Below are 136,541 nucleotides of genomic sequence, written 5' to 3'. Positions count from 1 at the left end.
ATAAGCAAAAAAATTTAGGCAGGGGCTGGGATGGGGAGAGGTACACAGAGGGGCTTCAGTGGTGTGGGCTACAACTTACATCTTAAACTGAGTTGTAGGTGGTTAGTTGGGTGATCACGTTTTATATTTTCTCATATGACCTATTCTTTTGTATGCATTTAATATTTAATTAGGTTTTGAAAAACAAGATAGGGGCGGAAGTCGCCTGCAAAAGACGTAATTACAAAGCCTTATCTGATAATTCCGGAACTCAAAACTCATCAGCTCTCTCTTTGTTTAAAAGTCAGACAAACAAAATGAAAAGGCCAAGTACATATACGGAGCAAATGGAGACGGAGAAAAATGACCCCAGAGCTCCAAATTTCTCCGTCTGCTGGATCACATTTGCCTTTTAGCTGTTCCTCTTTTTTATTTTTCATTTATTATTGTGGTCAAAAACATGTCTTGAAGCGGAGAGAGTGTAGCTCAGTGGTAGAGCGCATGCTTAGTGTGCATGAGGTCCTGTGTTCAATCCCCAGTACCTACCTCCATCAAAAAAAAAATTTTTTTTAATTTCTTGAGTCTCATAAGCTAGACACAGTGTAGGCTGTGAGGACTGGACAGTGGAGAGACATGGTTCCTGCCCTTGTGGAGAAGACAGGTAATTAAGCAATAACCGTAAATGAGGACAAGTGCTTCCTGGAAGTACAGGAGGCTGGGGAAGCACAGGGCAGCTGCAGGCAACTGAGCCCAGCCCGGGAGATGTGCTTTAGAGGGTAATGAGGACTGACGCTACTGCGTGCTCGGCCATGTTCTAGGCACTTGACACATTGTATACATCATACGTGAACTCACAGAGTTCTGACAGCAAAGCTAGGAAGGTAGGTGCTATCATTATCCCCATCTGTAAGATGGGGAAACTGAGGCACAGAGATGTTAAGTGACCAGCCCGAGGTCACACAGCCACGATGTGTGCAGAGCCAGGATTTAAGCCCCGGCACCCTGGCATGCTTAAGCACCGGGCTCTGCTGCCCCTCATGTTTCCCTGAGAAGGTGACATTCTGCCTGAGACCCGAGTGAGGAAGAGCAGTTGGGCAGGAACAGAGGCGGGGGATGAGACTCCCGGGCAGGGCCTGGGTGTGTATTGCTTGATGGTGATACAAGGAGCTAAAATAAGTAGTTAGCCACAAAAAAGTGTGAAAGACCCTTCCAGCTGAGAACAGTCCTCTTTCATCTTTTTTTCAGATCTTGGCCTAGCGGAAGCCGTGCAGGGATGAGGTGAGGTCTGAGGGAGGCGGTTTGTGCTCCATCAGTTTCTCTGGGCGAGACATAGATCTTGGTGCCAGGGCTCCCAGGGTTTCCAAAGGCCCATGGCAACAACCGCCAGGGCTCCTGGGAACGTCCCCAAGCATCCAGGATCCTGCTGCCTTGGCAGCCTCTCTGTCCCCCTCTTGGCCTCATTTCCCAAATGGACCCAACATCAATCCAGGACGGGACCTAAGGCACGACCTAGCAAACAGCTGGCAAACTATTTTTAAAACCCAATTTAAAATTGTATATGTGTAAGCCGCAGTGTATTTCTCTGGGGGATTCTATCCTTCAAGTGGAAACTTTTTTTAAGTCAAATAAGGTAATCTCTATTTTGATTCCCATCAAGCTCAAGTGTGGGGCCCTGCAGCCTCTGGTTAAGTGCTAATCCACTTTAAGCACAAGCAAGTCGGGGCCTGGGAGTCAGGGTGACTCCAGGACCCGGAGAGAAAGGTCAGGACTGCTGATATTTATCGTGTTAACACTGTTAGTGTGTGTTTGGCTTTGTCTGGCAGAAGAGAAGAAATACAAGACATGAATTATGGTTGTGGGCCTGGGGGAGAGTGAGGCTTCTGGGATCTGCCTGTATGTTGTCCAGCTTCCTAAATCTTCACCTCCTGCTAGTCCCCTTCCGGAAAAAAGATAAAATCGCTCAGAAGAAACAGGAGTGAGGAGAGAGTAGAGTGCTGGGGCAGGGAATGGAGCAGAGAAAGCAAGAGGGAGGGCAGAGACAGGTGGGGACGTCACACATCACAACGCCTGCTTGTCTAACTCAGGCACTGTCTTTCTGGTGATTCTGTAACTGCCAGGCCTTGACCTCAGGCGCCAACAGTGAGATAAAGCACCTTGTCCCCGGGCCAGCCGCACAGCTTATGCTGCAGGACGACAGCATTTCACTGCTCCTGACAAACACCTTTTGCATTCGGCCACCCTGATTTATTCGTCTGGGCTTTTCTTCTTTGAGGCCTAAATTGGGTGAATGCATCTAGAAAAAGGGTTTCTGCAGCTTTTTTGGTTTGGTTTTGGTTTTTTCGGGTACTTTCTAAATCTCATTGCGCCTACCTCTTTTTGTCTCAAACAAACTTCAGGATAACTCAGAATGACCCTTGGCTGCCAGAAGGATCAGGCCTGCTGGGGCCTCAGCTCTAGCCAGAGTTAGCAGCCATGCGGGTGAAAGGTTTGAGTCACTGGAAGGAGAGACATCCTGGGGTGGAGAGGAGAGGGTCCTGGCCAGGACAGGTGGGCCTGGCGTGGCAGGAAGCTCCTGACAGAAACACTGAGTGATTTGCTTGCCTTGATGGGCCCCAGGGAGGTGCTGCAGGAGGCTACTCTCCAGGAAGGAGGCCATTCTAGAAAGAAGGAGGGGAGCAAGGCGGGGAGCCAAGTCAGAGGAGGGCTTTTCAAACAAACCATGAGCCTATAAATATAACTGCCCAGGGCTCACGATCACAAGTGTCTGCAGTCACGAAGTGACCATGGTCCCACCAGGCAGCTGATGCTCCTCTCATTATTTAAAAAGCCATTCTTGGGGGGAGGGTATAGCTCAAGTGGTAGAGCGCATGCTCAACATGCACGAGGTCCTGGGTTCAATCCCCAGTACCTCTAGTAAATAAATAAATAAATAAATAAATAAATAAATAAATAAATAAATAAACCTAATTACCCCCCTAAAAAACCTGAAATAATAATAATAACAATAATAATAAAAAGTCATTTTTGTACTGAACTAATGGATGCCAAGCCCGTAGCACATCCCCCACAGGGCCTGGGGGATGGTAAGTACTCTCTGAACATGAGCCAGTATCATGGCTATTACTGAGCAGAAAGCTCCCTTCTGCCCCAAATATTTAGCCACTGGCCCAGTGCTGTCTTAGAAAGCATCCTGGTCCATGTCTGATCCTCTTCGTTTGCTTTTCCGTGATGAACATCTTCATTGCCTTCCAGCAGACCTAATACTACATGGCTTCTAGACATACCACTATGGTTGCCCTCAATAGACAACTCAGCTTATCAAAGGCCCTTTAGAACATTTTAAACATGGCACCCAGGCTTGAATCGAATAGCTCAGGTATTGTCTGACCACCCAAGAATACAGTGGAAACGTACTTCTTGAATTGTCTTACCTGATCATACACAAACCATTATGCTAAGCGTGCGTGAAATGCTGGAGATTTGAAGATTAATGAAACACAGTGCCTGCTATTTGCAGTTGCCCCAAATGGGGCTACTTATCAACATACTTGAATGGATCAATAAATTGTGGTCTATTCACACAATAGAATATCATATGGCAATGGAAATGAACTATCTGTGACCATAGGCAACAATGTGCATGACTCTCACAGATACGATGATTAAAAAAAAACCAGCCATGAAAGAGTATATAAGTACATACTACTTTTTGGTCTTTTACAAAAATTTACAAAAACAGCCAAAGCAAATCCATGCTGTTGAAAGACTGGATAGTGGTTCCCCTGGGGAGGGAGATGGGGAGGGTAACAGAGCACAAGGAGTGTTCTGGGTGTTCTAATGCTTGGCTTCCTCATCTGGGTGCTGACTGCATGACTTATGTTCAGTTGTGTGAAAATTCTGTGAGCTATATACATTTAGAATATGTGCACTTTTTAAATGAAGTATAGTTGATTTACATGTTGTGTTAGTTCTGATGTACAGCACAGTGATTCACTCATATATATATACACACACACACACAACTTCTTTTTCATATTCTCTTTCATTATAGGTTATTATAAGATACTGGATATAGTTCCCTGTGCTATACCATAGGACCTTGTTGTTTATCTATTTTATATATAATAGTTTGCATTGTGCATTTTTTTTCTTGGATGTTATATATTTATAAGATGTTCAGGGGGGAAATATCATGCATTGGATCAAGTTAATTGGAGGAGACAGACAGTGAGATAACAAGTGCAGCAAAGTAAATGTCATGATAGAGAAATGTACAAAGTGTGTTACAGCCACACAGACGGAAGGAGCAAGTAGCCACGGCTCAGGGATGGAACAGGGTCAGGGAGGCCTCAGGAAGGATCCTGCAACTCAACAGGGGCTGAATTGAATACTAGGGAAAGAAGGTAAATCTTGTTTTAGATACACTTATAAAGAGACAGCTGAGATGTTAGAGGTACTCACCCCTGAGGGCCTCATTTGTTTCCTGAAGGAGGAAGGCAAGATAGGTCACCAAGATGAAACTGGAAATGAGATGTGAGAAGCGAACACGGTCATAATTTAGAATAACTGGAGAACGAGAGCCAGATCCAACCAAAGATAAGTAAAACTAAATCAATGGGGGCCCCTGGGAAAGCCCAGCAGAGCTACACACCGTGAACTTGCAATGAGGCCATTCTCATTGGTGGGTGGCCTTTTCAGGAACATAAACAGGAAAATGCAGGGTTGGGATTTTTCTGGGCAGATGTGGCAGAAGCAAGGCAATTGACACTGGAGAAGGAGTAGCTTAAGAAATCAGCAACACTGTCCAGCCAGGAGCAGAGAACAGTCAGTTGTCCGTGACCCCCTCCCTCCTGTTTTCCTCACACAGCTCTGATCACTCCTCAGCCTCACTTGGGTACCTCTTTCTCTGCCCGACACTTAAGGAGACCTGGTCTCTAGAGTTCCACCTTGAACCTGGCCTTTATTTCAGTCTACACAATGTCCTTATACTTAGTTTCAACTACCCATCCCCGAGCTGATGTTCCATCTCCAGCTTGAATTATCTGAGCTCCAAACCCACGTGTCTACTCAATGAGATCAAGTTCAACACGTTCCTCAAATTAACATGTCCAAAATTAAACTCACTCCTTTGTTCCCCACCCTCTTCCCAGTCTCTAACTCTCTCCTTTCTTCTGAGTGTCTCCTTGGGCAGCAGCATAATCCATTCAGCTGTCCAAGACGGATGCCTGGGCCCCCTCATCCTCCTCGTCCAATCAGGCTTCAAGGCTGTCAGTTTCCCTTTTTAATAGCTCTTCTCTGTGGGGCAGTCTCTCCACCCCCACCATCACCTCCTCAATTTAAGCCCCACTCTGTTGCAAAAACCTTCTGACCCTAGTCTCACATCTCTCCTCCATCTTCCAGCCTGCTGCCCTGGTGGTCTTCCTAAAACCCAAATGATCAGTCACAATGCTTTTATTAACGTAGCTAAAACAAGACTGCCCTGTGTCAGGACAAACAATAAACTCCTGTCTAAGAGATCGCTCTTCTATTTCTTTATCCTTTCACATTCCTTGCCTGCTTTTAAAATACTTATTTTTTAAAAAGTCTTACATTCACATGGTATTAAAAAAATCAAAAGTATAGAAAAGCATCAAACAAATGGCAAAAGTTATCTTTTCCTTCCTCCAACTCCCAGTGCCACTCTCCAAAAGTTACCACCACTTCTTATTACCCTTCCTGGAAAAAAAGTCTGCTTATACCTGTATATCTATTTTTTTAATTTAACACAAATGAGATCATAGTGCTGTGCACACTGGTTTTTTTGTTTTTGTTTTTGTTTTTAACAAGATAAATTTAGAAGAGCTTTCCATGTCAGTACATATAGTTCTGCTTCATGTTTTAATGATTGGAAACTTTTCCATTATGTGGATGTATTTAACTGGTTGCCTGCTGATGGATGTTTGGTGCTTTCCAGTTTTCTGTTATTACCAACAATGTTGCAGTAAACATCCTTTACATGATTTTGGCATAATGTTGCCAGTATATCCCTAGGGAAAATTTCTAGCAGTAGAATTGCTAAGTCACTGAGAACAGGCATTCAGAATGTTGACAGACATTGCTAAATTGCCCTCCAGAAGAGACAAATTTGTTTACACTCCCAGGAACAGTGCATGAGAGTGCCTATTTCCCCATAATCTTGTGAACACTGGACATTTCCAAACTTTTTTTGCCAACCTGACGGATGACAAATGGAATCTCATTGTTTTGCAATGCATTTCTGTAACTACTAATGAGGTTGAATACATGTCTATTACATGTCTATTAGCTATTTGTGTTTCTTATAGATGGTTCATATCCTCTGCCTGTTTGGTGGTTAGTTTATGAGTCTGGGTGTGTGAACCACTATCTAGGCTCCCAGGGAAGTTAATAGATTGATAGAACTTAATGAATTTCACCTTTGCCCAAGTAGGAGCCTCAACCAATCAAAGAAGATTGAGTGGTCCCTGAAAGTTTAAGTAAGGGTCTACTCCTGGAGCTTTCTGTCCACTAATGCTTGGCCCAAACAGCTGATGACTTACTATGTCTTGTGCAACCATCACCCCAAAAAGAAACTCTGTATCTATTAGCAATCACCCTCTATTTTTTTTTCTTCTCAGCCCCTGGCCACCATTAATCTACTTTCTGACTCTCAAATAGATTTGCCTATTCTAAACATTTCATACAAATAGAATCATAATATGTGGTCCTTTGTGACTGGCTTCTTTCACTTAATATAATATTTTCAATATTTGTCCATGTTGTAGCATGTATCAGTATTTCACTCCTTCTTATGGCCAAATAATATTTCATTGTATGGATATACCACATTTTGTTTATTACGGATAGACATTTGGTTTGTTTCTACCTTTTGGCTGCTATGAACATTTATGTACATGTTTTTGTGTGAACATATGTTTCAACTTTCTTGGGTATATACCTAGGAGTGGAGTTGCTGGGTCACATAGTCACTGTATGTTTAACTTTTTGTGAAACTACCAAACTGTTTTCCATAGCAGCTGCATCATTTTACATTTTCAGCAGCAATATGTGAGTGTTCCAATTTCTCCACATCCTTGTCAACACTTGTTATTATCCGTCTCTTTTATTATGGCCAAGCTAGTGGGCATAAAGTGGTATCTCACTGTTTTGATCTGCATTTCTCTAATGACTAATGAAGTTGACCAGCTTTTCATATGCTTATTGGATATTTATGATCTTCTTTGGAGAAATGTCTGTTCAAATCCTTCACTCACTTAAAAATTAGATTTCTTGTCTTTTTATTGTTGAGTTGTAAGAGTTCTTTACATATCCTGGATACAAGACCCTTGTCAGATACTTGGTTTGTAATTATTTTCTCCCACTCTGTGGACTGTCTTTTCACTTTGTTGATAGCCTCCTTTAATGCAGAACAGTTTTTAATTTTGATGAAGTCCGATTTATCTATTTTTACTTTGGTTGCTTGTGTTTTTGGTGCCATAGCTAAGAAACCATTGTCTAGCCCAAGACCACAAAGATTGACTCCTATGTTTTCTTTGAGGAGTTGTGTAGTTTTAGCTCTTACATATAGACCTTTGATGTATTTTGAGTTAATTTTTGTACATGGTGTCAGGTAGGAGCCCATTTTCATTCTTTTGCATGTAGCTGTCCAATTGTCCAGCACCATTTGTTGAAAGGACTGTTCTTTCTCCCATTGAATAGTCTCAGCACCTTTGTTAAAAATCGGTTGACCATAGGTGTTTAGGTTTATTTCTGGCCTTTCAATCCTATTCCTCCAAAATTTCTTTAATGTGCTTTATTTCATATCTATATATACATATCTATTTTAAATAAGCTTAAAAAGAACTGTAAAGAGGAAGGAATATCTGTATTCACTGTTTGGTTCCCAACAGGAAAACCTACATGGGGTCCACTTACCATTGGAAATTGTCTCTGGTGATTTGGTTGCTTAGGACAATAGCAAAAGCTGAGTGTTACACAAGAGTCTTCAACACCCATCCCCCCACTTTATGTGCTCCCAAGTGTGTCTGAAGAACTTCAGGATGGAAGCATGGCAGGAGGCCAAGGGGAGAGGGTCAGAGCCTGGCAGCGTCATTGGTGGCAGCGGTGGGCCTGGCGTGGGCAAGAGTCCAAGGAGAGGGCACAGTCTGGATGCACCAGGCCACGCCTGGAAGGCTATCCATGGGGAAGTTCTGCAAGATGGTTCTCAAAGGTCCAGCCAGACTCCAGACACCATGAAGGTAGTCCAATCTCCATGTAAAAATCTCAATTCTCAATCCAAAGGAATGCCTAGGGCAGTATCACTGAAATAGAGGATCTCAGAATACTGTAACTTAGGCAGGGACTGTGGGAAGTACCCAGGATGGGGAGGGCTGTGTGTGAGTGTGTGAGAGAAAGAAGGAGGAGGGGAGAGAGAGAGAATAAGAGAGAGTCTACTTTGTAAAGTTTACATATTTAGAAATTTAAAAATTCAGTGGTCTCCCTGGGGACAAATGACTTCAAAGAATCAATTAAGGAGCAAGGGGGTGGCTGCCGTTTTCACAGAGGGCTCTGCAGTGGTGCTGGCACCACAAGCAGGTCATCTGGTTATCTGGGAGCTTCCCATGGGAGCTGTGCCACCAAAAATGCTTACTCTACCTCGGGGGGCCCACGAGCCTGAAGCCCGGTTACCTGCCACACTCCACACTCTAGCAATAACTCACTTTTTTTGTGGCTATTAATCTTTCTTTTTTAACTTACAGAAATAATTCTTGCAAATTTTTACACTTTCAAATAACACAAGAGTAAATACAGAAAGAGCATAAGTCTCATCCCACAGAAGTAGCTGCTGTAAAGTTTGGTGCTTAGACTCCCAGAATTTATTCTATGAATCCAAAAATATTATATATAAATCTAATATGCATATATTTGTACTTACACATACAGGATCATTTTTACAGAAAGAAGATGGTACCCCATATTGTTTCAAAAATTTTTTTATACCAAAGGATATCACGGACCTACTTTCAATCTGTCCATATAATTCTACCTCATTCTTTTTAATAGCTACATAGTATTCCACTGTGAATTAATCAAGTAATTAATCAATGATTTTTTTTCAATTTCCCTGCTAGTATTCCTTTAAGCTCTTTCCATATTTTTGCTATTACAAACAATGCTGATATAAACACATGCAACATATTTACATATCAAATGCTAATATTTCTTTAGAATAGATTGCTAGAGGTAGGACTGCAGGGTACTAGGGAATGTGAATTTAAATTTATGAGAAATACTAGAAAGCATTCTTAACTTGTCGTATATGGTTGAGCTTCAGACATTATATATAGAATTACGTGTGTGAGTGTATATGGTCCATATTTTTTGAGAGAGACCACCAGTCTTCTTCAGACCAAAAAAAAAAAAAGGTTATAAACCATCGAGCCACAGGGAGCTGGCATTTCCCTGCGACTCTGGACCATAGGTAGGGAATTTGCAGGTTTTGAGCAATTTTATTGATCAGGTACTTGTCCTACCACTTCCCATCCAAGTCCAGGGCCACCTGCCAGGAGAGCAGGTCGTGGCATTCACCTGAATGTCTTACCCCTAGAGTAAAGGTGAGGCGCCGCACAGACAGATACAGTCACGGCCATACGCGGGGAGCACATTTTCAGTTGTTACAACTTGGCGGAGGGGATGCTACTGCACCCAGTGCGTGGAGGCCAGGGATGCTGCTCCAGGTCCTACAGTGCGCACACTAGCTCCCTCCAACAAAGAATTGCCCAGCACAAAATGTCAGTGCTGCCAAGGTTGGAGAAATCCTGTAAAATATCTGATTAGTAGCACCGACACACTATTTTGGACAGAAGAGCAATCACATTTTTGATATTTCACATGCCACTTGGACCCAGCTCACATGAAGTTTCTGCTTTTACAATTACTTTTGCATAACTCAGAGGAATCTATTTCTAACCATTTGAGGTTGAATTCTTAGAGTATCTTTTCCTTTCAAGTGGGTCTAGGTAGGTGTTCGTCACATTTTTTAACTCCAAAAATAACTTTTAAAAATTATATGCTACGAGCGCATTTTAAAGTAGATATCTAAATTTTTTCATCATTAAGTATGGTTGAAAGGTTGTAACTTTCATTGTATTGTAAATATTGGCATTTAAATTATAATAACCATCACTCTTAAATACATCCAATGGAATCTAAACACCGTAGAGAGTTAAGACCCACAATTATTCATCCTAAAAATACATGAACAAAAAATAGTAATAAATAAAAATCTTAAATACATGAACAAATTCTTCTTTAATAGTGCAAAAATTTGCATTATTCCTTTTCTCTGTGAATGTCAATCTATTTCCCCAATAGACTTTTATACTAATGTAATATATTTGATCTTGAAAGTCTTTTATTGATCACCCTATCCCCTACTCTGTACCAAGATATGCATATAAATTCAAATATAAATTTGAAAGTGTTTATTATAACCACAAGTCTCTAAAAGCTAGCAAAATTTCCTTTGGCTTGACTTATTAATATAATAATCAGTACACAAGTGATCAAAATAACAACTATTTATAGTTTTTTATAATTATCAATTAAAAAAGGAAAAATATACAAATACACATGTGTGTATACATATTCGTTTAAAATCCATTGCTAGAAAGAGACAGGGTTCATTACTGATCTCATTCTATTTTTCATTTTTATAGGTATAAGCACTCTGAGTAAACTTATTTATATAAATTAGTAAATAATTAGGAGAGGAATTTTATTAGAGTAATTGGTCAGGGAGTAATTAGGTTTGTTTATTTATTTATTTTTAGAGGAGGTGCTGGGGATTGAACCCAGGACCTTGTGTATGTTGAGCATGTGCTCTACCATTTGAGCTATACCCTCCCTTCTTTTTATTTTAAGAGCAACTTTTTGTTGTGTTTTAATTCCTTCTGAGTTAAATACCCCCCCAAAACAGCAAACAAAAACCACATAATGATCTATCATAGGAATCAAGAAAGCTCCAATAGAGGCCAAACTAACGGGATGGAGGGGTGGGGGGGCTAGAGACGGAGCAACCTGTTACTTAGCTATTTCCTTCTACCCTCCCCTCCTCCACGTGTCCGGTTTTCCCCAAAACTCATTACACAAATGAATTAATTCATTTCCCTATTAATCAGGTTGAGCAGCTTTTCATACGTTTCCATCTCCTCTTTGATGAGTTACTCACTTACACTCTTTTTCCTAGTTTTCATGGGCTCTTGGTCATTTTCCTGTCAATTGGTACTAACCCTTTGTCCATCATATGTGTTGTAAACGTTTTCTTCTATTGTTTGTCTGAGGTTTTTACGTGTACGGTAACTTTTCATTTCTCTGTAGTTAAGCCTATCGATCTTTTCCTTTGTGGCTTCTAGATATTCTCAGACCCCACTGGTATGCATGTGAGTTTTGACAGCCATTTGGAAAGTAATCTGGCTGTTACTACTAACATAAAATATGTACATATCCTTTGTCTCAGCAAGCCCACTTTGAGACATCTTTTCCACAAAAATCAAAACATCACTTCATGGGGGGAGGGTAGAACTCAAGTGGTAGAGCGCATGCTTAGCATGCACAAGGTCCTGGGTTCCATTCCCAGTACCTCCTCTAAAAATAAATCAATAAACCTAACTACCTCCTCCCCCCTACACACACACACACATACAAAAAGCAAAAAAAAACAAAACAAAACCATCACTTCACAACAGTGTGTGCACAAAGATGTTCATCAGAGTCCCGTAGAAGGCAAAAATGAGAAACAACTTGAATGTCAACCAGCGAGGCAACAGCTGAATAAATTGCATGGTGGAGCCACACTATAGTATACTTTAACTGTTATGAAAAAGAATGATTTTGCATAACAATGTGAAAATTCTTAATGCCACTGACCTGTATACTTTAAAATGGTTAACATCGTAAATATTATGGGTTTTTTTTTTTACTACAATCTTTCAAAAAGAGAAAAAAAATAGAATGATTTCTATCTCTACATAGTGTTCTGGAGAAACAGCTGTGAAAATTGTTAAGAGGAAAATCCACGTTTCAGGTAACGTGTGGGTCTGTGTGTGTCTGTGTGTGCATGTGTTCCTAGAAAAAGGTATGGAAAGATACAAAACAAATTTTATTGTTAATTACCTTGGGGAGGGTGAGGCATCTATCCTTTGACTTGTAACGAGAATCATGATTTTAGAACCCAGAGCCAGGCTCAAGTCCCGGTTCCACTCCTGATTTGATGTGTGACTTGGACGCGTTACACGTTAGTTCCTTCATGTGCAGAACAGGAAGAGAAACAGTATCCGCCTTACGAGAACCGTTGTGAGGCACGGACATTAGAACAGTGCCCGTCACAGTAAATTACAGACGTTGTCATCGTTACATTACTATCTCCTTCAGCGTCATCTTCATTGTACCCCATGCACTCTTCCAGCCCTCCCTACCTACTGGGATCATTGAAAGATTTGATTATCTGGAGAGAAAAACAGACAAACAAAAATTACAAGAAGCCAAAAACTGAGAGGATTCACACGGTACTTGTTTCAGATCCCACCAGAGCTAGCTTGTTTCTGAGGCCCTGTCTGAGCTTTGGCCCCATAGAACTGGCACAATTTTGGAAACACTTGACCTAGACTTCTTTCTTCTTGGCCCGTCATCACATAGAAGGTAGTCTCGAAAGCCTAGGGGCTCTCGTCTCAGCATCTCCACGCCTTCCCTATTGCTTTTCCAAGTGTCATCTCCCTCTGCTCTCCTGCCAAATCAACAGCTTCTTGTACTGCAAATGCCTTCTCTCACTAGAACTCTCTCTTGACTGGCAGACTGGTAAGACCTGGAGTTGTCACACTCGCTGTCTGAGTCGCAAACACCTGTTTATCGAATCCTAACCTTGCCTCTTTCGTGGAACTACGGCCACATTCTTTGGGTTGAGATGTGGAGCCTTTAGGCAGCAATTAGATTTTTTTCTATGTGCTATACAGCGTTTCACATTCCACACATCTCATTCATGTTATATATGAAATAAATCAAAAACTCCTCCTAGTTTATTTTAACCTTAGGGCACTAATGTGTGGAATCAGAAATCTCATTCCTTTCAGAACAGGATGGCAATGAACTTCCTTGCGAGTGAAGAGCTCTCTATGTTATTAATTATAATGCTTGAGACTAAAACAAGGCAGTAGCTCTTTTCATTGATTTTACATGGTCCCCAGGGGTCCCTCATTTCCCCACTTCTTTGTGCCATCCGTTGTATTTATCTCCTCTTTCCTTTTTTCTCCTTCCCTTTCTCCCACTCTTCTCTCTCCCTCTCCTCAATCTTAAGTAACTTCTATGTGTCAAGCTCTCAGCAACAAAGCTTGAGCAAAAAAGATCACCATCTTATTGTCATGGAGCTTACAAATCTCACTGGGAGTTGAGACATGCATCATATAATCACCAAATCTGTATGTAATTTCAAACAGCACTGAGTGCCATGTAGGAAAACACAGGACCCTGTGAGAAATCTGTGTAGGTGAAGATTTCATCCGGAAGGAGGCAGCTGAAGGCTTCATCCAGGAAGTGACAGCTGAGCTGGGGCAGGAAGGATGAGGAGGAATTAGCCAGGCATCTCCCCTCATTTAGAGCTCCCGGTGGGCAGAGACCAGGACTGTCACAGCACCAATCCTGGGTCTGCTTGACAGAAATGGGAGGAAGGGACAATGTGAAAAATGTAAGTCAATGAAAATGAGCTCTGCTTTGTTTTGAGAGTAATCAATCAATCAGTTTAACTGTTAAAAGGAAACCAAAGTAGAATACAGAAACAAGAAAGTGGCACAAGATGAGGCTGAAGAAGTAGCAGCCAAATCACACTGAGGCCTTTAAGGGTTCCTAGGGATTTGGGTCTTGATCCTTACAGAATTGGCCGCCACTGAAGGGTTATTAATTTTTTTTTACAGCTAACTATTATGTGCTAAAGACTTTACTTGCATCATTTTGTTGCATCCTTGATGCAATTCTGTAATCGTACCATTTTTATCCCAATTTTACAGCCTGAGAATCCTGAGGTGTAGAGGGTAAGCTGTTTGCGCAACACGATTCATGGCAGAGGCTTGACTCCAAAACCCCTACTCTTAACCATTAAATTACACGCTAAGAACAAAAACGAGTAGGTGAGCAAGCCGGAACAGCTGATTCTAACCTCCTTGGCAGGAACAGCCCCTCTGTGGAGCTGGTAGCATAGGGGTACAGGGTTTAATGACCTAATCACTGAATTTAATCCCCTTGTTCTGACTCCATATTAATCAAATAACTTTCTAATTATAGTCTGGCTTCCTGTATAGATTTTTCTGCTGGAAGATAAAGCACTGACCAGCCTACACATGCAATTTGTTCCAGTTGGGAATTTTATTACTCATTGTAAGTTAACAAATTGGCATTCTGCTTTTTTTTTTTTTAAAAAAGGTGAAATACTCTGAAACAGACAAACGAGGAATTATGAAAGTCTTACAGTTATTTTTTTCCATGAAGTTAGTTTGAAAAATAGAAACAAATAAAAATAACATATATACTGTCTCTTTTGTAATTTAGCCTTTTCTTGCTCCCTGCTTTGAGGGACTATGGATGTGGCCATGAAGTCCAGAGATAAGCCCTTTCTTTACGTTCTTTGTTTAAACCCCCTAGAACAGCCCAAATGCTTCTATTGTTTCCCCATCGGAAGCCCACCTCGCCTCCCGCCTGCCGCGGAGAGGACGGTTCTTCTGAATTTACCTAATTCTCTGAGCAGTTAGCAGCTGGAAGCGGCTGCAAGGGGGTCTCATTCATTATCCCGGGATAATGAGCATCCTATCCTAGGAGCAGGCCGTTTCCTAATAACATCATTAAACCCGGTTTTCCTGAGCTTGGGGCCACCGCGGGTGTAACCCCCCCTCCCTCTCCGCGCCCTCCAACCAGCCCTGCACCAAGCTCGCTGCCCCAGTGCGGGAGGAAGGGTCACCCGCCCACCTGCCACTTGTGGGCTCCTTCCAAACCCGGACTCCATGAAATCGGTCCCCGACTCACTAAATCCTCGTTGGCCCAAGTTTGGTTTTGTTCTTTTCCCTTCTTTCCCTATAATTCCTTTAATGGGCAAAACTGGCACAAACGCAGGTGGACATTTTAAACTGAAAGCTGCAGGAAACGGACCATTGCACCTTGTCAAGAGATCTGCTGAATCACATGGGCGACACAGGCACCCCCCCCTCCAAAATATTCAACAGTCTTTTGAACGGAAGATTGAAATGACACTCTAAACATCGACTTTTTTTCCCCCTCTAAGATAGGAAAGTCAGCAAATGCAAAGTCAGCCTTGTGAGCAGCCTCCTTTTTCGGGCAGAGAAAAGGCTGGAGTTGGAGGGGCCGAGTGCGGCCTCCACCGTAGGGTCAGCAAAGGGTAAGGGCCTCTCTCGGAAACTTTAGCGCTGGGGGAGAGAAGGGGACGGCAATCGTTGATATCGATGACAGAACGCTCTTTATTCTGCTTCTCGGCCATTTTCCCCACAGAACCATTAACCAAGAAATTGCTAGGAACTAGACGGCCCCCGCAGGGTCGCCCGCCGCCAGCAGCGCGCAGGGCGGGGATGCACAAGGCCGTGCGAAGGAACGTCCGCTGACCAGCCAAGATGGCCACTTTCACGTGGCTATGGGCCACTGGCTCCCTGTCACTCGGGCACCCAAAGGCGGGGCGGCAGGAAAGACCCTCGGGCTGAGCCGGAGGACAAAACCCATGCCGATTCCCGCCGCCGCCGCTGGGGGACGCGACCTCGCGGCCAGAGAACCCGGCCAACGGTCGGAAGGGAGGTACCATGTCACAGCACAGGGGAGCAGTCCCACCAAGTCCTTGTCGCTTTTCCTCCCTCATCGAACATGGAAGCGTAGAACGACTCTATATATTCGCATTTACCCTTACGCCTTGTTAGAAGTGCTTAATATGGCGAAATATTCGCAGAAGGGGCGCGTTACCTCCGCTCCCCACCTGCCTGGCAGAGTGGTTCGGCCCGAGCTCCCCTCGGCGCACCGCCCCTTCCCCACCCCCCCGCCCCCGCGCGAGTGGCGCATTGGCGCGCGGCGCCGAGGGGCGGGGCCCGGGCCGGGCGCGCGCGGGCGCCGTATATAAATACTGGGCCGCGCCACCCGCCGCCTCGTTCGCTGCGCGCCGCCCGCCCGAGCTGAGTAGAACGTTGCGTTCTGCTCGCGCACTTCGCAGTCGTCTTCTTGCCGCTCCCTTTTCTCCTCGCCGCTACTCTCACTCACCGCCACCGCCATGAACGGGCAGCTCAACGGCTTCCACGACGCGTTCATTGAGGAGGGCACGTTCCTCTTCACCTCCGAGTCTGTGGGGGAAGGCCACCCAGGTGAGGTGACGGGGCCTGGAGCGAAGCGAGGGGCGGGGCGCCGGGCCTGGCCAGCCAGCCGGAGCCGCCGGCCGCGGTGCGCACGCCGGTGACCCTCCCCCGGCGGGCGGTGCGGAGAGCGCGGCCGCGCGCCCTCCTCGTGGCGCCGCCGGTGCCGAGCGCGTGGCCGCCGCTCCCCTCACTCCTCCCCTCCCATCCGGCCGCGCGCCCCGGCATGCGGAAGATTCCAGAAAACGAGAAGGGCGGGGGCCGCGGCCGCTCGTGCTCTACCCGGGGAGGGCACGGTTTCCGCCTCCCCGCCCTGCGGGCCGAGCCGCCTCGAGTGGGCGGCCGGCCCCGCGTGCTCGCGGCCGGCCCGCGGGAGCGCGCGCCCCGCATTGCAGCCGCAACCACGTGTTTGCCGCATGTGGCCTCGGCGAGGGAGCCGGCGGGTGACCCGGGTTTGCGGAGCGGGGCCCGGGCCTCAGAGGGGGTCCCCTCTTCCCGTTAATTCCCTCCCTCTGGTCCACGCTCCACTGAAGACTGTGACGTGCCCTTAGGCGGTTATGGCCTTGCGTCAAGGTGACAGCCTCCAACTAAATATAGCGCGTGTCGGAGGAGGCCTGCCTTATTTGGACCGCGCGTGAGGAGGACAGGAAGCGTGAATTAAGTGTAAGCTGCCATTGCGTTGGGTCTCCTTTTAAAGTCTGCGGGGCTGACCCTCAGGCAAGGTTTTACTTCATTTGTCCTCCGGGCTTTGTCCACTCGTCCGCCATTATGGAGATCAGTTTACACGCGCACGAGTGAAGCTGTTGGAAGGAGCTTTCGATCTCAGCCTGGAAAACTCACCTAGTAAAAGATCGTTATTTTACTGGAGTGTTCCAGCCCTTTCTTAGGATGACCACGATGACAGATACCTAGTCTGATGGGTTAAGGATCCATTTCTCTAGTAAGTCTTCTGTGCCTATGATGAAATCCCACGAGCAACCTCGTGGTATAGGAGAGGACAAACCCCAAGATCTGCTGAGTGAAGGTCAAGTGTGGTGTGGTGACCTTACCCCTCAGTACTGAGAGCTTATCATATGTATTAGACCCGCCTTCTGTTAATTTCATTTAAGTCCCAGCGTTTGCGTTAGATTAAGTCTTTGGCCTCTGACTTGACTGTAGCACACATTTCGCTTTAATTTTTTTGGATGGTTATAGAAAATTTAGGAAAGTGATGTTTGGGAGTTTATTACTGTTCCCGCTCCTAATTTTTAATAGAAGGCAATGCAGTGGGGGGAAGATCATCAAGGATTCAGCCTGCGTTTGGGGATTTCCCATACTGTTCAGTTCTTGTTCCTTGTCTCCTCTTAAGATCAAATGATTTATTCACAAAGTGTCCTTGCTTTCATCTAACTCTTTAGGAGGCACTTCTGTAAATGACAGTATTTCTCATTGCCCTAATTGGTGCTTCTTAGGGTCAGAGAGAAATTGATAAGATAAACAGTTCACCTCTCTGGCTGGTTAGATTTATAATACAAACTTTAAACTTTGGGGATAAAATGTAATTACAGTTGTTCTTGAAAAATAATACTCCTTGCTTTGCTTTTGGATGGAAGATAAACCTACCTTAAAGGTGGAACTGAAGTCCTTGTAAGATTCAAAGTGCATTATATTGCAAAGAGTTTAAATGTATTAAACATGCTGAGTGTTTTGCTGGCTTTTCTGGATTGGTGATCTTGTGCAGCTATACTAAGACTCAGGTGTAGGTAACATGTAGCACTGTGTCCAGCATTTGTTCTTCAGGCAAATAGTTTCTGTAAAAGCAGTGCTTTCCGCAGACAGCAGGTAGAAGAATGCCACTGAAAATGAACACTTGAACGGGTTAAATTGGTAAACTTTACGTTCTGTAAGTTCTGCCGCAGTTTTTAAAAGAAAGCTCTCACAAAGATCTTTACAGCTGTAGTTAAAAGGAAGGAGCATGACACGCTAACAGCAAGTTAAAGAAATTGAGTAAGGAATTTTTTTTCCAGATAAGATTTGTGACCAGATCAGTGATGCTGTCCTTGATGCCCACCTTCAGCAGGACCCTGATGCCAAAGTGGCTTGTGGTAGGTTCAGAACACTGCTTTCTCAGCTGATGAAAAAGTAACGTGAAAATGACTTTGTAAAAGTGATGTTGGAGTGTGAACTTCTCTTTTATAGAAACTGTTGCTAAAACTGGAATGATCCTTCTTGCTGGAGAAATCACATCCAGAGCTGCTGTTGACTACCAGAAAGTGGTTCGTGAAACCATTAAACACATTGGCTATGATGATTCTTCCAAAGGTGTGTTTTAATGAGTTGGCTTTTCTAATCTAATTTTTTCAGACCTTTTCTTCAGTCTTCTCTAGCTCTATTTTCTAGAATGTTCCCAGGAATCTTTAATGCCACTTGTATACTTACTGTCTTTTTGTTCCAGTGCTGTTCTGGTGTCCAAAAGTACTAAGTTTTAGGTATATGATTTCTTCAGCAGTATTTACAATTGTAGATAATTGTTGTAAATACTAAGTATTGCTATAGCCTCCTTCCTTTTCTTTTTTTTCTTTTTAAACAAGACATTGCTTTGTTTATAGGGTTTGACTACAAGACTTGTAATGTGCTAGTAGCTTTGGAGCAGCAGTCACCAGATATTGCTCAAGGTGTTCATCTTGACCGGAATGAGGAAGACATTGGTGCAGGAGACCAGGTATCTTGGTAGACATTTCTTTGCATTACTTCTAACATTAAATTCTGAAGCATGGATTTATCACATTGGTGACTTTTCTTTTTCTAGGGTTTGATGTTTGGGTATGCCACTGATGAAACTGAGGAATGTATGCCTTTAACCATTGTCTTAGCACACAAGCTCAATGCCAAATTGGCTGAGCTGCGCCGAAATGGCACTTTGCCTTGGTTACGCCCGGATTCTAAAACTCAAGTGAGTGGAAATCATCATAAAATTAGATGACACACGTTGAGTTGGCATAGAACATCAGTAAAGTTGTTTGATTAAAGTTAAAGAATAGCATTTGTTTTGTTTGGTAGACTGATGGTCTTGATGGTCTGATCTGTTTTGCTTTCAAGGTGACTGTGCAGTATATGCAGGATCGAGGTGCTGTGCTTCCCATCAGAGTCCACACAATTGTTATATCTGTTCAGCATGATGAAGAAGTTTGTCTTGATGAGATGAGGGATGCCCTAAAGGAGAAAGTCATCAAAGCTGTGGTACCTGCAAAATACCTTGATGAGGATACAATCTATCATCTACAGCCAAGTGGCAGATTTGTTATTGGTGGGCCTCAGGTAAGGCCTTACAGTGTCAATTCAGCTTGCTTTTTTTGATCTTCTGTCATGGTTACTTGCAAAAAGTTTGGCTACTTTCACCTTTTTTCTAGGTTGTTTTTGAAGTCTACATGTGAATCTTCTGAGGAAATTTCCTGAGTGATACTGAATAAGCATTTAACAAGCCTGATCTAGAACCACTGGAAAGGGTTAGGCGTAAAGTGACTTAAATCCTGTAATTTCAGGGTGATGCTGGTTTGACTGGCCGGAAAATCATTGTGGACACTTACGGCGGTTGGGGAGCTCATGGAGGAGGTGCCTTTTCAGGAAAGGATTATACCAAGGTGGACCGATCAGCTGCTTATGCTGCTCGTTGGGTGGCAAAATCCCTTGTTAAAGGAGGTCTGTGCAGAAGGGTTCTTGTTCAGGTATATACTCTTTTATACAACTGGGATGATTAAAAAGCATATAAGGGGGGCATTTGGTAAATTATCTATGGTCTTTTTTTATACCAGTGTATTACACTTGTACGTGGGTTTTTTGATCACTGACTTTTATGACATTTAAATTCTTTTAGGTCTCTTATGCTATTGGAGTATCTCATCCATTGTCTATCTCCATTTTCCATTATGGCACCTCTCAGAAGAGTGAGAGAGAGCTATTAGAGATTGTGAAGAAGAACTTTGACCTCCGCCCTGGGGTCATTGTCAGGTAAAGATGGTAAAGCCTATTGCTAGTGAAAAAATACTGAGGGTGTGGGTGTGTATGTCTGTGTATTTCGATGTGTCCAAATCTGAGGGTCAAGGTGTGAAAGACGACTCAAGTGGGGAAATACTTTAATTCCTAGGACGTGTTGATGTCATCTTTTCAATTGCCTTCATTAAAGGCTTAAATTACTAGGAAAAATCTAAAATTACAGTGCTCCACAACTTAGACTGACTACCCTAGAAAGTCCTCCACATTTGATACGAGGCTTTGTTCGTGTTACCTAAGGAATGTTTACTTAACAGAAATTAGTACAAATAAATGGAATGTTCATGGCTGTTATAAAGAAAATAACCATAGTAGGGTGTGGGCATGGGACCTCGGTAAGTATTCCATGATGTTAGATGAGCTTTTGACACTTGGAATTTCTCAGAATAATGACAAGTTTTCATATTTGTTGAGCCAGGGACGGAAAAACAAGAACTATAGTTACTAATAAGGACTGTGCAAGGAGTTTGGACACCAGGGAAGTAACAAACACTTTTGCCACAAACTTCTTTCCTAGCACACCCCAGAGAACTGAACTCATTTGCCAGGAGTCTTGAAAATGAGTCTTGCTGATTGTTTTGCTTTATTTTAATTGAATGCTACATATTAAGTTACGGACTTGTATATTCCAGGGATCTGGATCTGAAGAAGCCAATTTATCAGAGGACTGCAGCCTATGGCCACTTTGGTAGGGACAGCTTCCCATGGGAAGTGCCCAAAAAGCTTAAATATTGAAAGTGTTAGCCTTTTTTCCCCAGACTTGTTGGCGTAGGCTACAGAGAAGCCTTCAAGCTCTGAGGGAAAGGGCCCTTCTTCCTAAATTTTCCTGTCCTCTTTCAGCTCCTGATCAGTTGCAGTCACTCTAGTCAATGACATGAATTTTAGCTTGTGTGGGGGACTGTAAGTTGGGCTTGCTATTCTGTCCCTAGGTGTTTTGTTCACCATTATAATGAATTTAGTGAGCATAGGTGATCCATGTAACTGCCTAGAAACAAACCAACAACACTGTAGTAAATAATGCTTTGAAATTGAACCTTTGTGCCCTATCAACCCAACCTTCTAAAATCCTAATTGCATTGAGTTTCCCACCAAATGCTGAAAATGTCCTTGTAATGTGCACGTAAAGTACTTGTAGTTCCATTATAGCCTCTTGTCTGGCAATGCCACAGCCCTGTCAGCATGAATTTGTAATGTCTTGAGCTCTATTATGAATGTGAAGCCTTCCCTTATCCTCCCTATAACTTGATCCATTTCTAATTATGTAGCTCTTTGTCAGGGAGCGTTCCCTATCCAATCACTCTTGCATGTAACGCAAGTTCCAATTGGAGCTCTAGCCTGACATAAGAAAAAAAAAAGGCAGTTACCATTAAACCATCTCCCTGGTGCTTATGCTCTTAATTGCCATCTTTAAACAGCACCAAATCAAAATCTCTCCACTTTTCAGCTGTCTTTTGGAGGACGTACGTAATAAGGTTTTTATTTAGTAAACCAATCCTATGCATGGTTTCAGCACTAGCCAAACCACCAACTCCTAGCTCTAGAAAAACAGGCACTTGGCACCCTTGTGATGTGATACAGAGAAGTCACAGGGCAGTACCTGAGGGTCTGTAGGTTGCACACTTTGGTACCAGATAACTTTTTTTTTTCTTTATAAGAAAGACTGAGTACTCCACACTGCACAATAACTCCTCCCAAGGTTTTAACTTTGTTTTGTTTTCAAAACCAGGTCCAATGAGCTTTCTGAACAGCTGGTGTAGCTACAGAGAAACCAGCTTCCTTCAGAGAGCAGTGCTTTTGGCGGGGAGGAGGAAATCCCTTCATACTTGAACATTTTCTAATCGCTTATTTATTGTATTCTGGGGTATGGCGTAAGTACAGAGAAGCCATCACCTCAGATGGCAGCTTTTAAAAGATTTTTTTTTTTTTTCCTCAACACCATGATTCCTTTAACATGTTTCCAGCATTCCCAGGTAGGCCAAGGTGTCCTACAGAAAAACCTTGGGTTAGACCTACAGGGGGTCTGGCTGGTGTTAACAGAAGGGAGGGCAGAGCTGGTGCGGCTGGCCATGGAGAAAGCTGACTTGGCTGGTGTGGTACAGAGAAGCCAGCTTGTTTACATGCTTATTCCATGACTGCTTGCCCTAAGCAGAAAGTGCCTTTCAGGATCTATTTTTGGAGGTTTATTACGTATGTCTGGTTCTCAATTCCAACAGTTTAATGAAGATCTAAATAAAATGCTAGGTTCTACCTTAACCTGTGTCCATTATTATTTTCAAATGTTTTGGTTTGAATGAATCAAACACACTTTTTAACCCTGAGTAACTGTAATCCCATCTGTGGTTCAAAGAAATGGCTTCAACCCCTGACTGCCCGCATTCAGAAGGTTTGTAAATCACATCCCTAACACTGGGAAGAAAGTTCAAGACTGGATCTCAGCCTTTTTTGGCCAATGCAGTGGACAAAATTCATGTCTCATTGCAGTAGCCACTTCTATGCTGTCAGCAATGTCTTAAATTATCTAAAATTAAGGGCATAAAAACCACTAATGTGAGTTGTGTGATAATGTTCATTCTTGAAAGTTTACATTTTCAAAAAGATGAAAATTGGTGTAAACAGTTTAATACCTAGTTCCAATTCCTTTATATAAACAGGTGTTAAAGACTGCAAGTTGTATTATGTTCAGGACACGTTTTGACAGTTCAGCAGTGGTGAGGGACCAGTTTCCAATATATCTTTATAAAATCTAAAATAAATGAACTAAAGTGAAATTTAAACATAAAGCCACAGTTAAGAGGCTGTAAGTTCTTAAAGGGCTTATTCTAAATCTGTGGCAGTTTATGTAGAAAGTTCATCAGCTATAAAGCTTGGACCACCCTTGAGCCTAGGAGCCTCTTGGCACATGTTCATATCAGCATGTATGATGAAGTCAAGTGGATAAACTTCAAATGTGAGGAACAAAGAATGCTTGATTACACCTGTCTGCCTGGAGGCTCAAAAGTTTAGAAACGTTGGAAGGGAAGGCAAAACTAAATCAGGAATATCAATGATTAACTTCTGACTTGCTCTGAAATGAGGACTTGAATTCTGCATGACATTGAAAAGCTCCAGCTTAAGTTTCAAAAAGCTTTTAAATGCCAGTGCACTTGTGGCGTGAAGGTAAGTGACCATGTTGGCTAAATGAGGGAGATGAGAATGAGCAAGTGCCTGTGGGCTGGAGTAGCACCAGAGCAGTTCTCAGTTCAGTGTTTGCTAGGTTGATCCAGCCCTCAGTGACGGGTGCCTTGGCTTGTGCCCTAGCCTCTCCTGAGTGGCAGGGGCAGTACGGGGGTGGGAAACGACACTGGATTAACCACCCCAAGAACAGCAGAAGCAAAGGCATGAGGCGGCAGGGGTTGGAGGTGATCACAGCAGAAAATCAAAAAGCATGAAGTGTGTTAAGGGAGCATAATTATGTTTAGGTTGAAAGATAACATTTGTCCTTGCTTTTCTATAAAGCTCCAAGATGACGAAAGATCCGAATGCTGGGGGCAGGATGCAAAAGCCGCCTGGCTAAAAGGGCACTGATACCAGGGCCTGAATACTGAAATCGGAATAACCCAGGTTTACTCCACTGAACAGCTTTTCTTAGCACTGAGATGAGCATCCGACCCCAACTCCTTCACTGACCGAGTGTCAGGCGGCGCACTAACAGGGAAGCAGCATCTTGGCCTATAGTAAACGGAAACCAGGAGTCCCCTCTCAAAGAGAAAAGTTACCTTTATTACCAAGTGAAAAAAAGGGCGGGAGGGTGTAAGGGGAACAAGGTAACTGACCCTAGTGGCAAAGGACATAGTGCTAAGGCTCACTGTGTGTCACTGAGATCTGCAAAGGGACTGAGAAGCAGTTCCCACACACGGTTAGCAAGATGCCTCCTGGAGCACAGCAGCCGCTGACCCACAAGAGGCCTTGTATGAATCAGAGGGACTTACTGCCAGGCCCCACCTGGCCTCAGGGAGGTGTCCTCATTCAGTCCCAAGCTACACAACTGCACAGCAGCCCCGCTCTGCTCTGTCTACCCCTAATGGCTCCAGTATAAAGACTGGAAGAACACAGAGGCAGTAGAGATTAAATCAATAGATCCAAGAAGTAAGAGGTAGAACTGATGGGCCTTGAAATTCTAAGAAATGTGAGAAAAAGGGAAGAAAGAAGGCTGATGGATGAGTCAGCTGGCTTAGTGGGGGGAAAAAAAAAAAGTTGCCATCCGGCTAATACAGGAGAAGCAGGTCTGAGTTAGGAATGAATGCCAGTTCTGTTTAGGACAGTGAAAGCCCCGAGGGACATCCAGGTGGAGCTAGATAGATGCACAGGCCCAGGGCACAGGAAGGGAGCCTGGGCAGGAGCATCACTGGAAACCATGGAGTGGACATAACCATCCCAAGTGTGTACAGGGAACAGGCAGCAGCCTAGGAGAGAACTCAGATGGGGGGAGAGGGGGCATGGGAAGAGAAGCCTGAAAACAGTCCTTTATCAAAAGTATAGGGACTGCCAGTCTCTGCCTCAGGGCCGTGAGGTCACAGAGCAGGAGCCTCGGGGGTTTTTTTGTTTTTTTTTTTTAATTATTCTATGTATTCTTACTTCCTAGCTCCAGTGCCAGGCCTTTGAATTTTCGCAGAATTGAGGATCTTCCTGAATCATATCCAAACCTTGTACATCCAAACCTAGAAAGTGGCTGTAAACATTCCCTAATCTCTCACAAAAAGTTTGGTTACATCTTTACACCACCTGCTGACTAAAGGCTAGACTAATACTAAACACTAAGCTTATTTTTAGAGCAATACTACTACCAACCATCTACATTTCCGTTTACTTTAACTCTGTGCTAAATACTCTCATAACTGCTAATGAAAACTTAGTGGCTGCATAGATAGCAGGAACAGAGAAGGAACCAGAATTGCAGTGAAGAGAAAATTACTGCACACACACTTAAAGCCTGCTTACCACCCTAATACTTACAATTAAGTAGACAAGCTTTAAGCTACATCATTTCAGAATTATCGTCAGTGATTCTAAAAATTACAGGAGGCAGTGTGCAGGACCTTAAGTCAAACAGACTTGAGATTCAAACCATCAGTCCATCCCTTATGAGGTATATGTCTTTGAGCAAATTATGTTACATCTCAGCCTCAGTTTCCCCAACTGTAAAACAGGGCTAATGGCCATCAAGGACCAAATGTAATGACACAAGCACAGTGCTTCACACAGGGCCTACCTAGCAAACGGCAAGCACTCGAGAACAGCCAGCTATTATTTTCATCACATACATTAAATCTGTTTCCCCACGGAGCCAGTCATGTTACCTGATTCTTATCCCCTTTAGCCTAGAAAGATATTCTCACATTGTTTCTTAACCCCCTTCCCAAGCCCCTCAATCTTGGATTCATAAATCTTATCTTTGCTTTACTTCCTTGGTTCCTCTAATCTATCATCTCTGAATTTAACAGAGCTATGGATAGGAGAAAAATGTTTTAAAAAAGTCTTAAGTGATTTTTTTTAAAATGTCCACTGCATAGATAATGGTCCTGTGACTGGCTGCTCCCATGTCTGTTCCCAGTGTCCGGCCTCCCTCAGAACTCTGAGTGGATGGGGTCAGAATGTGGCTCAGGAGGATCAGGACTTGCAGAATCCGTGTTTGAAGGACTTGACTCTCCAACGGGCTCAAAGGGTCGCAAGTTTGCGTAAGTCACCTCCTGGGCCAGCTGCTCCAGGGAAGGGCGGCCCAGTGCCAGATTTCGAAGTGAAATACAAGTCATCAGGAAGCTGGAAAAGAAGGAAAAGCCTCCCAGTCCAAATGCCTGCTTCAACACACGGGAATCCCTGCCAAAGCCAGCGGGGCACCTGGCCCTACCCCTCACCCAGGCACAACTGAGAGCCTCCCCCCGCTGGCCCCTCCCTCCATCCCAGCTGGAGAAGCATCTCGCTCCTTCCACAGTCTGGCAGAGGACTCCAGGGCTGGGTAGGAATAACCCACGGGAGGCTGGAGATGAGCTGAGGCGGAACAAGGCAGCCAGCCACCAGACATGACATTTACTCTTCCATTCGGTCCCGGAGAGGAGAATGGGGAGGGGGAAAGAGACTTAGCACTGGACGGTCCTTTCCGGGGAAAGAGTCCCCACCGTTACCCTCACCAGAGGAAAGTTACCCAGCTTGCAGACGTCTGATGGCAACAAGTACGGCTGTGGGTAAAACTGACCTGCGGCGAAACACATAGAGCTTTCGCAGCCAGAAGCGCACGAGTCGCTCGTGGAAAGGGGCATTTCGCCGGCGTTCAATCTCCTGGAGCTTTTGCTGGCGTCTAAGAAAGGTCTGAACCAGAGGTGTTGGCTCGGGGCCCCCTTTTACTTCCCCTTCCAGCAGAGGCTGCAGCTCTGGAGGTAGAGGCCCTGTTTCTACCCGAAAGAAGACAAAAAGAGGAATCATCGAGAGAGAGTGTTCTCTCTCCTGCAGCTCCCTTTTCATCAGTTAGACACTTCAAGTTCCTTCTTGAATCCTTATTCACAACCCTGACTGCTTGTCAAGGGGGCTACCGCAGCCCAAATCTTCATAAACTCACCACTTCCATTCTCCACTTTCTCCTTTAATTCTTGCAGATACGCCAAGTCTTGCTCCAGCGCAAGCTCCGTGGTGTTGACATACATGTACATGTAGCAGGAGGGGCGGGACGATGTCGTGTGCACCTTATGGTACTCGCCCGCAGGCAACTGCCAAGGGGAAAGGCAGGTACACTGCATCCTCGGCCTTCCCTGCAGCCGTGAGCTCCCCGCGCTACCTCACCCGCCCTGCCCCCTGCAGCACACACGCCCAGACATCTTTGTTCCTGTGGTTGTGAGTCCAAAGGAACTGAGCTCTAGGATCCTGAATGAGGCTATCTGCAGCCACGAGGCCCTTGCTTTTTAAGCCCCCACTGCAGCTGCATTAATGTAACGTTACAGCATTTTGAGTCTATGATAAATCAACTCCACTCATCTCAGCTTTCATACCATTATGAATTCAGGCAGAATACCTGCATCTTCTCTCCCTCCTGAAGAGTCTGGTTCCTCTGTTCCGACACCAGCTCCACGGTCACCTCCCCCTGCAGCAGCTGGATGCTTGTGTTGCCCAGGTCTTCGCTCACGAAGTTCTCCAGGTGCAGCCCTGCCAGGGGCAACAGCTTCTCATCCCACCCCGTGGGAGAGTGGCTCACTCCCACACCCTCACCGCCACCACCCCGTCAGGTTTCACAGACATTCCTCCCCGCAGGAGCGCCCCCCCCTCCATCACAGGTCCCTGGCCAAGGAAGCCAGGAGGAGCGACAGCAAAGCCTCCTTGCTCTCCTTCCTACCAGGGAAATCTGCGATGAAGACCACTTCTGTGTGGTTGTCCAGGCTGCTCTTGATTTCCTGTAACTTGGTCCTCCAGGGAGACAAGTCCATCAACAGTGGCTGCAGCCAAGGTGTGCGCCGGAAGGGGGACCAGGCAGCCTGCACGATGTCCACGCGAGGGTCAAAAATCCTTAGGAAAGAAAACTATGTTCTAAGGAGGCCACAACCACCTTCACACCAGAATTTCTGGTTCTGTTCATCACAGGGCTTTCCAGAAAGAAGAAATGGCCTGTGCCAGCATGTCATTGCCAGTTTGGGACAGAGAGAGAAGGGGAAAGAGATTCTGGAGCACTGGGAAGAAGTGGGGTTAGTGGCAACCTGAGGAGAGTTGTGTTAACAGCTTCTGAGATAAGTGAGTTACCTTTTCTTCGGGATCATGGTGCCCCCTGCTGGAAGCAATCAGCTATGCCCACAACCAGGTCAACAAGGACATGCACCAGAGGACAGCCTTTCAAGCAAGACAACACTGGGGAGCATGGGCTATTCATCTTGGCAAAAAGAGCTGGACTTCATTCCCTTCTCCGCTCCCCTTGCCCACCTCTGCTGGAAGCGGTCATTGATGGAGACCCAAATATCAAAGTAGATCTGGGGCTCAGTGACATTGTACTTGGGAAGCAGGCGGCTCAGGCAAGTGGCATATTGCTTCAGCATGTCGGCATGATCCTTCCATCGCCGGCTCTGTGTGAATACCTGCCCCAAACCCCCACGTCAGTCCCACCTCGTTGTCATCAAGCTCCCGGGCAGGTCATGCACTGCCAACGGCACAGAGAGATCCCTGCCTGCGGCCAGTTTTGACCAGAAAAGGCAAAAAGAAAAAAAAAAGACAACAAGACAACTTTGTCTTTCTGGAAGAATTTTTCATCTCTGGGCTAGTGGTACTTACCTTTCCCAAATCTAATCTCAGTTCAGGAAAGTGACTGACATCGCCCCATTTCACCCCCCAACAAAAGATGTGTCCTTTGGCTGGAGCCGTGTGGAACAAGTGGACCCAAATTTGTTATTTTATGACTGTGTTTAGGACCAAACCCAAAGCTCAACGGAGGCTCTGAAGACCAGCAGGTTGTCAGCACCAGACATCTCACCCCAGGGTTAAGGTAGCCCAGCTCGCCGGTGCGGCCATCGCGGTAGGTGACCTTCACGTGCTGGTGGGAGCGCGAGTGCACCATCATGTCCCAGGAGTAGCCGTACAGCCCGTTGGTCCAATTGTTATAGCCCTGAGGGGGCAGCGCCGCGGGAATCAGCTCGGCGGTCCACACGCCCATCCTTTACCAAGACAAGCTCTACAAGACCAGCCCATTCTCTCCCCAGCGCTGTCACCTCCGTCCCCAGCCCACACACACACCTGGGTGAGGAAGTGGGAATAAGGCAGGAAGAGCTGCTCCAGGAGGTAGAGCAGGGTGAAGGCCGCGCCCAGCCGGTGGCGCCGCCCCGGCTTCTGGCCGCCCTTGGCGCGGCCCCTCTTGTACACGCAGGAGGCACTGGGCTGAGGGGCAGCCCTGAGGGGCAGCAGTCCTTGCAGCCTTTTCGGGCAGTGAGCGACCAGCTTCCGGGGCCACTCGGGAGAGCAGAAGAGAGGGCTGCTGGCCAGCATGACGTAGGGGAACATACCTAGGAAGGCAAGGAGAAAATCGGCACTTTGGGAGTCTGGCTGGGGAAACGTGTTAATCCCCTCAACCCCCTTCCCCTGGGGCGCCCCCACCCCCAGGCACTCCGCTGGCGGTGAAAGCAGTCCTCACCTAGAGAGGAGCTACACAGCGTGCCAGCTGAACCTGGAAGCCCCCACCCTCTCCTCCCCGCTTGTCTCTGTCTCCCAGAGACCGCGCCCCGCGTGGTTCAGCTCGGGCGCCCGCCACCACCTCCCATGCCCACATGTGCCTCTGCAACCCGGGGTTTCCCACTTCCTGCCAGACCACAGGACTGACCGATGCTGAAGAGCTGGGAATTCATGCAGTGGAAGTAGGACACGAAGAGCAGGCCGACGGACCTCGAGGCGTCAAAGAAGAGCAGGAAACCAGCCGAGAGGTCGAGCAGCAGCCCGCACCAGTGCACCACCAGCAGGCTGGTCATCTCCTCGGACAGCACGAGCCTGCGGACGCCGGCGACAGAGGTCAGGCGCCAGCACTGGAGAACCCAGCACTCCTGGGGACCTCTCTACCCGGGCCCTGCCGGAGGGTCCACCCCAGCAGGTGGACAGAAGGACTCTGCACAAAGACATCCTTGGGCAGAGTTTTCCAACCCCTTTTCGTTTCCGTACACTCTGGGTGTCTAATTTTTTTCAACAGACCCTACGTAATAAGTAAGAGTGGATCTCCAAGGCAAAACTGGGTTGAGAAGAGTGTGGGTCGTGGAGGGCAGGTTCTTTGTGGAGGTCATACGGGACGTGAAACTTCAAAAGGGGAACGTTTGACTAACACAACAATGATGTCAAACTTCAGGACCTGGGAAATAACAGGGAAGAGGAAAAAGAACAAGGTAAAACCAGAGGCAGGAAGAAATGGGAAGAAGAGAGAAGTCAGGGAGGAGAAGCTCCAGTCTGTTTTGTAAAGAGCTGGTAACCATGGCTTTGTCAGGGCTGACTGTCCACCTCCTCGTCACGCCGGCGGTGGGGGATCCTGACCCAGAGGCCGGGGAGGCAACCCAAGGACAGAGACACCAGAGACACGGCAACTGCTGGGGGCACTGACTCACTCACCAAACCACCTCGTTCTGGCGCTTTCCTTTCCTTTATTTCTTTTCCCTTGGTTTCTGCCCACGCTGAGTCTCCTGGGCGGGGGGCACCTAGGCCTAGATCTTTTGATATCACTGACCCTGCCTTCTGCTGAACAGGAAGATGAGCGGGCAGAGGGAAGCACGTGGAAAGTTCAGGCCAAGTGGAAACAGCCGCCATTACCGTAGGCCTGAGGGGGGCGCCACCCGCTCTGCACCCCGGCTGCAGAGGCCTCTGCCCTGCTGCTCACTTGAAGGGACTGAAGAGCCAGTGCCGGGACAGGGACTCCATGGAGTAGCCTTCAACCCAGTCTGCGTCCAGCTTCTTCACACCCGCAATGAAGTACACAATGAAGATCTGCAAACACAAAATGCAAAACGAATGCTCAGGCAGAGTCAGAACCTTGTTCTCTACAGACACGAGTAAGTTCTGAGCTCCATTCAAGGCCCAAAGAAGATCAGATCCACTCCTCTATTCGCTCATCTCAGATATCACTCACCCGACAAGTATTTTCTGACTTCCTACCAATGCCAGGCACAGTATTAGGCACCAAGGAAAACCACGAAGCATAGATGTTACTCTTTCTCTCATGAGGATTCTAATCTAGCAGGAACAAAGCTCTATTCTTGCTCTGACAAGGTGAAAGAACCCAGAAGTGAGGGGACTGGAAACAAGGGAAGAGCCAGCCTCGCTGGAAAGAGAAGATCCGAGGGGCAGAGCAGAGTGCAGTCCGGCTGTGGGACGGCCGTGCTGACCGTGGCTGGCGAGAACACCTCCCTCTTCCCGAAAACCCTGTACCTGGCCCCGCAGCACAGCATAGTTCCAAAGGGGCACGTGGGCATTCCGCTTCCGCGCACTCAGCAGGCCGTCCACAGACCTGCAGCAAGGGAGAGGAGGACTGAGGAGAGCTGCTGAGTCCAGGCCCATTTCCACCTTGCTGATGGAATGTAACAATCTCTCAGGCGGAGGGTATAGCTCAAGTGGTTTAGCTTGGGTGGGGCTCTGGGTTCAATCCCCAGTACCTCCCCTAAGAAAAAATAAATAATTAAACCTAATTACCTCCCCCTAACAAAAATGAATGAATAAATGAGTGAATGAACGAATGAATGAATGAAAGAATCTCTTCCCCAGGACATCTCCCATCTCCTCTCTGGTCCTCTGGACTACTCTGAGGCCCTTTAGGAGTATATGAGCATGCTGCGACAATGATTATTTTAAGTCATAACAGAAATATTACTAGTGAGTTCTAACAACAAAAAATTCAGTGTTTACCGTGTGCTGGTAAGCAAATTAGTTTGCCCTAATGAAACAACTCAGGAAAAAGACTACAATGCTAGAATATGACTGAATGTGAAAAAGAATGAATCTGAGGGAACATCTGAAAAGCTAAAGGTGTATGAAAATATGGAGAGAGAATTTTTTTAAAAATTTCAACATCCCAGAGAAGCTGGCATTTCGTAGACCTGGACACTAGGGTCTAGTGCCAGAGGGTGCCTGCTAACAGCTTATCCAGGGTGAGGACCCGTAAAACCAGGCCACTGAGATCAGATGTATTCTGGGGAGGCAGAAGCAAAGCAAGTTTTCAAGAAGACAAAGAGCAGAGAAGCTGAAAGGGGCAGCTTACGCTCGTGGCCAAGAGCGCTGGGGTCTGCAGTCTTGGAGATCTGCATTCTCGCTTGTGCCTCTTACCTGCTACACGACCTGAGGCAAAGCCTTTACTTCTCTAAGCCTTAGTTTCTTCATCTATAAAATGGGAACAGCACTATGGACCCCACAGAGTTATAATGTGGAAAAAATCAAAACTGTTTAGTATAGTGTCTGGTATGTAGAAAGCCTTCAGTAAGTGATGGGTCTTTTTTCAAACTGTGAAAAAGTCATAAAAATGAAACTTTTCAGGAGTACTCTGTCAAAACGGCCTCTTGATTCTTTATGATCAGAGCTGGCCACTCTGAATGAATGTAAAGGTTTACAAAAGGGGAATCTGCATGTGTGTACTGATGAATGAAATTTAATTAATGACTGATAAATCACTAACAAATCCGATGTTTGACGTATTTCCCCCCATGCCCACCTTACTAACAGCTCATACTTGCTTTTCACTTAAGAATGAGAAGACTCCTTAAAGGTCATCTGTCCTACCACCCTGTCTCCAAATCCCTTCTCCACCTGCCCTGAGAGATGGTCTCCTAAGCCAGAGGCGGGGGAGGGTTCCCTCCTCCCAGGACCGCACAGCTGAGCAGCCCTGGCAGGCCCTCTCCTTCTGACATGACTCCCTCACAGTAACTTCTACTCTTGGCTCTAACTCTGCCCCTCTGGGCTCACACAGAGAAAGTCTGCTCCCTCTTGCACATGACCACCCTTGAAGTATCTGAAAACAGCTATGTCTGGCTTTAGTCTTCTCTTCTTCTCTCTAAGAGGATTACAGGAAGTGGACAGATCAAGGCACCTGGGGAGATAGGGAAAGAGTGAAGGGGTGGGAATGGAGCCATTTTGCTTTCTGTCATCCGAAGTGCCCCAACCTCACTGACCCTTCTCCCTCCCAAATCCACCCAAATCAAAATGCTACCTGTAACCACACTTTGCAAAGCATGGTTGAAAATACACTTGCTAGGACAAATCCTAGGACCTCACTGGGCCCCCATCTCTGGTAACCATCCTGATGCAGCCAACCCCTCCCTCTTTTCCCCTAGACTCATACCAGTAGTGGTTTGCATCCAAGAACGTCAGCTGGAAGGCCAACAAACCATACAAATAGGAGTGGTTGTTCCATGACGTCTTGTCCAGGAGAAACACATACCAGTATGGCAGTAGGAATAACACACAGCTTATCCGGTAGCACAGGCCCAGCATCACGCCCAGTGCCCCTGGGATTCGTGGGGAGAGGATTAAGAGGTCAAAGAGTCACCACAGGCCCATCTCCCCTGGGACAGGCTGCGAGGGGGATTAAGAAAAGTCATCAAGACATTTTATAACCAGGTAAAAATAAATTAAGTGTTATTTTAATATTTTTAAAGAGAGTTATGGGGTCACAGCTCAGATGACACACAGGCCAGCAGGATGAAATTATGTCCCGGAAGAAGTGAAATAAGAAACCCATGACCTTGGGCATTATACCAGCATGCTCTGTATTTCTGGGTTTTAGGTAGCCCAGTCAATACTCCCACCTCTGCTATAGATTCCCTCACCCAGAAACATGATGGTGTAGACAAGATACATCCAGTCAAGAGGCAGTGGCTGCAGGGCATCCAGCAAGGGGAAGCGGCACACGTCCAGCCCGTCCAGGTATCTTCGGTCCAGGGAGCTGAGCCCCCGCTCCTGGGGAATGTCCAGAACCATCAGCAGCCCTGAGAAGGCAGAGGGGGAGGGGGCCGATGGGCCTCAGCAAAGGGAGCCATGGAACACTCTGGAATACAGTCGAGCCCACCCAGCTCCAGGGTCAGACTTCTTTCCTAACCCTGGAAAGAATTCATTCAACAATAATTACTGAGCGCCAGCTCTGTGCTTAAGCATCATGCTGGCTGTTGTGATCTGACAGTTCTCCATTTGTGAAAGGGGCTCATACTGTTTTACAGGGTTTCAGAGAAGATTAAATGAGAGAAGTATACAAAGTGTTATAAAAGCTGTTCAGATTTTCATAGTTGTATTTATAAAGGTCTGTCCTACTGGGTGATGCTTCTCAAAATTTTTCATTTCCCAGCACAGCAGTATTTGGCCAACGCTCTGGGGTAAACAGAAGGGGCTACTCAGGTCAAGAAGACAGCTCCGGTTAAGGCAGGATTTCTCAACCCCAGGACTATTCAGAGTTTGCACTGGTTAATTATTTGCTGTGAGGGCTATCCTGTGGTTCATAGATCATTCAGCAGCGTCCTTGGCTTTTGTGTAGATGCCAGTAGCCACCTATTCCCTCTCCCCCTCAAGCTGTGACCAATAAAAATGTCTACAGAAGTTGCCAAATGTCCCCCAGAGAGCAAAACTGCCCCTATTTGAGAACCACTGGGTTAAGGGGAGTAATATCTCAGCATATCCGTAACCCATTCCAAACATAAAAGCAGTGCCCTAAGAGTTAGGAAGCCCTGGATGAGGGTGTCCCAGACAAAATGTCTGCCCTGTCACCCCTGCCGTTTCTCTGAAATCTAGTCCTTAGCATAGTTACTGAGCAACTTCATGCCACCAGTGAAATAGGTTCCTGTCCCTCTGCCTCTGTATTTCTTATAGCCTCAAATCAAAGCACTTCTGGCCTTCAAACCCTAATCAGAGGAGACAAAACTGGGTTTGATCCTAAACTTCACAAAGACCTCTTTCAGGATATCAGTAACTTCAGCTCTTAGGAGAAGGAAGGTAAGTCCACTAAGCAAGCAAGCAACCAAGAAATGGACAAGAGACAATTGTATTCTCCCACCCCAACCACGCTGGCCCCTCCCAGAAACTGGACTTACCAAAGAGAAAACGGAAGACTGCGAGGCTTGCGGGATCCGTTGGTCTGTTCAGCAGGGTCACCAGCCTCCCCCAGCTGGACACATCTGTCCACTCAAAACCCAAGAGTTTCCCCATTCGGCTGCCCTGACGGGACCCTGAGGTCTGTCCAGCCTTGTCTTTCTGTACTTTATCTGCAACCAATCAATGGAGAAAGTTGTGTGTACGCGTATGGGAGTGGGGATGCTTTAAAACAGGCTCCTCCTCAAATCACAGAAATCAGTCCCAGGGCTTCTGTCTACCTGGGTTCTCCCACCTAACTCTGACTACCCGAAACATCCCTGCAGTGCAGCCCCTCCTCCGGGACCCCCCGCAATGTCCCCAACACCTGTCTCAGACTACAGTCCTCCCACCGCAAAGCGCCCTCAAATGTCATCATCACCCCGAAGCCAAAAACGAAAATCTCTTTCCACAAGCCCCTTTCCAACAGAGCCCCCTTCTCCAAGTCCCACCCGGCAGTCCTCCCGCCCTCACCCCTCTGAAACCCGCGCCCCTCTCTATTCGCCACAAGGCGGGGCTCTGAGCCTACCTGAGACAGGCGGGACCCGCGCGGACCGAGCAGACGCCGCCATGGCCCCGGGGAGGTAGGTCGGCCAAAGCAGCAGCGTCGGAGCCGGGGGCGTCGCGAGGGCAGCCTCGCTGAGCCCCTCCTCCCCGACACATCAGCACCCGCGCGGCCGGCCGGAAAGCGCCGGGATTGTCGTGAAGGGCCCTAGTTGGCCGCCAAAGACTCCCTGCTTGGCGGCAGAGGGCGGAGCAAGGGGCCTTGGGGCGGGGCGGGGCGGGGCGGGGCGGGGCGGTTGCGAAGGGGCGTGGCCGAGCCCCGCCTAACCGGGTGACACGGGAGGAATGAAGATTCCACCGGACCTGCAGGTCTTCTGTGGAAAGACCTGTTTCTCCGCTGGGCCGTCCCGAGGCCTCTCCGCGCTTTCAACCTAAGAAGACTTGGAGTGCCTGCGACTTCCCTGCGTCCCTCCTCGCCCCCATTAGGCCTCTCCAGGTTGTTGTGTCCCTGCGGTGCTCCTTGCAGTGAGCAGTGCGGGCGCAGATGTCAGACTTCCCAGAAAGGTTGAGCGCCGAGTTGAGGACGCACCTGGAAGGGTTGCACTGGCCCAGAGAGAGTGTGCGAGTTCCTTTATTCATTCTTCCAGTACCTGCCAAGAACCAGAGGTTTGACAGCTGCAGGGGAAACCGGAACAACGTAACTGCAGAGGGGATGCAGAACAGGGGCAGTGAGTAGAGTAGTCCATCGGGGAAATTCTTTGAGAGATGAAGTCTTTTTTTATAAAAAAAAACCCAACAAAACATTTTTTATTGAGTTATAGTCATTTTACAATGTTGTGTCAAATTCCAGTGTAGAGCAATTTTTCAGTTACACGTGAACATATGTATATTCATTGTCACTTTTTTTCACTATGAGCCACCACAAGATCTTGTATACATTTCCCTGTGCTGTACTGCATAATTTTGTTTATCTATTCTACATATGCCAGTCAGTATCTACAAATTTTGAACTCCCAGTCTATCCCTTCCCACCCCCCTCCCCCTTGTCAATCACAAGTTTGTATTCTATGTCTATGAGTTTGTTTCTGTTTTGTATTTATGGTTTTTTTTAGATTCCACATATGAGCGATCTCATATGGTATTTTTCTTTCTCTTTCTGGCTTACTTCATTTAGAATGACATTCTCCAGGGACATCCATGTTGCTGCAAATGGCGTTATTGTTGTCGGGTTTTATGGCTGAATAGTATTCCATTGTATAAATATACCACATCTTCTTTATCCAGTCATCTGTTGATGGACATTTAGGCTGTTTCCATGTCTTGGCTATTGTAAACAGTGCTGCTATGAACACTGGGGTGCAGGTGTCATTTTGAAGTAGGGTTCCTTCTGGATATATGCCCAGGAGTGGGATTCCTGGGTCATATGGTAAGTCTATTCCTAGTCTTTTGAGGAATCTCCATAGTGTTTTCCACAGTGGCTGCACCAAACTGTATTCCCACCATCAGTGGAGGAGGGTTCCCTTTTCTCCACAGCCAGAAAGGTGAAATCTGGAACAGCGTTGTAACATCTAATTCTCTGCAGTGGGATTGGCCAGCAGGATCAGAGGAAGGCATCTTAGAGCAGCAGTTCTCATATTTTTCAGTCTCATAACTGCTACACACTTTATTGAGAACCCAAAGAGTTTTTATTTATATGGGTTATATTTTTCCATATTTACTGTATTGGAAATGTACAGAAATGTTTAAAATACGTGTTGACGCAAAAGAAAAAAAAGTAATAAACGCATTACACGTTTACATAACATTTTTATGAAAAAAGTATATTTTGCATGCAGAAAATTAAATGAGGAGTATTGTTTCACATGCAGATCTTTCTAATGTCTGGCTTACTTGAAGAAAGCTAGATTCTCATCCCTGCTTCTGCATTCTCTCTGTTGTGAGGTGGTACTGATTGAAGTATATGAAGGAAATCCGGCCTCTCAGATACTTAGTTGGAATAAGCACTTTTATGATCTATTTAGATAACTATGGATATTCTTTGGTATAACACCTAAATTTACAAGTGGTCATTTTTTTAAAGGTTAGTCAGATGTGGAATCAGAAATCATATCAATGAACTTTATGCTCTATTACATTAAAATCATTGGTATATCTTGCGCTTTGAATGACCCATTTACTCACACACGATTTTGTAAAATCATACATATGGTTATTTGGAAAACACTGGTTCACTGAGTTATACAGCTCTTCTAAATGCAGAGTCTCTTAAATGTCGGGAAGCTGCCAGTGGCAGATAGAAGTTTTCTAAAATTCTAATTTTCACTTGAAAGCTCAAATTTTATCATTGGCAACAAATACTGTCTATTGTTTTCCTTGAATGAACCAGCAACTTTTATTTTTGAGAAAATACCTGCCAAATGCACCAGTTTGAATAACCACAGTTTGTCCAATGTCCTTTCAGGTAAAATAGTACTTCTTTTAGAAAAAAAAAACTAAACTAAGATGCTTGACATCTTATTTGTGTTGGGGGGGGTGCAAATTAAAACAATGAGATACCTATTAGAATGGTTGAAATCCATGGCACTGACAACATGCTGGCAAGGATGTGGAGCAACAGAAACTCTGCTTTGTTGCTGGTGGGAATGCAAAATGGTACAGCCATTTTGGAAGACAGCTTGACAGTTTCTTACAAAGCTAAATGTACACTAATTGTATGATCCAGCTATAGTGCTCCATAGTATTTACCCAAATGAATTGAAAACTTCTGTCCACACAAAACCTGCACGTGAATATACAGCAGTAGTATTCATAATTGCCCATACTTGGAAGCAATCAAGATGCCCTTCAGTAGGTGAATGGATAAAGCAAACTGGCACATCCATACGATGGAATATTCAGTGATCAAATGAAATGTGCTATCAAGCTGCAAAAAGACATGGAGGAAACTTAAGTGCATATTGCTAAGTTGAAGAAAGCAATCTGAAATGGCTGTGTGATCCAAACTGCGTGATATCCTGGAAAAGGCAAAACTATGGAGATAGCAACAAGATTGGTAGTCGCCAGGGACTGGGGGAAGGAAGGGAAGGATGAATAGGAGGAGCACTGGAATTTTTTTAGAGAAGTGAAATTGTTCTGTACGATACTGTAGTAATGTCATGGTGAATTCATGTCATATATTTGTCAAAACCCATAGAATCTATAATATAAAGAGTGAACCCTAAAATAAACTATGAACTTTGTTAATAATATTAGCCCATCAATTGTAACAAATGTGCCACACTAACGTAAGATGTTAGTGAGATTTGGGGTGGGTGATGGGAAAATTCTGTATCCTTAATGTGATGGTTGTTACACAAATCTATACATGTGATGACATTTTATAGAATTATATACAAAAATGCATACATATTAAATTGGTTGAAATCCAAAAAAAAAAAAAAGCAAGATGTTAGTAATAGGAGAACTGGGAGAGCATGAAGTGGTGTATGGGAACTGACTGTATTACTAAAAATAAATAAATAAAGTCTATTGATTGAAAAAACAAAGGTTGGTTGAGCTTACAGTTTAATTGCACAAGTGGTTTTTCTTAAAACAACTGTGATCAGCCATCGCACGTGGGTATGCAGAAGGGCTGTGTGCATATATCCCATTTCTTCACACGAAGCAGTAAAAACATCTGTACCGTAGTGTCAAGAGTTCAATTATTGGGCACAGATATGTTTGGCAAGTGGAACCACTGGGCTAACAGAGTTCCTGAGGGTGAGGGTCTGGCTCACTTCTAGGTCAAGTTGGGCCGAGTCACTTTGGAAGCCATAAACCTGTTTAGGGTGTAGACCTCTTAATCCACTGTCAAATCCCAGTCCAAGTGAATTCAGGGTGGGTTGGGAATTCTGGGCTACTCTTCCAGGAGCACTTAAAATTACTCGATTCTATTAAGTTCAGCGTTTATGGTCTATTATGTGCCAAGAATTGAACAAGTTACAGAGGAGGAAACAAATGAGTAAGTCATGGCCTCTGTCCTGTAGAAGTATAATAATAAAAAGAATATAGAAATAATAGAATAATAATAGAATATAGGAAGTTAAAAGGATTAAGTAAGGTTCAAAGTGCTATGAGGAAGAAATGAATTACACTGGAGAAATCAGGAAATTTTTTGAAAACATGGGCTTTAAAGAACGAGTACAACTTTTACAGGAGAGAGAGAAATCAAAAGTTCTTAATAGTCGTGGGTGAACTGAGAACATTCCGAGTAAGAAATCAGCTAATGAAAGAGCTATGCTAGCTTCACACCTTTTCATCCCATGCTTTTAACTTATTTTTGTTCAAGGGGTTAATTTCCAGTTTATCCTTTTTGGACCAATATAAAGAGACTCATAGCATTTAGCATTCATTTCTACATAAAATAGTCCAAAATTTACAAAAGGTATTTCTTCATGGGTCTTTTTTAATACAATTTTCTTTCTGTCTGCACTATAGAGAAAGAAGCCCTCTTTCAGATCTCTCAGTCCAATACCCCAAACATTTAGTGAGTACCTACTGTGTGCAGGATATATATTCTTTTCTATGAGGGGTACCAAAGTAAAGACACAGCCCCTGCCTTTACAGAACTTAGAGTCTCAGGGGAGTCAAGTGTGTATGCAGTTAGTGACAAAGCATATTATAGGTTCTATAAAAGACACAGTGTGATGGTGATCAGATGAGGAAGAAGTTAACTTCAGTGGGGAAATCTGGAAGGCTTCATGGAAGCAATGTCTTAAAAACAAATAGACTTTCCACAGGCAGTGATGAATGAAGCAGGATATTCACTCATCGTGAGACAAGTCCACTTAAGCAAAGATATAAAAGGGGATGGTGTGTTTGCAGAAGGGCGTGTAATTTAGTATAACTGAAGGGCTAGGGGGTGAGTCTCATGAAAGGCAGGCTTCAAAATGCAGGTTGAGAAGAATCTTGGAATGTCAAGCTAAGGAGTTTGGACTTTACCCTGAGGGCAGTGTGGAACATACTCGATGTTTGGGGAAGATAACAAGCAGCCTCACAAGAAATGGATGGGAAAAGAAAGGTTAGTTTGGAGGTGGATGGAAATGTCCAGAGAAGGGATCGTGCTGGCATTACCTAGGAAGCAGGAGCTGGTGTGGAAAGGAGGGAGGTGGATTTGAAAGACACCACCAAGACTTAGTGATGCTCCGTCGTCTGTTTAGGATCGCTTTGGGGTTCCTAGCTTGGGAAACTGGCAGGATGGAAGTGCTATCCAGGAGGAGGAACATAGGAAAACGATAAAGGGTTTGGTTTGGCTGTGGGATGTATCTATGGACTGTCCAGGGCACTGGAGAGGCAGCAATGGCAATGGAGAGAGAGGTACAGATTGGCGGATTGTCCATAAATGGCTGTTGAAACTGTAAAGGCATTGATTGCACTTCCCTAGGGAGACCAGGGTTTCTCAACCTTGGCACTATTGACATTTGGATCTGTGTATTCTTTGTCATTGGCAGGTAGGGGAGGGCGGAGGCTGTCCTTTGCATTGTGGGAAGTTTAGCATCCCTGGCCTCTACCTACTAGATTCCAGTAGCACACCCTTCCCCTCGAGTTGTGTCAATCAAAAATATTTCCAGACATTGTCAAATGTCCCCTGGAGGACAAAACCAACCCCATAGAGAACTACTGCTCTAGGAGAGAGATGGGAATCAGAAGATGGCTAAGGGCAGAACATGCAAGTTCCAAGGGCACAGTCAGAAAGGAAGGATGCACACTGAGAGAGATGGGGGTGACGGTGTCACAGATGGGGTGGCCAGTGGCGTGACAGTCTATCAAGGGGGGTTTGGAGACAAAAGAGATCTTGGCAGTGGTCAGAGCTTTACGATCCTTCAGGGAGCAATTCCACTTGAGTCTCCTGAATCTGCTTCTTCCTTGTTCTCTAGCCTTTTCCCTGAGAGGTACAAGGAGCCTTTTTGCACTTAGATTATAAATAAGACTGGGATACATGCCGATGTGCCCTAAAGTTTGCCTGGTGGCTTTGCAGGCTGATCATATTCCTTTTCTCCTATTTCCTCATTCGATTTGTTCTATTAGTCTCCTTTTTCATTTGTAAAGTGCTTTAGCAGAAATGTAGAAATGTACACCCGTACCATTTAATCCTACTAATAACCCCTCAAAACAGCTTTCATTCTTATTCCCATTTTGCAGATGAGGAAACTGAGGCTCCCCAAGGGAAGTGGCTTGCCTGAGACTCCACAGCCAGGGAGCAGTAGATCTGATGCCCAGATCTTCTGATCATGCAGGGATGGAGAACACACTTCATCACAAAGCGGTTGCTTCTTTGGCTGCAGCTCCCACCACCTAGCAGCTTTTCCTTACGAAGTGATTGGCATCCCACTTCTGGGATAGAGCTTTCCTTGACTGTAAATAAATCAGGGACTTTTGTTCCTTTCTTGTTCCCTGCCCACAGCACTATTTCTGCTCACAGCACATCATTCGGTGCCTTACCGAATCTCTCACCTTGCGAGGCTGTTAGCAAGGTGGTTTTCTACAAACGCGAACATTGTAATGTTCGTACAGGTGAGGCCAAGCCTGCAGCCATTCTATATGGTGAAGATGAGATTATCCGGTTGCAGGCCCAAGTGTACGCACTTTGGAATCTCCCTGATGGTTGCTGGGTCTAGGCCAAGGGTCCGCTCCCTCAGGGACACCAATGTATGTCAAAGCCTTGCAGTGGCGTAGCAGACCCCAGTGACTCCTCAAGTGTCATAACTCTCCTCCCCACCCTGGGAATCCTCTGCCACTTCTTCCTGCTCTCCTCAAACATCCTACTCTGGCCTTTTGTTTCTTGGTACCTCTCATGTTTCCCTACCCACCAATTCACTCAGTATCTGGAATTCTTTATAATAGTGATCACAAAAGCCACCATTTCCTGAGGGTTTTTTAAGTGCCAAGGACAGACAATGAGATGACTGAGGCTTAGGGATGTTACATAAATCTGTCCAAGGTCACATAAATATTAAGGTATAGATCTGCGTGTCTACTAGAAATACAATTTGAATCACATTGGTAATTCAAATTTTTCTTTTTTTTATTTATTGAGTTATAGTCAATTTACAATGTTGTGTCAAGATAATTGAAAATTTTCTAAACGTTGTCAATCAACTACACGTCAATAAAACATAAAATTAAAAAAATTTTCCTGTTAGACAAATTAAAAGAGAAAAACAGGCGAAATTGATTTTATCAGTTTTAAAAATTTAACTCAGTATATCCCAAACATTATTTCAACATGTCATCAGTATATAAAATTACTAAGGAAATGTCTACATTCTTTCTTTCACAATAAGTCTTTGAAATCCGGCGAGTTTTTTTACTTTTATATCACATCTCAGTTCAGACCAGCCACATCTCAGGTGTTCAAGAACCACCTGTGGTCAGTGGCTACTCTACTGGACGGCTCAAGGATAGATCACAAATTCCGACCTACCTCCGCTTGGCTACATGGTAGCTTTTCTAAGGATGGTAAGGAGTGGGCAGCCACATTCTCCGGGAAAGCAGGCTGCTGCTGTCCACCAAAATTCAGGTCTGCAGAAGATAGTAATAATCTCATCTTATTGGGAATCAGATTTCATAATAAATGACACTAGAGTGTCTCACAACGCTGTAGAGGTCGCAAATTTACTAGAACCTTTAAAAAAGCATTTGTCAGAGAAGCTGACATTTCCCCCTTGGAACTGTTACTTCCTCTGGGATGTTTGTTCCTTTTTGCACGCCCCTGTTATTGTTCTTCTGTCTTGATAAACACCATCTGGGAAGAGTGGATTTTCTCTGGCCTGGAGCCAGATTGGTGGAAAAATCCTTTGCCCTGGGCCCCTTCTCCGGTCCATAGGGCAATCACCTGACACTTTCTGTGGGGTCACCAGCCCGTGGGGTGGCCCCTGAAGGGATGTGCAGGGTTGTTGAACTCTGGAAGCAAAGGAGAGTAGATGAGCCATTACTTCCTGACCTGAGCAGGGGGCAGCCCTCCATCCCAGGCACTGGGCTAGGTGTATGACATGCGCTGCCCTTTTAGTCCTCATCACGACCCCCGGAGGTCAGCATTGGCACCTGCAAAACCCAGACAGGTGAAGAGGTTCACTCAGGGTCCTCAGCTTTCTGACACCAAGAGCCCAGGGTCGCAGCAATCCAGACTTCGGGGTTTTAGTGATTTCTTCTCTCCGCCCTAAAACAGACATGGCAACAAGCGTTGTCCAGCAAGAAATGTGCATACATCTGCCTTCTGCTTCTCTGTGAACAAGGTCTGGCAGGGTGCTTCTGGGTGACTTCGGTCTCTAAGAACTGGGGGTCAGACATTCAGGACGGAAAAACAGGAGACAAATGCCCTTTCTAACTCAGGAAGCCTAGGAGGGCTGCTGGATCTTTCTCTTCTTGTTCCTGAGAGGAGGAAGAAATTGGGCGCCGGGTGGCCCTGTCGCTTTAAGCCTCAGCCCGGGTGCGGAGGAGACGGGGAGGGCAGCGGCGGGCGCCCGCCTACCTGGGGAACCTGCGCGAGGTGTGGCCGGAGCGGCCCGGGCCGCGCGGCGGGCGGGGGGCGGGCGGGAGGCTGGAGCAGGAAGTGAGCCGACGGCCGCCCGGGAGGAAGCCGACCAGGCGAGTTCTGCTGCCGACGGGCCCGCGCCGCTCGGAGACATGGTGAGAGAGCTGGGAGCTCGGGAGGGGCTGACTTCAAGACCAGCCAGACGGGGCTGGGGGTGCTGGGCGTCAGGAAACGAAAGCTGGCGGTGAAGTCCGAGGGCTGGGCCGGCGCTGACCGTGGCCCCTCTTCTTTGACAGCTTGGCTGCAAATAGCCCTGAGCTGCCCCGGGCGGGTGTTCCTGCGCCCCTGCTCCCTCCCTCCCCGGACCCCGGTGCTGGCCTGGAGCGGGGCTTCGGTTGGGGTCGGGGCTCCTGAATCATCTCCTCCTCCCGCCGGCCGGCCTGCGGGTGTTGTGACATTCCTGGGCAGCGCCTCTGCTGTTCCCAACGCAGATTCCAGCCCGCGGCAGAAATCCCCCTCTGCCTTTCACTTTATCCCGGTACAGAAACCCAAAGAATTTGTCTCTCCACCGAGTCCAAGGAATTCACCCCTCTCCATGAGCAAGAGGAAGAGAGCCGGGGCTATGTAAAAGAGCCAGAAGTTGGTTCTCTGTGATAATTGAGTTCGGACCCACACCCCTGGCCTGTATCTGGTAGTCTAGTGGGTCAGGGAGGGAGGAGCTTAATAGTTTTTTTCCTTCCTTGTTCAAAAACCTTATCATGAAGCCTGGGGATGAGGCATCAGCCAGGGGGGACTTGCACTCCATTTCCTGCAAAGTCCAGTCTGCTTTCTGTATTTTATACTTGCTTATGCAGGCAATGGCGTGGTGCTTGCTCGTGGCGCTAAATGGTGAGGAAAGCAGAAGTTTGTGGCCCAATGGCTTGGTCTCATGGGGCCTCGTGAGGGACCTGGAGCCTGTCTGGCTGCCGTCCTTCTGGGTCTCAGCAGTCAGGTTGCCCAGGAGGCCCGCGGAATAGCTCTCCAGCTGCTGTCCTGGAGAGAGGGAGGATCCCGCTAGGTGAGGGTGGTCAGTGGCTGGCATGGGCATTTTTAATGAGGACCCTTTGGAGTCTGAGAATTGGTAAATAGTGGTGGGTCTGGGCATCAGGAGAGATCCAGCTCAGATGTCTCCTCCAACCCCTCTGAGGAGTGAGGAAGCAGTGGAGTGGGATTTGGTGGCGTGCTTCTTGTCCTTGTCAGGCTCCCTGAAAACCTACAAAGTTCTATCTGGTCTGTCCCCTGGCATCGGGCTCTCACCATCTGGGTCTTAAAAATACATTCGTTTTTTGATTACATGAGAACTACATGAAAACCCTCTCTTTGTAAACAGTTCAAGCATAACAAAAAGCTAAAGTCCACCTTAGGCCTCCCCCTCCTCTGGCCTCAGGAGGCTGGGCCAAGTCTCAGTTCCTCCATCACTTGGCCTGATTAACCCCTGTGTGCCCGCTCAGGAGGAGGCCAGTGGCGGTGGAGGAGATGACCGTGTGCGGAACCTGCGGAGCGAAGTGGAAGGAGTCAAGAATATTATGACCCAGAACGTGGAGAGGATCCTGGCCCGGGGAGAAAACTTGGACCATCTCCGCAACAAGACAGAGGATCTGGAAGCCACAGTGAGATGATGGGGAGCCCCCTGGGGGCCAGAGGAAGACGGTGGGGGGGGGATTACTAGGGGCTTGGGGCTTGGCGACAAAAAGAACCTGAGGGAAATCTGCCTTTTCACTTGTGTTGGGAATTGATGTGAGATGAACCCCTACTTCTTTTCTTTTTTAATTTAATTTAATTTAATTTAATTTTTTGGTGGGGGCAGTTAGTTAGTTAGTTAGTTAGTTAGTTAGTTTATTTATTTTAATGGAGGTACTGGGAATCGAACCCAGAACCTTGTGCATGTTAAGCACATGCTCTACCACCGAGCTATATCCTACCCCCTGCTCTACTCCACTGACTGGTACTGGGGTCCAGGGAATGGGTTCGAGGGCTGGGGCTGGGGGTGCCGGGTGGACCCTGGAGGCATTTTCGGAGGTTGATGTCAGCCTGTGCCTTCTGTAGGCTTCTCTCCTATGAAATTGACTTTCCCTTTGAAACTGACTGCCTTTGACAATCATTTGGCCTCCCCAGAGCAAGCATATTGTCTCCAGAAAAATCCTCTTAGGGCCTTTGGCCTTCCCTAGGATATATTAGGCAGGAGATGGAAAGAGTCCTGCTGAGTCAGCTTTCAAAAGAAGCTGGGAAGAGCAGTAAAAGTCTTTGATCGCAGGGTCCTCTGCTAGCTGAAGGCTAGAATAATATCTCCCACACATCTTGCTAGGTCTCATTCTCTCTCTCCAGCCAGAGGCCAAAGCCAGCTGCTCTGGGAGGAAGTAACTCTGAAGTTCAGCAAAGGCTGGAGCCTAACGTTCCATGTCCATAGGAAGCGACTGGCCTGTATCTTTTCAGAGTCCTGGGTATAATCTTGAGTACAACTCCTTTGACTCCCTGGGACTTCATGTTTCTTTCCACAGTCTAGTCTGGGGAGCATGGCCCAGGGAAACTTAATTTCTGCAACTCAAGTTGGGAAAGGAAGAGCAGTTGCCCTCAATTCCAACCCCTGTACTGCCCTGGCCCTTCCTCCAGCTTCAGCTGTCCTCAAGAGCCAGAAGTCATGGAACCAGGGAGATGTGTCCACCTGAAGTCTGCACCCCTCAGCCTCGGTGTCTGCGCTCCCTAGGGCAGGTTGTGCTGCCAGTGTCATGACACTGGGAGTGAGCATGTGTAAAAGGGCCCTCAGTTTGCATGACAGACCAGGGGTAAGAAGAGAACAGGCAGGGGGTGGGAATAGCTCAGTGGTAGAGCGCATACTTAGCATCCATGAGGTCCCAAGTTCAATCCCCAGTGCCTCCATTAAAAGAAAGAGAGAAAGAGTGAGAGAGAGGGGGGGGGGGGAGAAAGAGAGAGAGAGAAGGGGGCAGGCAGGGGGCCAAGGAGATCTCAAGAATTCTAACTTTGAACTTGGCCACCAGATTGTTTTATTTAGCAGTCTGTGACCTCAACTCAGCCCTTAACCATTTAGATGGATGGCAGGTGGTGGGTCTCTCTGTTTGTACTCTTGGTCCAGTGGGAGGAGGCACTGGGTCACTCTTCCTTATCCCCAACAGTCCGAGCACTTCAAGACCACATCGCAGAAAGTGGCTCGGAAGTTCTGGTGGAAGAACGTGAAGATGATCGTCCTCATCTGCGTGATCGTTTTTATCATCGTCCTCTTCATCGTGCTCTTTGCCACGGGTGCCATCCCTTAAGTAACTTAGGAGACCCCTCCCACCCTGTCCTCCTCTTCGGGGCAACTTCTCATAGTGGGTGCCAAAAGGGGACCCTCTCTCCTGTCTTTCTCCGCAGGAAATGTTGTTTGGTCTTCCTGTCCCTCACTCTCCGGTCCTTCCTCCACACTGTCTACCCCAGGGAGCACCTCGATCCCCGGAAGGAGAGAGCTGGACTGTGGCTGTGTTTTGGGGGTCCTCAGAGTGGTTGGAGAGACCCAGAGGGCCCAGCATGTGGCTGGGAAACTGATGGAACTGATGGTGGCTGGTGGGCAATAAAGACCTCTTAGTGTTCCTATGAGTGTGAGATGCTGTGTCCCCTTCCATTTGGCCTTTGACCCTTCTATTTCTTTTATCCCAGAGGATACCCTCTGGCCAGGATTCTCCCATTGGAGGCCCAAGAGCATTGGAGAGGTGGAGAGCATATGTTTGGAGAAGAAAGATGGACACTCCCTGTCTTTCTTTATCTCCCCTTGTTGCATCATTGTCCTGGTCTAAAAAACAGAAATTTTCTGGAGGTCTTGGCGTATGGAAAATTCAAAACCTTCCCAGAATTTTCATGAGGGTGACGTGGAAAACTCCGAAGTGTCCTCTCTGGATCTTGCCATTTTCTTTATTACTTTTCCGCTGGAGGTGTGACCCGAGACATGAAGCATTTAGGAATCTGGTTCAGGGCCTCCTGCTTCTCGCATCATTGCTCTCTCTTTTCTGTGGCCCTGTTGTAGCCTAGAGCCAGAAAGAGGGCAGTGGGGTGGTAGAGAAACTGAACTGCTTTTCCTTCTCTTGTGGTTGTGCAAGTTCTGTTTGTCTTTTGTCTGCCCCGTCCATCCGGAACTCAGCAGGGCCTCTGGGTCTCAGCTGTCCAAAGGGGGCTAGCATCTCCCACCCATGTCCCGTGGCTGGGCACAGTCAGTGTCACAGGACAGGGCCTATGGCCTTCCTTCCCCTCCATGGACAATGGACCTCTCTGTCTTTGGGCCTCCCTCCTCCCTACCAGGTTCCACCATCATTGTCACTCTTTCCAGTGCCCAGGATGCCTTGGTTGGGGGGAAGGGTTCTTGTCATCTCTGTCCGTATTTCCCCCATAGGCTTTCCAGAACTGAAAACAACCTGTTTGGGGGAGGGAAGAGGAAGGGACAGGGCTGGGAGACAGGATTTGGGACTAGTACTGATAAGTCAGTTTCTAGAATCATGCTCAGAAAACTGGGAACGGAGGAAAGCACAGAAGAGACCCTCGGAGCAGTCTTCGTCACAACCGTGTCCATCTGCTCTCTCCTCAGCCCACTCCTGGACTTGAGGTCCGAGCAACTGGGGTAACTGCGACCTAGACCATCGGGGCGTGGGGGTGGGGTGGGGTCTGTGCTCACAGAAGATCAATCCTGGAGACAGATGCCTTCAACCCCCTTCCTCAAGAGGTAGGTCGCATTTGAGATGTTGGGGGTGGCATGGGGTGAGCTGGTGAACAGGTGGCTGGTGGCTTCTCTCCAGCAGTGAAAGGGGAGGCTGAGGATGGATAAATTCAGCTCATAAAGGCTCTGGTCAGAGGGTAGACACACCAGCCTCCCTCATCCCCTCACTGAGGAACAGGGTCATATCAGGGCAGGGCTGCAGTTGCCCGCAAAGTGAAAGAAAAAGCTAGAACTAGCACCTTCTCCATGAGGGTCTGTTTTCTCTCTTAACTGAGGTGAAAGTCACAAAACATACAATTGACCATTTTTAAAATGTACAGTCCAGGGGAAGTTAGTGCATTCATAATATTTATTGTGAATAAGCTTTATTTAGTTTCAAAACTTTGGGGGAATTGGTTTCTGGTTGTGGGTGAGATGCACTCACCAAGTTAGCAAAGACCCTGCCTCGCTGTTCACTGCATCTCCAGCGTCTAACAAAGGCGGGGCAATCGTGCTCCTACAGGTGTTTGTTGAATGAATAAATGACGCCTCCCCAGGTAAACCCGATCTACCTGATGTTGGAGGCAGCTCCAGAGAGGACCTAAGCCCGGCTTCAGAGCCCGCTCCACTACGCCCATTTCATAGACTGGGGTCCTGAGACGCAGACCTGGGCCTATGCTGCTGGAGCGGAGCCCCCACTTCACGAGGCTGGGGAGTCGGCCGGAGACCTGCGCGGCGGCCCGCGGAGAGGCACCCAAGCCGGATCCGTCACGGTCGCCGTCGCCGGCCGCTTTCGATTTGCCTGAGTCTTGGTCGCCGCTCAGGGGAGCGCGCCCCCCGCCCCCGCCGGGCCGGCCCCGCCCCGCCCTCCGCTTCCTCCCGGGCCCCTGGCACTGCAGCCGCTGGCGGGCAGAGGAGCCGGAGCGGGCGAGGCGGCGGCAGCGGCGATGGTGAGGGCCCGGGGTGGGGCGGGGGGCAGAGGGCAGAGGACGGCCGTGGGGGTGCGAGGCGGGAGTCCGAAGTCCAAGGGCGGGGGCGTCCTCCGGAGGGGACGGCGGCGGGGAGCGGGACCGCGCGGGACCCTCCACTCCCCACGCACCCCGGCAGGGAAAGTGCGGCGTGCGCCGGTCCCGGCGGCCCCGCGCCGAGTGAGCGGGACTCCGGCTTCGCACTTGCGGGAGTCCGGTGATTACCAGCACTGGCTTTGGAGTTAGACTCCCGGCCGAGATCCTGGTGGTGGCCACTTACCCGCTCTGTGACCCCGGGCAAGTCACTTAGCCTCCCTGAGCCTCCTTTTCCGCATCGTGAAGTGGGGTCAGCAATACCGGCCTTGCTGAGTCCTTGGGAGGTTAAAGGAGACACAATGGCAGAGACCCGCCTGGAGCTCAGAAAGCCTGCTCCTGAGAAGTGGTGGGTAAAACGATGACCTTTCCAGCCCTTCTTGGAGCCGCGAGGAGCCAAGTCTGGCCCAGGAGTTGGAAACCTGAGCAGAGGGCGCGGTAGAGGATATACCAGCCTGGTGGCAGGGTGGTGAGGGGCAGACTCCTCTAGAGAGAGAGAAAGGAAGATGTTTACTTAGGAAGTTCCACTGAAGTTATCAGACAGGGGCATGGCCTGACTCCCTTCTAACCCCTACCTAGGGACAGATTCTTGAGTGAGTCATTCGTCCACTCCTGTTGTAGACTCTGGCCTCTGTCTCCACTTGCCATCTCCAAGGCAAAGGTGTCAGGAACAGGTGGTGCCCCTCCCCTGGAACTCGTGGGAAGTTGGGCCCAGCAGAAGCAGGCTTGGTGCTTTAAGATTCTGCCACGGAAAAGCCAGTAGAGAGGTGTGATGGATGTGTCCTGGCTGAGGGTCGAGATGCCTGGATGGCTTCATCTCCAGGGAACTGGAGGCAGGAAGAGGAAGCGGGGCAGGAAGGTAGCACTGAGCTCTAAGGCCATGCCAGGAAACTGAGGGAGGCCCAGAGAATGGGACTGAGCCCAGAGCCCACTTCCCAGTGTGCAGAGCAAGGGATCAGGCAGGGGTAGGGTGGACAGCCAGCTGGACCTTAGCACTTGGCCAGAAGTGGAAACTCTTGAAATGAAGGCAGAGGTCAGGGTAATTTGGGGGCGAGTGGTACTGGAAAACTCTGGGACTCTCACAGGTTCATCTGAGACAAATAGTGGATCAGAGCCTGGGAAGCGTACATTGACTTCTCTCTTCTACCCATCTCCTAGCCCCCTCCCTTTGTTCTTTCTCTCACTCCTGCCCCTTTGTCCACCCCCAGCACTGCCCCTTCCTTCTTTCCATCCACCTTCCCTACCTGGTCCATCTTTTTTATTATTATTATTATTATTACATTTATTTATTTAATTGAAGTGTAGTTGATTTACAATGTTTCAGGTGTACCTGGTCCTTATTCCTTTTCTTTCCTTTCTCCTTTTCTCTGATTCATTCAATTAACAAGTATTTCTTGGGCATTTCCTTTGTGTTAGACCTGGTGACTAATATGAGGGGTAGAGTAGGAATAAACTAGTGATGGGAAAGATAGAAATTGAATGGGTAATGACTTGAATTCATTCATCTTGTAGATGGTCCTCTCTCATGCACTGTCCAAAGAATTTGGGTTTTGAGCCAGGGGCCTCCCTTGTATGCGCACAAGTTGAGTTGGCAACATCAACAGGTCTGGTGAGTCTTCAGCCAGCCAGCCAAAGCATTTGATCTCCTTTACTTACATCTAGTTTAGCACCGGGGTTGAGAATGTGATCCTTGAAGTCTAAGTTGGTTCAGTTTCCAGATCTACTCACAGGCTCTGTGACCTTGGGTGGGTGATTTAACCCCTCTGGGCTTCAATTTCTTATAGGACTGGAATACCAGCACTTTCCTCAATGGATTGTTGTGAGGCTTAAATGAGATAAAGTGAACAAACAGCTAGCCGCAGAGTGCTTAGCTCAAGAGTACGTGCCCATTGAACGGCAGCTGTCATCACGGTCAAGATGTGAAACCTTCTCAACAGCCTGCAGCGCCTGATGGAAATAAACTGGACATGAGTTATCAAAGGCCCATGTCAAGTTCTATATTTAGGTTAGAAACAATTAAGTGCACGAACTTGCAGTAAGGAAGAGCTTGCTTGGCTATGTATTTTGTAAAAATATCTAAGCAGTTTTATTGACCACAAGTATTGTGTAGTTCCTGAGATCTGATAGCTACAAAGAATGCTAGGGTAACTTGGGCTACAGCAATAATAATAATGGCTATTATTTACTGAGCATTTAGTATGTGTCAGGAATTGTGCTAAGCCTTAATTTATAATAGATCACACGCCTTAGCTAATGTTATGGGAGATATCATTGTCCCCACTTTATAGATGAGGAAGTGGAGGGTCAGGAAGTTCACATCCCGGTCTTCAGTCACTGCAGGATTTGAAGGATGCTGGAGCTGCAGCGCAGAGCCTTGCTTTTAGGCTCTGAGGTCAGGCAAGTGCTGACCCAGGAAGAAGCTGACATACCAGGTCGCTGCCCAGGTCCAAATGAAGACATAACAGTGACAGCTGGATAAGAGTTTTGTAGGCACTAAACAAGAAAGAGGGGAGACAGGAGAGTTTGGAAAGGGAGGTTTTTTGAGAGCTTTGTTTTCAGAGAAAGAAACTTACTTGGCTTGGAAAACCCTAAGGGGGGATTTGAGAATCAAAGGAGGGGTATTCTGCATACAGGGTAACGGTCTGTCCGTTTCCTGTAACTAATACCCTTTGCCAGCAGTGCCGCCTGCACACCCCTCCACACCCCTCCAAACCCCGGAAGCGCCTCTTTCACTCTCCCTTCCTCTTGCCCTCGCTCCCGCTCCCCGCTAGCCTGCGGGACACCTCAGACTCTTGCTGATGGCACTTTTCTGTGCCTCTGGTGGCCTCTCATCTTGAGTTTTCTAACCTCCATGCCTTCTGGTGGCCTGTCGTCTTGAGTTTTCTCACCTCCATTCTCTTTTACTACCAGCAGAGAAATTCTCCTGAAGCCCCTCCAGGCTCAGAAACCTACTCTAGCTCTGGGTCCATCCTTCCCTCCACATAAGCTTCCTCTTCTTGGTTTTTACTGCTTTCTCAATCCCCGTCCTGCCCCTTCCATCCTTACCCTCTGCCAGGCTGTCACTGTCCCGAGTATGTCTCTGTCTCTCTGTGGCACGAGTGTCCGAGCTCCCCCCTCATCCCCCATCTCAGGAATCCCCTCTCTGTGGGCAGCTCCGACACTCACTGTTTGTATCTCACGCTGTAAACTCTTTTCTCTGACTGTATCACGTATGTCTTTCCCCAGGCCTATAGTGATCCTTTTAAGAACAGGCACAGTTCATTCAGAAAATATTTTCCGCACGTCCACTGTGTGCCAGGCACTCTGCTGAGTTCTGTGTGGCAGGAGGCGGCGTGGTCTTGCCCTCTGGCCACTTACCTCCTTCCCCACCACGCAGTTCTCTATTTCAATCACTGTGCCAGCAGTGACCAGTGCATACGGTGTCCTTTTTCCTCTGGTTGAGTGGTGCCAAGGAGGGCCAGAGACTTGAACCTGGAGGCCTCCGTGTTCTTTTAGGCCTGGGCCCATCTTGGCTCTGGACAGGCCTGGCTTCGCAGTGAGGGAAGGAGGCTGCAGCTTGCAGCAGGAGGCACAGCCAGGTCTCTTGAAGAATGTGACCCAGCATCACCCCGTGTTGGAGAATAAGATAACAACAGCTGTAGGGTTCAGAGAAGAAAAAATAATGTCCAGCATCCCACCGGCCTCTAGCAGTGATTCTCATTTTTGACTCTTGGTCCATTCCCAGGTTTTTGTGTTGGACTATTTGAATGTGAGGAGGGCTTGGACTGTTTGAATGTGAGAGACTCCAAACAGTGAAGACTTGTTGAGTAATATAGCAGCGATAATAGTAGTGATGGTGGTTGACTCAGGAAAAGGTAGAGATGAGTATACGGCTTCCCTGCTTTCTTCCTCCTTCCTCCTTGTTCCCCTGGTACTGCTTGCCCCAGCCTGTGAGTGCGCCCCTCTGTCGTCGTTTGCTACCCCCCTTCTCAAAGCAGGTTTCTTTTCTAGTTCATGGGTAAATATTGGCCTACTTGGGTTTCAGATGCCTGCCCCTCCAGATTCTTGCTGGGCTAGATAAACACCCTGGGATAACAAACTTGAGAGTAACAGTTGCATTTGGATATGCTATAATGCAGCTGGCCCACTCACTGAGTTCCTGCAGTGGTCAGCATGATGCTGGGCCCCCAGGCACTGGCCCCTGCCCTCCTGCTGGGAGCTTGTGGTCCAGTGGGGGAGGTCAGACTCATACACTGAGAATGCTTGAAGGTTGTGTGCAAGGCAGCTGCACAAATCCTCAATGAGGATTCTTGCCTGAGTAGGAGGTGGCGCTCTGTGACCACCAGATCCCTTCCCTTTCTCTGGTTTTAAGTGGAATTCAGTCAAGTGCCAAAATGTCTACTGTAGACAATGGGCAATATAGTCTGGCAGGAAAAGGAGCTTGGCCCGTGTTCTGTGGGGAGGAGATGAGAGCAGGGCTGGGCTGTGGGGGACTAGGCTGGGCGGAGAGAGTAGCTGTGGTTTGTTAATCCGCTGGCGTTCATCTCTCTGACATGTCCCTGGACTTCTAGCTCTTACTAGGGCCCCCTGCCCTGAGTCTCCTGGTTGCCTGCCTCCAAAGTCCAGTTCCTTTCTTGCTTGGGACCCCTGCTTTCTTCTTCCTCCTGTCCCGTCAGTCTCCCTGCTTGGATCCTGCATCTCCCATCCCCGTCCTCTGAAATGAGCTGGGTTCTTTTGTCAGATGAGGCTGGGAAATCAGAGTAGGTCTCCTCTGTGTGAGGTGGAACCCAGAGAAGATCTTGGCCAGCTGGAAAGCTGGAGGCCAGGGACCAGGAAGGCTGAGGTTCTCAGGCAGATGGAGAATCAGCTTTGAGCACTGATGTGGGAGCAGGGTCAGGCCAGGAGGCAGAACTGGCCTGACCAGTCAGAAGCCTGGGGAGGGCGGGGAGGGAGATCTGATCTCAGTTTGTGTCTGTGGGGTGAGGCAGAGGCTGTAACGTGTGGTGGTCCAAAATTACCTCTCTAGCTCTGTGGGGAGGATCTCCTCCCTGTCTGCCTCTGGCCAAGTAGCTTGGCTCTCTGTTCTTTGCTGCCTCCTTAGGCCAGTGGGAAGCCACAGGGCAGGTGCGCCTTGAGTCAAGGCCAACCTAGAGCAGGTGAGCAAAGTGTCTGCTTTGGAAGGTCCCATCCGGGGCCACCTTAGAGGAAGCTGAAATGCTGGAGGTCAAGGCTGATCTAGGACCTGCCGTGATAGGTAAGGGGAGGAGCCCAAGGTGAGCCACACACCCCCGGGAGGCTGGCCCTTCACTCTGCACATATTAGACCCTTCCATGAAAGATGCTGTTCCCCTTACTCAGATACTACACGTGTGTACACACACACACACATACACACGCTGTGGGGGCAAGGGGGTCTCTAGGTCTCAGGACCAGATGAGGGCCAAGTGGGGGCCTTGTGTAACCCTGACCTTGGGCTTGGTGCACAGGCAGGGAAAGAGTTGGAGCAGTGCCAGCGGCAGGCAGATGAGGTGACAGAAATCATGCTCAACAACTTCGGCAAGGTCCTGGAGCGTGACGGGAAGCTGGCGGAGCTGGAGCAACGTTCAGACCAACTCCTAGATATGGTATGAGGCCTGGGGAAGCAGGGTTGGGGGGGAGACTAGGAGGGGCCCTCAGAGGGAGCTCTCAGGCTGTGCTTAGGGTCTCCAGGCCACTCGGGGGCCTGAGGCTCACCCGAGGGCCAGTGTGGGGTTTCTTGAGGCACCCCCCAACCTAGCTGTGCAACAGGTAGGTAGGCCTTATGCAGTAAGAAGGCCTTGGTTTGAAGCTTGGATCTTCCTAAAGGCTGAAGACTAGCACTGTTAACAGTGGGGAGAAGCGGGGTGGTGTGTGAGCCCGTAGGAGTGCGAGTCAGGGGCTACACCAGTGTCTGAGACCAGGAGTCAGGCTGGGGGGATCCCAGGGAAGGCTGTGTGGAGGAAGGGAGCAGACAGGATGGGGAGGCTGCGGGAGGAGACTAGGCCTTGCCAGGGCAGGGCTGGAAGCGGCTGGTTCGGGGCTCTGGGGAAACACTCAACTCACACCTTATGTCTGGGGGTGTCCACAGAGCTCAGCCTTCAGCAAGACAACCAAGACTATGGCCCGGAAGAAGCGCTGGGAGAACACCCGTTGCCGGATCTACTTGGGGGCAATCGTGGGCGGCAGCCTGGTCATTATACTGATCGTGCTGCTGGCCATCTTTCTCTCACCGAGCAGCAAGAACAGTGGTGCCCCACAGGCCCAGGACGCAGGTGCTGCCTCAAGGCCTGGGGACTGACCCAGCTGGGCCTGAAAAAGAGGCCCAATGCCCACAATGGCCGGTTTTGGTCTTCAGAAAACCCTGGCATTTGCTCCCATCCGAGCCACCGCAGTGAGCCCAGAAAGGCAGCCCCAATTTGTGCACCTTTGTTATCTCCTATCACACCACAGACTGGCCCTTGAGGGCAGCTTGCTACACCGGCCATGCCAGACCAGCCCCATCTGGAGATTAGTAAAAGCTGCTGTTTTGTTAAAAGCTGGTGTGTGCGCATGTGTATGCGTGTGTGTGTTTGAAGGTTTCCAAGTTGGTTCATCTTGCTCTGCCTGCACTACTGGGGCTACTTAGAAAGTCCCAAAGGACTCCAGTCCTGGGAGGTGGCCCCTTCCTCTCCCTTCCTGACTTGATCCAACCCTACACAGACAGATCCTTCCAGAGTGCAGGTGTAAAGACACAACAGCCCCCCAACCAAACCCTTCAACCAGTGCCTCTGAGTCTGTTCCCCTGAGAATGAAATCTATTACTTTTCTGATGTCTTGGGATGTTCAGAGGACCAGTGGGACTCCAGATGGGATGACAAAGAGGAAAACACTTCCAAAATGTTTATATCACAAGGCTCTCACCCTCAGAGAGACCTTTTACCCTTGAGCACCTCTTCTCCAATCTCTCCGCCCACATTCTTCCTCAAACTTTACACCAGATTATAGGTTGTGGGTGGGGGATGGGGCAGTGCGTGCAGACGGCTTCCTTCCATGGTGCTATAATGCAGAGTCACAAAGGACGGCCTGGAGTTTGCCCTGTAGGAAAGAATTTGGGCTTTTCAGAGCTCTAGAACCACATACAATCAAGCAGATAGTGCCTTCAGGGTGCCAGGAAAGATCACTGGGTAATGAAAAAGGCCATGGAAAAAGGAAAGGCCCTACCAAGACCTGGGAAGCAGGGCAGCCATTTCCTGGGCTATTTAACATCTCAAACTCAAGTATGGGTGGAAAGGGGAATTCAGGGTCAAGTGTGTAACAGAAGCAGTTCCTTGTGAGGTGGAGTGAGGGTTACTGGCAGAGAAACAAGAACAAACCCTTAATTTGTACGCAACTGTACCCGCACAGAGCTGGCTACTTCTGCTAGGCTCATTGCTACCTGCCTTTCCTGGGAAAGATGGAGGAAAGCACAGCCCTGCACTTTGGTCTGCAACACCACTGACAGGCCCTGTGAATTCAGGCAAGCCACTTCCGGTACTTGGGTTTTACATATGTTTAAAAGAGATAGTGATACTTAGCTCCCAGGACAATTGTGAGGATTAAATTATACCGTACGTAAAATATCTATCAATGTTATAGTTCTAGATGCCAAATAAATGGTAGCTGTCATCCAAATCATTTAATGTAGTGGTTCTCAACCTTGCCTCACACCAGAGAATCACCTGCAGAACTTATAAAAATACCATGCCCAGGCAGGCCTAGATCAGTTAAATCAAAATCTTTGAGGGTAAGTATCAGACATGGTTTTTGTTTTTTTTCCTAAAGCTACAATCCCGCCTTCTTCTCGCTCCGGGAGATTATGGGTGGCAAAGGATGCAAACCACTTATTTAATTCAAGCCACTAGTTGTACAGAAGCTAGGGGAGAGGTTGAGCAATGGGCTAAAGGTCACACAGATAGTTCAGAGGGCTGGTAAGCCCCCCGATTTCCCTGCAGGGATCGTCCTCCTCTCGGTTGAGGAGGTTGCCCCACCCTTTATTATCGTGCCTAACACAGAAGAAACGAGCAGGAAATTTTTGTTTGTTTTGCGGGGGTCATGGAGGAGTCAAGCGACAAGTCCTGAATCAACTAGAGCGCAGCGGGTGCAGAAGTGCCCGGCGGGGACGGGTTAGAGCAGCGGGAAGCGCCCTGACTCCAGGCTTCCCTAGGCTCGCAGAACTCTGAGCCCTGGGCCAGCGCCTTGCTCTTTCTGAGAGGCCGCTAGCATCCGCACTGCCGAGACCCTCCTGAGCCGCAGAGCAGATCGAAGACCCCTAAAGCCCAGACACTTGGCATTTCAGGGCTCTAGGGACGCGATCCACAAGTCACTCCCAGGAGTTTACCGCAAGCTGGGACTCCGAGAAGAATGTTGTCTGACTAGCCCCGGCTCCTGCCATTGACTTTAGCCTTTTGTCGCCTGACCTTTCTAGCCAATCAGAGGTGAGAAAATTAATACTTCCGCTTTCGGTGACCACTGTGCCCGCCTTTTAGATGCCCTGATTGGTCTTCCTCCCTCACCTCGCCAGTTTATTGGTCAGCCCCGCGAGGCCGCAGTCCAGCGGAGTCCGAGGGCTGTGTCAGACTGCTCCGCTGCCATGGCGTCCTACTTCGATGAACACGACTGCGAGCCGTTGGACCATCAGCAGGATGCCCGAACTAACATGCTGCTGGAGCTCGCAAGGTGAGTGCGCGGGGCTGGGAGGTAGGGCCCAGGCAACAGGTTTCTGGGCTGAGGCTGGCTGGAGAAGGCGGATTATCCGGGGTAGCGGATCCTGGGGAGGACGGATGAATAATCTGAAGTTACTCCGGTGGTAAGATTCGGGGGGAAGTCGATAATTTGGATCGTCCGTGAGCAGCCTCGGCCAAGGGGATTCTGGGAAAGGCTGAAGGTGGAGAGTAAGGGGAATCGGGGCGGTAGGGCAGTGGACTCTAGGAAGTACAGGAGTAGGCGGGTCATGGGGGCGGGGTAGAGGCCGTGTGGGTGTGAGTAGGTACATTAGGAACACCAAGCACGGAAGCCACACAGTCACTTGGAATCTGGCTTTACTAGGTCATTCCTCCGTGGCCTAAGTAACTCCTCCTCTGAGCTGCTGCCTCCTGTGTAGAATGGGTATAAACAGCCTGCGTGTTTGGGGTTGCTGGATAGCAGCTGTAAGCCATTTCCGGCTGTGCTTTTTGTCTACTGAGCACTACGAGGGGGTAGCTATTAGTATTGCTAGTTGGGCAGAGTATTTATCTGTTAGTTAAGCCTAGTGGATTGTGGGGGCAGAGAGAAAGTTTGGTCTTCTTCGGTCCTGAGCTGGCATCCTTCTTCCCAGGTCACTTTTTAACAGGATGGACTTTGAAGACTTGGGGTTGGTAGTAGACTGGGATCACCACTTGCCTCCACCTGCTGCCAAGACAGCAGTTGAGAACCTCCCCAGGACAGTCATCAGGGGCTCTCAGGCTGGTGAGAACACTAATTCTTTCCACTGTTTGGGGCAGGTCTCCCAGACCCACCTCATCTGGAGCCAGGCTATGGTGTGGCCTCTCAGTTTTCCAGGCCAGGTTGGGGCAGGAGTATCCTTCAGGAGTGGGAGCTGGGAGGTAGGGCCTGTAGCAGCTCTCCTGATCAGCACTCCCTCCTAAAGAGCTCAAGTGCCCCGTGTGTCTTTTGGAATTTGAGGAGGAGGAGACTGCCATTGAGATGCCTTGCCATCACCTCTTCCATTCCAACTGCATTCTGCCCTGGCTGAGCAAGGTACTGACTGCGTCCTTTCTCCCAGCCCTCCCCCTGCCCTGGGCCCAGCTCTCAAGACTCTTTCTGTGTATGGTCTACTGGGAGGATCAGAGACAGGAGGGGAGTAGGGGTGGGAGTTGGGAGCCGGGGACGGATATTAGCTCATGAAGACCAGACCAGGGCTGGTACACTGCACTGCTTTTCCCAGACAAACTCCTGCCCCCTGTGCCGCCATGAGCTACCCACTGATGATGACACTTATGAGGAACACAGACGAGATAAGGTAGGGGCTGGGTAAGTGGAGGGGGTGGTAATGGGGCTCCCTGAGTTCCTATCCTTGGTGCTCTCGTTCCCCACTTCAGCAGGCCTGAGTAGGCCACACGGTCCCTGACTCTGGCCGCCTTCCCAGTGACTTTGCTGAGGAGCCAGAGCCTTGGCAATGATGTTAGGGGCCTGAAAACAGTGAAAGCCAGCCTCACGATGGCTACTCTACCCCTTGACCCACAGGCCTTCAGGTATGGCCCATGCCCAGCACGCTCTCTTTCCTTCAGGCTCGCAAGCAGCAGCAGAAGCACCGACTGGAGAACCTCCATGGAGCCATGTACACATGAGGTGGATGGGGCTGAGCATCCATCCCCCACAGCATCTTCCTCTTGTGCCTCAAATCTCATTAAAGGTTTCTTTACCCATCCAGCGGCTGCACTGCTCACAGGCCTGGGCAGGGGCTCTGTACCCTCCACGCTGTCGACCGCTCTTGGGGAAGGTGGTCCTGAACTGCAGAAAGTACCAGGCTGCGGATCCCTCCCTGCCAAGCCCGAGGGCAGTAGAGCCGAGGGCAAGAACCCGGCCACTGGACCAGCCAGGGCCTGGGCCCACGTGTCTGTGGTTGGCAAGCAAAATGTGTTAGGGCCTGGCATCCAGTAGTTGCTTAAAGATGGTAAAGAAAAACTAGTCAACATCTCCCTCCCCCTGCAATCTTTAGTCAACCTTAGAATCCCAAGAGCTTTCTTTAACTTCATTGCAAAAAATCACTTTTAACATTTTAAGTCAAAAGGGACTTGCAGGTCCTTCCTCATATCCCCTGCTATGGAGTCAAACGTCGAAGCAGACTCTGAGCAGGGTAGGAGGTGTGAAACGGTCAGGTCAGCTCTGCACTACTTAAAGGCCCAGAAAGGGCTTCAAGCCCTTGAGGCGGATTTGGACAGCGCTTGGCGTCCCTGCTCGGAAACAGCAGCGGGCACTCAGGACCTCCCTGGCGGGGCAGGGGCTTCTTCACATCCTTTGCCTAGAGAGCGCCGTCCTGGATCAGGTCCTCTCCAACTCTCCAGAACAGACTACAAACATGCAAATTAGAATTCTTTTAATAGATATAAAAAAAAAATACTAAAATACCCACGTAGTTCTGCTGTGTTATTTGCCCTAAAGAAAGGGGGCAGAGCGAAGAATCCCAGGGCAGCTCAGTGGACCCAAAAATGGGCCTTTCCACCGACTAAGAGTGCTTACCCCTGCCCCCCGACTTTCTCTCTCTTGCTGTTCCCAGCCCCCAATTCCTGCAGCAGGAAACCCCAGTGGTCTGGCTTTGGCACTGGGGAGTAGAAGGCACCTGAAGGGCTGGCTGGGTGAATGAGGATACGTGACCTTTAAACGTAAAAACAACACTGTGGTGTGGGGAGCAGGCTGTGCTCGGGCAGTGCCAGGGCCTGCTCCTCTATGGCACAGGTGGGTGTGGGATGGCCACTCCTCCAGAAGTGAGGAAGCCTGCGTCCCAACAGAATACTTTCTCAGGATTGTTTTTTGGTACAAAATAAATGCAAAGGAGCGACAGGGTGGGGGAGCTGCGGAGGCCGGACCAGCCATCCTCCCCAGACCTCAGATCATGGCGACGCTCTCAGGGGCACAGTTGAGGTGTGTGGAGGCGCTGCTGCTCCCGGAGGACTTGCAGGCCCGGCCGGGGGCAGGCTGCAGCGCAGCCACCAGTGTCTCTGAGGAGACTGCCCCGAACTCGTAGCTGAAGGTACCGCAGAAAATGAGGATGTCGATGACATAGACCCACTCACACAGGGCTGCCCCGTGCTGCAGCTGGGAGCTCTCGTGGATGAAGAAGACACCGTCTGGGATGGGGCTAAGGAAACGTTCAGTAGGATGTGCAGGAGGCTGGGGACAGCCTTTCTGCTCCCCAGGTATATGACTAGGCCGGGGCAGAGGACCAGGCCTCGCCTACCAGGAGGGGAAGCAGAAGACCACACTGGGCAGGGGTGACCGCCCTCCACCCCCTCATCTTGGGTGGGAGGGGGCTGGGCTACAGGAGTTGTTCCTGGCTGCCCTGTCCTGGAAGGATACTGAGGATCAGAGTGACAAAGGCGATAGCTGCCAGCAGGATCCGCAGGTAGGCCACAGCCAGGTCCTGGGGGGCAGTGGCCCCATGGTAGGAGAGGGCAGAGTGCAGGCAGACAAAGAGCAGCCCGGTGGTGAAGGCCACGCCAGTTCCCACGTAGTGCAGAGACTTAGCGTGATCCACCTGGGCCCAGACGGGGCTGATCTGTGAAGCAGCCCTACTCCCCACCCCCTTCACACCACCTGTCCTCCCCTCTTCTCCCGTCTTTCCCTCCCAGGCCCTCCCGTCCCCACTCCAACCTTGACAGGCTGCCCCTGCCACGAGTCAACCCTCAGGAAACGGAGGGTCCCTGCAGACAGCTCAGCCCTGTTAGGGGGAGTTCAAGAGGCAGCCAGGTGGGGCACACCTGAAAGTTGCCGACTACCACAAGGCCCGCGGCGTTGGTGCAGCCTGTGATGAGCGTCGTGGTGTTAACCCAGGAATGACGATTCTGCTCCAGGAGCTGCCCATAGCGCAGGAGGCAGATCAGGACCACTGGGGGAGGAGAGCACAGGTGGGGCTGGCACCTTCCTCTGGCCCTGACCCAGCCGGGCTAGCCCGCCAGCTTCCCCCCAGATACACTGAGGGCCGGAAGGGAACAGAAGGGCAGGCGGGGAACTGGGCTTCCGCAGGCTTGGGGCAGCAGGGCGGCTGTGTGGGAGCCAGCCTTTGGCCTTCGAGGAACAAGAGAGAAGTGGCCAGTCTAGCCTTAGCGCTTAGTGGGGTGGGCTGGGCGAGGCCAGGGCTTCCTGGGCCTTTCCGGGGACTAGGTGTGACGGTGGGCTGGACTGGGCTGGGGGGGAGGGGTGCTGAGAGCACAACTCACCCATGAAAGCACCCATGTTGCCAATGAGGCTGAAGAGGCAGCTCTCTGGAGGGTATGTGCCGCACTTGCTGAGAGGAGGGGGCGAGGACAGAGTGAGGCAGAGGCCGGAGCACTGGAAGGCCCCCGTTCTGGCCCACCTGCTCTCCTGTGCCTTATCTGCGCCTGTTCCCCAGCAGGCAAGCCACTGATGTGTGAGAAAGGCCAGTGTCCCTCACAAACACTTGGCCCTAGGCTGGCCGCACCCATCCCCCTCAAGGCAGAGCTCGTGTGTATCGGGTTAGGGAGTGCCCAGGATGGCTCAGCACACCTCGACACTTCTTGGACTCCCTGAGACTGTCGAGGCCTGCAGCTAGTCTGGCTTTTCTTAAGCCAGAACCTGGGCAGGGCAATCAGAGGAGCCTGAACTTAAATCCAGGTGCCTCTACTTATAGCTTAGTGACCTGGATGGACGACATAGCTCGGTCTCAGTTTCCCTGCCTATAAAATGGTGAAACAACAGCTGCCTCAATGCTGGGAGAATTAAATGACCTTATGTATGTAAAGCATTCAGCACAACGTCTGGCACATAGTAATTGGGAAGTAGTATTGTAATTAAGTGCTCTTGAGAGAATTATTATTCCTGTGACTCAGGGACAGGCCTTTGCTTGAGGGCCTTGTGTCTCCCTGACCTGCCTGGTTTCTAGGCCTTACCTGATGAGGGGGACATCGTCCAGGGTGCAGCAGGTCTTGGGGCCCCCTGGCTCAGTGGGGTCAGGAGAGCAGGATTCGTTGTAGGACCTGACAGGCAGGACAGAGAGTAGACTAGGGGGGAAGGGGTTCCCCCAGGCCCTTGGCCTGTAGCCTCAGGCTGCTCGGAGACCACCCTCCCAGACCTCCCTCGGCAGGGGCAGAACAGGCCACTTCCCAGGGCCCGCCTGAGACAGAAGCCAAAGGGGTGAACGATGGTGAGAAGCAGGTAGGTGGGCACGAAGCCATGCCTGGGGAGGGGCAGGCGCTGCCAATGTCAGAGAAGAGCAGTGAGGCCCAGTGTCTCCATCTGGCTCGAGGCAGCCCCCGCCCAAGAGGAAACAGAGATGAAGGGAACTTTAGAGTGAAGCTGTCTGCAGAGTGCGCCATACCAGTTCTCCACGGGGCACACGTGGTGGTTCATCACGGCCATGGCATACCTGCGGGAGCACAACTGTCACCCGGCCCCCATGACGCACCCAGCCTGCCCCCGCTGACTCTTCTCCTTTGGTTCTGCCCTGAATCAGCCTTACTGTCTTTGCTGGGGCTCAAGCTGGGGCTGGCCCTGCAGCTTGACACTACACTAAAGCCCACTGCATGGCCCCAAACTGCAGGACCTCTGGAAGTTGCCTTGGCTAAAAGTCTGTCCATCAGGGCCACCCTGCTGGACAGCAGTGGTGCCAGCTTGTCCCAAGGGGCTGTGTGCCCAGGCACTAGGCCAGGCTTTGGAGGCAGCCAGAGTGACCCTGGGTACCACCTGGGAGCCTGCAACAGGACAAGGGACTTTGTGTGTGCCATGTGGCGTCTGTTGGGTCCTGGCTGGGCCTCGTCCCTCCTCAGGCTGGGTCCATTTTGTCCCCTAGTTACCTTCCCCCTCCCCCTCTTTACTTACACAGTCCATAGGCCAGTGATGGAGAATGCTGACAGGCTGACAGGAAGGAGGATCCAGGCGGTCATGAGGAAGGGAAGCCAGGGTGGTGGTGGTGTGGGGAGGAGGACAAGAGGTAGGTGGGGAGGAGGAGGTGAGCCCAGCTACCTCAGGATACTTGGCCAAAACCATCAGCTGCCCGGGCCTGGTGGAGAGAGACAGCTCAAAGTCCAGGGTCTACTGACTGGCCAAAGCCGGTGCGGGGGAGAGGAAGATGATCAACGCCAGATTCAGGGCTCCCGCTGCGGCTCTGAGCGCCCACACTTGGGGCTGCGCCCACGCCGAAACGTGGACACTCTCCGGCACCTACCGGGGGGCCTCCGCGCTCCACCCAGATGTTCAGATGCCGCGGGGCCCTAAGATTTGGAAAGCGAGTCCTACTCCCTCGCCTGAGGGTCCTGGGCTGGGAGAGGCTGGCGTCAGGACAGTCCAGAGGGCCACGCCAAGGGAAGCATGGGAAGGGGGTCCGGGGCCCGGTGGAGGGGCGGCTGCCCGCCCGCAGCCACCTGACCACCGGCGCCGCGGGGAAGGGGCGGGTTCACGTGGGAAGCCCAGCCCGGCCCCCGCCCGCGTGGGCGCCCGGAGCCCACGCCCTGCGAGTCCCCTGGACCCGGGGTCCCGTGCCCGCAGGTGATCCCTGGAGGTCCCGAGAGAGGAAGGGGCCCAGTACGCACCTCCCCGAGCGCCCTGCCACCGCGCCCTGCTCAACCCCCGCGTGGCGCCGTCCCGGCTGCGGCCCTCGGAGCGGCCCTGAATGGTTTAAAGGGCCGAGCGGCCCCGCCCCCGGCGCCCCGGGCCGCGCCGCGCCGCGCCGCCCGCCGGGACGTGGAGTCCGCGCCGGCCCGGCCCCGGCGCCCGCGCCCAGCCGGAGACTACAACTCCCGAGCCCACGCGCCCGCCTCACGCCGCACAGGTGGGCGGCGCCCGGACGTCGGGGGGCCGGGGGGCCGGGGGGCGGGGGCGTGGGACCGGAGCGGAGGCGCCGACCTGAGACGCCAGAAGGCTAGGATGCCCGCTCGCCCTGCTCCTGCGGGCACCGCCTTCCAGCTGCCCATGTGAGTGTCATCGTGCATGTGGCTGGAGGGAGCCTCCCTGAACCCCTGGGCACATTTTGCAGCCTGGACTGGCCGACAGAGACTTAAGGGAGCCTCTCTCTGTGTGGCGCCCGTGCCTGCCTCTGTTCAAGGCGAGGCGGGTCTTCAGAGAAGCAAGCACAAAGCCTTGGCTGTTCCTTAAGAAATTCAAGCGCCCTGGATTTGGCTTCTGCTTCCCTCGGCTCAGCAAACTCTGGAGGAGGGCTACTTTGATCAGATACTTTTTATTTTCAAAGGTACAAGTACACAGAGTACTGTCCAGAAGTCAGTGTCCAAAACATGTTTCCTGACTGCTGAGCAATTACTTGAAACAATATCCATTCCAAGTAGACACACATGGCCAGGTGTTGGTAGGCAAGAGACAGGAGAGGAAGGCGGGAGACCCGGAGCAGTTTGGGAAAAAGCAAACAGGGCAGTGTGGTGATAAAGTACCCAATGGCTTCCCCAAAACTAATGTCAGCTGAAAAAAATGTACAGCCTAAGAGTTTAGAATTATGTTTTATTCTGCAGACTTTCTGAGGACTCAAGTCACAGAGGCAGCCTTTCAGACAGCTTTGAGACTGTTCAAAAGAGATACGGGAGGAGCCAGGATATAGGAGTTTTTACATCAAAAACCAGATAGTCTTAACATTGAAAGATGACTGTTAACTAAAGCCAGACAAGATAATGAATTTAGCGCTTTGCAAGGTATGGGAAGGTTCGAGTCTGGACTCACTGAAGTCATTCCTCTGATAAGCGTCTTAACAATCTAGGGCCAGTAACCTGCTTTTCTCCATCCGGATCCCCTCAGGGTGCACAGTGGGGGGGTGGCTGCTGGCTTGAGGGCCACAATGTCCTTTATTTACTGACAAGGCAGGCGACATTCTTCGTCCACGCTTAACTGACCAAAGGTGCCCTCCTGGACACTCTGGATTAAAAGCAATACTTCCTTACACACACTAGAAGTGTGCCTGGCACTCTAATCAGCAGCCCGGCATCTGTTGGAGTCCTTGTGAGACAACACTGGGGCTGAAAGACCTTGACCTGAAGGAAGCATGGGCCCAGGCTGCCAGGAGCAGAGGAGCTTGAGTTTGGCAGCACTGGTGAGATAGATAATATGCAGAAACAGGGCCTTGTCCTGTGGGGGAAATGGAGCAGATAAACTGGACAATGGCTTGAGGAAGGAGAAACCCTTTTGGACCTAGTGGAAGGTCAGAATGGAAACAGGAAACCTGTCGGAAAGCCCTTTTCCAAACTGCGTCAGGACAAGTACTTAAAACAGGATTAAGAAGTATGGTTGTGCAGTGGTTGCTGTACAAGAAAACCCAGCTGAAGGTCCAGCTGGGTATAAAATCCAGTCCACTCCCTGCTGGCCATACTCTGCGCCCCAGGACAAAGGAGTGCCTTTTAATTTATAGAGAAGCACCACTTTCCTGCCCAGGTGTGTTCCCACTGGAGTAGGCACATTTTTCTCGTCTGCCTGATGATGCTGTGAACTCTCAGCATTTCCTCCTTCATTAGAAGCTTTGCGATTCTTAATCAACACTTACTATACCCCACTGAGCTGGGTTTCCACTCCTCTCCAACCATCATCATGGGGAGGGCCTGAGTGGACCACTCAGGTTCTAAACTGGCTGTCCTTTCACCAAGTGGTGGGTAAGACCAGCACTCCAGAGCCTTGACAAGGAGGCAGATTTTGGCTTAATATGGCCGTCTGAGCAGTCCCTAAAATAGGATGATTTTAGGGCCTTTATGGGTCACCGGTTGGGAGGAATTGCATTTTCAGGTGAGAAGTTGGACCAAGTGTCTTTAAAATTCCCTTCCAGCTCTAATGCCACATGAGTCTAGTTGTTATGCTCCAACCAGGACAGTTCTTAAAATAGGCAGAACTAGAAACGAGATTCCAAGTGCTGATTCTGTGGTGCTGAGTGGCTTCAGGGCATGTAACCTTCAGTTCCCTATGTACACAAGTGATTTCACAACTCTTGGCAAAAATAGTATGTTTATTGGTTAAAAACAATACTGTATTTGAAAAGTACCTTCCTTCCAGGATTTTCAAATAATTCGCACAATTCACTTTATTCATCCACACAGAACATTGGAAATGAGAAAACAGAAGAATGTACGGCTTTTTATACATTTAACACAACACAACTAGTGCAACCGGCCTCGCATTCAGGTGGCTCCAAGGCAGAGGAGCCATTCACTCTCTTCCCTTCTGGCATCACTCCAGCTGCTGGGGAAATTTGGGGCGGGTACCTATGGCTTCTTGGTCATTTGATTCCGCAGGGACAGGACAGGAATTCAACGAGGGAGCTTAAAACGTTTCAGACAACTGTCAACATTCCACGGTGATTCTCCCCAAAGAAGGCTCAGAGGTAGCAAAGCAGTTTGTCCTTATTCTTCTATCTGCAAAGGCCTCACTTACATTTGTGAACCAGCTGGAGATCCCAACCCTACCATCCACGGACCCTGCCAAATGCACAGCAGGCTGGATGCTTGCCACCCCAGAGGGTTTCTTCCAGCTCCACGGGGTGATCTCTAGATGGCAGTGCCTCTCAAACTGGGCCATGCAGAGGCTTGTCCACAGGGAGAGGCATTTGTTATTGACCATGTTGGTGATACGAGCTGGCCTCCTACTCACTCAGGACAAAAAGCTTTACATTCTTCTTTTCCCTTCTTGCATTACATTCTTCAAAGACTTCCATGCTTGCCAACTGGCTGGAACTCAAGCTTTAGTGTTTACTCTTGCACAGGCCAAAGCCCCTGCAAATCCCAACCTTCTTCTATTTGTAACATCTCCCACTGTGGCCCAGGAAACACAAAGCCTTAAAACCCAAGGCTTACCCTCAGTAAGGGACGAACACTGCATTTTGGGTGAGCATGAGATGTGCCTGTCAGGCTACCAGACTTTCTTTTTCCCCAGCAGCTGGGAACACATCTAGTCAAATGAGTGTTGATTCTGAAGCAGCCTGCTGGAAGGCTCCAGCCAGTCTAACACTGTTGCCACTGCACCAAACAGCACATTCTCTTTGGGGCATCTCTAGGGCCTCTCAGAAATGCTCTGGAACATGCTCCTTGATGGCAAAATGCTGATTTTTAAAAAGAGCTAAAAGATATCGGGAGGCAAGGCTGGCAAATAAACTGGAGGGGACCATCTTGGACTGGGATGAGGTGTGGCAGAAGCAACAAGTCTGAGCTATAAGGCTGTCAGCGGGCTGAGGGCCATCACTATAGAAGCATTTCAGACACGCCTGGAGCAACAGCAATCACACCACCAAGAGGCCCGCTCGGAAGGGCAATGTCTCACTTAAGTACCAGGCTTAGTGCTCTATGGTCCTGTGGCCTAAATTAGCTAAGAATTAGAATGCTTTCTTGAGTGGGAAGTACTTTATATGCACTTGATAAGCCAAGTCCCTCAAGAAAAAGTTTACAAGCAAGATGTTCCCATCAGGCTCTTACCTGTGAGTGAGGACGACGTGACAAACACACAGGATAGGATAGGTACCCACTTCTCACAAAACAGGGATGGGGGCTAAAATTTCAGGGGCCATGCCCCCTGCCTCCTCTTCTGGTCTTGTTTCTAAATTCTCTTAAGAAATCCAGAACCAGGCCATCCAGCTGTGAGATGATGAATCCAAAAAGTATTTCTAGGCTCAGTAACTGAAGGTTCCAGGGAAACCCTATCGCCAAGTCAGAAGATCAGCTGAAGAGCTGGAAGACTAAAGTGACTGGTCCTCTGAGCTGCAGAGAGACTGGGGACAGAGCATGGCATCATCTCCTCGACCCAGGAGGCTCCGGAGCATAGTTAGTTAACCATGTAAGTCAAAAGGCACTTCCAGCCTGGCTGACTGAGGGCAGACTTTCTCCTTTGAAAGTAGGACTGAGCCCAGGACTGGCAGGTTTAAGGCATTTAAACTTGGGCCGGCTCTGTGGGCCAGGAGCACTCCGGTCCCTGGGTGATTCACAACCAGGCCCCTCTAACTTATCCATCTCACTCACGTTCCCAGCAAGCTGTGACCTGCTGCATTTTCATGATGTACTTAAAGTAGCTGCCTTGCCTCATTTCTGAGCTGGTAGATTTTCAGGGGTGTAGGGCACAAACCAAAAGCGCCCTCGGGTGTCCTTAAAGAGAAAAGCTGCTCTGAATCTCCAGCCACACTGATCTTGAGACCCTGATGTGAAGAAACCTCTGGTGCAGGGGGACTTTGGCTTGAAGTCTCAGCGCTCACAGGCTCACTTAAACCCCACACTTCAAGTCACTGGGGTCAGGCCCATTTGCTGGAAGACGGAAGTGGCTTGGAACTGCAGTGCACAGGACTTCTTGCGGACTTCAGCCTTTAGCCTAACCCTGCATTAGAAAAAATGTTCACTTAGGTGACAGCAGTGATATTCCTGAGATCTATCCTCAGGGTCTCTTAAGAGTTTATATACTCTTGAGAGGTAGGAAAGGAGAAAGCACAGAGCAGGGGAAGGGCAAGTGACAGAATCTTGTTTCACTTCCTCTGGGGTGATGTTCCACGCCACCCCCGCCCACAACTAGGGTTCCAAACAGGCAATTATTGCTAATGTTGAATTTCCCTTTGCATGTACACTCAAGACTGTTATCACATTTGGAAACGCAGTTTCAAGCTTGTGTTGGTAATTCCCTTTTAGCCTGAGCAAAAGATGGTCTGTTCAGAGCTAGGGATGACTCCGGAAGCTGGAACTCTACAGTCTAGCCAAGGCAGGTTTTGTTGCAAGAAATCCTTGCAGTTTAGTTCCAGCATCATCTTTCTAGGCCCCTTATCTAGACCCTGTGGTGCAGTGGGGTGTGAGAGAAACCTGCAAAAGCTGTGGAAGGGGAGGGAGCCATGCTTGCAAGTGGGCCTCAAAGAAGATGCTCTCCCACTTGATCGGTATCAGAAATACTGGGAACGCTTGTCAGAAAGGTAGACCCTCCGGAACCCCCCACGTCCAAAGTGCTGAGCAACTGTAGGTGCATAGTCACGTTGGGAGGTGGGGGTGGGGTAGAACTGATGGATTTGGAGACAAAAAGATGAGGGAAAGACAAGAAGAAACAGCTAAAAAGATCTAGGAAAGCACAGACGGAAGTGAGCAGAAGCGTGGAAGAAAGGAATTATAACGAACACAGCTCACAGAGCTGGGCGGAGCAGCGGCGGCCAGGTGTCCCGAGGCATGGGGTCTCCGTAAGAAAGCAGCACGTTGGCAGAAGGCTTCATGAACCGCAGCTCTCTCTGGAGTCTTGGCTTCCAGAACATCAAGCCAACCAAACAAAATGCTCAAAAAATTCCAGAATATTAGTCTGGTCAAGTAGGCCAACACAAAAGAAAGAATGGCTACAAGGGACGTGGCCAGGTATGGTTCCTGCGACGCCCTTTTCCTGTGATCGTGGCAGCTTTCGGTGGGGTGGGGGTGGGTGGGTCTCAAGATCAGCCCAGACTGGCCCTGGCACCTCCAAACTAGGGGCCAGCTCCCTGGGCAGCGAGTCCAGTCTGGTCAGTGTCGGCTCTGGCGCTTTGCAATCTCCTCCTGGATGCGCAACTTGAGGGCCTCTCGCATGGGTGGATCCAGAGGCGTGTGTGCTGATACCTCCTCACTCACCTTTCCTGGGTCATCATCCTACGTGGAGGAAGAGTCAGGAAGCTCAGGGCCGGGCCTGTTCTGGAAAGGCGACCAGCCCTGTCCCTAGACAACACTCTCACAGAACTCCGTCTGACTCACAACTTCTTGCCAGTGCCTGTCATTTCCCAGGTGTCCCCTGTAATAGTGACTCTCAACTGGGGCCATGAGCCCTCCCTGGTGCCTGATGAGAATCACTGTGTCACAGGAGCAAGTGGTGCTCAAAAGCATCGCCCAGCAGTCTGTGCTCCCATGTAGAGCAGACACTTCCCACCGGCCCTGAGGAAAACAGTGGCTCGGGGTCTGGCAGTGATTTCCACCACAGCCCAGGACCTTCAGGCTGAGCTGTTTCCACCAGGCGTACCTGATACACGATAACTGACGTGATGTCTCCACTGTCTGCCTCGAATTCTAAGCAGAAGAGCTGATGGCCAGGATGCTCTGGCTCAGAGCCGCCACTACTGCTGCTTTCACCGGACTCCTCACAGTCTGGGTTGCTTGGGTGGACAGAGCCATCTGGAAGGATGAACCAGAGTGACAGGGAAGAGGGGAAGGCTGCTGGAGCCCCTGCCCAGAGACGATACAGGAACACACACTGTAAAGAAAGCCCCGATCTTCTTACACACCCAGAATGTGTGTGTGTGAAATGTGCCGCCCATCAGGAGTCCTGCCCCTGGACCAGCACAGTCCTATCACGCAGTAGGCACACAACACACATTTGTCTACAGCATTGGAAGACAGTGGTGAGGCAGATAGCACTCTCCCTCGGTTCAAATCCAGGCTCTGCCATTTACTTCTCAGAGATCTCAGATGAGTTACTAAACCTCTCTGTACCTGTTCTTCTGACTGTGAAACAGTTCCCTTGCTATGGAGTCCCCTGGAAAGTAAATGAATTAACATGCATAACATCTAACAACGCTTTAAGGGAGTCTCAACAAATTTAGTCTCCTTTCTTAACTACTGTAATCTCTGGGTCGCAGGGAAGCTGGGGGAAAAAGGCCATTAACTGGGTTTGGGCCTCAATCCACAATTATGTCTTATTTGCCTAGTGCTGTGCCAAACTTTTTCTTCTGTTAGGTGGTGAGAATACGAAAATAAAGTATGGTGGGGCAAACCAGCAGACCACTTCTTGCAGACTCCCAGGTATGTCCAGCAATAGCGATGCTTAACTTGAACCCTCCCTGTTCTGCGGGGATAATCAACTGGGCGGCAATGGGGAGCCTCGAGGCGGAGGTTCCGGGAAGGGACCAGATGAACTGAGCCTTGGGGGATAAGAAGGGTTTCTTTCCATATAGAAAAGAGGAGTGCGTCGAGGCAGAGGGCCTGGGGCCAGAGGAGCGCGGGGGCTCGAGGAGGCAGGCGGGGCGGGCGGCCTCACCTCGGTGGCGCGGCAGGTACACCTGCCGGTCGGGCTTCCGCGGCCGCGTCGGCGCGGGCGTGTGCCGCCTCCTCGCCTTCTCCTTGGCCGCCTGCTTCACCTTCTTGTCGTAGTCGTCCCTGCGGGGAGCCGAGCGGGAGTCAGGGGCGGCCGGGCCGGGCCGGGCCGAGGGTGGCGGAAGCGGCGCGGGGCGGGGCGGTACCGAGCGAGCTGGTTCCGTCGGATGTGGTGCACGAAGCCGTGGCTCATGTCCAGCCGCCCGCCGGGCTTGCAGCAGAGGCCCGGCCCGGACCCCGGCGCCCCTGCCATCTGGAGCCCTGGGCGCGGAGCCGCCGCCGCCGCCGCCTCAACGGCTGCAACGGCGCTTCTCCCGCCGAGGGCGCTCGGCGCCGCCCCGCGCTCGACTTCCGGCCCCGCGCCCTGACGTCGCCGGGGAAGGGCCGGCCGGGCCGAGCGTCGGCGCGCGCGGGGCTCCCGGCGCGGGCGGGGGGCTGCGAGTGGGGATGCGCCGTGCGCGACTCGCACTGCCCCGGAGGGGCTTTTCCTTTGCGGCACACCGGTAGGAAGGCAGGACTAGATACATCCGAAAGTTCAGAGAACCACAAAGCACCCGTCACGCCGCTCAGCGTTCGGTGCGGAGCTTTCCCGTCCTGTTTCCTGTGGTGGGCTGCCGTGAAACTTCCATCAATAGCTGCGTGACCTTGGCTGACTCCTGAGCGCCGCTGTGCCTCAGTTTACTCATTTGTAAGTGGGAGCACTGAGAGCACCTACCTTCAAAGAGGTGATGAGGAGGCGAGTGCCCGCGCAGGGCACAGAGCGGCGCCCCGGCCCGCCCCTGGACCCCGCGCCCCAGGTGGCGGGGACGCCCCTTCCAGCCCGCCCAGCGCTGGAGCTCTGCGCGCGTCTCGCCACCCAGCTCACCTCGGCGCCCGTCGGACCGATGTCCTAACTCTCCCTGTGGGAGGACCCAGGTTTTTCAGGGGTCTTGAGCGTGTGCCATTTTTAAAATCTCTTTAAAAAAAAAAGATAAAACTAGCAATTTGTGTTTAGAACAGGGACAGACTGGCGCATCCGCTAGAATACTGCTGAGCAATCAAAAGCGACGAGTTGTTGTATACTCAGCAACGTGGATGAATCTCAAAACAAATACGCCGAGTGAAAGAGGCCAGGCAAAGAAAGGGGACTCGCTGTGTGCTTCCGTTTATATACAACTCTAGAAAGTGACACTGATCTGTAGCGATCAATGAAAGCAGATCAATGGTTAGAGCAGAACACTTGGTGGATGGTGGTTAGGTTCATAATCTTGATCGTGATGATGGTTTCGTAGTGCATACATACTTCCATCAGTATTTAGCAAACAGTACACTTTAACGTGCACTATATTGGACGGCAACCACATCTCAGCAGAACTGTACAAAGTAGTTCAGAGTCGAGGAAAGGGTCCTGAAAGTTACAGGCCCTGAGGCTTGAGCTTTATTAGCGCCACTGGTCTCCCTTTGCCTGTCGTTTGCATTTTCCTGTGATACCAAGAACAGTCCTCTAAATGTGGAATTAGAGCCGCCGGGTTGTTCCACGAAAGGGATGATTTGGGGATGTCGCCGAGGTCTGCGCAGGGAGTCAGGCTCCGAAGCGCGGAGACTGTGGAGATGACCCTCAATTCTGGTTTCAGGGCACAAAATATCTTGAAGAAGCCTGGGGCCCAATGACAGCTTTTTTTATTCAGCAATTCTCCAGTCAGTAAACGGTTCCTGCTTTCGTTAGCTGGAAATTTGGGTAAAGAGGCAGTAGGCCCGCCTATCCGTCTTTCGTGCTCACGCAGCCGCAAAGAAACCGCAAGAGGCGCAATACTGCCCAGTTCGCTGCTGCGTGATTTGTCCCCATCGGCGACTCGTAGAGAGCCTTGGGCGCCGTAACTGCGCCGCTCCTGATTGGCTGCTTGCTGCGCGCTCGGTCGTACGTGGAGTCTGCGCCTGGCTGCTCGGCCGGTAGCGGCGATGTCCGGCCGGTCCAAGCGGGAGTCTCGTGGTTCCACCCGTGGGAAGCGCGAGTCCGAATCGCGGGGCAGCTCGGCTCGCGTCAAGCGGGAGCGAGATCGGGAGCGGGAGACTGAGGCGCCGAGCTCCCGGGGCAGCCCGGTGCGCGTGAAGCGGGAGGTCGAGCCGGCGAGCGCGCGCGAGGCCCCGGCACCCGTGGTCCCGGCGGTGCGGGTGAAGCGGGAGCGCGAGGCCGACGAGGACTCGGAGCCTGAGCGGGAGGTGCGAGGTGCGCGGGGCTGGGCGCGGGCTCTACTCTCGCGTTCTTGTTTTTCTCTTTCCAACCTCTCACCGCGGGGTGGTCCCACTCCACAAGCGACGCGACTCGACTGCGTTGCAATGAGAACGGTGCTAGTCTTAGGAATAATCGTAGCTATCGTATCTCTAAGAACAGTAATAACAACAGTAGCTTTTCTTGAGATAGTTGATTTCAGCAGTAACAGTAGCCAGAATACAGTATTGTTGCCAGTTCCTTGAGTCAGTTCCCACAGTGCAACTGGAAGAGAACCCCCCACGCAGTGGGTGGCCTTACAGGACCGGAACTTTGAGCTTAGAGAACCTGAATCTTCTATAATGGTTTGTGAGCTTGCCTCCTCTTTGCTGTGTAGGGAGATACCCTCTCTGTCTTCCAAGGCCTTTAACTCTACAAGCATCCGTGACAAGGTAGTCTGGAGGCAGTTGGTGCCTGTGGTCATAATATGTACAGAACACAAGAGACCTATGGAGAATTGCCTCCTGACGCTGTTCAGCTTAAGAAGTGGTACTTAAACTGTGCCTTAGAAGCTCCCGTAGGCCCCTTCCACTTGTATCTGCCTTCCTTCCTTGCTTAGGTAATCACTTCTGAATTTTTTCTAGTCACTTCTACTTTTATTATTTATGGTTTTATCTCATATATGCATCCCAAAGTAGAACTGTTTTATTTTGTCTTTGATATAAATAGAGTCATACTATGTGTAGTATTCTGATTTGCCCTTTTTTTTTCTAGCCATATTTTTGAGGTTCATATGATGAGTAGATGTTCGTGGCAGCATAATGTTCTATTGATGATATACCAAAATATATTTCTCCATTTTATATGTGGTAGGCATTTGGGTTGTTTTCAGTTTGGTCTCTTTCAAATATTGCTGCTACAGATCTTTTTCAGTAAAGCATTCCTGGTGCATGTGTGCAAAATTTCTCTAGGGTATATGGGTCAAAAGGTCTATGTATTTTCAGCTTTGATCTTGCTGTACTGCTTTTAAGAGATTGCAACAGTTTGCATTCCCAGCAGCAGTACATGGGCATTCTCGTTGCTCCACATATTTGCCAATACTTGGAGTTTCCTGATTTTATTTTTCCCTGTCTAGTTGGTGTGAAGTGCTATATCGTTGTGCAAGGAAATTTGCATTTTCTTGATTATTGATGAGGTCGAGCATCTTTTCATACATTTGTGGGCTGTCTTCCTTGTTTTCTGTTGGGTTGTCTTATTTTAAATCTCTTCACTGGATTTCTTTATGTAACCTATAAGCAATTCCTTTGTTGGCTATATGTGTTTCAAGTATATGTTCTCAGTTTGCAGCTTGTTCCATTAATGGGCTTTTTTGGGGTGTTGTCAGGCTACTTGCATATGAGCTTATCCTGATTAGATTTTCCCATTTCTGATCAGAAATGTTTGTACTGGTAGCTGACGCTGAGAATGAGTTTCCCATTTTCATAGCTTTTGATGATTTTCCTTTCAGCAAAGAATGGACGCGTGGATTCTGAGGACCGGAGGAGCCGCCACTGCCCGTACCTGGATACCATTAACAGGTCAGTAGCGCAGGGGTGCCGAGGGCAGCAAAAGAACAGTGGAATCTGTTAAGAAAGTTCTTTGGATTGTATGTTAAACAATCTGTTCAAAAACTTTTCCTCTTTAAAAGCTTTCTGCCCAGGAAACGATGCTTCTTGCCATGTTTCTTTAGGGTGGGCACATGCAGGAAGAGCGTTCAGCTCATTTTGAACTTGTATAAGAGAATAAAGGGATATGTGGTGTCAAAGACAAGAGCAAATGTATGTATTTACTGAGCACCAGCTATGTGCTAGGTACCGTTCTAGATGCCTGGGATTCAGCAGAGAAGAAACAGTCAAAACTATGTCCTAACACAGAGGTGGTTACCTCTTCCAGATGATCCCAGATGCATCTCAGTTTAATTTTTCACTCATGCCCTAGGGTAGCACTGTCTGATAGACTTTTTTGCAACAGTGGAATTGCTCCTTAAGGTTGCCCATTGTCAGAGACGCAAGCTACTAGTGACTACTGAGCACTTGAAATGTAGCTTGAGGAACTGAATTTTAGATTTTATTTAATTTTAATTACTTTACATTTAAATACCAATAGCAAATTGACACATTATAAACTGAGTATACTTCAATTAAGAAAATAAAATTTCAAAACAAATAAACAAACATCAATAACCATGTGTAGCTAGTGTCCCCTTTAATGAACAGTTCAGCTTTCGTGGAACCTTTTTAATTGATTATAGTTAATATTGGAGAAGGAATCCCTTTGCAACCCGTGGATTCAGTGGAGGTAAAGTTTTTTATTTTAATCACTAAACCCGCCCAGTACTCAGTTACTTCGCACTTGAGTAGACAGATCTGTTTGCAGGTATTCCCCTAAAATTCTTCAGGCTTCCCACTTGTTTTCACAGACAAATACACATTTTTCTTTTTGTGTCCTTCCACCCCCAGTCCTTTAACCTGGAATGCTCTTGGGGCCCTGTTATTTGGGTCCTACTTGTGTCTTTTCCTCCAGAGAAGGTGATGGAAGGTTCTCAAGTGATTGTAAATACTAAAAAGAAAGAGGGTCATTGATGAAGATACCTTTGCCATCCTTTGGGACTTGGTGGTGGGGGTGCTATATGAAATGTCTAGGTGAGGAATCGTTAAGGTTCCCCATGGTTTACATGTGGCATTGGAGCCATTCCCTAAGGGATACTACGTGACACTGCGGAACACGGAGCCAACGCTGCTTCACGGGTACTCGCCTAGGCATCCATCCCTATTAATTGCTTGTTTTGTTTTGCTGCTTTTAGGAGTGTGCTGGACTTCGACTTTGAGAAACTGTGTTCCATCTCTCTCTCACATATCAATGCATATGCCTGTCTGGTGTGTGGCAAGTACTTTCAGGGTAAATAAATGTTTCGCATTACAAACTTGCTCAGTTTTCAGTGCTAGCTACAGGTCTGCCTCAGAGATCTGTTGTTGTTGTTAAAGAAAGTAAGCTACCTGTTAGGAGTCGTGTTTAATAATCCATACCTTTGATCCTGGGAAATTGGAATACCCTTAGAAAATCCACAGGAGGTTCTCTGTTTGCTCTGAACCTGAATCCATAGGAAAGAGAGAGGGAAGTAGCCATGTGAAAGACTGTGTAGGAAATCGCAAAGGCTCTGGGCTTTTGAATTTCTGATATTTTCTATACTTACGTCTTTTTCTGAGAATCCTTTTGTCTAAGCACTTTTACATTCTGTTCTTTTCTGGAAATTAATTATTTCAGTTCATTCAGGTCAAGAAGATGATACGTGCACAGTGTAGTGGAGAATACAAAAGAAATGTAAGCTACATTCTTTGTTCTTACAAGGATCTTGTAAATAGTCAAGAGTAACACATAAAACAATCAGCAAACTCTCTTAAGATCACAAAGATTATTGCTAGACCGTGTGGCACTGAGTATAAATAAGCACAATAGGAGCTGAAATATACAGAGGTCAAACGTTAGCTGGAGTGTTTGTGTTGAGTTCATGGAGTGGGTGGCAGTGGAACTTGTACTGATGGGACGTACAGAGTTTGAACAGGTTAAGGGTGAGATATTCTAGGAGGGAGTGGCAACATGAACAAAGGTACGTAGGAGCAGGATTATCCTGAATGTGGGCAGTTGGAAGATCAGGACTAAGTGATGAGGGACTGTCACAGGATAGGTACATGTGCGTATGTGCAAGCCTGTATGTCTGTACGTGTGTGTACCGTATGTAGTACGTTCATAGATATCCCTAATTCCTGATGGTATGTGAAGCTAGGTCTGTCTGTACACACAGACATACAGACATCCATAAGCACTCAGATATTTTTCATACTCACGTGTACGAAATCAGTTCCCCTGTCTTACGCCGTCTGGGGAAGAAAACAACGGTCTCTTCTTTCTTGCTAACTTTTGTGATGAGAGGAGGTCATGTGGGAGGCTGACTTTACAGATGGTGTAGTAATTTGTTTTTTGCTGATATTAACATGGTCCAGTACAGAATAATGAAAGGAAAATCACACCTGATCTGTGCGCGTCCAGAGTCCGCCCTTCTCTTACAGCCTTTCGTCTCTCCCTCCAGGCCGGGGTTTGAAGTCTCATGCCTACATCCACAGTGTCCAGTTTAGTCACCATGTCTTCCTCAACCTCCACACCCTCAAGTTTTACTGTCTCCCAGACAACTATGAGATCATTGACTCCTCGCTGGAGGATATCACGGTGTGTGTCCAAGAGGGTTGGTTTGCAGCTAGTTCTCCTGGGAGCTGCCCCAGGGCTCCTGAGGCTCTGCCCCACGCAGGTCAGGGAAGAGTCTCAGTCCCTTGGGCACTGAGAGGTTCCTTTCCCTTTGGGAAACTGAGTAAGGGGGTCACGATTCATAACTGTGGCTCGTGGTCTGCAGCCTACTTTTCATGTCTGCTTTTAGTTAGGACTGAGGAAATATGACTACTTTTCAATTGGAGTGGAAGCATTTTTGTGAAATAAGTTACCCTTCCACACTTCGGAGCAAGGATGTGAATTGGGCCTCACGTAGGACAGTGGATCCCAAGATGTATACCAGCTCCCGCCTACTTTTGGGTGATGTGCCCAGAATGGTCAGCATGTCCCATCCATGAGCTCTGGTTTGTGACCTGCGCCAGGAGTCCCTGTACTTAAGTGGGGAGTGTGGAAATATCCTCTTGAGCTTTGATTACTGTTGGAATTATTAATTTTTCCTGTTCAACAAGTCGCTGTGCCGTTAATAGAGTTGAATACTCTGTTTACTAAGGAAAGCTGGCTGTTCACAGAGTGTTTGAAACACTACTTATGCCACTTAAGTTTTACAGGCCTGTGAAAAGTGAGATTAAATGGTTATGGTTGTGGACAGTATTTACAGAGGGAATAACTGATATTAATAAAAGCTTTTTTTTTTTGTAAAGGTTTTTTAAAAATGTGTGGGGGGATGTTAATTAGATTGCTTTGTTTGTTTGTTTGCTTGCTTGTTTATTTGTAGGGACTAGGGATTGAGCCCAGGACCGCGTGTGAGCTAAGCATGCACTCTACCACTGAGCTGTACCCTCCCCCTTGAATTCAAGCTTTCAGATTGAGTTAGTGATGACCTCTGTCCAGCCTGTGACATGACGACCCTCTTAGCTCTCGGACTGGGGAGGTTCTGATCCTGCCTTTCCAGCTGCAGGGAGTCATGAGATCTCAGCCCTGCACAGACAGGGGAGGGGAGGGGAGGCGGCACTCCGGCACCCATGTACTGCTTTGTGTGAGGTACCCCCCGGGACTGAGTCCTGTTGCCCACGGACTTGGGGGCCCTGCAGCTTCTGACCATTGTTTGTCATGGGGGTGGCTGGACCTGAGGTGTGGGGAAGGGCCTGGGATTCAGTGATTTTGGTTTAGATAGAGAGATGGCCTTCTAGGTAAGCAATGTGGAGTGGCCTATTCCATATTACCTCTGTCCTGTACCTACTAGTGGGAGCCCTTTGGGCGGGTAGTGAGACATTCATGACCAAAGTGTTTTTTGGTTTTTTTTTTTGGCAGAAATTGCTGTTCTGGGAGGGGCAAGGTATAGGGAGTGGCCCAGTATAGCTCAGTGTCAGAGTGCCTGCTTAGCATGCACGAGATCCTGGGTAAAAGCCCCGGTACCTCCATTAAAAATAAATAAATAAACAAACAAACCTAATTAGCCCCCCCCCCAGAAAAATAAATAAATAAAGACAAACAAACAAAAAAGAAATCACTGTGCCGGACAAACTTGGTGGGCTCTGCAGACAGCCTAAGGCAACCTGGAGTTTTCTTTTGCTTTGCAGTATGTGTTGAAGCCCACTTTCACGAAGCAGCAGATTGCTAACTTGGACAAGCAGGCCAAGTTGTCCCGGGCGTACGATGGCACCACTTACCTGCCAGGCATCGTGGGCCTGAACAACATAAAGGCCAACGACTACGCCAACGCCGTCCTTCAGGTAGGATGGCGATGGGAGCAGTGAGGGAGCGGGCAGCCCGGGAACGCCACGAAGGGCCTTCAAGAAATGACTGCCTTCAGGCAGAGTGCAGCCAGGTGGTCTTCAGACCCAGAGTCTTGCTGAGGACTCCACTTGGGTATTTGTTCTGCGCCAACCACAGTGTGCCTGTGTCTGCTCAGAGGGGCTGCTGCCCAGTGGTGGGCCTGTTCCAGCCTCTGGAGCTTCTAGGGAATGAGGGCTGGACTCTGCGTGAGGCCTGCAGGACCAGGTGGGAAGCACGTATGCCAGGTGATGCTTTTTTTTTTTTTCTCAAAGTGGTGCAGATATTCATTGTGTTGACTGATATCCGTCCCGCCTGTGCTTAAGCCTCAAAATGGGAAAGGTAGAAAGCCAGAGTTATTCTGTTTGTGATTAAGTGTTGCTTTTTAAAAAAATTATGTGAGTAATATGTGCACATTGTAGAAAAACTAGAAAATGTTGTTAAGCGTAAGTAAGAAAATCAGTTGACACAACAATGTAAACTGACTATAACTCAATAAGATAAAATTAAAAGAAAAATAAATAAGAAAATAAAAGAAAAAGAAAAATCATCTTCACCAAAAAAAAAAAATTGATTTAAAAAAACTATAAACAATTTCTTACTGGTGAGGGTTGGAAGATACAGAAAGTACAAAATGAAAGCTTCATTCTTTTCTTTCCCTAGTACTCTCGTGTGGTAGTTAACAGTGTAGAGACCTCCAGAGCTTTATTCTAAAAGCAGATGCACACATGCGTATTCCGTTGTGTGGCAATATTATGGTTTGTTTTGTTATTACCCATTGATAGATAAAATTTCACTTGTCTCACATTTTTTTTTCTGTTACCAGTATTGCAGTGAGTGTCCCTCTCTGTATATAGTCTTTCAGTTTTGTGACAGGTTATGTTTTGTTGTATTTCTTTTCTAGACTTTGTCTACAAAGTAACATAGTATATATATGTATCTTTGTGTATGCTTTAACTTAAAAGCATATTATGAAATCAGTATTCTCATGCAGCATCCTTAATGATTACATCACCCTTTTAAAAAGTTTAATTGATTTAACCTTCACTTCTTTTGCTAATGCTGTAAGGGATTTATAGCAATTTACAAACCCACCAGCAACACAAAAGGGTGCCTTTTTCATCTTGCGCTGTCACTATTACTATTGAAAAGATTTTTTTTCCCATTTTGACAGGTATCTCCATTTTAACTTTCTTTTTTAAAAATTCACTTCTAAAGTTGATTCTTATATTTTTTCATGAATTATTGGGCCTATGTGCTTATTTTTCTATTAGTGGTCCATTTTATTAAGCTTTAAAAATATATATGTTTATATTAGCCTTTTTCTGTTGCATATGTAGTACATATTTCATTTTAATTGTTTGGCCTTTAAACTTTGTTTATGGTATTTTTGCATAAAGAATTAGGTAAAAATTGTAAAAGTAAACCTGTGAGTTTTAGTGTCTGCCATTGGTGTCGTGTCTGGTCCCTGGAAAGGTCAAATTCTTAGATGGAGAGAGACCTTGCCGACTGTTCCTCTTGCAGCCTCCTGTGGCTTTGCGAAGAGTGTCACACGATGGATGGGTAGGATTTGAACATGGTCAGGCCAGTTAGTCTTGGCTTTGTGATGGGTTTTAGTCCCCGTAGGGAGCTCTCCTTACTTATACGTATAAGCAGATGAACAAATCCTCTGTGATGATATTTCTGCTAAAATGGGATTGAGACCAAGCACCCTGTCTGGAGGCTGGATAATCGCTCTCCGAGGACACCTACTGCTTGTTCTATAGCTGAAACCAGAGAGCCTCCCCACAGCATGGGTGACTGAGAATTGGATAAACTTTATCCACTCTCTTCTTCTTTTGAGAGGAGCTTTCCAAGCAGGAAGTCCTTGTTTCCCTGGCTGAGCTGGGCTTGTGGGAGCCTTCCTGATCGCCTCTTATCCGGGTGCGCACTGCGTCCGGAGGTGGTGTCCCCAGAGATCTCTGAGTTCGCTGTATTTAGCACCATCCTTCTGTCCTTTCTAAATGGATTCCCTTGGCAGCGTTGTGCTCATGGTAAGCATAGCACTGATAAGGGTTCACAACCCCATCAGGAGGGACCAGTGGGGAGACTGCACTTAGAAGGGTCCGTTCTGTGGTTTTCCTTCCACTTTTATAACTCACGATAGTGAGCATGTGCTTTTTCCTGAACTGACATGGCTGGTCTTTATCTTTTTGCTTAATGAGATAAAATTTATTTTTGTTCTCTTAAACCTTTTGACTAAGTTCTATCATAACAAAGTACGTTGATTTTTATATATAGTTTTATATATGCTTTTTTTACCACCCTCAGTACCACATTTGGGGAAAACACCAGATTTTATTAAGATGATTTTCACATATTGTTTAAATGTGCAGTTGAGAGGTGGGGGAACTGTGGCCTCCAGATAGTCCTGTCCCAGCCAAGTGCATGATGAGGAAAGAGTGTTTGGATTTCTAGTCTTCAGTTCCTTATGAGTCCAAACATAGTCACAGGCCTAGTTAGAGTAAACAAAGGAAGCTATTAAATCAATAGATAGGGATTTGAATACCTTTGTTTTAAAATTTCTTTCTACGTCAGCGGAGTGTCTGCAGAACTGGACTTTCTGTGGCACTCACTGTAAAGGATGTTCCTCTAATGTGAACTCTCGGGCGCATCTCTGGCAGCCCATTTATTTACTTCTGATTCTTTAAGGCACCACAGGCACAGGTTTTAGAAGAACCTTGGGTGGACGAGCTTGGCTCCCAGGGGCCCTGCTGAAGGGCTTTGGGCTAATCGTAGTGTCTGACCCGCAGGCTCTGTCTAACGTCCCTCCTCTCCGGAACTACTTCCTGGAAGAAGACAATTACAAGAACATCAAGCGTCCCCCTGGGGACATCATGTTCCTGTTGGTCCAGCGCTTTGGAGAGCTGATGAGAAAGCTCTGGAACCCTCGAAATTTCAAGGCCCATGTCTCTCCCCATGAGATGCTTCAGGCTGTTGTCCTTTGCAGCAAGAAGACTTTTCAGATCACCAAGCAAGGTAAGAAATGAATAATTCATGTTTTCTGACCTGAGGGCAACAAGACTACTTTGATGAGCACATTTACTTCCACTTTGCAGTGAGACAGTAGCTCCAGCGAGCATCCAGTGGGTGGTGTGGTTAGGTTCCTCTCTCTTCTTTTGTCAGCATGGCCTGCTCAGAGTCCCACTCACAGTTTCACCTACATAGAATGCCTGTCTGACTTGGTAAACTTATTTGGCTCAGGAAAAAAAACCAGGAGGCTGGGAAAGGCACCAGCCCTTACTAGAGTTGGAAAGGCGCCTACCACTCTTGCTTCTCATTTTGTCATGTTGCAGACTGGAATATTCTGTTTTGACTGTTTTCATCCCTCCAAACCCAGTGAGTTCTTGCCACATGAGTAGCTCTTAGCTCCTGAATGTGATAAAGTATTCTCTAGCATCCCGGGTTCAGGTGATTCACCATTTACTCATGGTGCTAGTAGGTTTTAGAGCTGCAGGCATATGAAACACAAATTTTCTCTTCCAGGAGCTCCCATTCTAGTGGGCAAGACAGTTGTGTAGAAAGATGATCACAGGGTCTTAAGTGTGGTGATTGAGGAAGCCCAGTATGCTGTGGGAGGGAGCACAGAGCAAAGACCCCCCTCAGACAGGTGGGAGGTGGGCTGGGGGAGACACCAGTGAAGGAAGAGACACCTGAGTTTTAGGTAGTGAGGAGACAGGTTGAGGGTGGGCATTCCAGGTGGAGAGGACACTGGATAGAAGCATGGAGGTCCCTGGCACAGACAGAAGACTGCACGTGGCTGGACCATTGAATTCAATGATGAGCACTGAGGTGGAGGTTGGAAGGGAGGGACCAGGTTGTCGGGTTTATATGCCACTGTAAGGAGCTTGGATTATACCCTGATAACAGTGGGGGGTCAGGAAAGGCTCTTTTGGCAAAGACATGCCATCACATTTTTGTTTTAAACACATTCTGGCTGAGGAGTGCTTTTATAGGGAAGTCCAGTAATGATTTTTGGTGGGTGATGAGACTCGGGTTTGAAATAGAGAATGATATTCAAAGGTCCTGGTTGGACCAGAGAGCCTGGGGGCAGTAAAGATCAGAAGACTAAGAGCTTGACCTTGAGGAGTTGCAGGATGCAGTGGCCAGGTAGAGGAGGATGCCAGGGGGCAGGATGGCATGGCTGGAGAGGAAGGAGGAGACTGGGAGTGTGGAGTCGTGCCAGTCAGCAGTTTGGATTATCATACTGTCTCCCAGGTTCAACGTCCCACCTTTCTTTCTTTTCCAGGGGATGGAGTTGACTTTCTGTCCTGGTTTTTGAATGCTCTGCACTCAGCTCTGGGGGGCACAAAGAAGAAAAAAAAGAGTAAGTCATGTTATTTTGTAAAAGGGAGTTTTTTGTTTGCTTCCTTTTAAAAACACTTCGCAGCTTCCCATCCTTTTCTCCTTACTTGTTTACCTTTTTGTGTCAGGCCAGCATCTCTGTACACATGGGAGAGCTTGGCTCCTGAATGGCTCCCTCTCCAGTTTCCTTTGTTAGAGTATGGGTATATCCAATGGCATGTTTAATAAGTGGAAATGGATACAGTTGTGCTCTAGAAACCCTGACCCAGTTTCAAACTGAGAGGCTGGGAAGCATGTTGTAGACATGCCGGTGGTGCCAGAGCGAGGACTTGGTGGGTGGTTTGCCTGGCTTGTAACTGGGTAAAACAAACTAAAAGCTAGTTCCTCACCCTGAGCCTGTACTTGGGGAGATGCAGCTGGCCTCCCTGTAGATTCGCAGACCTTGAGTCCCCATGTTCCTTCGTGTCCACATTGGCTTAACAGTAGTTAGGCATTTTTCATGAATGCCAAAAGTAACTGTTAGCTTAGCGACTCTTGAGCCAGGTGAATAATTTTGGAGCCCTCATGTGACTTTGGCCTGTGCACAGGGTCTGAGCTCTCTAGCTTGGGTCCTGTCAGAATTCAAGAACCCTGTTGTGCTTTTGCTCTTGTTGCTTTGGTTCTGCTCCGCTGTGTCCCTCGGTCTGTCATTTTCCTTTATGTCTAGTGCAGGGTGGACACTCTCTTTGCAAGTGGCACATAGTTATGGGTTATGCTTTCTTGGATGTCTCTTATTTTACCTGTGACTTCTGGGGATTCATCAGTCTCCAGATTCTGTAAACCATTTATTTCAAAGGCACTTAATTTTTCTCTTACGGACTGTGCTCTTTGACCCTGTGCTGGAAGGTCAGAAGGTATCTTACGGAGAAGATAGACATAAAATAATTATTTACACAGGTAGTTATAAAGGTACCACAGTGGTATGTATTACAAAGGTGCTTCTGTGTTTAGGGAAAGCTTTGGGTCTTATGCTGGAAAATGAAGTTTATTTCAGAAATGTAGAAGTTAAGACTGTATTTTGGAAATGCTTTCCAACCTGATAGAATTTGCATTTTGGTTTCTGTTTGTACAGCTATTGTGACTGATGTTTTCCAGGGGTCCATGAGGATCTTCACTAAAAAGCTTCCTCATCCTGATTTGGTGAGTGGCTGGAACCTGAGTCTTGGACTGATTTATATTGCTTGAGGGGATTTAGGGCTGGCAAAGAGATGCTTAGATGACTGGCTCAGCCTTTTGCTCCAGGAAGAGGTCCTAAAAACACCTGCCAAGTGGCAGTTCCCATGGATTCCTGTGGCACCAGCACGCTTAGGTTTTGGAGGTGATAGTTGGATACACAGGTGACCTTCCAACAGCATGGGTTTAACTCCAACTGGTTCACTTACATGCAGATTTTTATCAATACATAAAACCACTATGTTTACGTATAGCAGTTTGTTGAATCTATGGATACAGAATCTGTGGATGTGGAAGGCCACCTCTGGGACTTGAGCATCCTCGGACTCAGGTATCCAAGGCAGGTCTTAGAACCAATCTCATCCGGGTACTGAGGGCTGACTGATTTCAGCGATCTGGCCACTGAGTGGTGCTAGTGTGTTTTTTCAGAAAGCTCAGATAAGAGCTTTCTAGATACCTAAAAGCTTTTAAAATAATTTGGTATTTAAAGACAGAAGCCCAGTTTTTGCATTAATCTAAGCAGGTTGTGCAACTGGGTGTGAAACTGCTGGGCTCTTGGGCACCCCTCTTCCTTCATAAAATGAAGTAAGTGTAAGTGTAATGGACACATGGTTTCTTCCCGTCTGCGGTGTCCTCCACTCCGCTCTCACTCCTTCCCCTCCTCTTCCTTCTCGCTCGTTGTTTCCAGCCAGCAGAGGAAAAAGAGCAGCTGCTGCACAATGACGAGTACCAGGAGACGATGGTGGAGTCCACCTTCATGTACCTGACGCTGGACCTCCCCACCGCCCCGCTCTACAAGGACGAGAAGGAGCAGCTCATCATCCCCCAGGTGCCTCTCTTCAACATCCTGGCCAAGTTCAACGGCATCACCGAGAAGGTAGCCCACTTGCACACCTACCTTGTTGATAACCCCTTTCTTCCTCTTGACACATTTTTCTTTTTATGCTTGGAAATCGCCACCTGTATGTAATACATTTAATTTTAAAGTGTCCTGTGTTTATTGAGCCTACCAGACTCTGCTGTTTTTAGCTGATCACCCCTACTCTTAACTTGAATTACAGTGCATCCAAGTAGTGTGGAGAAAGGAATGGGTGTTGAGGATAGTAGAAACTCACAAAAGTAGGAAACACTCCCATCTTTTAAAAAATAGAACGTCAACATTAAAGTGGAAAAAAGCAACTAAAATCGAACTAAAAATTTTATTATTTCTATACTGTTGCTCTTCATCAAGTTAAAAGTCTCTTTTTATATCTGCTAAGTTAACTGTTTCATGGTTTAATTCCTTTTTCATCCTAGACAAATTTAATTGTTTTTGGTTCTTTACTGGGAGATTTTTTTTTTTAATGGCAGGAGGATTTTTTTTAGCTTGATGCCTTATTCAGACCCTTTCTGCTTGCTTTATCAACTGAGATTCTTTTGTTTTCAGATAGTAAATGCCCTTCTCCCCCACCCCCAGTACATACACGCACGCACACACATGCACACAGATAAGTGACAGTGATTCCTAAAATGTCTAAGCTGATTCTTAGGCTCATTTCATTTTGTGGAGGTGAAAAACCTTAAGGCTCATCTAGATCAGTTTATTTTATTTGGTTTTATTTTATATTGATTTTAAGTGACAGAGCTGGGGATCTAAACTCAGATTTTTCATCTGACTTTTTCAATTGTGCACATGGACCCTATTATTACTGTTTGTTCAGGGTTAAGTAACATTAAGATTCTTGTGGACCCTCAGTATTGATTTAAATTTATTGTTACTATAATGTTACCTAAATTAGTATAAACAGAAATGATGGTATAAGCTACAGCTTTTAAGTAAATATTAAATTATAACAAACTTACATACAAATGAAACTTTGAAAATTGGTTAGTAGTGCTATTACAATGTGAATACAGCAAAAACCTTGCTATGTGAATGTGGTACTGATATCCAGGGTGAAATTCTTCCCCCCAGCATTTTCACATAAACTCCTGAGAAACTTTTTCAAGTTTCTCTGTCACATCTCTGTGACAAGGCTGTGACGTCATTTAGGTATTAAATCTGACTATCCTTCACTAGTCTGAGATAATTAAAAATGGTGCTTCTTGATGTCAACCTGTTATAGATACAAATGTGGGCAGTGAAATCTCTTGGCATTTACTTGATTTAAAAAAATTTTAGGTGGGGAGGGTATAGCTCAAGTGGTGGGGCGCGTGCTTAGCATGCACGAGGTCCTAGGTTCAATCCTCAGTACCTCCGTTAAAAAAAAAGTAAGTAAATCTAATTACCTCCCCCCCCAAAAAAAAACCTAAAAAAAAATTTTTTTTTTTGCTTTTAACATGGTATTTTATATCACCCTTGCAGAGATGAGTTACTTGATGTCAACAAAAAGACATTTTTTTCCAGTAGTGCTTATACCCTTAGATGATCAGAAATTTACCTGAATGAAGGTACATGTCTAGAGCTGGAAAACCTTTACTTCTCCAGTGCTCTCAGATTACTCATCATGTGGCAGGGGAGCTTAGTTTTTAAAAGAATAGCAGCTTTATTGAGCTTTAATTCACATACCGTGCTTTTTTGTGTCTAATGAGATGGTTGCTTGGTTTTTGGCTTTTGTTATTTATTGCTTTATTATTTTTATTATTATGATGTGGAACATGACACTAACTGGTTTTTGGATGCCAAGCCACCTTTGTATTCCCGGGTAAATCATACTTGGTCATGGTGTGTAATTTTTGTTGTCGTTTACGTTGGAATCGGGTTGCTATTATTTTGTTGAGGATTTTTGCATCCACATTCATGGAAATATTGACCTGTAGTTGCCTTTCTTTGTGACATCTTTGTCTGGTTTTGGTATCGTGATAATGTTGGCCTCATAAAATAAATTGGCAGGTGTTCCCTTCTCTTCAGTATTTTGGAAAAGTGTGTGAAGAATTGGTGTTAATTCTTCTTTAAATGCTTGGTAGAAAGTACCAGTGATGCCATATGGACCTGGGCTGTTTGTGCATAGTTTCCTGGTAACTGATTCAGTCTCTTTACTTGTTGTAGGTCTGTTCAGAGTGTTTCTTCTTACGTTTTGGTGATTTGCGTCTGTCTAGGAATCTGTCCATTTCCCCTGACTTATCTAATATATTAACATACAGTTGTTTATCATCGTCCTTCGTAATCATTTTTATTGCTATGAAGTCCATAGTAATGTCCCCTTTTTCAATTTCGAGTCTGGTAATTTGAGCATTTTTCTCTTTTTTTCTTGGTCAACTAGCTAAAAGCTTGTCTTTTCACAGAAATAGCTTTCATTGATTTTTCTGAAATACTGTTTTCCTGTGCTGTATTTCATTAATCTCTGCTCTAATATTTTTTGTTTCCTTTTTTTTGCTTGCTTTAGGTTTAGTTTGCTTTTCTTTTTTTCTGGTGTCTTATGGTGGAAGGTTATTGATTTGAGATCTTATTTTTCAACTTAGGCATTTATGGCTATAAATTCCCCTCTTAAACACTGCTTTAGCTTCATCCCATGAGTTTTTATATGTTGTCTTCATTTCTATTCATCTCAAAGTCTTTCCTAACTTCCCTTTTGATTTCTTTTTTAACCCATTGATTATTCAGGAGTATGTTGTTTAATTTCTACATATTTGTGAGTTTCCCAAATTTCTTTCTGTTGTTAATTTCTAATTTCATTCCACTGTGGTCAGAGAACGTCTTTGTGTTATTTCTATGCCTTTATATTTGTTGAAGTTTGTTTTATGGGCTAGTGTGTGGTCTGTCATGGAGAACATACCACGTGCACCTGAGAAGAATGTACGTTAATGCAGTTAGTGGTAGAATGTTCTGTATGTGTTGGTTAGGTCTGCTTACAGTGCTCAAATCTATTTGTTGATCTGCTGCCTAGTTGTTCTATCCACTGTTGAAAGTGGGGTGTTAAAGTCTCCAGCTATTATTATTGAATTGTCCTTATCTTCTTGTTTTTGTCAGTTTTTGCTTCGTATGTTTTGGGTACACACTGGAACTTTGCTTCCGGAACAGGTAGTTTGGGCCAGAAGGAGAAAGGTTGACATCCTGCCTCTCCTGGGAAGACGGTCCTCTGAGAGCTGGGGGGAGAGGGATCCCTGTGTTCTGGCTGTACCGGTCTGGAGAGGAGCTTCTTTCTCACTTCGTTAGGAGGGAAACGAAGGGAGAGGTCTTGGTTCAGATACCGCAGACTCTCACTCTTCTTACTGAAATTAGATTTTCTTTTAGAAGGGAACATTTCATTTTAGAAGAGAACATTAGAGAAAAACGTTTTCCTTAGTAAACGTGTCTTCATTTGCTCTCTGCCCTTACGACCATTTGTGGAGAGTTTAAATGGCGGTGGTGATGGTGGTTCTTAAAATAATTTTCACCAGTTTCGTGAACTCGTGCAGCTCCTCGTGTTGTGACGCTGGAAGCGAAGCTCCTACTTGGCATTTTACGAGGTCGTCATCCAGGTGGTTTTGGAGTTCCTGTATCCTAGTTTTTTTTTCTTTTTGTATCCAGGTTTTAAATTAAAATATTTTCATGAGAATCCTGGGGATCCCTGATGGGGTCTGTGGTTGCCTCCAGAACTCACCCCACTCCAGAGAGTGGTGGTCTCATTGGTGTTTCTTCTCAGGTTATGATTAGTCTTTCACTCCAGTTATTAAATTTTGACTGTACTAAGTTGTGTTTGTGATAAGGAAGAATACATTTATGTTCACTAGCTTTTAAGCCCCTTTGTCTGAGGAGGATGTCCTGAGTCCCTCACCACGCCATCTCCTCAGACATGCTGAGTGAGTCCACAGTGAGCGTTGCTTGACTGCACTTGACCCACGAGTCTTGGGAGCTTTGAGGAGGAAGGAACGTGGGTGTTGACACCTCTGCTGAAGTACCCCAATGACGAGGGGCCCCTCCCTGCTTCAGAAGTGCCCGTTCCACGGTGCGCACATCTGAAAGTCAGGAATGTCTTCCTGATCTTGAATTAAGTGAGACTTTCATGGTTTTTAATTCTTGGCTATTAACAAATCCTCTTCTTCACTTGACATTTTTGTTGTCCATGTAGAAACGAATGCCCACGTTAGTGTGGCCGGAGTTCAATAGCACGATCACGTGCTGGCTGAAACGCAGCCCGCAGCTGAGGTGCTTCAGTCAGCTTCAGCCAGACTGCTGTTCCTAAGCCTTGTGTGTGGTTTCTGGGGTCAGGTGTCTTCTGAATTCTAAGCGTAAGGCAAAGTTACATCAAAAAAACCCCAAACCAAAACAACAAAACTCACATCCCTGCTCTAATGCTCCAGCGCTGATTTGATAATTTTCTTCTCTCTCTCTAGGAGTATAAGACCTACAAGGAGAACTTCCTGAAGCGCTTCCAGCTCACCAAGCTGCCTCCATATCTCATCTTTTGTATTAAGAGATTCACGAAGAACAATTTCTTTGTGGAGAAGAATCCGACTATAGTCAACTTCCCTATTACGTGAGTGTCGCCCTCCTTCGCTTCCTCGTAGGGGGTTAAGCTTGGGTTTGTTTTCATCTTTTGTGCCACTCTTCGTTTTGGATTGTCTGAGTTGGAGATTGCAAGGAACCTACCTACACTATGCAGGTTCAGAGTTTTTATTGAAAGGATACACATGTTTTAGGGTCTTCAGAGATGGGTGTTTACCCGAAGGCAGCTCCCCTTTCACCTTCTGTCCTGCTGCTTGCTGAGAACGGCAGTCTTTCAGGACAGGGAAGAACAGTCGGAAGAAGTAGGACAGGACGGGTGGGGTTCTCCTGGCTTTGAAGGAAACCCTGAGCAGGTAGCCTGTCCACCTCTTTGCTGGTCATCTCGTCTTACACGCTGCAGTGAGCTCGATGTGGACAGTGGGGACGACTCTAGATTTGTCTTGCTGCCTTGGGGTCCTGCTATCTTACTTCGTCCCTAGAGGACAAAGTCTGGAACATGGTGACTTTCTCCCTAGTGATGAGGAAGTTACAGATTTTGATGTCTAGCCTTTTTTAATAGCCTTATTTTTAATTTATGTGGTTGTCTTTTTACGAACATTCATGTGTATTTTAATGGGAAGTTTGGAGGAGTTGCAGAACGTTCTTGCAGGACCCTTTTGGGGGTAGATAGTTGGTTTTTCTCAAGAGACATGGCTTTTCACACTCTGAAGAACGTGGAGAAGCCTGGTGGCAGGGCAGGTGTGCAGCAAAGTGATTCTTTTTCATATTTTTTTCCAGTATAGGTTACTACAAGGTACTGAATACAGTTCCCTGTGCTGCACAGCCAGACCTTGCTGTTTGTCTGTTTTGTATACAGTAGTATGTATCTGTTCATCCCAAACTCCTAATTTAGCTCCCCTCACCCCCACCACTTTCCCCTTTGGTAACGATTGTTTTCTATGTCTGTGAGTCTATTTCTGTTTTGTAAACAAGTTCATTTGTATCATTTTTTTAAGACTTCACATGCAAGTGATTTTTTTAACCTTAGAAAGTACGGTGGGGGCTGTAAGGGCAAGTGTGCATCTCCTTATCTTTCTCCTTCCAGCCCCTCCGTTTTCCAGTTGCCCAGCCTAAGCGAGGACTGCCAGTGTTCTCCTCTGAAAATGGTACTAGTTCTTTCTTCTGTGTAGTGTTTAAGAGTGTAGCATCTAAAATTAAAGAGGTCTGAGTTCTGCGCCGTCCTGGCTGTGCGACCTTGGGCAGGTCATCTGTATGTTCTCACGTAGATTACATGAGAGGCTTGGACTAGATGAGCCCCAGGGGTCCTTCTGGGTGTAACATTTTATCGTTTCTGGTGGGACGGTGTGGGCTGAGAAGAGAGAACCTTGCAGTTAGGATTACAGGAGAATTTCTTTTCTCTTTTCTCACTTCCTGTTCTTCTCTAGCATCTTGTTTGTGTGACACGTAGAGTGAGGTTGGAAGGTCTGTGTATCAGGGTTTCATTTCAGAACTGGACTCTTTTTTCTTTTTTTTAGTTTGTTTGAGGCGTGGGTAATTAGGTTTACTTACTGATTTTTTTTTTTTTTAAGAGAGAGACTGAGGATTGAACCCAGGACCTCGTGCGTGCTAAGCACGAGCTCTACCCCTTGAGCTGTACCCTCCCCTCAGAGCTGGACTCTTGTGAATTGCCAGAGTCACCGGTCTGTTCCTGGCAGGAAGGGGCACGCTCACTGAGTCTCCTTGCTCCGTGTCTTTATGTTGGGCCTGGAGTGTGCTTACTTTGCCACCAGTTGCATTTGGATTATCCGTTTGGTAACTGTGACTTCAGTAGTTTGTCCTTCAGAAAGCTTGGAGAAGCTGAGAAGATTACTTCTTGGCTAGTCAGCCTTTTGGAGAACATCAGGCCGTGTGACTGACTCTGGGAACCTGCGCTTAGTTGCTTCATGCACTGTAATTACTTCTAGGGTAATAGGACTCTAGGTCAGCCAAAGTCCCCACTTCTTGACAAGGACCCTTTCCATACCTGATTCTTCTCCCGTGTTTTATTCGTAACACATCTTCTTTTTCACCAGAGTTCGATCAGACTGGCAGTAACGAGGGGCCCTCTGCTCGTCTGGAGACAGGGTTTCTGGAGCATAGTTTTGAAGTTTCACTTCCAGCCAATCAGGTGTTCTCCAGGTCGGACTCTTCTGATGGGGGGACGACTGACTGCGCCCTTGACTGTTTTCTAGAACAAAGTGATTTAACATGTCCTTATTCCTTTTGGCCACTTAAACAGTTGTACTTCTGTCTTAAAGGCCCGAGCATGAATACTTCTAAAGATTTCTCTAGGACTCGTTCAGAGAAGTCCGAACAACTGTCATTAAAGCTGCTATTAAATATGAGACGTTAGTTCTTAGCAGCTGGCAGGCATTTTGGCTGTCTAGAGTTCATGAGGATTTCTGAGGACTCACATCTAAATTACGTTGTAACAATGACTGTATTGCAGTCTGTATGGGACTCTGTCAGTCTGTAGAAATAAATAGCTGCCACTGACGCACGGAAAGCTACATAATGGAGTCAGAACAAAGTTGCCGGTTTATTGCTACATGGTTGACATTGAACACTTTTTGTATTTTTGGACAGGTGATATAATCATAGTTTAGAATTCAAAAGGAGATACATATCTAGAAGTGACCGCTGGGTGTGACTGCTATTAGCATTCATGGTAAATCCTTCCAGAGAGGACATTTCTGTGTTGCGTGTGATGAATGGTAGCACCTCAGACAGTTGTACAGAGATGAGAAATAGAATGTAATCTCTCTTATTCTACCTTGTATTTAAGTTTTTATAAATATTTATAGGCTACGGGTGGTTATATTTTTCCTGAAAATAATGTAGTTAGCATTCTCTTAATATTTATATTAACTGTCAGTTTCCCTATTTGGTTATTTGGAAGTTCTTAGTAATTGTCATCGTGGTCTTCACAGGAAGCATATGTCATAGCTCTTTACTTTGTAGTAACTGGTGTACATTTATACTTCAACTCACAGAATTCAACAAGTAAACACAAAGGCAGATCTTATCCCAGGTACAGCAAGAATGCGTCTCTATGTTTTAAAAATGAATGTTCAGGTATTAAAAATAAATTTGATGTTTTTAAGTCCCAATTGAAGGAACCTAGTCAGTGGTTTTTCTTGGCAACTGGAGTAGAGAAATTTGGAAGCTGTAGGGTAGCCAAGGTGGGTTCCAAAAAGAAGTGGACGCCAAGTGGGAAAAGAACAAAGCCGATGTCAAAGCAGAAAAGAGGGCAGGTTGCTTTCGTGGGTCTTGCTGCTGCTCCAGTGCCTGATTTCAGCTGCATTTCCTGGTCTGAAAACCTTGAATAAATTTCCCTTTTCTGCTTAAGCTACCTAGGGTGGATTTCTCTTCCTTGTAACCATTCTGCTTACTTGACTAAAAGAAAAACAATTAAATAAAGAAGCAAGGTCCCAGAAAATCAAACGAGGATAAATCTGCACGGTCTGCCTGGTTTGCCGTATGGAAATTGTTACAGTGATTGTGTACAGTGACAACACACATACTCGTGTGATTGGCCTTCGACAGCCTGAGGCCAGAGACCAGCCGATCCCCTAACATGCCGCTGGTCCCCGGATAGGCCAGGGGATAAGGCGGTTACGCCCGCTGCCAGCTTAGAGGAGGTGGTGCCTCTCATGTTCATGTCATACAAGAGCCTTGGGTTTGGTAACCTGTTTAAATTCCCGCACTTTAGACTGCTAGGCGTGCCTTTAAAGTGTGCTTTTCCCACAGAGCCAATCTGTCCAGTCTGACTCATTTTTATGGCAAACGATGTGAATTTCTACAAACCTGGGCTCCAGTGACTCTTCAAGCCCACCTCGATCCAGGTCCTGAGATAGGGTTCCCCAGCTTTGCGGTCCGCTTGTGGAGCACAGTTACCCTCTACACAAAGGCCAGCCTCATAGCCTTTGTCTGACCTTCACTGTATTTCCATCTGCACAGCAACGTGGATCTGAGAGAGTACCTGTCTGAGGAGGTGCAGGCGGTGCACGAGAACACCACCTACGACCTCATCGCCAACATCGTGCACGACGGCAAGCCGGCCGAGGGCTCCTACCGCATCCATGTGCTGCACCACGTGAGTAGGGCTGGCGCCGCGTGGCGCGGTGGCAGAAGCAGGCGTTGCTCCTTTGGCATTTCAGGGGGCGGCTCCTTTCAGTTTGCCCTTCCTTGTCCTTGACTGTGGGACCCTGCAGGCGCTGGAGCTGCCAGTGGGTGGTTTAGGCAGTGGCTCTGCAGTTTTGGCTGCACTTTGGACTCAAGCTGGCGGGCAGATTTTAGACTCCTGATGCTTGGGCCACCCCAGCTCAATTACATGACAACAATGTACTTTGTGCCTGTTGGTTTTCAACTGAGGTAGAGGCCAGGATGCTGCTGAATATCTTAAAATGCACAGGCAGCCCCTGCAACAAAGAATTTTCTGGCCCAAAATGTCAGTCAGAGTTAAGACTCTGTTAGATTGTCTGGAAGTGGGAACCAGGCTTCGTGATTTTTGAAGTTCCCAGGAGGTTCCCAATATGCAGCCAGGGCTGAGAAGCCCTGTCCTAGACTCGAGCCTTTCCACCTCAGCTGGAATCCCTGGACCAGCAGCGTGAACGTCAGACTCACCAGAACTCAGCATCTCAGACCCCGCCCAGCCCTCCTGAATCAGAGTCTGCGTTTTAACGAGACCCTCTGATTGGTATGAAATTAAAGTTTACGAAACATTTGTGTAGAGGTTCCCTCATGGCTAAAAAAATTTTGTGAACTTGCCTCAAGCTGAAAATGGATGAAACACGTGCTTAAGGTATATTTGGTATCACGCAGGTTACTAGCACAGGTGGTTCTAATTCGATGACTTTTCTGGAACTGTGTTTTTAATAATAACTAGCTGCTGTCTCTCAAGTACTTTGCTGTGTGCTGGACACAGTACACCAGGTGCTTAAAGTACGTTCATCGCATTTGAGCCTTAGAACACATTTCCGAGACGGGTGTTAATACTGTCTAGTTTCACATGAGGAACCTGGGCTCGGAGTGTGAGTGATTTATCTGAAGTCAGTGGAATTGGGATTTCAACCTGGAGACTCGCTTTCCGGTGTTCTTAACTGGTCCTTCATATGGTGCTGAACTTCGGTCATGTTTCCCCTCTGAACTACGGGCATGTCCGGAATGTCTGGAATACATCTGTCTTTGGCAGTTCTTAGGAGTTTGGGTGGTTGAGGCAGGTGGACTCCTGGAAGTGTCTCTGCCGTAGTCCGGAGACCTCTCCCCACCTTGTGTGTGGAAGTAGGACTGAGGTAGATTTTGCTGTGTTTGCAGCGCTGGGATTTCAGGCCAGAGGAAGCAGGTTGGTATGACGGACAATGTCCACTGAGGGTGCTTCTTCTTGACCGACTCTTGCTGTGTTCTCTGGGGCCGGGGGTGGGTGTACGCGTTTAGCTGGCACTGCCCGTCTCCTTAAGAGAGGGTGTCTGCTCCGCCGCTGCTGAGCCGCGAGGAGGCGTCTTAGGTGAGGAGCAGAGGGCTTCCTCTTTTTCCTCATTATTATCCTCCTAAATTCTTCTTAACGGGCGTATGGTGTTCGAGACTCTGTTGTACTTCAAGGAGTCCTTGACAGGAATTTAGTTTGCTGAGATCCGCACCCTAAAGGCTCTTTAAATTGAATGATGCCCGGCAGAGGTGATAACCCTCTTACTGGGTGCGCAGCTCTTGCTGAGTGATGGTCTGGTGGCTGTTCTGACTTTTCTAGCTTTTGGTTGTGATCCCTTCCCTCTTACACCCTTTTGGTTTTAGGGAGCAGCCTAACCCAGCCCTTCTTACTCTGTGCAGGGGACGGGCAAATGGTACGAGTTACAAGACCTCCAGGTGACTGACATCCTTCCCCAGATGATCACACTGTCGGAGGCTTACATTCAGGTGGGCTGCCCGTGGGTGGGATGAATGTGGCGATGGCGTGCGGGGCCGGCGGCAGGAGCGATGCGGGCGAAGGCAGGGCGTGGGGTTGGATCAGGTTGGGTGCCTTGCAGGATGCGCTGAGGAGTGCGGTGGGGCCAGGTGACGTGGTGGCGGAAGCCTAGGCGTGGTTTTCAGGGCGAAGGAGAAGGGCAGGGAAGCGTGGGAGATTAACGGGTGAGCAGAGGTTATGTTTATGGTAAGCCAGGTCAGTTTTTGGCCTGGTTTCGAGGAAGAAGAGCCCAGAACCTTCAGGGCTGCCAGCTAGGATTTGTCTCTGAAGCTTCCCCCAGTTCCCTAAGCAAAGTCAGCACTCCGTGTGGCCCCACGGCACTGTCTGCCTGTCTCTCCTGGAGCACCAGCTGTGTCACTTCAGCTGTCCTCTCCATCAGATTGAGCGCTCGTGGGGCAGAGTACCTCTGCCTTCTCTTCCTAAGTGCCCTAGGACCGCAAAGACGGAAGGGTGAGGCTGAGAAAACGCTGTAGCTCTGGGGAAAAGAAGGGAGACACTCTCGCTCTAGAGAGAGCTCTTTCCTTGGCGGTTGTGTCTAAAGTTACAGGCCTGGCTGTAAGTCCTTTTTCAGAAAAGGAGTTTGGAATGAAGTAAGAGAAGGGTACGTGGAAAAGTGAAAATTGAGTGGGAGGGAATTTTCTGAAAGATTCTGAGTTCGTGTCAGAGGGTTTAGCGGGTGTGTAAGTGGGGTGGCAGGCCGTTCGCTGCCCGGCGCAGATTCAGGTACTTGATAAGTGTTTGCGGATTGAATGCCGGCTCCTGAACATCTGCTGTATTCATTTCTTGCAGATCTGGAAGAGGCGAGATAATGATGAAACCAACCAGCAGGGGGCTTGAAGGAGGCCCTGGAACTTTGCTCCCTGGCACTTTGGCTGAGGAAGTAAATAAGAGCACTGAGCGAGGCTGATGCACGTCCCCTGAGGCTGCCCAGGTCTTACGTGCTCTGTTTCACATTGGAGCATCAGGGGTCCATCTGCCCAGGATGGCTCTGCTGTCACCCAGCTGTTCCTTGATCAGTTTATTCTAAACTGATGTCCCTTTCTCCTTCTGTCCAGCTCCCTTCTAGCCGGAACTCTTTTACAGATGTATGTAATTTGTCTCTGGGTAGCTGGGAGTGTCTGAGGGACAAGATCGTTTCTTCTAAGCATCAGAGCCTCAGGACTAGGAATAAGAGCTTGAAGCCAGTAACACCCTTCGTCCATCATAGGTAGATAGGGTAGCTGTGGTTCTCTTCATTTCCTGGTGTGTTTTGGGATGGATTAAATATTTCCCTGTTTTTAAACCAGCCTCTGGTTTTATATCCTTTCCTTAGGCTGCTGCCTAAGAGGACAGCTTTTTTTTTTTTTTTTTAATCTTCACAAAGTATCTACCCCATAGTCTGTCACCTGGTGGACCTTGTGTTTGTCTCTTCCTGTCAGCCTATGCGTGTGTGTCGGTTAGGGTGCATTTGTCTCAGAGCAACAAAATATCTGACTAAAAGATATCAATTGTTATTGTGTTTAACTGGAAGTCTCGAGGTGGGCGGTTTCAGCCTGCGGTGTGGGGCTGTGTGAGGGAGGAGGGATGGGGGGAGGGAGGAGGAGCAGCTGACTGCAGTGCGGTGCTGAGAACATGGGGCACCAGGAGCAAAGATTGCCTGTCAGCAGAATCGGGCCGAAGTGTTTTTCAGCAAGCTTGGTCATAGATTAGGAGCTGCCTGGAGGAAGCGTGACCTCGGCCTGTGCACTGTGGCAGATCTGAGGATGTGGGGAATCTGAAGATACAGCCACTGATGGCAGTCAGTCCACTGTAGCAAGTTCTCTTGGTGGGAGGAAGGAGCCACGCACCTCTCTGGCTGCCACCCTTTGCTGCTGGGACACAACACTGCTGGAACCTGTTGGAAATCTACTTTCTAGTGCATGAAGGAAAGCTGTTAATGGGGAGGTGTCTCGGTCTGCTACCAAATGCCTGCGGAGGACAGCAGTGCCTGGGGAAGCTGCTGGGTGCTGCTGCAGGGCTTCAGTCGTAGCTGGCAAGAAAAAATCTAAAAGGTTCGAATCTGTTTTCACAGAGCAGGCAAAAGGGGTGAATTTGGAGCTGAGGGGCACTAAACTGATGACCTGCCCAGTCCACCCCTTTGACGACCTGGCTGCCACATGTACATCACACCCGTGAACCCCACACAGCAACAGCCGCAGCAAAGGAGACAGCTCTGTGTATGCCTGACAGAGACAGCTGCCCTTCCTACCAGTGAACAAGTTTTAAACCTTTCTCAAAATGAGATGTGCAGCCCCAAGATCCAGTGTCCATTGATAGTTCTGTGCTCCTCAAATCCAGTCACAGTCACACTGAATATTAGGTTGTCAGGTTAACTTCCAACAAGTTAACTAAAAAATGGTAGAAGAGAAAAAATGGTGAGCACCTGCGAGTTACCATGTGCACAAAACAAGCAAATGGGAAATGAGCAGAGCTGCCTGGAGTCCTCATTCCCGCAGGTGGGCCCCGCGCCGTAACCGATGCCCGCACTTCTTTCTTCCACCCCCACCTCCCTGTTCACTCTGCCCGTAGCTCCAGCCTCAGCTATTCCAGATGCTGTACCTGGGACAGCGACCAGATGTTCAGTCTCTAAGGCCGGGGCTCCTTGCTCATCCTGCCGCCGCCCCCCCCCCACCCGCCCGCACACACTTCCTGGGTGGCTGTAGTTTTCCATTAACCTCCATGACTGGACGTAGTCCATTTTGCCTCCGTTGTGCAGGAACAATCCGGTTTCCCTTTGGTAGTCAGGATCAGTCAGACAAGTGGTTCACATTCCCCTGCCCTACTCCCCACCCCCAGCTGGTTCACTAGCATGAGCAACCCAAAATGTCCACGTGACAGTCTCATTTTTGACTTAGTGGAACCATTGTGTCCTCTGATGGAAGCATTCTTCCCCCAGGAACTAAGATCTCCAGGCCAGCAGGGCTTAAAGTTGCTGGGACAGGAAGCAGAAATTCTGTGAGCAGTTTATTGGGAGGAATAGAGGAGTCCCTCTGACATCCACTGGTTTTGTAGACCCATGCATATTGGCTGTGGGGGAGGGAGCACCAGACAGTGGTCTGATTCAAAGCATATACCACATCCTATACAACGAGCACCAGACGGCACTGTAACTGTGTTTTCAGTAAGCCGCTCCACCTTTCAGTTAGGCTGCCCGCTCCCAGATGATGGGGAATGTGGTGAGACCAGTTAATCCTACAGGCATGAGTCCGCTGCCGCGCTTGCTTGGCTGTGATGAATTCCTGGGTCAGATGCAATGCTGTGCGTAGTTTCGTGATGGTGGGCAAGGCATTCTGAGAGTCTGTGCGGGGTGGTCTCCATGAAACTAGTAATTGTACAACTATTAGTGACCGTAAGGTAGGTCAAAGCAGCAGACTCAAATGGGGCATATGTTGTCTCCAAAAAAGCTTGCTCAACACTGTACTGCCTGTGTATGTGTATGTGTGCATGTGTGTGTGTGTGCATGCGTGGTAGGTGGTAGGAGGTACAGCAACTTAGAGGGGATACATTGATATACTTTTGACCGTTGACCCCCAGAAACTTCACTGAGGTGACAGGCCCCTGAATTGTGTTGGGGTTAAATTCCACCCTCTTGTTTGCTGATGTCTTACAAGGCATTTAAAGTACTTGGTTCTTCCTGCTCGTTGGATCCAGTCATCATGATATCATCAGTATGGTGGACTGCTGTTGTGTTTTGGGGAACGTCAAGATGATCAAGACGTCTGTGGACTATGTGATGGTAGAGGGTAGGAGAACTGACATCGTCCTGATGTAAAAATGTGAAGGTATACTGTTGACCCTGCCAGGTAAAAGCACGCGACTTCTGGCAATCTTTATAAACGGCATGGAGAACAAGGCATACTGAGTGCCAGAGCCTGAGCTGTACCAGTAAGGAAGCTGCATCTGAAACGACAGCTTCGATGGGAGTCAGCGTCTGATTAAGTTTATGATGTCTGAAGTCATTCTCCAAGATCCATCTGACTTCACAGACCTTCTGCCACTGTCCTTCTAGTCTAAGGTACTGCCAGTTTCTCCCCCACATTCCCTTGTCCCCTCCCCCCAGTTCATTCACACTTCCGCCAGAGTAATCTTTTAGGGCACAAATCTAACCATGTCACTCTCCCCTACACCCTGATCTGTCGCTTAAGACCCTTCCTTGGCTCTTAGGATAAAGACTTAGCCTCTAGTTTCACCTCTCGGGATGTTTCTCCTGGGCCTCAAACCCAGGCTCAGCCGCAAGACACCCCTCCTTTGTGCCCCCTGCTTCCCCTGCCTGGGGTGTTCTCTTTTCTTTAACCTCCTTCTCTGCTTTTACCTCTTGAACCTCTCGTATCTGCTCAGTACTGTGCATCTCTCTAGTTGATAGCACGCACCGCACCTGACGTATCCCTTTTTTTTTGTCTGTGACTCTGATTAATGTCTGTGCTCTCAACTAGACTCTTTAAGTTCCAAAAGGGCAGACAGAAACTGTTCCCTTTGTGCCCAGCCCTCGGGAAATACTTGACACTCAGGAGTCAACCACTAACTTCATTAAGCAAATATCATAGGGCTGAGTCTGTGTTCTCTGTATCCTTCATTGGCACAGATGATTTTGTCCCTTTGCACCCTCCCTAGCTGTTGACAATAGGTACAGTTGCCTGAGAAGATGGGGGCCACTGCTTAGAGCTGTCACGTCCTGTGTGTGCAGGCTTAAGGTCCCCTTAAGGTCCCCACGTGGCTTGCTTCCACCACCGCTGTCTGAGCCAGGGGCAGTGTCCTTTCTCTTTAGGACAAGGAAATGGCACTTGGTTAGCATCAATGCAGATGCTGCATCACACAGGAACTGGTTCCTAGCGTGCCTGGTCCCAAGTGAGCTTGGAGGAGGTCAGTCACAGCAGAATGCCAGTCCGCCTGGCATTTCAAACGAAAGTTGGGAGTTCAACCTTACAAAAAGATAAAAAGAAACCCCCTTTTTACATCTTAACAAAACGCAACAGCTCTTGAGTAGGAGAATATTCCAGATAAGGAATGCTACCCAATCTCATTCCACCACACTTGAGTACTGCTCTGTTCACCCTTGACCATGCCAGGGACCTCCTGGCTTTTAAAAACGTTCAAGAACTTCACGTGTCTCTCTGTTTTGGTTCTTTATGTTCCCATTATTTTATTCTTCCAAATTTGGGATTTTGTGAGTTAGCAAAACAAGTGTAAAAGCGAGTGTCTTGTGCGCGTGGAGATCTGGGGGAGACAGGGCCCTGCTTCTCCTCCACTGTCCCCTTGGAGCCAGGACTTGGAGAAAGGCTGTGGGCCTGCAGTGAGTTCCCCTAGGCCAGTCATAGGGGCGCTCTGGGAGCTGGCTTCTGTGGGGTGTGAGGGCACCCTGGGCCGAAAGCCCCCTCCTCAGACCTCCTCCAGAAGATGCAGCCTTGGCCTCAACTAACACCCAGAGAGGACGGAAGTGGCTCTGGTTTCAGGCTGTGGTTACAGACAGGACAGACAGGCCGACCCAGGAGTGAGTGCACAAGCCATGGGTGTGTGGTCCACCAGCCTCAGGGCCTTTTGAAGAAAGGATGTGGGGAAGATGAGGGCTTCTCAGTGTGGGCAGGGGCAGGGAGCCTGAGGAGGGGCCTTGTCATGCGGCAGAGCTGGAGAGTCCTGAAGATGACCTCACCCAGCTCCCCCTTTGTCACTAAGGAGAGTGGGGGCCAGAGAGGGGCAGCGTGGCCTGGGGACCTGTGGCCAGGCAATGGCAGGGTTGGGACCAGAGCCCCCTGTTTCAATAGGGATGGAAGGCCCAGCTCTTCCTGGCAGCACCCTGACCCCCAGGTCTCACCAGCTGGCATCACTGGGGAAGGATGACATTAAACTGGTCCCTGTGGTGAAGGTCTGAGGTGGGGCAGGCATTTATTCCCTACCGCCTCCCACAGGGGCTTCTGATTCCAGAGGATGTCAGGAGCAGGCCGGTCCCCTTCCCTCCCCCGCTCAGATGGATTAGGCAGCCCTGGGGTGACAGCTCCAGGAGGGCAGGGGGCTCACTTTTATTCACAGCTCCAGCCCTTGCCCCTGGAATGTGGCCTGGCCAAAGGCACTCACTACATTTTAAAATAATGAGTGAAGAAATAAATAAACGATCATTGCGTTAGGGTCTTGCTCAGGGCAGAACTGCAAAGTTGACCAAGTTTGTACTCAGGGGCACTTCCCTCCTCCAAGGCGCCTGGTGCAGCAGCAGCCGCCAGCCCATCCCTCCATCCTAAGGTGTTACCTCTGACCCAACGACAGGGGGAGGGAAAGAGGGGTATCTCAGGAGGGAGGGGTCAGGTGATGGTGGAGTTCCTGGCATCTGATGGGGTGGTGTCTTGGGGCAGCGAGTTTCAGGAAAGGCTGGCCTTGGTCTGAACACATCAAATACTGGAGATCAGCCGGTCCAGAGGGTGAGCTGTGAGGGGAAGCCTGGAGTAGGTGCGGAAGCTCCCCTGAGGGCTGGGACTGGGCGAGGGAGCCGGGAGCTGAGCCTGGCGCTGAGTGTGGCAGGGATTCTGGGCAGAGGGGTGAGTCGGGCAGAGAGAGGTCATTCTGGTGGCGGTGCTGCCAGGGCCCTCAGGAGCCTCGAGCTTGGCCTGTAGGGGCAGGGGATGGAGCAGCCAGCAGCAGTGGCCTCCTCTTCCCGCTTTGGGGACTGAGTGGGCCCCCTTCCTGATGCCAGCAGGACCCATTCTGCCTCTTCCCCCATCAACTGGGGGCCTGGACTCACCTGGCATGGCTTTGAGTTCTCATCAGAAGTCGGGGCCGAGGACACACTGGAGAGGACTGAACAGGGTCGCACACACCCCCAGGGCCTGCCACAGGGACAGCATCAGGGCCTGAGGCCATGCATCCTCCCTTCCCAGCTCTGAGAGGGTCAGGAGGCTCCTCCTGAAGGCTCTACCTGCCACTCCTGTTGTGACCTCGCAGACCCCTCGGGCCACTCCCCGAGCCATAGGCCTGGGTTTAGAATGAGAGGTGGGATGCTGGCCCCACCTGGTACCCCCCACCAAGCACACACTGCTCAGTGTACACCCCCCATCCCATGATGTGAATCAAAATACACTCCTTAAAGCTGCCCCCTCCCTTCCCATACTCCTCCTTTTTCGTTCTTTGGTGATTTTTTCTTGACTTCTCTGAGGCTGCCTTTTCTCTAGGAAAACATGGGAGGGCACCTGCCACTGGTGGGCTGGCGCTCCTGGGGCTGCCCTGCACCCAGGGGGCAGGGCCTCTGAGGACCATGGACTGGAGAGGGCGGGGGGCTCTGGGAGCCGAGGAAAGCCCTGGGGCCAGCTGGGAGGTGTGGGCGTACCTGGCAGGTGGTGCGGGCGTCCCAGCCCCTGGACACTAGGGCCTGCAGCTGGCGCGAGCGCTGCTCCACGAACTGCTCGCACTGAGGAAGAAGACAGACGGAGTGGAGGGGGACCCAGGCCGGGGGCAGGGCTCTCCTGCCTTGCTGCACGGGCCTCCCCACTTATCTGGATCACCGCAGGGCTCCCCCCGACCGATGCAGGCCCAGCCCTCAGCCCCCACGGAGCAGCTCTGGCTGTAAAACTGCACGAGCCAGCGTGGGCGGATATGGGGGTTTCTGTCGGGAAAGCCAGGACGTTGGAGATGGAGCCACAGGGGCAGAATCTTGGCCCTCTGCACCTCCTCCCCCTAAATTTCAGTTCTAGAAGCCATCCTAAAGCTCATCTGGCCTTGGAGACCGCATGTGATGGGCAGCGGGGACGCCCTGTGTGGAAAGCGGCCTCCTGGGAGGGAAGTCAGCCGGCCTGTCACCCACTCTGAGTACTGGCACTCCAGGCCTTCAGGCCCAGCCCTCTCCTCCGGCAGGTGGGTTGGTCCCCACCGCGTCACACCAGGAGGAAGTCTGGGGCTGGGACAGGCCCGGAACCCTGGAGAACAGGCCAGGCTCTCTCCTGCTCCCGCCGGCCCTGGCACTGCTCATCTCCTGGTCACTAACGGGCCTCACTCTTGGTTCAGGAGGGAGGCCGGCTGGTCCTCCAGAGCCCATGACCTTTGGCCAGAGACAACTCCTGACTTCAGCAGGTTTGGCCTTGAGTTGCAGTCCCAGCATTGTTTGGCCCACGTCCTGTCTGCCTATCTGAGCTCCTTAAGGGCAGGGCTCTGGCCCACTCTGTGTGTCTCTGGCTGGAAGCCTTTCCTGGGCCCGACCCTCCACCACGGGCAGCCCTGAGTCCTGAGCCTCCTGCCAGGCTGCCCCTCACCTTTTGCCTGTCCAGCCAGGAGCCCAGGCAGGCCTGGTGCATCGCCTGTGGCACGGCCTGCTCGCTGCTGTTCCCTGCCTGGCTGGTCACAAACATGCAGAGGTGGCACTCGGAGTCTTGGGGTAGCCATTCTCTTGGCAGGGGCCCCAGAGTGTTGAGGGCTAGAGAGAAAATCCAGTCAAGGCTTCTCTGCAGAGTATTCAGTTCCTTCTTTGCTACAGTGCAGGGCAACTGGAGACCGAGCGGGTCGTCCAGGGCCAGGGGTTGGGCAGGGATGAGAGTGGGTGACAGACAAGGGCTAGGGCTCACTTGGGCCGATGACATCCTCGCTGGAGCACCGGAGGACGAGGCCACAGACCAGCCGGGGCAGCATGCGGTCCAGCAGCGCGTTCAGCAGGATGACGACGTAGCGCTCGGCCAGGCACTGGCAGATGCCCCCCACCACCAGGGGTACCACGTGGCACACCTGGGCCACAGCCGTGGCCAGCACACCCTGGGGTGGGGGCCGAGAGAGGGCAGGGTGGGACCTTTCCTTGAAAGCCCTACTCTTGCCCGGCACCAGCTGCGTACTTTGTAGGTAGACCTCCCCTTGTTCCCTTGGAGAATTACTATGCTGTTTATAGATAAGAACACTGAGCATCGGGGAGTCCAGGGGACTCACCCAGAATCACTGGGCTGGTGCTGGAGCCAGGCCACGGACCCACCCCTGACTTCAGAGACTCTGGAATTGCTGCAGAGAGGTGGGCATTGCTAAGGCCACGTGGCAGCCTGGGGCAGAGACAGAACCAGACCCGGACTTCTCCCTCCTGACCCGGGGCGTGCTGTGCTTCCGCACGGGAGGATGCGCTCATTCCGCGGCTCTGGGAGCCAGCAAGCCCCTGATTTCAGGAGCCCCCGGGGGAGGCCAAGAATCTCCCCACCCCACCCTCGATTCCAAACACACCCTCCGAACTGAAGGGCAAGGAGCGAGGCGGCAGGCACGCTCAGCCCGCCACCCCGTTACTCACTCAGCCAATTCACGTAAAGAACCTCCATGCATTAAAATAAGTTACAGGATATGTTGTTCAGCACAGGGAACATAGGCAATATTTTATAATAACTTTGCATGGAGTATTATAACCTTTAATATTGTGAATCACTATATTGTACACCTGTAACATATAATATTGTACATCAACTATACTTCGATTAAAAAAAAAAGGAACCTACATACGACAGTCTGGCTTGGGCCCTGCTTTTGCTTGCAGACCCTGCTGTCCCTCAGCACCAGGAAGGCTGAGGTAGGAAGTGGGCAGAGGGACCTGCACGTCTCTGGGGTGCGACACCTTCCAAATGGCACATTTCACAAAATGTGTGCATTTGCTTGCATCAGATCACTATGCTACTGCAACAGTGAGGGGTCCCTGCTCTGTCAGAGGCTGGCCCGTCTCCCTGTGCCCCGGGTCCCCCCCCAGCCCCACCTGCACAAGGGCCTCGCACCTGCGTTGTCCCCTCCATCCTGCCTCATTTCTTCTGTCGGTCTCATCACCATGTGAACACGCTAAAATAGCTTCTGTCATTAAAGAGCCTCACCCATCTCCACTGCCCTTCCCAGAAAACCGCTTTGGGAGGGTTGCAGACACTCCCTGCTGCTCTTTCTCCCCAGTGCTCCTCCAGATCAGCTCTCGTGGTCACCTGGCTCCTCCCTGCTCATCTCTTGTCTTGATCCCTCAGCAGCTTTCAGCCCAGGTGACCTCCTCCTCGTTGCTGAAGAGCTTTCTTCCTTCAGCTTCCGTGACGTCACGTGTGGTGTCCCCACCTCCATGGAGGTCCTTCCTCGTGCTCCTTTGCTGGGTTTCCCCTCCCCCTCTCCACCTTGTCCAGTGATCCCGTCTGTTCCCTTGCCTTTCAATCTTTCTGTAGCCGTGACTCTCAGACTCAGGTCTCTGGCCCTGGCTTGGGGATCAGGCTGCCTGCTTGCCATGTCTGCTTGCTTGCTGCACAGGCATCTCAAACTTCACATGGCCAGGAGAGAACTGATCTTTCTGTTTCTTCTCAAGTTTACCCATCTCAGCTGGGGGCATTCCCAAGAGCCGGTTGCTCCCGCCAAAGTCCACAGTCTCTACTGGTTCTTCTCTCCTCCCTGCTCCCCAGGTCCCGTCCATCACCAAGTCCTGCAGAGCTTGGTGGCTCCCAGACAGGTCCCCAGGGCTCCCACCCCCATGTCACCCCACCCCCATCTTCTCCCATCGCGATTTCTGCAGTCATCTCCTAAGTACCCGCCTTGCCCTCATTCATCTCCCCCGTCTGCCCAATCCGGTCTTCAAACAGCAAGAGAGCGGTCTTCCTAAAGTGTGAATCCGGTCGTGGCCTCCCCTTCCACAGCTGTGAGTTGCATTCAGAAGAAAATCCAGCCTTCCTTCACCTGTCCCAGGCGTGTCTGCCGGCCCCGCAGTCCTGACCCTCTGCTCCCTCCTCAGGCTGCTCTGCCCGGCCTGCCCGCTGCAGACGCACGGCTGCCTAAGCTTGTGCCCCTCGAGGCCCTTTGCCCATCGGTCCTCGTCCTCTAGATCTCAGCTTAACCATCAGCCTCTCTGAGATGCTTCCTGACCAACCAACCTCTCGTGTCACTGTCTCTCCCCTCGTCTGTTTTAATTTTCTGCCCTGAACTTATCACTACCTGAAAAGAATCTGTCCCACCACAGTGCACACTCAGGAAAGGATCCTTTTCTGTACGTTGACAGCCGGCATAGGGCCTGGCCTATGGGGAACAACTGTGGAATTAACTCTAGGTCTGGCACCTACCAGGTCTAGCCTGAGCTCCAGGGTCCCTTGGGTGGGGCAACACACAAATGGCTCCCCTCCAACTCCTCCAGCTGGCCCCTGAGGGGGTGTGAGGAGTCAGGGGAGCCGTGGGGGGCCCTGATGAGCTCCCTGTGGTGCAGGACGCCTCACCTTGGGAAGCACAGCTTGGATCCGATTGATCAGAGTCCTGCAGAGCCAGCAGAAGGGGAGGGGGATGGGGAACCGCTGCTCGGAGAGATCCTGGGGGAGAGAATGACAGGGAGGCAGGCTGGGCTCCTGAGGGAGAAGCCTCCTCCCGCCCAGCCTTAAGCTCTGCTTCGAGCTGCTGGTCCCCTTCTCGGCTCTGCCCCTCCCAGGGCCTTAGCTGCGGCCTTAGCCCTCTGGGTTCCCACCTGTCTCGTGTGCTCACCTGTGTCTGGGGCCCAGGCCTCGCCTGGAGGGCCCCTGGCAGCACAGGGAGGACCAGCTCGTCCAGCAGAGGGTCCGACAGCTCCGGCTGTGGACTCTTGGGTTTGCACAGGCCCATGTGCTCGCAGATGGCCTTTGGGTTCTGGGACGCAATGCACGGAAGGGGGTGCTCAGGGTCAGAGAGGGAACCCTACTCTTGCTCTCTGGCTCAAGGACTCAGGGACTAGGCTGCTGTCTTTGGGCCTGGAATGGCGGGGAGCAGGCTGGTCTGGGGCTGAGGTTTGGGACTCTGTGGTGGGGGTGGGGGAGACCAAAGGCAGAGATGGGGCCACGTGGGGACTTTGGGGCAAGTGTCTGGGAATGTGCGTGAATAAGGGTGAGCAAGGATGTTTGTGAGAATGAAAGGAGGATGAGTCCGTGAATGTGTTTGTATGTGTGGATTTTGCGTGAGACTGAATGTGTAGTGTGAGCGTGTGACTGAGTGGATGTTTGTGTGAAGGGTGAGGGGGGGTCTGTGTGGGTGTTTGTAAGCGTGCGGGCCAGGCCCACTGAGCACAGCTGAGTAGGTGGGGCTTAGATCTGGGCACCTGAGGGGTTGTGTGTGGGGGCTGGGGTGCCGTGTGTGCGGGTGACTCCGGGCGAGGGTGGGGTGGGGGCTGTGCGGTGCGGGAGGCCGGGAGGAGGCGAGACCCGTGGGGCCTCACCATCTGGCTCTGGAGGCGGTCGATGACCTGTGGGAAGTAGATGTCCAGCATGTGGTGACACTGGGGCACCAGCAGCTTCAGGGAGAGGACGTCACACTCGTGATCCAGGAACTTCCGAATCCTGTCCTGGGAGGCGGGAGGGGGAGGGGAGCATCAGCCGGACCTCTCTGAGGTCGCCCCGCCCAAGCCCCTGCCTGGTCGCCTTCTCTCAGGGCCCCGGAGTTGAGAGGTAGCCAGGCACAGGCAGGGTTGTGCCCCCGGGAACGCGCTGTGCTGCTGGGCTCGCTCCCAGAGCCCTCTTCCACCCAGGGGGTGCCTGGAGTCCCCAGGCAAACCCAGGTGTCATCCCTGGCCTGGAGACGGCTCCTGGAAGGGGCTGACCTCGTCTCTCTGCTCTGTCCCCCATCTCTTAACCTCCAGGCTTCATCCAGAGTCTAGGCCTCATCACCTGGAAAATGGCCTCCTTGGCCATCTTGGTGAGAATGCGGGCGATGTCCTCACATTCCTGGCACAGGTCATCCTGGGAAGGGGAGCCCCAAAGTGGGCACATGAGTGGGGCGTGCTTCCAGTTTAGGTGGCTGAGGCCCTTTCAGCAGCGGCTGAGGGGGCATGCCAAGGCACAGGCAATTGCCCACCGTGCCATCCGTTCCATCCGTCCCATTCCATCCCATCCCATCCTCGCCAACCCAATCCCATTTCATCCCATCCCGTCCCATCCATCCCATTCTATCCCATCCCATCCCATCCCCTATGGGGCCTCCAATCCCTCAGGCCCATTCAGAGCCTACCCGGAACCCTCTATCCCAGACCTGCGGTCCCAGTGCACATTTGGGTGGTACTCACAGCTCCCGCGTGTCCCCAGACTTCCTGTAGGCAGTACCCTAGGGCTCTGCACTGCAAGGCTTGCTCCAGGCTTTGGCACCAGAACTTGGGGCCCTGGGCACAGCCCGGGGATGAGGTGGTCCCATCAGCTGTTGTTTGGGGCCAGTGCAACCTTAGAATCCGAGCCACACCTGGCACCCCGACCTCACCCAACCTCCAAACCCAGTTTTAGTGGGATGCATGGCTGTTAAACATGCTGGAGCCAGACAGCTCTGGGTTCTGCCTGCTTTAGTGCCCACCAGCTGTGTGACCTTGGACAAGGTATGGAGCCCCTCTGAGTCAAAACTTCCTCATCTTTGCAATAAGGATAATGTACAGACCAGGGGCAATGCCTGGGACCGAGCCAGGGCTCAGGAAGTGGTAGGGACGGTGGTGATGTCCCTCTCTGCACGTGGCCCCAGGTGGGACGGGGGTGAGGAGAGGCTGGGGAGACTCACCAGTGCCTGGACCACGGAGTGTGGGCAGCAGCAGCAGCCACGGCAGCAGGTGCAACTTGGCCATGACACTTCAGCAGCCTGGACTGCGCAGCCAAGGCTCCTGCTGGGGCCGGGGCCCTTATAGCTGGGGGCTGGGGTGTGGGGGCAGGGCTCTGTGGGAGCAGCCTTGACCTCACTGTTTGCCTTTGCCCTGGAGGGCCCTCCAGGTGCTTTGATCCCCACCTCTTCCCAGCAAGGACACTCCTGCCTGACCTCCCCCGCCCCGGCCCCCCTCCCCATCTCCTGACTGATGTCATTTCCTGCTCCCTTTGCCCCCACCCCAACCCTACCTCCCACACACCTGGACTCCTGACTCCCTCCAACCAGGGGGCTCTTAAGCTTCACATCTGCCATGTCTCGGGGTTACGGAAGGGAAACTGAGGAAGGGCCAGGGCAGCCACAGTGATTCCCCCTCCCACATCTATCCCAGGCCTCTCAGCCCGCCTCTGCTCTTGAACAAGGCTCTTAAGAGCTTCCCGCCTGGCTCTTGGCCCAGAGCAAGCACTGGAGGGCAAACCTGGGACCTTCCAAGGCCGCCAGTCCCCACCTTCTCCTTGGCCTTTCCTCCAGAAGACTCCCCGGGTTCTATGAGAACATGGTTGGCATTAGCCAGAAGACTGTTTATATGAAAAAAAGAAAAAATCGAAATGCCCTGAGTATCGAGACAAGGGGCACAGCTGGTGGTTCAGGAGAAAGGAACTGTCCCCTGCAGCTGTCAGGTCAGGCTCCACTGTGCAGGGCACAGCCAAAGACAAGTTCATCACTGACCAGGCACCGACGCTACTGTGAGTGCAGGGAGTCAGGAACTGGCTCGCTGTCACCACCCTGGTGGCCAGTTTAGCTGATTCTCAGGGAGCCCTCTCCCGCAGAGGCTCATGGGCTGCTACTCCAGGGAGTGTCCAGCACACCTGGCAGGGCAGGAGTCAGTGCCACTGGACTCAGGGTGGCCAAGTGACTCCCTCGAGGTCACACAGGGCTTCAGGAGATTTCTGTTGGCCTCAAGCCCTTGTTGGTATGACAAACACAGCTGTCACCTAGGGAGTGACCAACAGTGGGTGTAAATGTGTGCCGAGGATGGGACCCCGTGACTTGCATTCTGCTCGGGAAGGGGAACAGGAAGGATGTGCTTGTAGCTGAATAAGTGCGGGACCAAGGTGGGGTGCTGCGGGCAGTCAGGTGTGGGAACACTCAGGACTGACGGAACCCGGGGGGGTGTGGGGGCGGTCGCAGGCACCGCTCATTGTACCCAAGTGCTGGAACAGGCCCTTCTCACAGCCCATGCCTTCTCCTCGCTCACATCACAGCGCAGAGCAGGCTGGCCTTGGGAGGGGTTGCTCTGGTCCACGCTGCCACCCAGGGGCCCAGGCTCCTCCCCCTGCTTACTCCGCTGTCCCCCGGGGCGGGGGTCCTCCCGCCGATCCTCTGCATCTGGCCGGCAGGGCACAGAGAGAAAAAGTGGGAGATTGAGAGGGGCGTGCTGGGAGTCAGGCCTGGGAGCGACCTTCATTTCTGCCTCCAGTTCTTGGGCCAGAACTCAGTCACATTGTCCCACTGAACCAGGGGAAGGTGGGACATGGGATGTTCCTGGGTGCCCAGGGGAAAGGAATACAGAGTTGGACATTTGGCACCTTGAAAGGTCTCCTGACAGCCTTTCTGAGCACAGTCTTTTATTATGTCTTACTTTCTTTCAAAAGAACGAATTTCCCTGGGAGAGCAGACGAGAGGGAGGGCACTGAAACTTAGAGTTTAGAAAGAACTTTCGCTCATTCATTCCTTTGACCAGATAACAGTGAGTGATGTGGGAGCTGGGACCACGGGGCTCACTGCCCTCGTGGACACCAGGATGTGTCCAGGGACTCCCAGAGACACTTGGGAGTGGAGGGGACTTTATAAGGGCTGAGATTCTTGCCGTAGCTGGAAGGGAGGGACCCAGGAAATTCAAGTTATTATTCTGGCATTGATTCCATTTTTAAGCCCATATTGGAATAACCAGAAGAAGTAATGGATTTATTTATTTATTCATTCATTCCATTAAAAAATATGTAATTGGCAGTGTGCCAGGCACGATTCTAGGCACTAAAGACGCAGTGAGGAGCCAACCTGGTAATGTTCTTGCCTTCACGGAGTTTCCCTCCCCGTGGGCGCCGTTTAGGGTGGAAGACGTCCGCATCTCTTTCATTGAACCCTGGGCCTGGGGTGAGGGCGGGGATCCCGCCTAACTCCTGCCTGTGTTCACACAACAGTCCTGATGCGCTTTGTCCATCTTGGGTGCCCAAGCATCCTTCCCGGTCTGAGTGGTCCGGACGGGTGAGTCCTGCTCAGGATGTTAATGGCTTAACACGCGGGCCTCTCCCTACATGGCACTTTGGCGTTCCATCCAGAAATGAAACACCTGAGGACAAAGGTGGAACTAAAGTTATAGGCTTTCTTAAAGCCAGCAAAAAAAGAAAAAAAAGTTTGACTTTGGGGACATTTCTGTTATCTGTGCTAATTAATTTCTGGTTGCCAAAATACATGTGTCAGGCATTTTTATGTTACAAACAAGAGGGAGCTCGCTTCAGTGACTGCAGGAGACCGCAGTCAATGTTCCCTCCCAGCGTCCACTCCCTTCCTTCTGCCTCAGTGCCAAGCCTTTGGGGGGCCTGTCCCTCCCTCATTTCAGCCGTCTGCAGGGACATCCCTGCCTGTTGCCAACCAACCAGTGTGTCCCATTGACTTGGCGCAGTGATGGGCTGAGTGATGGGTACGCAGCCCAGTTTGAACCTCACTGCTGTGAGATGTTTGCCATGACTTCAGGGAAGAAGGGCTTCTTCTGGCCACCAAGAGAGCTACTGGGGAGCCCCACTCCCTGCCTGGGCAGTGCACAGGACACCCCAGAAGGCAGCGGACAGGCAGAGAGAGACGTCAGATCCTGGTGACACGATCTGAGCCTCTGAATCCAGCTTTGCCTACAGCTACTTGCTCTATTTCTGGACTTCCCAATCACACGAACCAAAAATTTCCTTTCTTGTATGAGTCAATTTGAGTCAAGTTCTCTCTTGTTTGTAACATAAAAATGCCTGACACGATGGCAGGGACTTCTTTGGTTGCTGCATCTGGGCAGGGTGGGCGCCGTAGCAGCGATGCCCTCCAGCAAAGCCCCGCTCAGCTTAGGAAGTTCTAGTTCTGGGTGGGAGGGTGGGGGCCGACAGGATGTGTGAGAGCGCTGAGGTACCACTCCTCCCCCCACTTCTCCACAGACTGGTGTTGGTGTTTGTGGTGAGCCCTGAGACATGGGGAGGTGGCCAGCAAGAGGAGGACCTGGCAAGGTCAAACTGCCGGGTTCCCAGACTCCATAAAACGGGGTGTTGAGGGGGCCTTGGCAGCTGCCCCACCATGACCTCCTGGGTGCTCCTGGTCCTTGTCTCGGTGCTCCTGGGTGCCCCAGGTAAGGATGTGCCCCTCGGGCATGATGCTGACGGCTCCTGCTCCCAGCCCGGCTTTCTGGGGCCTGGTGCACCCCTAGCATGAACACCCTGGGCCCCCCAGGTCCCCCAGCCCCTCACCAGCCTGCTCACCATCCTCGTGGAGGCTGCGCTTTTCCCTCGGGGTCGCGTTCAGCCGAGCCTGTCAGTGACCTGGCCGAAGGGGAGGGATGGCCAGTGGGAAGGAAGCGAGTCCCGGCCTGGGTTCTGGTCCCAACTCTGCTGTCACGCTGTGTGGCCTGGGCCCTGCCCTTCCCTTCCTGGGCCTCTGGCTCTTCATCTGTGTTGTGATGGTCACCCACCCTCGTTGGTGACTCTGATGTTTCTTCTGGCCCACACTGGCTGGGGTGATGACAGGGTTGTCAGCCAGTGGGGACCCCTCACTGTTCCAGACTCACTTCCTAGTCCCCACATGCCTCCTCTCTCCCAGGGTCTGCCTTCACTGTGAGCTCCAAGGGCTTAGATATGAGTAAGGACCCTTCTCGAAAGGAGAGAGGGCTGGGCTGGGCCATCTGACATGAGTCTTTATGGAAGGAAAGAGAAAAAGGAAATCTCTTGAAAGAAGACGAGGGAAGCTTCCTTTTACACCAACCCCCCAAGTCTGCGTGTGTGTGAGAGAGAGAACGGACACAGAGAGACAGAGACAGAGAGAGCGAAACAGAGAGGGGGTGCAAGGGTGGTGTTTGGGAGATACTTTTGGACTCGAGAGGTTTATTTTCCCCTCTGACAGTGGGTCAGAGCAGCCCTAGGGCAGAGTGGGGCAGGAGGCCTCCTGGACTCCTCCCAGGCCCCATCCCTGTCCCGGCCCCTGGTACCTCCTGGGCCGTCTGCCAGCCAGAAGAACTGACTGTCCCCTCCTTCCACCTGTGGAGAGATGCTGGTCTCATTTCTTCCCCAGGTCTGGCCTTTTCTGGTCTGATCCCTGAGGATTCTGATGGAGCAACAGCCCACCTGTGTGATGGAGAGCCCCTCTTCCAGGGCCTGGCCCCACAGGACCCCCGGGTACCTGGCTGGCTGCCTGCTCACCCGCCACAGTCGCTCACCTTCCTCTCCTCCCTGGGCAGCGCCGGGGTGCGGCGGGGGCTGGAGATCTCTGCTGGTCAGGGGGAGGGGAGGCAGGGCTGGGAGCTGGAGATGCTGGGGGGTTGAGTGGGGGCTACGTTAGTCTGGCTGGCCTTCCCCAAGGGCATCCTCAGTGGGCTGCTCAGAGAACAGAAGGGGACAGATGATGGGCTGGGAAAGGGGGTGGGGGCGGTTCTGGGGTCTCTCAGCAGCCCCACTCCTAAACTAGCCGGAAGGTGGGCAGGGGCCAGAAAGCTCATAGATGATCCTGCAGCCTTGAAAGCACCCCAGGTTGGGATGCCTGAGATACCACCTTGGGGGGCTTCCTTTCCTGACAGGGTGACCTGCAGCCCAGAGGAGAGGGGTTGGGCTTCATCTGTTACTCTTGTCAGATGATAATCCAGAAGGTGGAGGACCTGGTGGGAAAGCAGCCCACCCAGGTGAGGTTGAGGGCTTGTGGAGCCTCCTGCCCGCTGGCGGGTGGGGTGGGCAGAAGCCCGGGGGACCCAGCACACCGTCCCGGAGCAGGGGCCGTGCGGAGGGCTGACCTGCGGCTGGGCCCGAGCAGCTTGGAGGCCGGGAGTGGGGCCCGGCTCTGTCTCTCCCATCTCTGCTCCCGTGGCCCCAGGGCACCAACTCCTCGCACCCAGAACGCCCATCCCCAGACCTGCCCGGGGCCCAGAGCTGCTGGGGCCTGTGGAGCAGGGAGCTGGGCAGGGCTCGCCTGACGCCCGTGTCCCTCTGTGGCGCTGCCACTCCAGGACACCATCGCCCAGGCTGCGTCCCAGGCGTGCCAGAAGTTGAAACGGCTGCTGCGAGGCCTGTGCAAGAAGATCATGAAGCTCTTTCTTAACCGCATCTCCAAGGACATCATTGCTGGGAAGAAACCCCGAGAAATCTGTGTGGACCTCAAGAAATGCAAACCCAAGGCAGGTGGGTGCAGAGGTGACCGCAGGGACATTCCCTGACAGCCTCCCCGTGCGTGTGGGACAGGGTTTGAAAACATAAAAGTCGGAGAGAACTTCAGAAGCCGCTTACACGTGCCCCGCCAAGCTTCTTTGCAATGACACATCACTCTTCACACTCCCAGCTTGGGAAAGTGTGGAGCAGCGGGGCAGGTGGGTTTTAGCTGGAAACGTTTAAGAAGAACTCCTATGAGCATGAGGCTTCTCCATTTCCAGGCAGTCCTGGGCTAAGATCAGGCCCCGGTTTCTCCTCCGCTGTGTGACCTTGGGCAAGTAACTTTAAAATGTATAGTTGGTTTACAATGTTGTGTTAGTTTTGAGTGCAAGCAAAATGATTCAATTATATATATACACACATATATACACATATATATGTGTATATATATATATATAATTATAATATACACACACACACACATATATTCTTTTCCATTATAGGTTATCACCAGATACGTAATGTAGTTCCCTGTCCTTGTTGTTTATGTACTTTATATATAGTAGTGTGTACACGTTAATCCCAAACTCCCAATACATCCTTCCCCATGACCCTTTCCCCTTTGGTAACCATAGTTTGTTTTCTATGTCTGTGAGTCTATTTCTGGTTTGTAAATAAGTTCTTTCATGTCATTTTTTTTAGAGGCCACATATAAGTGATACCATATGATATTTGTCTTTTTTTTGTCTGACTTACTTCACTTGGTATGATAATCTCTAGGTCCATCCATGTTGCTGCACATGGCATTACTTCATTCTTTTTATGGCTGAGTAATATTCCATAGTGTATATATACATTGCAGCTTCTTTCTTCATTCATCTGTCCATGGACATGCATGTTGCTTCCATGCCTTGGCTGTTGTAAATAATCCTGCTATGAACACTGGGGTGCATGTATCTTTTCAAGTTATAGTTTTATCCAGATATATGCTCAGAAGTGGGACCGCTGTATCATACAGTAATTCTAGTTTTTTTGTGGAACCTTCATAGTGTTCTCCACAGTGGCTGTGCCAATTTACATTGCCACCAGCAGTGTAGGAGCGCTCCCTTTTCTCCACACCCTCTCCAGCATTTATCACTTGTGGACTTTTTAATGGTGGCCATTGTGACCGGTGTGACATTTGGGCAAATAAGTTCTCTGAGCTTCAATTCCCTCATCTGTGAAAGGGGATAATAATTCTTATTTCTGAGGTTAAAATGAGGATTGAATGAGACCATCATATATAAAGAGGCTGACACCAAGGAAATGGCCTCAGACTGAAATATTCAAGAGACACCAGAGTCCTGATCACACTCCAATCCCCAGCCCCAGCACAGGTCCCTGGGGTTGGGAGCTGAGGCCACATCCTTCTCCGTGACACTAGGGGCCTTGGAGCCAGGCTGGGGAACCCTGCCGGGCAGAGAGGGCCCTGCTGGCCCCATCCTCTTGGGCTGCCCAGGCTGTGCCTGCGGCTGCAGGAGGAGGTGGGGCTGGAAGGGGCCCCGTGATGGGCTCTGGCAGTTCATCCAGTCCTCACTGATGCTTTGGGACTTGATACTGGTAGATCTGGGATCACCCCTCAGTGTCAGGTCCCCACCATTTCCTGTCATTGGAGCCTGTGGTTTTTATCTTCAAAGCCTGCACAGGCTCCTGACTGGCTTCCAGGATGTGACTCTGGGTACGTACAGCAGGGACAGGTGGGTCTGAATCCCAGCTGGCCCAGGAGACCCCACCCACCTGCCCACAGCTGGCTCTTCTCTCCACACCAGGTCTCATCTGAGCCTCCGGGTCCCCTGACCCCATCCTGGAGGAGAAGCACAGAAACTCCAGCAACCTTAGCCGGCGCCTTCCTTCCTAAATCCAGAGTCTACCCTCAAGTTCCTCTTACCTAACTGCTTCCACCGCCTTCCCCTCTCCAGAGAATAAAGTGGCATGCACAATTTTTGCTGCAGCTTCTTTTCCTTTGGTGGGTTTGTGGGGAGGGGCATGCTCGGGTGATTCATGGATTCATTCAATAAATGCTTGCTGTCTGTCCACTCACAGTTCTAGATGCTAGGGAGTTAGTGGTTAACAAGACAGCCTTAGCAGCTCTCACACATACAGTCATGCAATTACTCTACCACGTGTCACTCCAAGAGGCTGGGGTACACCGTGAATACACCCCCGGAAACTCTCAGACCAGCCAGGGAGACCAACAGGTTATGGTTAGAGTTCTTTTGGTCATAAGGAACAGATACTTAGCCTGTTACTTTTCTCAGCAGGCAGCCTTCTTTTGCTGTTTTGGGGAGTGTATTGCTTAGGATACTTGGGTTGCAAGCAACAGAAGTCTTCGCTCACCCTGGCTTAAATAAAAAAGGTAATTTATTGGCTCAAATGAGTAACCAGTCCACAGATAGCTTGAGGCACAGAATGATCCATAAATCAGTGGTGTCCCCAGAGCTCCAGTCCAGTTTCCCTACCATTCTCTCAGTTCTTCCCACCTGTGTAGGCTGAACTTGACCTCAGCCTAGCTTCCTTCTTGGCAGCAGAAATGGCTGCATCAGGTCCCAACTGTATATCCTGACAGTGTGTCATCAGGAGAGAGGAAGAGAGTTCTTTGGCAGCCTCTTGGAAGAGAAGCTCCCTTGGAACAGGAAGGAATCTCCTTTCCCAGAAACCCCATCAGTTTTCCCCAGTTTTCATACTCGAATGGGTCAGATGCTCATCTCGAAACAATCACTGTGTCGAGGGGCCTGGGATACCCTGACTAGCATAAGGCAAGTCAAGGTACATCCCTGAGGCTGAGGTGGGGTCCATCCTAACCTAATCGCTTGGCCGAGAATGGGCAGGAAAATCTGGGAAGACATTGTGGCTGGAAGAGGGGAAAAGAGCTGCCGGCCATCACTAAGGAGCCATGGTGCATCAGTCGGGGTTCAATCAGAAAAGCAGTTGAAAGGGACTCCCAGTGGGGAAATCTGGGGCAATCTGAGTGTCAAAATAGACAAGGATGATAATAGACTATAACCCACTGAGTAAGTTAGAATCCATGAATTCATATAAATGATAAATTAATAAATGAGGGAAAATGGAAGGTGTTACCTTCGGCAGAATGCCACCTGATAAATGTAGACATGGTCACAAAGTCTGTCCCCACAAAACACCTGCTGATTGATGTTAATTACTACATTCCATTATTAGTCAACAATGAAGAAACGTGGCAGACGGGGCATGCCAGTTAACGTCACTACTAATGGGACAAGTCAACGTCATGGGCCTCGTGATGTCACGCCTGAGAGGGACACGTTTCTGTTGTTTCTGCCAAAAAGCATAAATCACGAGGAAACAGCAGACAAACCCAAACTGACACTTTACACAGGAGCTGGCCTGTGCCCTTCAAACACGTCCAGCTTAGATCAGCTTATCTCTTAAGTCTCCTCTGATCTGGAGCAGTTTTTCGATTTTGCTTGTCTTTTTCACTATTCATTTCTTTGAGTTATTTCCTTAGCAGTTGTTCTAAGGGTTACCCTGCACATCAAAACTCATCAGAAACAGCTTCAGACTTTATGGGCTTAACTCTGATGAGATTTAGAAATGCCCCTCCTATATCGCTCTGTTCTATTTTTACCCCTTTTGTGGTACTATTGTTACACATGTTACACGTATAAATGATGCAGACCTCAAAATACATTATAGCAATGATTACTTTATATAATTTATGTCTTTCAAAGAATCTGAGAGGAGAAAAAGAGCACGTGTATATATATATATATTTGTAGCTTTTGGTATATTCATCTCCTCACATCATTTTTGGTATTCTCAGTCTGTTACTGCGGATTCGAGTTACCATTGAGTCATTTCCTTAGTCACAGCTTTGTTTCCATCTTCCTCGTCTGTGTTATTGTCAAATACGTTACAGTTCTATACATTATTAGCCTCCGAACACATTACTTCCATGCTGTGTTATACAATTTCTTTTAAGAGAATAAAGGAGGAAAAGGATGTGCATTTATACTACCTTATAATCACATAATTATCTTGACTTGTTCTTCATGTCCGTGGTCACTTGCTTTCAGTCTGAAGAGTACCCTTCAGTATTTCTTAACAAGGCAGGTGTGCTAGCAACAAATCTTCTCAGTTTTTGTTTATCTGGGAATGTCTTTATTTTGCCTTCATTGTTGAAAGAGGGTTTTCCTGGATCTAGGGTTTCTGGCTGACAGCTGTTTTCTTTGAGCACTTCGAATACATTATCCCGTTGCCGTCTGGTCTCTACTGTTTCTCATGAGAAGTCAGCTGTGAATACCGTTGGGGTTCCCCTGTAAGTGATGAGTTGCTTTGCTGCTTTTAAGATCTCCATTTTTTTGGCTTTCAGCATTTTTACTATAATGTATCTATCTGTAGAGCTCTTTGTATTTATCTTAAGTTGAGCTTCCTAGATGTGTGGATTGTTTTTCAATAAATTTTGGGAAGTCTTCAGCTATTTGACTTCAAAAAATTTTTTCGGCTATCCCCCTCTCTTCTTCTGGTACTTGTATTATGTACATGGTAGCGCATTTTTGGTGTTCCACCATTCTCTAAAGCTTTGTTTATTTTTCTTTATTCTATTTTCTCTTTGTTCTGTGGATTGCATAAGCTTTGTTGACCTCTCTTCAAAATTTGCTAATTCTTTCCTCCGCTAATTCAAATTTACTGCTGAGGCTCTAGTGAATTTTTCATTTCACTTACTGTCTTTTTCCAGAATCTCTATTTTGAGTCTTTTTTTTTAAAAATAATTCTCTGCATTAATATTGCTATTTGATGAGACATTGTCATCACACTTTCCTTTTTTTCTTCAATCACGGTTTTCTTTAGTTTTTGAACATCTTTATAATGGCTACTTTGAAGTGTTTTTAAAATCTGATATCTAGTGGGGAGTATAGTTCAGTGGTCCTGGGTTCGATCCCCAGTACTTCCGTTAAATAAATAAATAAATAAAAATAAGCCTAATTGCTTTCCCCCCAAAATAAAAAATTAAAAAAATTTAATAAAAAAAAATTGGTATCTGGTTGCTTTCCACCAGCTGTTTGTGTTTTCTGGGTGCCCCCCCCACCCCAACCCTGGTATGGGTCATTCTTCCCTATTTGTTTGTGTCTTGTAATTTTTTTTGTTGGAAACTGGGTATCTTAGATGATAACTTGTAGCAAGTCTGGCTCCTTCCTCCCCTCTCCTTCCCAGGCAAACTATCGTTATTTGCTTGTTTTCTTGTTTAGTGACTGGCTGGAATATTTTAGTGAAGTCACACCACCCCCCATAGTGTGAAGCCCCAGATGTTGCACCTAGGGGTGGGGTGGGGTGGGGTGGGGTGCAGGCTTGAGCATGCCCACAGCTCAAGTGATGACAATGGTTTTGGCACGCTCTCTTTGACCGTCTCTTTCTCTAACAACACGCAATTGTGAATCTCCACAAATTCCAGGCTGATTGCTCTATAGTCTTCAGCAATGCCCCAGGGGATAAATTGCTTTACAGTGAAGTCCAAATCAAAACTTTTTAGGAATGGTACCTGTGGTCAGTGTTTGAGATTTGTTCTGGCCCAGGGAGATCTCTTCAAAGCTGTCTTTTTCTCTGTTTTCTCTCCTGCAAATTAGCCAGCTTACAGTTTAGCCGTATGTCTCCAATGACTTGATCAACGTCTTTCACCACAACTTCTACTGTTTTTGAGAGCACGGTGAAGCTTCAGTCTCTCCACACTCTGCTGCAAATGAAGTCAGTTCTTTAGGGAGGAGTCTGGAACTCTCTGCTTAGGGTCTGCTTCTCCCTAGTGGGGGAAATCTCTGAGCCAAGGCTCTGTTGCTGGGGGTGGGGACAAAGATGGGCTTCTCTCCGAGTGACACCCCCACTCTGGGAGCTGAGTGCTCGGTGGAGGGGGGAGTGTATCAGCCCCAGGTTCCTTGTCCGGCCTCTTCTGGTAGCAATTCCCTGCCCATGAACTGGGGCAAAAGGAAATTGTGGTCTCAGTATTTTCAGTCATGTCACCAAACTCTGGTTTGGCTGCTTGCCACTCAAAAGCCAATGATCCGAGAGGCAAGTGTAGAAAGAAAAGATGCTTTAATCAGAATGCCAGCAACCTGGGCAGATGGTGGACTCAGTGTCCCCCAAAACCAACTCTGAAGATTCTGCTTAGCCATGGAAGTTTTTAAAGGGAAAAGGGTAAGCAATCTCAGTTAATCATTGAGATAGGAGGTCAGAGTCACTGCCGTGCTCCACTGCACACAGTCTTGTGATCGTTTCTTTAGATGCTACTTTGTTCAGTTTGTTCATGAGAATATGGAAGCGGAGCCAGGAAAGGGCTGCTCACCTGTTAACTACTTACTCTCCATTTCTGCTTCTTTGGTCTATGGAAAGAACCAACAGGTTAGGCAAGGTATTGTGTGATCAAAAGATCTGCAAGGTGAGCTAGGGCTGGAGATGAGTGGAGCATGGGGGTGCCTGGTTTCAGGTTAGTGACAAGACAAAAGGGGCCTCCTGCAGAGAGCTCTCTCCTGTAAAGAGCTCTTTCCTGCCAAAAGCTGCTTACAGCCAGGCCACACTCAGAGCCTCAGTGTCACCAGCGGGGGCTGAGCAGGAAAAGCTCTCACCTCTTAGCTGCCTTTGACTGGGACTTTGTCTCAGCAATGGGTAGCTGGGGGCAAGATGAGAAACGCTTATGTCTGTCCCTCCTGGGAAGACAGGCTTCTGCCCTGTGTTCTTGTCTGGACCAGCCTGGAGTGGCATTTCCATCTCCCTGAGCTGGAAGGGGCAGGGAGACGGGTCTTAGCTCAAGTCCCACAGACCTGTGTAGCTCTCACTGAGTTTTAGTAGATTTTCTTGAATAACTGTTTTTTCATTTGCAACATGCACTTACGTCAATTTCCAGAGAATTTAAAGAGTGTTTTGAAAAATAATTTTCACCAGTTTCTCTGGGGAATGGGTCCGTGGAGAACCTCATGGTGCTAGGCCAGAAGCAGAACTCACTTCAGTGTTTTCGTTAGACAAGTGTAATCGCAGATAAGTAAGACAAGACAGGTCACATAGCGTCACTGGGTGCCTGGTGTCTACTTGCTTGTTTGGTGGCCCAATGCCTCGGCAAGGTCAAGAAGACAGTGATGTGGGGTAACTGTCTTTGCAATTCTGAATGCTTCCCACATATTGATTCTTTTTTTTTTTTTAACATTTTTTATTGATTTATAATCATTTTACAATGTTGTGTCAAATTCCAGTGTTCAGCACAATTTTTCCGTCATTCATGGACATATACACACTCATTGTCACATTTTTTTTCTCTGTGAGATATCATAACATTTTGTGTATATTTCCCTGTGCTATACAGTATAATCTTGTTTATCTATTCTACAATTTTCAAATCCCAGTCTATCCCTTCCCACCCTCCACCCCCCTTCTCACATATTGATTCTGAAGCCAGTTTTACAAATGTGGAGGCTGAGGCATGGAGAGATTGAATGTTATGTATGTCCCAGCTCCCACAGCCTTGGCAGATTTGGGATTTGAACCCAGGCAGTCTGGCCTCTGCACCTGCACACAATGCAGCCTTTCTCAAAGGGGTGGAGGTTTGGGTTCCCTTATAACTCCGGATAAATGGCCATCATAGTAAAGAACCTGGGCATGTGTCTTTCAGGAACAGCAGGACCAGGATGCTCTGCGTGCAACTGGCAATGGTAAGAAACAGGAAAACAAAGAAATCGATCACGTTGACTGTTTCCTCCATCCTGTGATGAGTGAGCTTGACCTTGCTACGTCCCCAGCACAGATCTGAGGAATGATGCAACAGAGAGTGGGTAATCACTAGGCTTTTCTTGTGAGTTAAATAAACACTTGAAATTCCACCCTTCCCTTCCCTTTTTCATCCAAGTGGCCTAACTCTGTCACGTGAACTCAGGGTTTCCATGTTCTGATTAGAAGTTGCCGGTCGGTGGATAGTTAGGGTTAGCAAATTTTATAAACTTCTTTTCATTTTTGATCAAGAATCTTGGAGTGTTCATTCCCCAGGTGTGGAAGGGTCACATTTGGCCTTTGGATCCCAAACATTGAGGGGAAATGGAGAATTCTTTCTTTCTTGGGATAAGCTGGTGTATCTGCCTGATTCATTGATGACAAGCGACAGAAACTGACTCAAGCTAAATTAAGAAAAGGGGAGTGATTGGGTGGCCAGGATGCCTCAGGGTGGAAGGGAAGACCTAGAACTTCCTGCTGGGAATCAGGAGCGGTGGGTTCCTGGTTCTGGGGGCTTGCCTGCCCCTAAGATGTGCTTTGCTATATACTTGGATGACAACTTTGGTGTTGACTCAACAGACTTCCAGAGTATTGCCTGTGGGCCAGCAGGAGACGGTCCCTGTCTTGGCCACCATGCTCCCAACCAGGAGCTCTACAAGGTGAATGATGGTCAGAGTCAAGGGGCTGCATGGATGTGTTACTGCTCAGAGCTCAAGTCCCAGAATTTGTGGGTGATTTATCAAAAACAAAACAAAACAAAACAAAAAACAAAACCAAGTTTGCCCCCCAGCCCCACGCCCAGCCCGAGATGATGTTCTGAGACTGGGGGACCTGAGCTGTGCCCACCTGGGGGAGCAAATGCCCTGTAGCCTGCGCAGGGTTTGGTCAGACTTGCTTGAATCCCCTTCCCAGACTTCCTTAGATGTGGGCATCTTTTCTTTTTTTTTAAGTTGTGGATTATTTTTCACATTTCATATGAGGACATTAATCCTGAGGTTGCTTCCCTCTCCAGCCGGCTTAGGTGATACAAGTGCTGCCACCTACTGGAAGAAAAAATAACTGTTTCATCACATTAGGAAGAGAGAAATTTCTTGACGGGCCTCAAAGCTTCCAACCTCTTTCTTATTTCCCTCACATTAACTGGTATTATTATGAGTCAACTTTTCATAAAAACAATTAGATACCAATAGAAAAATTTTCTCTATTTCCTAGTAAACAGCTAATGAAATGTGTGCTATATATCGAGGATTTCCTATGTGCTGAGCACTTTACATGAATTCTCTTTTATTCTCAGCACAGTCCTGTGAGCTAGATAGTGTTACTATCCCTATCATATATAGAAGGAAGATGAGATTCAGAGTTCACCCAATTAAACATTAGGCTGTCTTGCCTCACCTTTAACCGTAACAGCACATCGTTAGCATTTCATTATTTGGCTAAAATCACACAAGCTTAAAAGTAAATGCATCACGAATCCTGAAAACATTTCAAGTGTGTTCCACGATTAAGCAAAAAAGTAAATATATTCTGAACAGTGAAAACCAGGGGTTTTTTTTGTTCTTTTTACTGTTGAAAAAAGAGTAACAAAGGTGGAAAGGGGGAAGGTTAGAATACACCCTGCAGGGTTGAGATGGAATCAGGGGAATTGGTGTGAACTCATGGTTTTACACACATAGACAGTTAGATATAGAAATAGAAATCGATATAGTTGTGTGTGTGTGTGTGTGCGCGCGCACACACACAGACCTATATCCCCTAGCTTTGTCTACTGAGAAGGCCTAGAAATAATGACACCTCTGTGAGCTATGTGATCTACTAGCTTCTGGATCTTGGTTTCTAAGTACCATTCTCTAATTAAAAAGAAAAAAAAAATCAGGGCTCCTTGGAGAAATGGCTGATCCTAGGACCAGAGCAGGGAAAATATAAGTGAACTTGGAAGATTTTGCAGTGGTAGAAAAAGAGCTCAGAATTGATGAGGACATTACAAAAGGACATAGGAGCTACACTGAAGGGGACCCCAATGGCCAAATCTGAGACAATTTTAGTAACAAAATAAATAATGGGAGTAATAGGTTATGTTACTCACAGATCAGAGCAAGTATCTATGACTCCGTATTGATATAAGTAAGTGACTGCATAAGGAAATACATAAATGAAGACGAGAAAGCTCTTCCTTACAATGGAATTCCAATGAATAAATGTAGAAGGAATGATGGAAAGAGGAAATCACCTTTTGGCTAACATCACAGTGATAACTGTTGCAGGGAAGAATCATCGATGAATGCTAAAATTAGTGGGTCAAAATATGATGAGAAGTAAGACTCATGTTCATGGTGTCAAGATATCTCCCCACAGATGCTTATTGATTGCAAAGGGAGAAATATGAAAACGAACATGTGCATGTATATGCGTGACTGAGACATTGTGCTGCACACCAGAAATTGACACACTGTAACTGACAGTACTTCAAGAAAAATGAATGAATGAATGAATAAAGGGAAAGAGTAATTGTGCTGTGGAGAAATCTGACAGGCATCACTGATCCAAGGGATACAAGTTCCTATCACCAAGAATGGGCCGTCTTGGCTCCACCTGCCTCCCGGGGTCACGCACTAAGACACAGCATCCTCTCTCTGGTGTTCGTGCCCAAAATGCAAAACCTCAGTCTAATCAGGGGCAGCACCAGCCACACCCAAAGCGAGAAACATCTTACAAAACAATTGGCCACCACTCTTCAAAAGTGTCATGATCAGGAAAGATAAAGCCTGAGGGAACGGTCCCAGATTGGAGGAGACTGAAGAGACAAGACCAGTCAGTGCAGGGCGTGCGGCTACCTTGGATCCTGGACAGAGGAAGAACCCCCTGGGCCAACTGACAAAGCTAGAGTAGTGTCTGGAGATAAGTTAGTGGTGTTGTATCAGCGCTCAGAGCCTGGACTTGACGATTCTGCTGTGGTTATAGGAGGTGTTAACATTTGGGAAAGCTAGGTGAAGGGCACTTGGAAATTTTTTCTACTATTTTTGCAATGCTTCTTAAGTCTAAAATGATTTCAAGATGAAAAGTTAAAAAAATCCCAAAAGAAGCTTGTAATAAAATATATGCAGGTAAAAGTGCTTTATAAAAGGCTTTATGAAGTGTATCAGGTTTCTGATTACCCAAAGTTTGACCACCCTCCCCACTCTGCCACAGCCCAAACTCTTTCGCCTTCAGTCTGTTTATTTGTTAGATGAAAGCTTCTATCTGATTCCCATGTTGCTCACAGCACAGAAGTAGAAAGAAGGAAGGTATTTGGGCACATATTGAGCAACGCACACGGAAGTGTTCACTAGAGGTTTTGGTTGAACTGTGGAACACACATCAGACCGACCAGACCTCCATGCCAGCTCTGGAATGCTCTGACCACAGCTTCTGGCTTATGTCCCTACATTTCACAGACATCCCCAAAGAGGATCACAGGACTGACATTTCCTGCTTTCACAATGCTGGCCCTTGGGTGACACACTTAAGGGGGCTAAAGGAAGCAGATTGTATCTGCCGAGCGCTTGAAATAATAATCACGATGGTAACCATGGCTGAGCGATCGCAGGCCAGGCAGTGATCCGGACTCTTCCATGCTGAAACCAGCCCTGGGAGGAAGGGTCTATTACTGTCCAGACTTCACAGAGAGGTTGAGTGACTTGACCAGGGTCTTTTTCTCTTGTGTGCACAGCAAGTGACTGACGGAGCCAGGATCGGAGCCCAGCACGCCACCTCCAGAGCCCACGTGCTGATGGGTGAGAAGGTGCGGGGGGTGCGGGGCTGAGTGCCGGGTTAACGGGGTTAGCCGCAACCCCTTTGGGTTTGACACAACTCCTTCTCACTGAGTCTCAGAGCAGAGCGGGCTCAGTGACGTTAAAGATCTGGCAGGGCCTTTGGGAGGCCTTCCTGGACCCGCTGTCATTTGCCAGGGCTGTAGATGCAGGTGCAAGTGTGGACTTCTCTATGACACCAACTCTTTCATTATTAACTCTTCATCCGGCCACTTAGCACTTTGTCCTGTTCGCTGCCACAGTCGGGACACTTGGAGGTTCTGATTCACAGGGGTTCCTGATACTCCCCCCTTCCGGGCAAAGTCACTCCCGATGCTTGGGGTGTCTGAGACCGTTCCCGCTGAGTGAAGCCCCAGTGCCGACCTCTGAGCTGGGACATGCATCCCTTTTGGGCAAGTGTAGGAGGCAAACCTAAAAAAGAACAAATCTGAAAAGTTGCAAATTACCCCCAGTTTTTTCCCACCTCGTTGTGTTGTCTGAGAGATAATACACAGAGAAAGCAAAGATCTAGACCAGGACTCCTGACCTTCCTGTGTGACCTTGAGCCAGGCCTGGCCCTCTCTTGGGCTTTGGTGAACTCAGCTCTGGACAAGGCGGTGGGATCTGGTGATTTCTAGGGTCTCTTCAGACTCCTGCATTTTGTGGCGCCAGGAGCTCATGACCGGGCAGGAGGAAGCCAGGCCCGTTCCGGATGGGCTGGAAGGTGTTTGCTCTGCGCTCTGGCGGAAGAGCTCAGCTGAGGTGTGAGGGAGGGATGGCCGCTGCTCTGGCTGCACACAATCAGGGCTGAGGTGACTCAGAAGTGAACACGCCATGTGTTAAAATAAGAGTTGGCATTTCTGAGAAGGGAAGTCCAGGAGCCGGCCAGGATGGGATCAGCCGTTGATAAGGGGCCCGGCATTGTTCCGGCTCTCCCCTGGGGCCCACACCACATCCTAGAGGAGGAGAGGCAGGTCCCTGGGCCCTAACGGGGTTGGGACAAAGTTGAGGCCTGGCCGAGGAGGATGTGGCCCGGGGTGGGGGCCGTCTGGGGCTGCGGTCAGGAGGGGGCAGGGCGGGGCAGTGGTTTGGAGTCAGCTGGAGTCAAGGCCACTGGGCGGTGTGCTGAGGGCCCTGCCCTGTCACTGGGCTCGGATTCTCCCTCCAGAGGAAGGCTTGAGAGGGAACAAGGGAAGTGCGCTCTGAAAGCCTAACAGCAGGCAGCCTGAGCGGCCCCCACCCCACCCCAAGGCCCAGGGCTGGCAGCCTGGGGAGCCGGGAGCTCCCCTTGCAGACTCTTCAGTCTTGAAAAACAAAGGCTGACGGGCTTGCGAGGAAACCAGTGTTTACTCTGTTTTCGAGTGTTCCACCCAAGTGTGTTCTAAAATGTTCCTGGGAGGAGGAGGAGGATGACGATGGGGGTGAGGCCCGAACTACGGGCCGGAGGTGTGGGCCAGGCCCCTGGGCGCTGCAGAGGCCACGGCGAGGAGGCTGGGCCCGGGTAGAAGCCGTCTGTCCTCTAACTCGAGGGGAGCAGACCCATGGGGTCGGGGGTGGGGGGTTTGCCTTTGAAGTTGAAAGGGAGCCGCAAAATCAGGGCTCCAGGAATCTTGTCGGAGCAGAAGCCCAGATTTAGTTCCAAAAGGGGGCCTGTGGGGGACATGGACGCTGTCCACTGTCCCATCTCCCAGGATGGGTTGGTGGCAAACCACAGAGATCTGTGAAGCGGGCCCAGCTAAAGAGGAAGTTAGGGCGAGGGTCCCACAGGACCTGAGGGTTACATACTGGGCGTCTTGCGGGATGAAGTGGGCTTGGGGTCACCGTCTCGGCCCTCCCCAGCTGGGCTGCCCGGCCACCTTCGTTGTACATCTGCAGACCTGGTCTCCCAGTTGGACCACTGTTGCTTGCGGCCTCAAATGACCTTATCCCCCATGGCAACCACAGCCCTGAGGCCCGAGATCTTCCAGACACAATGCCTGAAGCCAGCTCACCAGAGGCCTGGGGGCTGAGCCTTGGATTTTAGAGAAAGAAAGAGTGATTGGTGTAAACTGACTACACTTCAATAAAAGTATATTAAAAAAAAAAAAAGAAGTGATTGGCTCGGGCTGGCCAGGATTCACCCCCCATCCAGGGGTCTTCCAGGGGAGGTGGGTCTACAAGGCAGAGCTGTGGTGGGGGCGGGGGGAGGAAACCCCTCAGGCCTGGGCTATTGGGGTAGTTGGTCACACGGCCAGGGGCTGTGAGGTGCAGCACGTGTGGGGAAAGGCGCCAAGTCCAGGGTCTGAAGAGCCCAGCTGACCGTTCCCAGCACCTACCCAAGCCCCACACCCACGGCCTTCCAGAAGCGTCTCTCCCAAGAGGGCTCCAAGCCCTGCGTGGTTCTCAGCGCTGGACTCTGCCCTGTCTTGGAGAATGTTGACTTTTCTCACACCCACACATGCACATACACAAGCGAATAAGCAGAAAGGCAGGCATTGTTTAAACTTATAGCAGGTTATATTCTAGGAAAAGGTGGTGTAAGTCAAAAAGATAAAAACTGGATCTATTTTCCCACAGAAACAATACCTGTGAAACCCTGAGCAAGGGAAGCACGTATACAAAGCTCTGTCCTGGCCCTGAAAAGCTTCCCTCAACTTCTCTCATTTTCTGAAGTTCTCTAATTATGTCTTCCAGGTTCCTCAGAGCAAAATGGTCTCTTAGTGAAATCAAACGCCAAGAATAATTAGTTGGACATCGAACACCTGCATTTTAGGCGGTGTAAGTTCTCTCAAAGTGCACATACATCAAAGGAAAAAGGCAAAATCAGTAATTTGTCATATGTAGTGTTATTTATTGTAAAGATCCCACTGTGAGGATTCCCACAGAGCAGTGACAGAGGTTGTCCACAACCACGGCTGCACAATGGGACCCCTGGGGAGCGGCAGGGCCTCCTGATGCCTGGGTACCACCCCAGAGATGCTGATGAACTTGGCTTGGGTGCTAATGGGGGGGGATGTGCCCGCCCCTGGGGCCAAGGGCTTGCCGTGGGAAGCTGCTTGAGGTCTGGGGTCAAGGCCTAGGGCCTGGAGTGCTGGAACATTGAGACACATACTAATTAGAAACAAAGCCCTTAGTGGGTGTTGAAGTCAGTTTTCTGATTTTACAGGCGAAGAGATATAGAGAGAGGAAGGGATCTGTCCAAGTCCCTCCGCATTTAGCAGTCAAATTGGAACATAGGTGCTTTGACAACTTATCCTTGTCCTGTTCTCACATTCTGGTGGTTTTAAAATATGCCCATGAATTCCTTTCTATTCCTCTCTTTAAAAAGTGAAGCTTAATTCCCTTCCCCTTGAGTGTGGGCTGACTTAGTGACTCATTTCTAGTGAATAGAATATGGAGCTGCCGGTGGTTTGTGACTTTGGAGACCAGACCATAAATGCTCTATCTCTTGGGTCCCTCACTCTGGGGAAGTTAGCCGACATGTCCCTGAGGACACTCAGGGGGCTCAGGGAGAGGCTGAGTGGTGACGTCTGAGGTCTCCTGCCGACAGCTTTGCGGGGCACCATCTTGGAAGCAGATCCTCTGGCTCTCGACCAGCCCCTGGCCTAGGGCTTCTGGGAGCTGTTGGCAGCACAGAGCTGTTGAATACACGCCCCCATCCCTCAGTACCACCCCCAAAGCATGTGAGAAAAAAGTCTGTCTTCCTGAGTTTGGGCCTCTGTGATTAGGAAGGGATGCTAATTAATTTGCACCTTCGCAGACTCCAGGGGGAGAGGGCTGCCATGCAAGGGCGCAGAGTAGGCAAATTCACACTAGAGAGACTTTAACTTCTGAAGGGAAGTTAATTTCAAGCTTCCTAGAAGTGCGTGTTTGAAGGCCCACCACTAGCCCAAGAGGATCAGAAGAGATACCCTTCCTTCCTTCAGAGGCCTGACCACCACCCGCCAGAGAACTGTAATAAGTGTGCAAGGTCACGATCACCGCAGTGCGAAGGGGGCCCTAGAGCTGTGCAGTGCACTTGCCGTGCCTCTGTGCATGGAACCCTGGCGTGCTCACAGGTATGGGTCATTCAGGCTCCGAAGGTTGTCTCCTCCAGGACATTCTACCAGCTTTTACTTGGACCTATTGAATGTTTTTTAAAAACAAACATTGCATTTTCAAAAAAAAAAAACTCACCTTTCATTTCTCCTACATCCTGTGTCTCCTCTGCCTGCTGTGATTTTACTTGTTGAAACCTACCAGGTACCTGCCCTGTCCTGTGCTATTCAGAGGGATGGCCATCCACCTCTGTGGGCTCCTCCCCACCCTCCCCTGTCCCCTACTGCTGGCCCTGCTCGGGGTCCTCAAGGGACTCCCCTTCCCACATCTGCTCCAACTGTCCTTCTGGTCTCTCTAAGGTGCCTCTCTACTCCTTCCAGGCCTGCGGGAACCTCCAAGAGAAGGGAGTCCAGGAGCCCTGCTCTGATACAAGTGGCTGATGACGCTTGTGGCTGGACACCCCCCCCCCACCAAAGTCCTCGGCCTTCCTTGTTAGAGGAAGGGCGTTTTGTGGGTGTGAGGGCGATGGTTTGCATGTTCAGGCCAGCCGTGAGCTCTGGTGAGTGAGCGAGACCAGTAGGTAGCTGAAGAGGCTACACTGCTCTCCAAACCCGGGGAGTGTGGTCAGAGTCTCCCCACAGGGCAGAGGGCCCCCAAGGGCAAGTGACACGTAGATGCAGTCAGCCCCAGGGCGGGGGCGGTGGACTCTGTTCAGCACATCCCGCATGAGGAAGGTTTTGCTGGGATGAGACACTGAGTCTGGGGTGGGGCTCTGAGTCTGCATTCCAGCGCATCAGTCTGATCACCCGGTGAGTTGGAAGACACCCTTCACCTCCTGAGCCACAGTGTCCTTGTCTGTGACGTGGGATAAGGCCCATTCTCTCCGTCTCAGAAGTGTGTTGGGAGGAGAGGGGGTTGGAGGCCTGAGGGTTCTTTGAAAGCAGTGATGAACAGAGGGGTCTATGGAGGGGTGGCTGGAAACTAGGGGGCTCCAGACCAGGGTCAGGGATCCCAGTAGTGGATGGAAGGAAACCCGGGACTGGCATCTCCCCAGATTTCTCCATCTGCAGGGGACGGTAGCACCCCACCTTGACCTTGGGCTATTTCTAGGGAGCTGGCCAGGCTGCTTTCTCTGTGACGACAGCAGCTGGCTGCCTCCCCACGGGGACTGGCTGCCCATCCTCGGCCCCGGCTGGACCTGCTCCAAGCTGGGCTGTCACCGGGGGACCTGTCATAGCTGAGAAGGAGGACAGAGTCCAGGCTGGGCCCTCTGGTGAAGCCTCAGTGTCTCAGAGGCACTTTAGCTCCTGAGGGGAATACAGGTCTTTAGAGGAACTGGGGCCCCCGGGGCCTGAAAGGAGCCACCCCCCAGGGCAGGCTGAACTGGTCAGTGATACTCACTAGCCCCATCACCACCGCAGCTTTCCATCTGCTTCACAATGCCTTCTTGCTCAGTCATTCCTCCAGCCGACAAACATGTATTGAGGGCCAACAGGGCCCCCATCGGGCTTACCATGTAGTGAATAAAGAAGTAAAGAATTGTGAAAAACAAACGCGGTTCCAACTTTTGGTGCAAGCTGACAAGGACCTGAACCAACAGGGTGTAGCGGTGGGGGCCTACCTGAAGGGGTGTCATTTAGGCTGCGGCTTGAAGGCTGAGAAGGCTCCAACTGCGTGAACAGTGTGGGGAAGGGTTCCAGGCAGAGGGAGCAGCGTCTGCGACAGCTCTGAGGCAGAAAAGGGCTCTGTGCCTTGGAGACAGCAAGGAGTCGAGGGGGACTAAGAACCCGGTCAGAGAGACAGGCAGGGGTCAGAGCCTGTGGCTGTAGGAAGCAGTGTGGATATTCTTCCAAGTACAATGGGAAGCTGCCAGAAAGTGTTAAGGAGTGTGTAATGGGACTCAGGTTGTAAAGAAGTTACTCTGACTGCTGTGTGGAGGGAGAGAAGAGTGGACGTAGGAGGTTAAGGCAGGAGTTTGGTGACTTGGATTAGTTAGTGTATCAGAAAGGATGGGCTAGGTTGTGCTGCAGTAACAAACAGGCCCTGTCCTCAGTGGCTGAACAGAACTAATATTTATTCTCAGTTTTTCTGGGAGTCCGCAGAGGGGCTCTGCTCGTATCAACCACTCAGGGACTCAGGCTGATAGCGTCCCCTCCTCAACACGATTTCCATAATCCCCATGACAGGGGGAAGGGAAGTGTACTGGCTCTCAAAACTCCCCATCAGAAGTGACAGATGTCTCAACCCCTCACTTGTTCCCGGCCAAGTAAATCACACAGGCATGGCTAACTTCAGGCAGGGTGGGAAAGCGCCAGCCTACATGTCCCCAGGCAGAGAAATGCTGGACCACGCGGATGATGACCACAGGTTGTGGGAGTGAAGATGGAGAAGACGAATGAACTCAAGACTCGTTTTGGAAATAAAAGTGGCAGGTCTTCCTGAGGAGTTCTGTGCAGAGAGCCGGGGAGCAGAAGGAAGAGTCTAGATAATTCCCGGGTTTGTGGTTTACGTGTCTGTGTGGTCAGCGATCCTGTTTGCTAAGGAGTACACTAGGTGGGAAACAAGTTTTGAGTGGGGGCTGGAATGGGAGATTTGGAGTTGGACGTGCGAAGCGTGGCAATTGTGCACATTTTCTGGAGCTCAGAAAAGAGGTCTGGGCTGGATACAAATTCGGGGGTCATCAAACAAGGAGTGAGGAACACCTCAGGAAGTGATGGGCTGACTTCAGGAAAAGGTGCAGACAAATAAGAGGGTGCAGGGCTGAGCCCTGGGGATCCCATCACTGTGAGGTTCAGGGGAGGATGAGCAGCCAGCGAAGCAGAAGAGAAGCCAGAAGAGTGCGCCCCAAGAAAGGGTGGGGATTTCAAAAGAGGGAGAGGCTGCTAAGAGGTGCGTTCTGATGAGGCACTTACGCACCCGGGGTTTGACACAAGCCGTTTTCGCTCGAGTGGTGGAAGGAAAAGCCTCTTTAGTGTGGGTTGACTTTAGGAACAGGAGGCCGGGAAGTGGATACGGCGTGTGTAGACAATGCAGCGTAGAAGTGCAGCCTGACCCAGGTCTGAATGATGTGCCAGGAGCTAGTTTTCCTCCTCATTCTCTTCCTCTCATTAAAGCAGCCTTTCCCTGGGAGGCAAGACGGTGGCCTCAGCTTCAGCCCCCCTTCCGTTGTGCAAGCGAGGAGGAGTGTGCACTTCTCTCCCGGGGATCTCAGCAGAGGCATCGCTGCTTGCACTGGGTCATGCTTCTTTCTTTTCCTGAACCGATCGCAGAGCCAGGGAATTCAGGGCTCGGATTGTCCCAGCCTGGATTGTGCTGCCCACGGCCCTCCACCCCAACTAAGGGTGGGGTCAGTAACCCCAGAAATTCCCTGGGAGAGGAGGTTGATTTCAGAGGGAAATTAATGTACAAATTCCGGAAGGATGAGTTGATACTGGGTGGCAAAAATGATAGATGCTCCCTAAGTCAAGTAAACCCGAATGTTACACATCTAAGTTGATGTTTGCTGTGCCATTTACCTAAAAACCAGGCTCTGCCATGGGAAAAAATTGCTAAAAGCATTTTGTTTCAGGCCACTCTGCACTCCCATGCAGAGCCATGTGCTTCCAGATAGCTTGTGGCCCTTTCAGATCCTGGGGTGCCTGAGAGCCCTGGACGACCCAGGGAGCAGGTGTCCTGGCCCCTGTCCAGATTCTTGGAAGGTGAGTCTGATTGACTCAGCCTGTGCTAGATGTCACTGGGGACAGATTAACACCTCGGGAATGGATGGGCTCATCTTGGGAACGGTGAGAGACAAATAAGAGGGTACTGAGATGAGCCTGGGAATTCTGTCGCCATGGGGTTGGGGGAGGATGAGCAGCTGGCGGAAGAGAAGACAGGCCAAGACAACCCAGGTGAGAGATGCCAGCAAACGCAGAACCTGGGATGTTGACGGACGAAACAAAACTCAGTGATGGGGGAATGCAAAGCCGAAAGGCCTTCAGAGGAAGAGCCGGATTAATTCCACTGCACAGAATAGTGATTATAGCCAACAACACTGGGCTATAAACTTCAAAGTTGCTACGACACTAGATCTAATGGTTCCCACCACAAACAAGAAATAATAGATACGTGAAGTGATGACAGGAGGCAATCATATTACAATACACAAATATATCACCTTAACTTTCATTCACCTTGAACTTACACCATGTTATATGTCTATATTTCGGTTTAAAAGAAGCAAGCTGATTGACTCCACAGAACCTCTGACCGGATCAGGGATCAGACACCCCAGGTTTTTTAAACGTGGAGAGTTGGGTAGAGGCAGAGATAAGGCTGAACACGAGAGGACTGGCTAGAATTCTATTCGACCCTGCAGAGCCCTGCCCCGCCCCCAGCAGAAAGCAAGGCGTTTCTTCTCCGGAGAAAATGAAC

General features: G+C 49.3%; 10 protein-coding genes, 1 long non-coding RNA gene and 1 other non-coding gene across 14 annotated transcripts in view; 6 read left to right on the top strand and 6 right to left on the bottom strand.

Moving 5' to 3' along the window:
• LOC140690110 (uncharacterized) overlaps positions 1-12,708 on the bottom strand; it is a 14,036-nt gene extending 1,328 nt beyond the window's left edge. Inside the window, exons 1-2 of the long non-coding RNA XR_012065287.1 lie at positions 12,151-12,708; positions 4,441-4,499 (exon numbers count right to left, since the gene is read on the bottom strand). This is a non-coding gene — a long non-coding RNA (uncharacterized lncRNA). The remainder of the gene's footprint in view (positions 1-4,440; positions 4,500-12,150) is intronic.
• A 3,446-nt stretch (positions 12,709-16,154) lies between these two features.
• Positions 16,155-22,643, top strand: MAT2A (methionine adenosyltransferase 2A). Its single transcript, XM_072951532.1, has 9 exons — positions 16,155-16,373; positions 18,368-18,445; positions 18,540-18,662; positions 18,950-19,062; positions 19,150-19,293; positions 19,440-19,658; positions 19,883-20,065; positions 20,215-20,348; positions 21,023-22,643. Exons 1-9 carry the CDS (start codon positions 16,283-16,285, stop codon positions 21,123-21,125), a joined length of 1,188 nt encoding a protein of 395 aa, XP_072807633.1. The 5' UTR covers positions 16,155-16,282; the 3' UTR covers positions 21,126-22,643.
• A 1,485-nt stretch (positions 22,644-24,128) lies between these two features.
• Positions 24,129-35,644, bottom strand: GGCX (gamma-glutamyl carboxylase). Its single transcript, XM_006203794.4, has 15 exons — positions 35,497-35,644; positions 34,931-35,101; positions 33,680-33,838; positions 33,193-33,358; positions 31,293-31,371; positions 30,745-30,851; positions 29,710-29,873; positions 29,130-29,395; positions 28,870-29,001; positions 28,326-28,477; positions 27,748-27,917; positions 27,430-27,560; positions 26,980-27,127; positions 26,620-26,815; positions 24,129-26,186 (listed from the first exon to the last, which is right to left on the bottom strand). The coding sequence occupies exons 1-15, from the start codon at positions 35,537-35,539 to the stop codon at positions 25,994-25,996; spliced, it is 2,277 nt and encodes a 758-aa protein (XP_006203856.2). The 5' UTR covers positions 35,540-35,644; the 3' UTR covers positions 24,129-25,993.
• Positions 35,645-43,981: 8,337 nt separating this feature from the next.
• Positions 43,982-47,610, top strand: VAMP8 (vesicle associated membrane protein 8). The gene is made up of 4 exons (XM_072951531.1): positions 43,982-44,138; positions 45,474-45,632; positions 47,154-47,294; positions 47,392-47,610. Exons 1-3 carry the CDS (start codon positions 44,136-44,138, stop codon positions 47,292-47,294), a joined length of 303 nt encoding a protein of 100 aa, XP_072807632.1. The 5' UTR covers positions 43,982-44,135; the 3' UTR covers positions 47,392-47,610.
• Positions 45,872-45,948, bottom strand: TRNAV-AAC (transfer RNA valine (anticodon AAC)). Its single transcript has one exon. It is a non-coding gene; the product is annotated as a tRNA-Val (tRNA).
• A 1,950-nt stretch (positions 47,611-49,560) lies between the features above and the next one.
• On the top strand, positions 49,561-56,286 carry VAMP5 (vesicle associated membrane protein 5). 2 transcript variants are annotated; one of them, XM_072951529.1, is made up of 3 exons: positions 49,561-49,650; positions 55,226-55,363; positions 55,846-56,284. In XM_072951529.1, the coding sequence occupies exons 1-3, from the start codon at positions 49,648-49,650 to the stop codon at positions 56,053-56,055; spliced, it is 351 nt and encodes a 116-aa protein (XP_072807630.1). In that variant the 5' UTR covers positions 49,561-49,647; the 3' UTR covers positions 56,056-56,284. The 2 variants fall into 2 exon arrangements, with proteins under 2 accessions (XP_072807630.1, XP_072807631.1); XM_072951530.1 differs by lacking the exon at positions 49,561-49,650 and adding an exon at positions 54,706-54,994 and having other exon boundaries at positions 55,846-56,286.
• Positions 56,287-58,299: 2,013 nt separating this feature from the next.
• On the top strand, positions 58,300-60,178 carry RNF181 (ring finger protein 181). The gene is made up of 5 exons (XM_031692105.2): positions 58,300-58,451; positions 59,089-59,219; positions 59,401-59,510; positions 59,698-59,772; positions 60,041-60,178. The coding sequence occupies exons 1-5, from the start codon at positions 58,366-58,368 to the stop codon at positions 60,098-60,100; spliced, it is 462 nt and encodes a 153-aa protein (XP_031547965.1). The 5' UTR covers positions 58,300-58,365; the 3' UTR covers positions 60,101-60,178.
• Positions 60,179-60,832: 654 nt separating this feature from the next.
• TMEM150A (transmembrane protein 150A) lies at positions 60,833-65,193 on the bottom strand. The gene is made up of 8 exons (XM_072951528.1): positions 65,018-65,193; positions 64,308-64,488; positions 63,808-63,855; positions 63,380-63,466; positions 62,690-62,757; positions 62,231-62,358; positions 61,830-62,007; positions 60,833-61,600 (listed from the first exon to the last, which is right to left on the bottom strand). Exons 2-8 carry the CDS (start codon positions 64,370-64,372, stop codon positions 61,359-61,361), a joined length of 816 nt encoding a protein of 271 aa, XP_072807629.1. The 5' UTR covers positions 64,373-64,488; positions 65,018-65,193; the 3' UTR covers positions 60,833-61,358.
• A 5,537-nt stretch (positions 65,194-70,730) lies between these two features.
• Positions 70,731-72,838, bottom strand: C28H2orf68 (chromosome 28 C2orf68 homolog). The gene is made up of 4 exons (XM_072951527.1): positions 72,619-72,838; positions 72,417-72,535; positions 71,403-71,554; positions 70,731-71,038 (listed from the first exon to the last, which is right to left on the bottom strand). Exons 1-4 carry the CDS (start codon positions 72,723-72,725, stop codon positions 70,916-70,918), a joined length of 501 nt encoding a protein of 166 aa, XP_072807628.1. The 5' UTR covers positions 72,726-72,838; the 3' UTR covers positions 70,731-70,915.
• A 1,519-nt stretch (positions 72,839-74,357) lies between these two features.
• USP39 (ubiquitin specific peptidase 39) lies at positions 74,358-98,918 on the top strand. The gene is made up of 13 exons (XM_006203799.3): positions 74,358-74,678; positions 76,168-76,237; positions 77,503-77,597; positions 78,787-78,923; positions 80,501-80,653; positions 83,486-83,711; positions 84,982-85,059; positions 86,149-86,216; positions 86,938-87,126; positions 91,545-91,687; positions 95,635-95,770; positions 97,501-97,587; positions 98,426-98,918. The coding sequence occupies exons 1-13, from the start codon at positions 74,411-74,413 to the stop codon at positions 98,471-98,473; spliced, it is 1,698 nt and encodes a 565-aa protein (XP_006203861.1). The 5' UTR covers positions 74,358-74,410; the 3' UTR covers positions 98,474-98,918.
• A 5,015-nt stretch (positions 98,919-103,933) lies between these two features.
• On the bottom strand, positions 103,934-111,162 carry SFTPB (surfactant protein B). Its single transcript, XM_072951636.1, has 11 exons — positions 111,098-111,162; positions 110,622-110,749; positions 110,227-110,298; positions 109,779-109,904; positions 109,076-109,216; positions 108,817-108,906; positions 106,192-106,375; positions 105,883-106,043; positions 104,964-105,044; positions 104,382-104,466; positions 103,934-104,066 (listed from the first exon to the last, which is right to left on the bottom strand). The coding sequence occupies exons 1-10, from the start codon at positions 111,159-111,161 to the stop codon at positions 104,404-104,406; spliced, it is 1,110 nt and encodes a 369-aa protein (XP_072807737.1). The 5' UTR covers position 111,162; the 3' UTR covers positions 103,934-104,066; positions 104,382-104,403.
• Positions 111,163-114,452: 3,290 nt separating this feature from the next.
• Positions 114,453-118,498, top strand: GNLY (granulysin). Of its 2 annotated transcripts, none has more exons than XM_015238746.3 (5): positions 114,453-114,563; positions 115,499-115,602; positions 116,001-116,102; positions 116,424-116,595; positions 118,371-118,498. In XM_015238746.3, exons 1-5 carry the CDS (start codon positions 114,512-114,514, stop codon positions 118,379-118,381), a joined length of 441 nt encoding a protein of 146 aa, XP_015094232.2. In that variant the 5' UTR covers positions 114,453-114,511; the 3' UTR covers positions 118,382-118,498. The 2 variants fall into 2 exon arrangements, with proteins under 2 accessions (XP_015094232.2, XP_072807736.1); XM_072951635.1 differs by having other exon boundaries at positions 115,499-115,671.
• The last annotated feature ends 18,043 nt before the right edge of the window (positions 118,499-136,541 follow it).

This window comes from Vicugna pacos, chromosome 28 (genome assembly GCF_048564905.1).
Source record: "Vicugna pacos chromosome 28, VicPac4, whole genome shotgun sequence".
Taxonomy (NCBI): Eukaryota; Metazoa; Chordata; class Mammalia; order Artiodactyla; family Camelidae; genus Vicugna; species Vicugna pacos.
The sequence above is the reverse complement of the archived record's forward strand: the minus strand, read 5'-3'. Positions and strand labels throughout refer to the sequence as shown.

What these genes read in the sequence shown, in the direction of transcription:
- MAT2A (XM_072951532.1), top strand. Translation starts at nt 16,283, where the DNA reads ATGAACGGGCAGCTCAACGGCTTCCACGACGCGTTCATTGAGGAGGGC. An exon ending in GCCCGGATTCTAAAACTCAA is followed by an intron (nt 19,294 to 19,439) that starts GTGAGTGGAAAT and finishes TTTGCTTTCAAG; the next exon opens with GTGACTGTGCAGTATATGCA. An exon ending in TTGTTATTGGTGGGCCTCAG is followed by an intron (nt 19,659 to 19,882) that starts GTAAGGCCTTAC and finishes CTGTAATTTCAG; the next exon opens with GGTGATGCTGGTTTGACTGG.
- GGCX (XM_006203794.4), bottom strand. Translation starts at nt 35,539, where the DNA reads ATGGCGGCGTCTGCTCGGTCCGCGCGGGTCCCGCCTGTCTCAG. An exon ending in GCGGGTCCCGCCTGTCTCAG is followed by an intron (nt 35,102 to 35,496) that starts GTAGGCTCAGAG and finishes GATTGGTTGCAG; the next exon opens with ATAAAGTACAGAAAGACAAG. An exon ending in ATGCTGTGCTGCGGGGCCAG is followed by an intron (nt 30,852 to 31,292) that starts GTACAGGGTTTT and finishes TTGTGTTTGCAG; the next exon opens with ATCTTCATTGTGTACTTCAT.
- VAMP8 (XM_072951531.1), top strand. An exon ending in CAGAGGATCTGGAAGCCACA is followed by an intron (nt 45,633 to 47,153) that starts GTGAGATGATGG and finishes TATCCCCAACAG; the next exon opens with TCCGAGCACTTCAAGACCAC.
- VAMP5 (XM_072951529.1), top strand. An exon ending in CAGACCAACTCCTAGATATG is followed by an intron (nt 55,364 to 55,845) that starts GTATGAGGCCTG and finishes GGGTGTCCACAG; the next exon opens with AGCTCAGCCTTCAGCAAGAC.
- RNF181 (XM_031692105.2), top strand. Translation starts at nt 58,366, where the DNA reads ATGGCGTCCTACTTCGATGAACACGACTGCGAGCCGTTGGACCATCAG. An exon ending in ATGCTGCTGGAGCTCGCAAG is followed by an intron (nt 58,452 to 59,088) that starts GTGAGTGCGCGG and finishes CCTTCTTCCCAG; the next exon opens with GTCACTTTTTAACAGGATGG. An exon ending in TTCTGCCCTGGCTGAGCAAG is followed by an intron (nt 59,511 to 59,697) that starts GTACTGACTGCG and finishes TGCTTTTCCCAG; the next exon opens with ACAAACTCCTGCCCCCTGTG.
- TMEM150A (XM_072951528.1), bottom strand. Translation starts at nt 64,372, where the DNA reads ATGACCGCCTGGATCCTCCTTCCTGTCAGCCTGTCAGCATTCTCCATC. An exon ending in GTGTGCCCCGTGGAGAACTG is followed by an intron (nt 63,467 to 63,807) that starts GTATGGCGCACT and finishes CCTGCCTGTCAG; the next exon opens with GTCCTACAACGAATCCTGCT. An exon ending in GACGATGTCCCCCTCATCAG is followed by an intron (nt 62,758 to 63,379) that starts GTAAGGCCTAGA and finishes CCCTCCTCTCAG; the next exon opens with CAAGTGCGGCACATACCCTC.
- C28H2orf68 (XM_072951527.1), bottom strand. Translation starts at nt 72,725, where the DNA reads ATGGCAGGGGCGCCGGGGTCCGGGCCGGGCCTCTGCTGCAAGCCCGGC. An exon ending in CGACGGAACCAGCTCGCTCG is followed by an intron (nt 72,536 to 72,618) that starts GTACCGCCCCGC and finishes GGCTCCCCGCAG; the next exon opens with GGACGACTACGACAAGAAGG. An exon ending in GTACCTGCCGCGCCACCGAG is followed by an intron (nt 71,555 to 72,416) that starts GTGAGGCCGCCC and finishes TCATCCTTCCAG; the next exon opens with ATGGCTCTGTCCACCCAAGC.
- USP39 (XM_006203799.3), top strand. Translation starts at nt 74,411, where the DNA reads ATGTCCGGCCGGTCCAAGCGGGAGTCTCGTGGTTCCACCCGTGGGAAG. An exon ending in CACAAAGAAGAAAAAAAAGA is followed by an intron (nt 85,060 to 86,148) that starts GTAAGTCATGTT and finishes CTGTTTGTACAG; the next exon opens with CTATTGTGACTGATGTTTTC. An exon ending in GCATCCATGTGCTGCACCAC is followed by an intron (nt 95,771 to 97,500) that starts GTGAGTAGGGCT and finishes TACTCTGTGCAG; the next exon opens with GGGACGGGCAAATGGTACGA.
- SFTPB (XM_072951636.1), bottom strand. Translation starts at nt 111,161, where the DNA reads ATGGCCAAGTTGCACCTGCTGCCGTGGCTGCTGCTGCTGCCCACACTC. An exon ending in CCAAGGAGGCCATTTTCCAG is followed by an intron (nt 109,905 to 110,226) that starts GTGATGAGGCCT and finishes CCCGCCTCCCAG; the next exon opens with GACAGGATTCGGAAGTTCCT. An exon ending in CGAGGATGTCATCGGCCCAA is followed by an intron (nt 106,044 to 106,191) that starts GTGAGCCCTAGC and finishes TTTTCTCTCTAG; the next exon opens with CCCTCAACACTCTGGGGCCC.
- GNLY (XM_072951635.1), top strand. Translation starts at nt 114,512, where the DNA reads ATGACCTCCTGGGTGCTCCTGGTCCTTGTCTCGGTGCTCCTGGGTGCC. An exon ending in GGTGCTCCTGGGTGCCCCAG is followed by an intron (nt 114,564 to 115,498) that starts GTAAGGATGTGC and finishes TTTCTTCCCCAG; the next exon opens with GTCTGGCCTTTTCTGGTCTG. An exon ending in CCTCCCTGGGCAGCGCCGGG is followed by an intron (nt 115,672 to 116,000) that starts GTGCGGCGGGGG and finishes CTTTCCTGACAG; the next exon opens with GGTGACCTGCAGCCCAGAGG.